We start from the raw sequence: 137,945 nt of genomic DNA, 5'->3' as shown, positions 1-137,945 counted from the left end.
GAAAAACAGTATTATTAAGTTACGTGTCTTCAGACAAAAGTGCACAACATTCCCCCTACCCAAAAAAAGCACACTTAAACTCACTATCTGCATGCTCTAAAGAGCAGCAACTGAAAGCTGCTTCTGGCTCACAGAATGGAAGCCCGACAGCCCCTTGCACAGGCGATGCTGTCTTAACAGCCACAGAAGCAGGGCTCCAGCAACACTTAGCAGTGGCTGCTCAGCGTGCACCATCACACCTTACTCCACCAACTGAAACTTCATATGAAAAGTGTACTAAATTTGGTTTGTTTCCTTTTGAACAAATGATGTATTTTCCATGGGCGCAGTGTGCAATAAAAACTGAAGACAATTCACACTACGAAGACTGGAAGAACTAGTAAATGTGCTGGTTTGAGGGCAGAAAGTTTGCTAACCAGCTGATGTGGAAATGTGTTGAACAGTGAGCATACAGCTCCCTTCTGAAACCAAAAGATGCAATAGATTTTTTTTTTGTTTGTTTTGTGGGTTTTGTTGTTACGAAACAACACTTTTGAAGTGATGCATATATATAAATCATTAATCATAATACATGTTTCTTGCTTTAATTCTTTTTCAAAATGTGTATTTTAAATTTTTTTTTTTTTACTCCTTTCACAATTTGTTTAATTAAAAAGGAGACCAAAAATTAGAAAGGAATACAACCGAAGCCAAAATTCACTCAACTATATATTAAAAAAAAAAAAAAAAGCGTCTAAAAAAGCTTCTAGCTCTATATATTTCATTCAACTCCAATTAATAGCGTTTCCAGGGCAAAGTGTGCATTCTATTAACAATGAACATTAAGAGATTAACTGTATTGGTAATTACTAGTTACCAACGTTTTTCAAGTACATTCGTGAATATAGCTCATTCAATGCCAAGAGACATAAAACAAAAAAGCAGGGGGATGGGATGGAGGGGAGCATGAAAAACAGGCTTTCAGAAGAAGTTTTATTAGAACTTGATAACAGGACGACAGCTTCTTTGCCACTTGACTGCCGTCACCATGGTGCCCAAGACTATTTCTCTGGGGAGAAAGAACCAGCTAAAAGAAAAGCCAAACTCTAGCCAGTTACTCTAAGGCAAAACTTTCAACGGCGCATGTTCCCACTGCATTCACATTACAACCAGAAGCAGTGTTAAAGAATGCAGATGCATATTGAAATCTGAAATAAAATAAGGTGTGTTTCAATAGATCTTCCCCTTGTACAGTTAATGGCACACCTGTGCCATTGTTAGGCACACCTGTACTTGCTGTTACTGAGCTTTCTTTCCTAATAAAAAGGTCTCCTATATTTTACCTGAAAAAAATCCCCTGGCACTTATGCTATTTGCATACGCATCATTGTGCTCTTGCAAAGGTGTGTAGATGCATCATAGAAATCAGTGACAGTCACAGAATCACAGAACAGTTTGGGTTGGGAGGGATCCTTAAGGATCACCCATTTCCCACTCCCTGCCATGGGTAGGGACCCCTCTCTGTGTATATTCTCAGAAGACAAAGAAAAAAATTATTTAATATACTCACTGAAATACAATTTTATGGTAATTTTTATGATAATAGATATTTTGAAAGGTTCTTAAAAAAAAAAAAAAAAAAGCCTTTTTCCAGTTTGGAAAACCAAATCCATTTTCTAAAAATAACCATTAATTACTAAGCAGTGATACATTCACAATTATGAGACACACAATGCTGTCTTGGGCTACTTAATCTGCAATCTAAGAAAAATGACTTCACAGCTTTTCTTCTGCCATTTATTCTTCTGACTCTGCCAAGGAAAATACACCACCAGGCGCAATCTATTCTTCAGAACTACACTGTGGCTCTGGTTCAGTTGTCTAATGCTCAAAAGATGAAAAAGATGTCAAATATCAGCTTTAATACTACTCAGGGATGGCTTCAAGAGTTTTACAGGATACAAAAATCAGAGAGACACGTCTCTTCAATGACTTAATCTGTCTCAATAAAGTAAGAGGGTGCTACCTTACTGATTCACATATTCCTTCCAATTGTTACACTGACATACACTGCAAGTAATTACTAACGAGCCCTGGGTCACAGCACTTTCTTCTCAAAAACTCTGTTAAGTAAATAAATCCTCAATTTGTACCATATTGGTTTAACAGGAATCTGTAACACACTACCCGAATACTACTTGGAGATGAATAATTCAGTTCTGGACTAATTTCAGTTTGCATCCTGCATCCACTGCCACTACCAGAACCCTTTTTAAAAAGAGCCAACCAGTAACTTGTGCTTCTTCAGTACAAGCAAAATATTTTAAAACTTCAAATTGCTTAACCAGACTTGAACACAAAAATGGTAGTGATATTAATTCCTCCCATTAGCTTAAAATTTCCTTAAAAAAAGATCTATTCTTCAAGAAACTAACAGACTTAGCTGAAAGTTTCCAGTCCTTTTGTCCTTCCTCCCCCTTTGATTTTTTTTTCCAACAGCCACTTTAAAGCAGAGAAGAAATACTTATGAGAGGGAGAAACGTTCCGTCTCAGAGATGACATGACACACTAGTAAAATCATCAGTTGAAGGCATTCCTGTTTATGTATTTAAGGATCACATGAGCACTGTTCACCACAGCATCACTTTTACTTTTTTTGGTCATTGCTTCTTGGAGATTTGGCATTCTGACACCACAAGAGAGATGCAACCCTATGCTGGCAATAGACCACAAAGTCCAAACAGCACTCCCAGAAGCACCAGCAGCAAAAAAAAAAAAAAAAAAAAAAAAGAGCTCTGATCATCACTTTATCAAAAAAAAGCTTTCTTTGGAAGTCTTCACCACGTTCTGAAGAATTAGAAAGGAGAAGGAAAAATTTGTCAACAAGATAAGTTCAGTGTATGCTTATATATATATATTTATATATATATATATTTATATATGTATATACACACAGAAATAACCCCAATAGTATGGATTGGAAGCTGCACTGAGAACTGACCAGAACGTCTACCAAACAAATGAATAAAACTCGATCAGATCTAGATGAGTTCCAGCCCTGCGCATGCCAGTTAACGTGAAAAATATTTGGTCAGATAAAAAAGTTGACCCAATGAATATACAAGAGCATTGGACTCGTGATAGGTAAAAAATAATAATAAGAAGAAAATAAAAAAAAAAAAAAAGAAGAAGAAGAAGAAGAAGAAGAAGAAGAAGGAAAGAAGGAAAGAAGGAAAGAAGGAAAGAAGGAAAGAAGGAAAGAAGGAAAGAAGGAAAGAAGGAAAGAAGGAAAGAAGGAAAGAAGGAAAGAAGGAAAGAAGGAAAGAAGGAAAGAAGGAAAGAAGGAAAGAAGGAAAGAAGGAAAGAAGGAAAGAAGGAAAGAAGGAAAGAAGGAAAGAAGGAAAGAAGGAAAGAAGGAAAGAAGGAAAGAAGGAAAGAAGGAAAGAAGGAAAGAAGGAAAGAAGGAAAGAAGGAAAGAAGGAAAGAAGGAAAGAAGGAAAGAAGGAAAGAAGGAAAGAAGGAAAGAAGGAAAGAAGGAAAGAAGGAAAGAAGGAAAGAAGGAAAGAAGGAAAGAAGGAAAGAAGGAAAGAAGGAAAGAAGGAAAGAAGGAAAGAAGGAAAGAAGGAAAGAAGGAAAGAAGGAAAGAAGGAAAGAAGGAAAGAAGGAAAGAAGGAAAGAAGGAAAGAAGGAAAGAAGGAAAGAAGGAAAGAAGGAAAGAAGGAAAGAAGGAAAGAAGGAAAGAAGGAAAGAAGGAAAGAAGGAAAGAAGGAAAGAAGGAAAGAAGGAAAGAAGGAAAGAAGGAAAGAAGGAAAGAAAAAACAACCAGTAAGATTCCTTCCAGAATGTGAATCAAACGGGAAACTGATCTGGGAACTTGCATCACTCAGACAAGAGGCACATCACCTGATGGGGTGATAGCATGCCTGTGCCCCCACTGCTGCCAGGACTTCCCTCATTTTCCATCTCCAGCCACGTCCTAAACAGCATGCAGAGGGTGCTGAAGGACGGGTAACTTCTGATCTGTCCTAAAGGACCGGTGCCATGGCAGGTTGAGCAGGGAGACATGGGAGAACATCTGAGGCCCTGAGAGCACAGCAGAAAGCTCCGTCACAGCGGCACAGAGAGCGTTCTTCCTTCCTGGCAGCACAAGGTGGAGCGACAGAACGACGTGCTATCTGACAAAAAAAATCAGGCTGATAACAACAAAAAAAGCTCTTGGTAGGGCCTTCCTTTATCCTATTTATGAAGCACAAACTGTTCTCAGGTTTCAGACTGTGGAGTGGACCTGGCAAATCCATATCCTTCTGCTCAGTCTCCCACTCAGGACTGACGCAGATGGTCAGGAATCACATCCTTTCTCCCCTTTCCTTACAAGTACTGTCCCTACCAGACACTGACCGAGTTGATGCCATTCCAAGTAGGATCCAAGTACGCTGCAGTTCTGTTTTCCATTTTGAAATTATCAACGTATTCACAAACACATTCTCAGTAACTGCCTGGATAATAAGTACTTATTTTTCTACTTAGCTGCTCATTTGCAGCTAAGTCTTACTCACCTCAAGCTGTTTACTGAAAAGCAGTCTCATCCATGAAATGCTAAAACCAAACCGTAATAGCAAGAATCAAGTAAAATTACATATATTGCCTTATTTTTCTCAATAGCCAAAGCACAAAAGTGAGCAGAAGCAGTTTTTCTGTTTTTGACTACTACAGCATCAAAGAAAAAGGTGCACTTTCGATTTTCATTCCATCTTTTGTTTCACGCAAATGACAACAGTGTTTCTGAAATTACATTAGCAATTTCCATGACAAGAATGATTGCTGACCATAATTACCCATTAGCAGATATTAAAAGGGAATCAGGAATCTGTGATCATCAAATTGAATAATTGCAGGAGTATTAGTAGATGAATTATGAATTTCAGGCAAAAATAATCTACAGCCTAGTGGACTCCACAACTAATTCAGTCTAGGAAATGAATGTTAGCAATCCTTTTGGATTTTGCATACTTCGTAGTAGTCACCACAGGAAATACCACTCATGTTAAAGACAACACTTCTTCCTTTTAGGAATTTGCTTCCAAATGCTAGCCTGCAGTCATCTTAGCTTTTTCTGCTCCTATAAAAATATTAAAAGGAGAACAGACGCATTTGTAATGCCTTATCTGCTATCAGCACTAAATCTAACTTGTGCAGTAAATTTCTTTACAAAGGTAAACCGTTTTTGTACCCTGAAGTTCTTTGTGTGTCATTCCACCTTCCTTATTTATGTTTAATTTGTGAAAAATTCCTTCTGGAAAACAGAAGGAATCTGATATACATTTACCTTGCTTTCCTATTAAAAGTGAGCATTCATGCAATTAAGCTTCATTGCATGATCACTCAAAGCTTGATTTACATACAAAAGCCAAAACAATACTAAAAAGTAGTCTGACAACTGGAAAAAAGTCAGGAAACAGAAGAAACCCCAACGTGTCGGAACAATTGTTATCAATGAAATAAAACAAAGGTTATCACTATGCACTCAGAGCCATAATGATGACAGTGCTAAATACTCTGCAAAGAAAAACTAAAACGTTCTCTATTCACATTCCTATCTGTATAGATTGCTTCTTCTCATGACATGTGTGGTACAATAGCCTTTAAAATCAGAACAACTTGTGTAGTAGTAATTTGAATATAGATTTCCAGTCACTGGTAGAAACAGAAGATTAGAAATAGCGGAGGCCATGGTTTCACACACATCTGAGCCGAGCAGGCAGCTCCGAGCACAAGAAGGAGAAGGTGTCTCCCACCTGGACCCCTCTCCTGGCCAGCCTGCCCAGGCACCCAACTCCAGCACTCTCTGGCCCCTCTTCTGAGCCTACTCACCAAGGAAAACAGAAAGCTAGTTTTGCCCTGTCACTTCTCTCTCTGGGTGCTGGAGCGTGTCAGCAAGCAGAAGCATCCGATGAGCTCCAGAGCTGGCCCAGCTTTTGGAAAGGAAAGGCAAACCACAAGTAGGGGAGCAAGGGCAGCAGTGAGTTGCTAATTGACTCATCAATTCTCACGGGTCCACAGCCCAAAAAGAAGTTTACTGATAACATCGCATCTGGAGCTGGCAAACACCACTATGGTTACAGGACAGGCTTCAAGGAGAGCCATTAGCCCATCACAAAGAAATCTCTGTGCTACTGATCCACCACGCAGGACACAGCAATGACTACAGAAGATGACTCAGGAAACTAAAGACTCATAATTTACAACGAGCTCGTAAACTAAGCTAAGTAAAAGAGGAAAAAGAATCCATATAACCAGAGCAGTGTGACTAAATTAGATGGGAGAGTTCACTGCTGTTCCAAGGTAGTTTATTGTGCAAACAGAAGGCAGCTCAAACAACAATCTCTCCAGCCCTATAATTAACTTCAGTTTCTATCTCAGCAGGAAAAAAAAAGTCCTTTTATAATGCTGATTTTCATAAGCAACAAACTCCAGGGTGTAAAAAAGTAGTATCACACCAGAAGAGAATTCAGCTGTGCTTTGCGTGTTTCAAAGTCCAAGGTGTGTGATTATTTCATGAGTCCCAGACACTGCGATGTACCTCACAGATAGATTTTCTGACTAACTGGTTTAAAATTGAATTTATGACTACAAAAGTCAATATCCCACTTACAGTAAGTTTTTTTTATGTGACCTGTTTTAAAAGTCACATCTTTGAACAGTGTCCTCAGAAGTCAGGATAAGTTTTCATTGTATAATTTCAATTATATCTAAAGCAGAACACTTGCTCAGTTATTTATAGTAATAAAGAGCAACGTAAAATACATTACAAAAAATAATCTCAAATACAGAATATTTAGCTTGAAGACTATAGGTAAAATAGTGTTTCCAACAGAGGGGGGAAGGAGGGAGACTCAATTTTTTCTACTGAATACCCCTGATTTTTACAGAAACTGAACTCCCTGATATTTTCAAAACATTTTCCTTATAGGGGAAAAAATACATTACACCAGGTAATACTCAGTCTATACTGAAATTAGTACTAAGAAAAAGGATCATTTGAAGAAAGGCACGTTCAAACTGACAAGTCTTTTGTCCTGATGTTATTGTTTAGGATGCTAAAGCTGACAAACTCCCTCAGCTTAAAAGAATTACGTAATTACATCCAGACTTAAATCTCTCTCGTTTGTATAGCAATATTTTAAATACATGTATGCCTCCACTTTTCTCTCTCCCTAAAGCAACCAAGAAACAGTCTGCTGATGTGCCAGCACCAGAACACTTGGACGTAACTTGCCTCTTCTTACAGCTAGGTACGCCAGGAGATGCTCAATAAATCACAGTGAGTGCAATGGGCATCACACATTACTTTTACCTTCCCCCCACCTAATTTAGTTATTTAGGGGGAGTGTTGCAGTTCCAGAGAAATGTATGTTTCCCACCTCTAGGGTAAACAGTGTATTTGCACAGAACAGGTGCAATCACAACACGGCAAGGGATAAGGGGCATGCTATGGGCAGGAGGAAGATAAAACCTGTCCTAAGTCAGATAAGGAAAGAAATCACTTGCTATTTAGATTTAGGTTCAGTCCTACTAAGGACAGTGAAACAGAGAAGCAGGCTCAGAGAGAAACAAAGCTCTCTCTTTTCTCTACAATACTTGCATGCTGCTGACCTGAGGAGAAACCCATACAGACAGCTGAGCCTCAGCTGATGCACTGAACCCAATAGCTTTGGGTTTTTAGTCTTTTTTTTTTTTTTTTTTTTTTTTTCCCAGTCTCTGAGTTTTTGGAAGAACTAACACAGACGTCCACGCTGAAAATATGTCACTGAGTAGTAGGTAACTGACCCCATAAGGTTGCTCAAAGCATAGATCACAGAATCATGGAACCACAGAACTGAAGGGGTTGGAAGGGACTTCAAGAGATCATCAGGTCCAACCCCCTTACCAAAGCAGGTTCCTTAGAGCAGGCTGCCCAGGTAGGCATCCAGATGGGCCTTGAATATCTCCAGAGAAGGAGACTCCACAACTTCCCTGGGCAGCCTGTCCCAGTGCTCCGTCACCATCACCGTGAAGAGGTTCTTCCGCGTGTTGGTGCGGAACTGCCTGTGCTCAATCTTGTGGCCATTACCTCTTGTCCCATCCCCACAAGCCACTGAAAAGAGGTTGGCCAAATCCCTCTGTCTCCCACACCTCAGGTATTTATACACATTGATGAGATCCCCTCTCAGTCTTCTTTTCTCCAGGCTGAACAGACCCAGGTCTCTCAGCCTTTCCTCATAAGGAAGATGCTCCAGGCCCCATATCATCTTTGTGGCCCTCTGCTAGACTTTTTCCAGGAGCTCCCTGTCTTTTTTGTACCAGGGAGCCCAGAACTGGACACAGTACTCCAGGTGAGGCCGGAGCAGGGCAGAGTAGAGGAAGAGGATCCCCCCCTTGATCTGCTGGCCACGCTCCTTTTAATGCACGCCAGGATCCCATTGGCCCTCTTGGCCACCAGGGCACACTGCTGGCTCATGGTCAACCTGTTGTCCACCAGGACCCCCAGGTCCTTCTCCTCAGAGCTCCTCTCCAGTAGGTCACCCCCAGCCTGTACTGATACAGGTAGTTGTTCCTTCCCAGGTGCAGGACTCTACACTTGCTCTTGTTAAACCTCATTTGGTTTCTCCCTGCCCATCTCTCCAGCCTGTCCAGGTCTCGCTGAATGGCAGCGCAGCCTTCTGGCGTGTCAGCCACTCCTCCCAGCTTTGTGTCATCGGCGTACTTGCTGAGGGCAGACACTATTCCCTCATCAAGGTTGTCAATGAAGATGTTGAACAAGACCAGACCCAGCACCGACCCCTGGGGAACACCGCTAGTCACAGGTCTCCAGCCAGACTCTGCTCCTCCGATCACCACCCTGTGAGCTCAGCCAGTCAGCCGGTTCTCAACCCACCTTACTGTCCACTCCTCTATCCCACACTTTCTCAGCTTTGCTAGCAAGATGTCATGGGAGACAGTACCAGTCAGCACTGCCTTCATACTGTACTCTGTTATCAATAGCTATTATAGAACCAATCATTTTTAAATGCTTTTACCAAGCATCATAACCAAAATACAAGGGTAAGCCATAATACGAGAACAACGTTGCTTGTGTTTAAGCCAAAGGTAAAAACCATTTTTTCTGTCTGAATTTCTACTTATTCACCTGTATCTGCTTCAGGAAGAACACTAACTTGAAGGATATCAGATCTGCAGACAATTTCATGTTGGAAACAAACCTCAGCCCAATGCTGATGACAGATGGACAACAGAACCAACATGACTGTACATCAGCACCAGCAACAATGTACTGTGGGGTGCTATTGCAGTACAAATATTTTTGAAGTATAACATGCCCTTAAAGTTTCATAAAGAAAGCCTTCCTACCGTTTCTGAAAAAGGGCCGTATTAAATCCAATTCTCCTTTATTTAGTGACCAGCACTTCACCAGTAAATTCTATACAGTACATGTCTTTAAAATCTTATTTCTGTGTACTATTTATTATATAAGGGCATTTTAACGTTCCCCAGACATCTTCAAATATCAGCCATGCAGTATTTATTACACCACCACACTCATGCTTTACAGCCAAAACCAAAACTAAAACTAACACTTGCAATAAGGAAGTTCCCTCCCTTGGAGGTTAAGCACTGAAGTACCACTAAGGAGACATACCTACACTTCTGGCAGGAAGTTTTGCTTCTGCTGTTATACCCTACCTCAGCTCACAACAGACACCAAAAAAGAACAGATTGGTTAAGAAAGGTTTCAAAAAAGCATTGTGGGGTTTAGGAAAGGTCACTTATGAGCTCACTAAAATAAAACACCACCAACGGGATAAAAGCTCTGAAGTCTTATATTTTCAGTCATACTTGATAGCAACAGAAGCTGCAAAATTGTTACGGGTTTCACACATTTATCACTGACCCACACTACAGGCTATGTGAACCAAGTGTTCACGAGTACCTGGGTGTGGTCTCTTGGATAACTGAAAGAAGAGAGGTGTACAGAAACAGTACAAAGCTCTCTGTGTTGTACTGCTCCATAGGCAACCACATAACCCATGGGAATTTTTTACACTGTAAGTTTTGATTGTCTACCAAGATAATGCAACTGCTGAACACAAATCTGTAATCACTATCATTCTCATTTTATCTTATCCTGTATCTTTCATTTTCAAAGCTTTGCTTGGCAGCCAACCCAACTGTTCTCTACACTAACAAGCTACTGGAAACCTGCATCATGTGAAGCACTGAGTCACTATGGGAAATATTGGTGTCTCAGGAGGCAACAGCTGAAGTGAAGCAGGCACTTAAATTAAATTACCCTTGAGCAGCTTTACCCTTTGGATTCAGTGATACTAAATTCAGTTAACTAGTATTATAAAACAGAAATAGTTAATATCAAAAACATGAAATAATTTGATAGCCACAGCAAAACTTGAGGATATGGTAAATGTTACTTGTCTAAAAAACTCTGAAGTTACTTCCCTGGAGTAACATAGAGTCCACGGAAGAACTTTCCAAAATAGCAAAGAATGCAGCCACTATCACATGAAAGTTTATCATGCTGATCAACATCTAACCAATCCCCAGAGCAGGGCGAAGCCACTGAGAAGGTACTTTTTACCTAGACTGTAAGGCTGAGCTGTGCATGACAGGTTACTCTGGGGTTTTATGGTCCTAAATTTTACTTAGAATCCTGATTAAAAAAAAAAAAAAAAAAAAGAAAAAAAAAAAAAAAAGAAAAAAAAACTTGTTGTTTGCTTACCATTACAGGCCACAGAATTCATCAGCAAAAGTAGCATTTCTTCACTCCATTGTGGTCTGCTTGATCATTTTGAAATTTGTGCAGCAGAGTCAGTACAGCCCAGGCAGGTATGATTCTTGACACCAAATCTTTGAGATACTCACACCAACCTGCAACAAGATGAGGACTCCTTATTCCATGGACCACCGTAGGCATTAACGATGTTTCTACTCCTTCCCCTTGTAGCTCAAGGAAGAAAAAAAGACTACTCAACCTCTGTCTTTTGCCAGGAAAATAAATAGAAGGAAAACTTAGTTTACTATACTCTGACAATGACAATGCACTGCTCTTTAAAAACAAAATATACATTTATGCATATTTGTATACCTATCTAAAATATCTTTGTCACCAAGAACACACACACAAGCGTGCACGCTGCATGTCTATACGCAATCCCACTCAGCAGCAAAGCTATGAAAACACTTCTGTCACAAGGAGTTAAATGCCCAGTTCATCCTTAAGCACTGGGACAAGCTGTGATCAAATCTTGCTACTTTTTGGATAGAAGTTGCTTGGATCCACTTAGCCAAGTTCACGGGCATCAGTATTTATAGAAGTCAGGTGGAGACTGGAGACAATTCTTAAGAAAAAGGTCAAGATCCTGACAAAGCCTTCCTGCAGCCTTAGAGATAAAAGAGGAAGGAAGAAAACAAGACCACATCTCGCAGAGCTGATCTGAAAAGGCAGATATAAATCTGCTGCGTGTATGTGTGTAAACAGAGATAAAAATGAGACTATAACCTCTGTACATCTTATTAGAGGTACGTGTTCGATCTGGAATGCCCAAACAGGTTTCCTCTTTACTTTCATCTTAATACTTCTCCAGCAAGCATGGCTCCCTGGTATTCAGCAGACAGATGCTTCGAGCTGCTTTGAAATGGGTCAGTGCAGTCCAGAGAGCAATACCAGCAGCTGCTCACTGGTACTCACGTAGGAAAGTGAGGAGAATGCCCAAACAGCCAGGGTGTCCCAGAAATTTCATAATGGTTTTTAGAAATATATGCTATGATTTATTCATTTATTTTTCAGTTATCCAGAAAGAACACCAGAAATTTTACACAAGTTGCTAAAGAGTTATGTTTTTCAGAGTTTGTGAAAGGGCTTAACTGCTGTTATTTGTACTTGTATCGTGATAGCTCTTAGAGGTTACAGTAAGGATTATGCTCGATACCCAAAACTTCACCAAATTTCTTCCTTTTTTAAAAAAAAAAAAAACTGTCTGAAAATACAAATTTCACCAGAGCCTCCGATAAGCAGTTACATGCAAGATGAACTTTATGGGCAGAGGGATCAAGCTGCCCAGCCAGAAGGTGTGTCAGGAGCAGGCCCTACGGACAGTACGCTTCACATCATGCACCAGCACTGAAAACAAAGGCAGACATGAGAGAAGTACTTTGCTTCAGCACCTACAGGGAGCAAAAAAGATGGTTCTCTCTGTATGCTTACCCAAAGCTCATCAGAGGCACAGAGAGCAGCCTCCTGATAAGCAGCATGTTTCAGGAAGCAAAGCACGGTACTTTGAGCCATTTTTTGATCTACGAGACAGAGAAAGCTGCCTGCATTCAGCGCTAACCACAGGCCCTATTACCCTAGCAACTGTTTGCAGGCCCTGCTCATTCTGCCTGCCGAACACTTACCAGCTACACTGCGAGCACTGCGCCTTGCTGCTCTGACTGCAGGTGCTTTTCACACTTACCAATTTGTTATTTATGTGGCATTGAGCTGGTGGATCAATGCACCTGCAGCACAAATCTGTTTTATCTTTTTGTGTGTGCATGCACACTTTTTGCTGTTTTTCGTTGGTGTTGTTTATTTTTAATGTGTGTTCAATCTTTATCAAGCTAAAACTATTAAAAGTTGTAAAAACCTACAGCCAAGCTGCAACATTAAAAAAAAAAAAAAAAAAAAAAGTATTCTGTTCAGTCGTTAGTAACACACTATTACTTTTTTTTTTTCCTTCAAAATTTTTCTGTTGCTTTAGGTTTGGAGCCTTACAATATGAAGAAGAAAAAGACATGAGAATAGCTCTCAGTTAATTTTACTGAGAGTTCATTAGCTTCAAGAAATAACAAATGTGACCTAACAGAAACTCCAAACAGAGGGATGGATCATTTTTGTATTACAAATTCCCAGACTTAGCATACTTCACCCAAATGTAACACCTGTTTAGAGCACAGACTTCCAAAACTGGATGATTCTTCCCTGTTTTATTCAGGACATCTGTTCACGAACATATCAACTAGTCCAAGGAAATTCAGATTTCACTATTCTCCAAAATACTTCATAAATGCTTAAAACACATTTCATACTATCATCTTTTTAAAATTTAAAAACAACAACAAAACTGTATATAAAGCACACCAAAATTATTACAAAGACTAAGATGTTTCCTTTACTGCCTGGCTAATATTTACAGATTTCCTTAAAATCACTTCCATGTTATCCTATATTTCCAAAGAAACATAAATTGAACTGATGTTTAACTTAAAGTTTACATTATTCAGGAACTTGTAAGACAGTTTACTGGAGAAACAATATAAACACTTAGATGCAAAAGTCAGATTGAAACTGTCTCAGACAAAGCTGGGACTGCTTCCTCTCCTATGCTATCTGTAGAATTACTTTGAAAACCACAAGAAATGTCAAAATTGTATCAATTTCTGCCATAAAAGGAATTTTAAGATTACTAAAAGATAACACAACAGAGCAGCCTGACTGTACTTGTTACAACCAGCTGAGCATTCTTCATTCTCTTCTTCATTTTACCTTTGTTATACCCGAACTCCTTGGCTACCAACGTCTTGCAACTGATCCCCCTGGGGAAACACCTAGAAAACAGGACTTCTACACAAAGACTGGTTTCTGGTCTTTTGGAAGTAATATTTAATTAACACAGGAACTATTTCCTGAGCGCACAAAGTTTGAAGTAAGAAGACCCACACAGAGACTATCTCAGAAGGAAGGTCTCCAAGATTTGCTGGTACAATCTTTCTTGCTGCAACAAGTCTGAAGGCTATACAGTGCTGCTGGAGTGGTTTTGCATTTCAGTGACAATTGTTTTTCCATCTGATACAAGCACGTAATTAAGAATTTAGCAAACAGTAGTTCATATTTAAACTATTTCAAATTTAAAATTGCAATTATTTTCATGAGCAAAAGCAAGAGCAGAAACACCATTGCCACAGGCTGCATCAAATATGCAGTTTCCACCCCTGCAGCTCTCCAGCACTACTGGAAGCTCTTTGCCAAAACCCAGGGGGGCCTCACTACAGCTCTCTTTCTCTCAGCAAGGTCGTACTATCGTTTGTTTTATGTTAGTGCCTTGGCAGGGCTGGTATTAGCAGGAATTCATTGGCTGAGACACGATACAGACGTGCACCAGAACTAACCAGAGTGAAGAATGCTATGGAGTTGAAACTGTACAGGACCAACTAAAGGAGGCAGAAGATACAGCACCCCAATAATGCAACAGTGGACTTCAACTACTCATCCATAATGAGATAAAATGGCATGAGATAAAAAGCAGAAAGTGACAAATTCAAAAATAGCAATCTAGAAACAATCTGAGAAAATGATATATCTTTTAATGGAAATGTAATCAAACTATATAACTAAATTCCATAGAATTACAGGGTTAACTTTTATTGTTGGGAGATGAAAAGGTGTTTTGGTGTTTTTTTTTGTTTTTTTGTTTTTTTTTTTTTCCCAGCACTATACACCAAGAAAATTCTGACTAAAAATGGAATTAAGAAGTAGCCCTAAACTCTGACCAAACACTAGTTTCCTAACAGATAATCCATGATTCAGAGACTTCACATTTGAAGTAGAAACGCAAGAGGAAAGCAAGCAGTTATGCACTGGAAAAGCGCTTAACTAAAATGCCATGAAGCACCTCAGTAGCAAATCTGGGAATACAACCCAGGCTTGATAGTTCACTGGCAAGATCTTATCTGGTAGATCAGAGAGCTCCAGTGGGAGCATAAATCACCCTTTTAATTAGTGTCACAGCCATTTCCCTGCGTTTCAAAATTCTGATTACTTTTAACTTTCACTGAATTTGTTCAGTACAGTTCAAGAGCAGGAATGAAATCCAAATATTGCCAAAAACCCAAGACATTATTTTAACAACCACATCCTGTGGTTAAAGCATAATAAATTCCAGAGGTATTTTTCCTGCCTGTAATCCCTTCTTTCCATCCTGTGCACATACAAATTCTCAAACCTTCTGAAGCTCTTAGCCTATGGATGAGAAGGATGACCACTGCGGTTAAAGCGAAGAACTCAAAATCCATTTCCTAACTTTCGGCTCTCCCACAGATTTCCTGCTGGCAGGCTTTGAGTGTGTGGTATCCCTTTTTCTCTCCCAAAGGAGCTGAACTAATACCATCATCAATCCCCAAAAGGTGCTGACAAAATATATAAACACTCACAGGACATTTTATAGTCCAAAATGATTTGCACCTTTAACAATGCATTACAGTAATCACCAGCTTTGACACGAACTTTTTGTTGGACTTTAATATCATGCTTCCAGAAATTGATATCCCTGGAGGAGTCTGTCTCTTTAGCTGTGGCAGGAAGCACAATGACAGGCTTTAAATATTGCATAAAAAAATAATTAAGTTATTGTATAATAGTATTATATTCAAAAATAAAAATAAAATTAAATAAGAATGCGTGCTAAGGAGAGCAAAGTGCCGGTCATTCAACTCCCACTGACAGTCACGGTGGTTACAAAAGCTACAGAGCAAGTCAGTGCTGCAATTTCAGTTACACAAGCAGGAAAAAAATTAATTTATGTTCCGATAACCTGAGAAAGAAAAGTTTGTTTGTTTGTTTGTTTGTTTTGCCCCCCCCCCCCCAGCATAAAATCATGTTATTTTAACAATGTCAAGACAGAGCAATGGCTGGAATCATGGAGGCCTTTGCACCCCTTTCATACATCTGTAACCCAACCACCACTTTTTTTTTTTTCCACGTATGATTCAACCTGACACATGGGCCATTGCTACCACTTCCTTATTTCTAAAGCCCAGCTTACTGCTCGAGCCATGAGCCCTAATGTAACGGGACAACAGCCTCCTAGTGAAATGACAGGCGTCACTACCAGGGATGTATTCACACACGACCAGCTACTATGGCAAGGGCACATATTAATAAATCAGCCCCCTCTCCACAGACACAGACACACAGCTTAAATTAGTTTAGTGAATAGAAAGCTGGAGAGGAGCTTTAGCTGCTCATTTTTTTTAGCAGCTAAACCCATAGTTCTTGGCTGCAGCTCTGGGACAGGGGCTTGTTCAAAGAGTTTCCCCTTCTCTTCTTCCCATCGTGTCACCACGCCACATCACTGTTTCGTTATGAGCGTGTGAGTGTTTCTAGGCCCACGCTTGGTCGGCTCAGCTCAAAAATAACCTATTGCATCCCTCAGTTTTTGCTTCCTTTTCTCTAACTGCACCCACCAGGTCAGCGATCTGGCACGGCCAACAGCGGGGAGCTGTGGAGCACAGGCAGGAGGCAGCTCCTTCACCTGGCAGTGCCACCAAAGCCCCTGTATGAAGGAGCTGTGCTCCCACACATGTCCTGAGCCCAGAGATAATGAGAGAAGAGCCAGGAATAGAAAAGATCAGCTTCTTGGGGAAAACAGACTTCTCAGCATCTTTGCTAGGCAAGCAGTCAGAGCAGTCAGTGATTCGCGCTTCAGTTCAGTTATACACAGTCCATACCATCAAGGAAATATTCAAGAATTTAAGAGGCACTGATAAATATCCACTACAAGTGAAGACTCACCCCAGTGAGACTAGCTTATCCCATCCCTGAAAACTGCAGCAGCGAGCAGGATGTGAGATGCTTTCCCAGAGCAGGGAGGAGAATGGCAATTGCATCATTTTTCAAGATCAGCAGTGGCAATGGTTTAGGCAGTGGCTCTCTTTCCTGTGAGTCAGTATTGAACCCATTGATGCCCTGCAGTGATCCCTGGGGCTCTGTGCTGTTAGAAGTGATGACTATGACACAGCCTGTAGAGCAGGACCCAAGCTGACTTGTGCTTATTAGAAAAAGATCTGTTACTTTAGTTTTCAGAAAGAGTCAGAACATACTGCTAATACTTTGGGCAACTTCCAGCAGCCAAATTACTGTTAATGCCCAGAACACTTACCACTTTTGTCAGGGGGCCTCCTATACTCTTGCTATCAGCATTCTGCAGAAAGAAAAAGCCAGAAAAAAAAAAAATCTGACTTGAGAGAACCACCCTACAAACAATATTCACATCAGTTGACTGCCAGGTTTCTGCTTCCACCACTGTATCACGCTAAACTTAAAAATAAAAAAATAGTAACTTCGTATGGAAAAAAAAAATAAAATAAAAAGCATTCAGAAAAACTGTTGCATGGCAAGACAAACACCAAAAGTATCTGTATTTAAGTGCAAGTGAGGGGGGATTTATTGAAGGAATTTCAAGATAAGCAGAACCATTTAAAAGGTTCAACTCACGCTTTTTTTTTTTTTTTTTTTTTACTAAAAAAGTTCTGCATAGAAACTGAAAAAAAATCAGTCCTTTTGTGGCTATTTTGAAGCTCATAATACATGTTTTAAATACTTTATACACCTTCCCTAGTTAAATCTCAAACCCAGGTATTTTTGCATTTAATTTCCAGTCTAGAAAGACATATGACTGCTCACTGGTAAAGTAAAGAAAAACCACAAACATTTGTGTACGTGCAGAGTGTTTCTAAAATAACACACTCCCCAAATATTTTTAAATCCAAAAGCCACTTTTACACTGAAACTTCCCTCAGATATCTCTGTTGCTTTTAAATTAAGTCACTTAACTGTTTCTGACAAACCTTCACTAGGAAATACCGTGAAGCTTGCAAAGAGAAAAAGTCGCAAAGGCAAGAATTTAACAAATGTAGCAGAAATACAATGCAACTTGCAATATGACAGAACCTGTACTCATCTCTATCACTTAGCCCGCTTTATTTAGGAGCTAATAGTGAAGGAGCTTCATTCTAGGAGCTAATAGCAGGAGCTAATAATGAAGTGTTTCTGGGTAGGGAAAAACATAAACTGTACGCAACCCTTCAGTGACCTAAGCCATGCATAAAAACGGGCACGTCTACATTTTTAGCTACCCTACGTGCTACACACAGCCATAAAAATGTTGTAACATTGAGTTAAACCATGAGACAGTGGTTTATATCCACACTTCTACGTTGTCACCATGGTAAACCTAAGTGTACAGTTAATACAAGAAGTCAGAAATGAGGAAGCGAAAGGATGAAGTGTAAATAAAAATGTCTGGCATGTATTTTTGTTAAAAAAAAAATGCAATCAACTTCTTCAAATGACTAAGTACTTTTGATGATATATGTATTCGGGCACATACATACTTGTTTGTACCAATAATTTAATCACGGTCTCTTTCTGAATGATTCATATAAATATATTCTAGCTCAAAAAAAAAAAAAAAAAACAGATGAGAAAATAGTTTGAAATTAAATGCAAACAAACTGTCAGAACTTACCTTTCTAAGTGTAATTACTTCAGTTTTTGAAAAAAAAAAAAAAGACAAAACAAAAAAACACTAACATGACAACTGCTTGAACGTGTTCAGTGACAAGCATAGAAAAAGGCAGTCTTCCAGACTGTCAGCTTAAATAGATTTTAAAAAAGAAGGCAGAGGGAACACAGCGGTTCTGACTAAGGTGCTAACAATACAAGTGATGTCCCATTGGGAAACAAATTGTATTGTGTCAGTAAGAGATATGAAGCACAGATTAAGTTGCAAGAATAAGTTTTTATATTTAGACAATGGCTACAGACAATGAACAGAGAAACTAACATTCACTGAACTCTCCACCCAAAACACTGATTTATGAAATCCCAAATCCTTAGACAGGGTGACGCAAAGAAGAAGAAGAAAAAAACCAACAACACACAACAACACTACTAATAAAAAAAGCAGCTGTAATTAACTATGCCAAGTACAAGAGATATTTTACGCATACTATGAGTCCTAGATGTCTGCATAATCGACATCATGGCTGAAAACAAATCTGTACTGTGAATATAAAGCAAGAATTTAAGTAACCCAAAACAAACAAATTTTAAGATTTGCAGAAAATGGTATTCACAAAAGTCTCATCTTAACTGAGATTATGCCTGGAAACTAGCATAAAAATGTGTGAAGAAACCTGTCATTTAAATAAAAGGCAATACAGAAAATTCGTAATCGTGAGCAAAAATGCTGAATGAAGTACCAGTCCGACTGCATGCAATACTAATCCTTCCTCCTGCAGCTTACAGCGGGAAGGCGGACGGCGGCACCGAGTGCCGGAGTCCAGTGACCACGCAGCGCCTGACCTTCCCAGAGCCAGTGCAGACTGGATTTCCCCTTTCCCTCAGGGATCAGTGCTTGGCTGGGTGATGACTGCTGCTCCAAGCAGTCAAGTGACTCTCCCAGTTTGCCCTTCTTTTACAATCCTACAGAAACTAGTAACAGAAGGTCAACCTAAGGAACAGGGAATATTTGGTGAATTTTCTGGAGCATCAAGGAACTTAGACCACAGGGTAAAATGCTGGTCAATAAATTCCAAATAAGAAAGGTGTATTCTCATTCTGGCTAAACTCAAACAGAAGAAGAAACAGGAACCATCAACAAAAACATGCGTTTATTTAGTTTCAGTACTACTATTTCTAGGGGGGTTTACCACTAGTTTTGGTTCAGAAATTAGTCACTTGCACAAAAGCATAAAAATGAGACAATAGCATCAATACAAAAACATCTCGCATATTGCACATACCCAGCACGTAACCTTACTGATATGTTCCATCATTTAGTGTGCTTGTAATCTGGAATTAAAATTGCTTTGTAGGAAAACATATATTAAAAAGTAAGTCACAGGCCCTAGGAAAGTGCAGAAAGGTTTGCTAACTTCTCCATTAAGACAGGAAGGAAGTTATAAGAATGATTTAACTGACAAGGTTAGTGCTATACAGGATATTTATGCTTGCTGACATTTTTAGTATGTCACTAAATCACAAAATTGTGTGTTTTAATCAAGCTTTTAGCACTTGACTGCAGAGAAAAACTAAATTTAGGCCAAAAATAGATCAAAATTGAGAAGGGAAGAGCAAGATGAGTCTTACAGTATTAAAACGCTTTAAAAAACAACAACAACAACAAAAACCTCAGAAGTGACATTTGGCAATACTGCAAGGAGGGGGTTTCCCTCATCCCCTAGGTTATCACCTTGTAAAATACTCTTTGTATATTTATTTTAAAAGAGAAAGGACAGGTGGGAAAATATCACTGTTGCCCACTTTTGCATCCTATACCTCAACATAGAAAAAAATTAATAATCAATAGCCCATAACAGTCCATGGTGTCTTACTTCAAATCACAAGGCATGCAATGTAGTTTCTATGTTCTGCATTCTGTCCAAAATATCAAATTGTCCAGATTTTAAATATGTATATTTTAAGATTATCACGGTAAAGTAAACTAACTGCATAGTTACATGAATAAGTTATTAGTAGATCAATTAAAATTTGGGGATTAATAGCATGTAAAATCTCTCATAGCAAATGCTACTGTACAAACTGCATCCTCCTGGATATGAAAGTAGAAAAAAACTGTCTCACTTTTACCTTATGCAGGATAATAATACACTCAAGTAATAACTGAGGCATTATAACTAGTTCCTTGGCAACTTTCTGTGCAGTCATCCTCTTAGGTTTGAATGCAGACCAGTTACCAGCCCAATTACTGGCTAAAAACTACCAGAGCCGTAATTACCTAGCTGCTCCGTGACGGCAGCGTTAGAAGCCATACAGGTAGCCTGGCTGCACGCACTTCTGGAGAGGGAGAAAGAACAAAGATGTAAAATACAGCTCTGCAACCACGGATTCCTCTTGATTACCCAGGGAATGAATATCCATATTCTGAAGGTCAGCTGGACATTTCTAACTGTTCATAGGTAACTTTTTGTTCAAGAACCCGAACCCAGTTAGAAGGATGGATTGTACTGCACTACAGAGGGAGGAGCGGCACTCAGCCTCCACTGCTGAACAAGACATCATTAAAGACCGTCCACAATTACACGGCCGTTCCCTAACAGAACAGGTGGTTAGTGCTTATAAAAACCAGTTTTTCAGGTCTAAACTCAAACCGCAAGGTAACCACGCAACAGCCCACCCAAGGGTTTGTGCCTGACCAGAGGCACAAACCAGCAGCTGAGGGCACGGTAAGAGAATCGAGGCCTGCCGGGATCCTTCTCAGAGGGCAGAGCAAAGAAAAGCCTGCACTGAGGGGTGTGGAGTACGGAGACACAGGAGCCCTACAGAGCGTCAACCGGATCCCCAGAGAATACCCCAGAGAAGGGAGAGCCAGGGAACAGCACACAGGATAGTTGGTTTTGCACTAACTAGCGATCTCCAGCATCACCTGAAAACCTTTACAAAGTCCCCCCACAACCAGCTCAGTGTCCCTGTGGCTGCCAGGTACCCTGGCCTGCAGGAGTGAAGTGGTCCTGCTGAATGGGCCTCCCGAACAGCTCCCTTTCCCCAGACGCAGCAAGTTGTGCTGACCTTCGGCCCAGGGCCGCTATTCCAAGGTTTGGGCTCTGTGAGGGAGCCTGGGGAGGCACAGCCCAGACCCTCCTTCATGCCCTGAAAGCCTTGCATCACTCACCTACAGGGTGGGCACAAACACTGCTAACCACTGTCCTGCACACAGAGCTCAAATCAGGCCGTTTAACCACCAACTAGCATGCAGGAGAACTTACTAAATTCAGACGTGACACTGAAAAGAAAGATGGGGCTGTTCACGCTGAGACCACACAGCTCCTCTGCCTACTGCTAGAGCTTTGCTCTAAGCGTGGGCTCACATCTCTGCAACTCAAGGCAACATTTGTGACCGTTTTGGTCTCCAACGCAATGGATAGGTGCAGGCAAGAGCTTTTGAACCATGCCAGGTTTCCAGAAGAGATATGTGGCCTTCCCCCTTCTGGTACCTCCAGAGTCTCCGTCTCAGTGTTAGTGCTAATCCAGCCTGACTCTGGATCTTGGAAAACCTTACTGAGATCCAAGAGAGTATTATTATACAACATAATTTGGTCTCCTCTGCCTGCAGCCAACAGTGAGCCCATTTCTGTGAGTACAGTGCCACAGTTAAAGTCATTTCACATCTCCCCCCTCAGCCACTTTTCCCCACTCTTGAAATCCCCTCTATTTCTAGTGAGAATGTTTTCCAGCATGTAAGAACAGCAACACTTCATTCTCTTTCCAGCTACTCACTATGTAATTCAGCGTAGCTTTCAGCATGCTGAATACACTGTGTGCTGGAGAAGTGCTGCCTCACTCCCTGGCTTGATTTTAATGACAAAATAACTTCCAGGACAGGTAAAAATAAGTACAGCAGAATGATAAAACGTGACAGCCTGTATGAGCACAGGACAGAAATTCAATCAACATTTAAAACAAGTGTTTAAAGTTACTCTGGTAAACCAGTTTAGCTACAGCTACATCCAAATTCCCTGTCTAAACATGTTTTATCAACAGTTACGGAACACACACATTCAGTATACGAACACGAGCAGCCTGATTCTTGCCTCAATCTATCCAGAATCTTAGGGGGGCAGGGAAGAGCCTTTATTCTTCCAATATATTATTCACGAATTCCTATTTAATCGCCATTACCCAGCAGTGTTATTAGTTTATTGGTTTGCATCTCACCAGAAGCAACGTAACACCCGCGCACAGTTCTGCTCACGCTGACAATTGATGTCCCTAAATCACGCTCTGAAACTCTGCAAGTGAGTACTGAACATGCATGCAATCATCGCGTCAGCTCATGGGGGAATAAAATTGCCTGTGTGGAATCTTGCATATTTGTGGCGCTGTAAGAACCACATCAAGTCACATTTACAAAGTAACTGTGCTGTTTTTTTCCTATTTCTTTGAAAGATATATGTGGTGTTTATACTGCTATCAAATTCGCACTTTCTCAGAGCAACTCCTAGTTTTGACTACCCTCTGACGTCTGTGAGTTCCATACTGTTGTGTTACATTAAACTCCGCACTTCCTTAACCAAATCACAATACGTGCTAACACAATTGTCAATAAAACACCATGTTGCATCTCCTGCCTTATTTTAAAAGTGCAGTGTCCTGAGAGAAGGGAGTGGGGGGCTTGTAACTGATGCTTTATTACAATAAGCAGACTAAAAATAAAGAGTATAAAATACGAAATCCAAAACAGGATGCTCCTCGGGAACTTAGAAAAAAAAAAAAAAAAAAAGATTTTTTTAAGAAGTACAAACGTGAAATATTTTCACATTCATTTCCTGCTGTACAAGTAAAGCAGAGGAGTGAAGATCTTTCTTATGCAGTCCTGTAATTAGGCTAACAATTAATTCAGCTAGCAATACCTCAAAACAAAATACAGCCCAGGTCACTTTTCCAGCATGCCTGCAGAAGTACAGCTTACTACTTGGGTAACAGGAGCACAGTTTTACAACACAGCTACTGCCTAAAAGAAGGGAACGGTCTCTGCCTGTCTCTCCAGAAGTTCAGCAATACAGTCTTGCCACTTCCTCTCTCCCGGTTGTTCTGTTCCTTCGGAAGAAAAAAAATGCTTATCCAATTAAAAAAAAAAAAAGCTTTTTTTGCCCATGCAGTTCCCCAAAACAGCTCAGCAGCTGGTCAGATGAGCAACAGGACTGATTTGAGGAGGGTTGGGAGCAGACCCGGGGAAGCAAGCAGAACTGCCCTCTCCTTGGGGCAGCAGTTCTCTGAGCCATGCCATAGGAATCCCACCAGAATCACAGACGAGTATTTTCAGAAAAAATACTTTACAAAGACGTTTATATAACTAGCAAGCAGAAAGCAATTTAAGGACATTGCCAAAAGAAGCTGTGTTCTCCTGTACATATGCAAAACCCTTACTGGAAGAACAAAAAAAAAAAAAAAAAAGACAAATTCATGAACTGCATACAAAAAGCCAAATTTCAATTTGCTCACAAGATTCTGAAGCAACTGCCAGATTCAGTTCTAGAGGGTAAAACAAGACTTTTCCCAATAAAAAGTCCCCTGCCAGATCGCTCATGGGGAAGAAGAGAGCTGGGCTCTCCTCAGGCCCAGCCAGGCCTCCAGCTCTGGTGGCACTGCTGCTCCACCTCAGACTGCGGCTGCCTATGCAGCCAGAGCAAGCAGGCTCACTCCTCTCGGCAAGAAAGTAATAAAGCCCACACACATTTCTCTTCTGTTATTCAGTTTATTCCAGTAAAAGCGTATCACACAAAGATATAAATGTTTGCTTCCCCCACCCAACTCGATAGTGAGATGGCAGTCACCTCCATGGCAGCTGCCTAAAATTGCCAGCAAAGGAGTAGCAGAAGATCAGGCAGAAAGCGTCAGGAGGTGAGAAAGTGGCAATAGCCATACCCCAGCTTCCTTTCAAATGAGGAAATGGAAACCGAAAATTTATTCTGCTACTGGAACTCATTTTTTTGATTCAGTCCCACAGAAGTTCAGTGGCAACGAGCTGTAAACACGTAGAAAAGCGCAAGTAGGAAGTACATTCTCTCTCTACTTGCCCCAGTCTGTTTTTCCCCCCTCTGCCTGACTAAGCTCAAGCTTGTTTCAGCAAGTCCTACCTGAAGTAATGTAACAGATGGATTCAGGCTGACGTGAGCCAGGCGCTAAGAATATCTGCCATTTAAAATGATCAGATTTTATTGTCCATTTCCATTAATTTCAGCTGACTTTGTGCCTCAGTGTGCTTCAAATCCAACTTGATGGCTGCTTCCCAGTTGTATTCATTATCCAGCCCTTTCCTGTGCTTCGTCATGCTATTGGCATCCTCGTCGCCTCATCATTTTGGTTACATGGATGGAAGACTATATCTGAATAAAAATTAGTCACTGCTAGGTGGTTTGATCATCAGCTAGTTCTAAAAAGAAGTGTCATAAAGAGAAATCCCTAGAACAAATAAATTATGTTTTATATAAATAAATAAAGCAGAAAATGCACAGATGGGACATTAAGTAAATAATGACTAAAATCTAGGGATATGTTACATTTTACTAAAATATTTTATCCAACTCACTGAAATGCTAACATTATTAGTCATAACAAAACTTTTCCCAGAGACAAAAGTAACGTGTTAAGTAAAATGTAGAAATAGCCTACATGTAACTTTTTTCTATCTATAAAACACTTCCAGAGGGTGCCTTCTTCCCTTATATAAAGCATGCATACTTAAGACCTTAGAACTTAATCAAAGTCCTTTAAAAACATTTTTATATTGGCTACAGTACAAGAGTACACTCATGGTTTTATAACCAGTCATTTACAAGGCAGTTTTATAAAAAGAGAATTTATTACTACACTTGCTGAGAATCTCAGAAGAAATATATGTTCCTTTGATTGTGGGATCAAAGACAACTCTCACGTCAAATAGTACTCATTTACGGATCATGCAGAATGGAGGACGATACAAAGCCCTGCAGCTACTCTGAAGCAAACTGTAAGGCAGGAGGCATCAGAGCGAAGCTGGAAATGCCCTCGGTCAGTTCCCCTGCAAGCTGCTGGAGCACAGCCGGCACTATGCAGGCAGACACATACATACAGCATGTGGGCACTTCAGAGGGAAGTTGCCAGAAACAGCCAGCCATATTTGAAGATACTCGTCACCTTTCTTTTACTTAGGACATTAATTACAGCCTTGGTAGTCCTTGTGATTTCTGTGTTTAACTGCAATGTGTTACATATTCACTTAGTTTTATGTCAAGAAACAGAAGTTAAACACACCCTGTTTGTTCCTTCTGTCTAACTACAGACCAGAAGCTACTTTTAATGCTGAAATGAGGATTGCAGAACAGCTGTTCAGACACAGTTCTACTGGGAGGAACTCGAGCTGCAAGGAAGCTCTTCGGAGAAGCAGTACATACAACCCTGGGTCTCATTTGGGCCAACTTGGGCTTCATCTTTAAACCAAGGGCAGACCTGAATCTGCTGCATTTTTCACAAAACAAAACAGCGACCTGGCTCACACAGAAGAGAACACCTGCTTGATTTATATAAAATAAAAAATACTGAAATCAGGCTACATAGAAACATTTGTTTTATTTGAAGGATACATTTCAATATAAACTCATGCCAATAACTACAAGATACTGAGTCAAAGCAATACCTCCATTAGAAAAGGAACAGCAGTCCCATATTCTGCTTAAATTTTGCCATTTTAGGTGGTTTGCATAACCTACATTTAGTAAAATGTAACATATCCCTAGGTTTTAGTCATTATTTACTTAATGTCCAGTCTGCTCATTTTCTGCTTTATTTATTTATATAAAACATAATTTATTTGTACTAGGGACTTCTCTTTACAACACTTTTTTTAGAACTAGCTGATGATCAAACCACCTAAACTTTGCATAACATAGAGGAAATGACTTCACCTTTTCTGCCTTCATTTTAGTAACTCCAAAGAGAGAATACTCAGCTACAGTAGCAACCTACAGATGACATGCAGGAAGTATTACTACAGCACAAAATATTTACACTGTCATATGCCATGCTTATTAAGCAAAGAAAAACACATGCAAAAGGAAAGACCAAATCTATTGCTTTCTCCTCTACCTTTATTGACCACCCCATGGCTTGGCAGCTCCGGCCGCAGCTGACACATTGCAGGACAGCCTGGTTCCTACCCAGCGTGACTCAGGAAAACAGGATGGTACACAAAGCAAAAGGTAAGCAACAGCAGAAGATTCCTCTGCAGATAACGACGGAAATTAATAAAAATGGTATAAAACTCTTTTATTTCCTCATGATAAAAACAAAGAGAGCATTTTTCTTTCCATGTAAAAATGGCTCTTCAAATTAGTATGAGTCAATCCCAAATAAATAGATCTTTCCTTCTTTCAAAATATGAAATATAAAAATGCTTTTCAGCAGACGGAAGACACTGACTACTTGTGAAGTGCACCATACTGACCTAAGGAAGAAGCTACACTTCCTTATTTTAATGCATGATGATCTAAATGCAGAGTGGTTACAAACTATTTCACACTGTAATATCCTGTCAGCTGAGCAAATAGTCAGCTTGAAACTTTACAGATACCAGCTTAATAGATGATCTATTTAGCAGCATTCAGCCTTTGAATGAACAGGTTGGCTCTTCAAAAGGCATTTTACAGGGACAGGGCACTTCACCGAGAGGTGTTCGTGAATGTCAGTACTGACAGGGCTCCAGTTAGAGAAGGTCCCGGTTCTCACCCGAGGAACTTCCTTGTTTTAAACAATGTCCCTAACTCCCTTTTAACAGTATGCCTAAATCTCTGGAACTGTTTATCAGCACAGATGCTTCTCACACGAGAGCTTTAAATCTAGCCCAAAATAACAGCAGGAACAAGCAACTAGCACACTTGGAAAAAGGACTCAGTACGTTTCATAACTAGAAGTTTCAACTTCCAGACACAACATCTATATTTAAACTCTCTTCCTCAGTCTCCTGCCAGAGTGGGAAGATGAACACACAGCTGGCAACACCTGCTCGATACAAAATGGAGCTGCCAGGGGCAGCAGGCAGGAGCCAGGCAGGCCCAGGGCAGGCTGCGCGTGGGGCACCAGGCCAGGCCGCAGTGGGCAGCTCCTGGGGAACACCTCTTCCATCTGCTGGCAGCTAACAGGTACAGGGTTACTTTCTTGTTAGCAATAAAACAATCTTTGATTTATAAATGCATGTACAGATTTCTGCATAGGAGCCCCAAAAGATGGTCTGAATGTAGAAGACCTGCTCAGTGCACTTTAACTCCTGTATTTGATTAATCTAAACAGCAGACTCTTCCAACCATCAGGCTTTTTCAGAAAGATAAAACGTATAAAATGTAGCTTGGACACAAATGGTGGGACTGAGGGAGGAATCCCTGTGTGAAGTACTTCACTCTGTGTTTTAAAACCTTCACAATAGATTAAAATCACAGTCATTTGTTACATTAGTTAAATCTGAGTCAAAGATATATCCCAAGAAATAGATATGCAAGAATTCAATTTAGAGTGTTTTGTTTTTTAATTCTACAAGGAATATTATCTCTCCCCCCTCCCTTCTTTTTTGATCCAAGAGCAACTGGCAATTACATAAACACCCACATTAACAGAAGACAACGATCATCTGTCTCAAGGCTAACACCTAAACTAATTAGCTCTCTACCAGCACCTGCTCTTTCACTTAGCACAAACCATGAGAACATAAATATCCACATACATTAGGGAATGAAGTGTCTTCCCTGTTTACTCCTAATGGTGTTGACGTTAGCTTCATTAAGAAAAAAATTAAGAACTTTAATGGCTTCTTTACAAGAACCCCCAATGACCCTAATTGCTGCTAGTAATGGCTTCTGGAAGCATAAATAACATGCTATAACAGCCATTAGAAGTCAGTATTGTTCTCTCGTTTCGAGGCTGCTATTCCTCACACTCCTCATTTTCTGTTCTACATCGCTGTCAGTAAGTGATGACTTTGTCAACCACTCACTACAACACAGATTTATTTTACATGTACTTGCTTCACTATACACACAAGCATACCATGAGAACACCGTATCACCAGTCTTAACATAGACCTGCAACAAATTGTTCTTCCTCCTACAGGGGACCATTTAAAAACCTCCAGATCAGGACATCAACACCCAAAAGATCTGTATCTCTTTAAAATAAACAGACAACAAACCACACACACAGCACGCTATTTGTTTATTTCTGACCTACTCAGAACCCTTAAGCCCTCCCAGAAACTCTCACTTTCTTCCCTGCAATCCTGCATGCTTAATGATAACGATAAACAATTTCATAGATTTTGTTTGTTTCTTTAAATAAATAAAAAAGACCCCAGCATAGTGAATCATAGCACAAAGCAGCAAAAACACTATCACAGGTATAGGTGCATCTGTTTCTTACTCTGTAGAAATTTTCACACTCCCATGTCCAGCAGTGGACACTTTATTTCCTATAATAAGTCACAACTGCCTCAGAATCAAACCCACAAGTTTTAGATGCGTTTTCATGGACTTCCTCACCTAGTATTTGCACAGCACTTAGCACAGCGTGGTCTTGGTCCATGCCCAAACACGTTAAGCAGCGACCAATACAAATAAAATGTTAACACGCTGACAGGAGAAAAGCAGGCTTCTGTGCTGAACTGAATTCAAACGCTACATTGAATATTTACTTTCAGCGTCCAAAAACGCTTTCAAGTGTCTTTGTGAGACTTCAGCACTTCTGCAGACCAAATCTCGAATGATTACAGAGGCAGCCTCGGGGTCAGCAGCCTTAAAATGGTCCCGGGTCCTCAGTGACATCTGCAGGATGACATGCCCCTGCTAAGCGACGTGCTTTACCTCCCTGGGGCAAACATAACGTGATCTAACAATGATGATCAAGCACCACGTTATATGCACTGAAATGTTTTAATCCCTTTATCGAGTGCTCACTTGTTACAGAAGCGCCGTAACGCTTCCTACCAAGAGCAGAGCCGAATGACTGACTGGTTCCTCGGCACTAAACGATAAGCCGAGCCAACCTTCTGCACACGTTTCAAGTCTTCTTTGGATGTTTAAGGACCATTTTAAAGCCCTATTACTATTAAAAATAACAATGAAAGTACAGCAGAAGCACGGCGGGCACCGCGCAGAGCCGGGGGTGCGCTGACCTCGCCCCGCTCACCTGGCTGCGGGCTCCCCGCGCCCGCCCCGCTCCGGGCACAGCCCCGCGGCCCCAGGGGCTCTGCTCCCGAGCAACCCGAGGGCGCACCGCGGGGCGCTGTTACCCGCAAGTTTCGCTCTTTCAGCCTTTCTCCCCCCGTCCCTCTCTGCCTCTATTCCCATTCTGTCGGCGTTACCGGGGGCCGGACCTTTCGGCTCCCCCCGCCCGGCCCAGCTCTCACCTGAGGCCGCCGGAAGAGAAGCGGGCAGCGGGGCAGGACCGGGCGCTCCTCCTGCTCTTCCTCCTCCTCCTCCTCCTCCTCCTCCTCCCCGGCCGGTGCCGCCGCCCGAGGTTTCGGCGGGGCCCGGCGAGGCTCCGCGGAGGGCGGAACGCGGCAGGGCCCCGCCCGCCTCCGGGCGGCGGCCGCTGAGGGGCGGCCGGGCGGGGGGCTCGGCGCGGGGCCCCGGGGGGCGCCGTGCTGGGACAGCCGCAGGGCTCTCAGCGGGGAGGGCGGTGACGGCTTCGTGTTCCGCAGCTTGCCGACCGCCTCGCTCCTCTCACGGGCTCGTGGGTGGGTCCCGCAGGGCTGGCCGGGACTCCTCAGCGTGTCCCCGTGGCTCAACAAGCTGCCCGGGGTCCCAGGCCCGTGGCAGGCGCTGGGAGGTCACGGATCTTCGTGGAGGGGGACAGAGCACACCGAGCCGCACAGAGGTTGGCGTGAGGCGCTGTGGGCCACGCCAGGAGCAGGTGCCCGTGCACCCCGCCTCAGCTGCTCTGCTGAAGGGCAAGGCGTGCTAACAGCACGCTGTGACCCCGGGGCTGACGGTACTGCCGTAATATGGGAGCTAAATACTGTGCGTTTGGCGTGGGCACTGCTAGCCAGCTGACGATTTCTCTGTAGGCCCGAGTCTATGTGCCTGAATTCACCCCCTCCAAGCGAGCACCGCTCAGCACATTCACTGCAGGCAGGACAGCTGCGTTCACCTCGCTCCTGTCTGATGGTGGTGGGCAAACAGCAAACAGCTCTCTGACACTGCCAGGCACTCAGGATGCTATTGGGACCGGGAATCTTGGAGAGGAATAAAAATCTAGCTTTCTCTGAATGGGACAAGCATGTAAGCAACAGAGCTGGAGAAGCAGCAGTTGTCATACCTGAGGCACAGGACGGGGCAGCGAACAGGCTGGACTCTGCTCCTCTGTTCTGTGTCCTGTGACTCTTTTACGGGCAGTCTTGCACAACATGCTTCATCTTACCTGGGTCTTCCCATTCCTGTTTTGGCCACAGCACATCTGAAAAGCACTGGGAAATTATTAGCATGTTCACATGGAAGCAGTGCATAGGCTATTTGGACCATTTCTTAGGGGAGAGGAAAAAAAAAATAATAAAAAAAAAGAAGATCTTCCAGTAAAACACTTGTTAAAAAGAATCCTTTGTCTTCACTGAATGTTGGAGTAGATAACAGGGATTAAAAAATGCAGGAAATGGAAAATACATTGTTCTTCTGAGATCATAAATGGACTGATTTCAGAACAGATGGATTCCATTTACTTCATCAGAATTTTGTGGACCTTCCGAGTACACAGATTGCTTAACATCATTTCTGTATATCCACAAATATTTGCTATTCCAGACAAAGTTCTAAATTTCCTGCATGAATCAGTGCTACTGACAGTGTAATTTTTTAATGGTAGTGGTTCCAAAACACTAAGTGCTGTATGTACACTGTTGCACAGATTATTCTTAAACGATCAGTAACTAACATAATACATTTCTAGCAAAATGGATATAAAAGGATAAAAAGCAAAACGTAGAAATTAAGATAAATTTCGTTGGCTCCTACAGATGCTGTGGATCGACTTCCCCATTTCTTTTTCTGCAGCTAGTTTTTCCCTCGAGTGCCGCACAGTACAGTCGAGTACAGCCGGCTGAATTTCACAGAGGAGATGCTACCACCCCTTACTGGAGAGCGCCTGACATTGCGGCTGCCGTAAGTGTAAGGTTCTGTCCCGGGTGAGAGTGATAGCACCTTGCCTGTACTTTTATTAGTGCAATACTAATAAATAATTAGTATTATTTATTTTTGCACCTATATATTGGTCTAAAATTTCCTGTGTGTACGTGATAACTGTAGATGTTTGAAACTGTGAAAATAAGAGCCCTTTATCGAAGGTCCACCTGAAAATGTTCAAATTAGAAAATAGCAGTCCCTATGATTTTACTTGCTTCCCTGAAAACGTTACTCTCAGATGAACAGACATTATTATTCGCAAGCACTTTTTCAGGAAAAGTCCAGCAGCTCTACAATATGTACATATTGAACATATAAAACATACATGTTTGTATTAAACACACAAATCAAATCTTTCCGGACTGAATTGGATAAGCTATCATAAATATAGATTTGTTATTAAAATAAAATGCCACACATTAGCTGATAAAATCTAATATAACAAAAGTCAAACTTTTTCAATTTTGTATATGAATTACTTGTTGATGTGTTATTTATATTGAGTCTATGTGCAGCAGCATTTACAAATTGAATTATAGAGCATTACAGAAGTCTACTTTGTACAATGAGGATGTATGCTTCAAGGTAAATTGCCATAATGCCCAGTGCTATGAACTATTATAAAAGAAGGGGAAAAAAATCACTATTTTTTTAAAAGCAACAGAAATGAAAGAAAATGTAGAACTCTTTTAGTACAATTCTGATTTGGGGGGTTAAATTGGATTCTTAAGTCATTGTGTGAGTCTGCCTTCAGAATACACTTGCTTGGACTATTCACAATAGTAAAAGGGTTGATTTTGGACCCAATAAGTTACTTTTTTATCATTTAATTGCAAAGTGTTTCAACATTTTGATTTCTAGTGGCTCCCATAAATTAGTCAGCTAATACTCAAAAGATAGCTGCTGAGCAAATAAGTAAACAAAGAAGGCAAATCAGAAATGTAGTCACAATTTCAGAAGATATTTCTAAATCTTTAAGACTAATTTAAAAATTATTATGCAGGAGAATATTTTGTGGGTACTTTTTTTAGGCGTAATCTGCAGGAGTTGGACTCAATGATCCTTATGGGTCCCTTCCAACTTGGGATATTCTATGATTCTATGATCTTAACAAGGACAGTATATTAAGATGTACTTTTAAAATTAGCACAAAGACTTTTAGATATAGCTACATATTTTTAAAAGTCTTTTGAAATCCTGCAACATCACAGAAAACAGCCTGTTTTAGGAAACTATGTATTATCATGCTGCCTTTTAGCGGTTAATAAAATATCCAGAAAAAGTGACCAAGACAGTCTTGTCTTAATTTAGTGAATGATGAGACAAATAGTTTGAGTAAATTGTGTGTTATTTCCTGCAAATTTATGAGTTCAAAGATGTCTAATAATAAAACAATCACAACGTGCTAGACACTACATGCTTAGGAAGGAATGAAAGGGAAATTATTCTGAGCTATTACATTGATATCATCTGCATTTACAGGATATCATGTATCAGCCATGATAAAAAGAAAGAGTTTCACTGCTACTATGTAATTTGCCTTTCTGATCTCTCAGATCAATTGAAGGAGCTGTTGGGAATAATTTGCTGCTTTTCTTTAAATAAAGCAATCAATTCCATATGAGTTACCTGTGTCTTTAGGGAAATTAAAAGCTACTCAGGTCTCCTGTCATAATTGTTACTTGTGTTAAAAGTCTCCCAGATTCCAACTGACTTGGAACCAAGATCTTATTTTCTAGCATTCCATATTTCATGAAAGTCAGTGGAACTTAATTCTACAAAAGTAGTTTCTCCAAATAAAACCTTAAAAACCATACAAACTCACAGCACTGTGAAACAATAGAAGAAATTATGAAAAGCATCAACAGTCCCAAAAAAGTACCTATATGACTGAGGAGCTAATATGCCATTTTCTAAAGGAACTGAAGGACTTAGGAGTTCAAGTCTCCCCATGAGATGTTCTTCAGCTTTGAAGCCTTGGCTGTGAGGTTTTGTTGACTTCTTGAATTAAGAATCAGAAAAGTACTTCAATTTCCTCTCTCACTCATATCTAACATTTTTTTCTGCAAAGCAAGAAGATGTGTTGTGCCTTAAAATCAGTGCCTGGCTGACCCCTTAAACCTTCTACCTGTGCTTGTGGCTGTGATTTGGACTGCACTAAGAGATCAGACCTGTTTTATAATGCTTCTGTATACTCAAGTTGATCTGTATTAAAATGTTAACGTTTTCTTCTGGAAATCAAATTATCCACAGCAGTGCAGAGAGACAGAAGATCCAGTCTGTTACTGACTAAAAAATGATTATGATGATCTTATTGAGTGGTCACTCTTTCTTTTCCCTAATTGGTAAGTTATACAAGGGAAGAACATAAATGAAAGGAGGCCATCTCTCTGTTAGAGACTGCAGCACTGCAAGTAGGTTTTATAATAAAATGGAAGATGTTACTGATTTAAGGAACACAAAAAGTAACACATTGTTTTATTTTCACAGTGAATGATGAAACTGTTCAGCTGTTTTCAATTTGCAATTCCCATATCTTTACATTAGTAGCTAGAAGGGCATATTGGAAACCAAAAATACTTCAGAAAAATCAGGAAGGAACAAAGAGACCATGTGTATTATTAGGGAAAAATGCTTCTACATAAATTCTACAACAAAGTTCCTGGAGAATCCACTAGAAAACACGGATGTACTGAAACAAACAAACAAAAAGTCTGTTACAAAGCAATTAAAAACAAGTGGATAAAATCATCTGGTTAAATTAACATAGCTCCATTATATTGAAGCTAATGGAGCAAAAATGATTTATATTACCTCAGGATCTAGCCTTATATTAGCACAGAGAGCTTTAAGTATTCTAATACTTTTGTTTTCCTTTATACTGAGGAAAAGGCTGTTTTCTCCTCCATGTAGTTGGCATGTTCAAACATACCGATATAGTTATTATCCTAAAGCTGAGAAGAATTAGGATGAGAAATGCTTTAGTTTGTTACTGTAGTGAAATCAGAGTTCCACTGTATCAAAAATTTTTGATTATATCAAAAATGGATAATTACTGTTCTTTAATAGTGATCTACCTGCTCATTAAATCAAGTCTTAACTGATGCCAGCAGGCAGGTAGGATAAAGGTGTGGTGGTTTTACCATGCTAGGCAGCTGAACTCCACCACAACTGCTCTCTCACTCCCCCTCCTTAGAAGGGCAGGGGAAGAAGTAGAGGAAAGAACAACTCATAGGTTAAGATAAGGATAATATAATTAAAAGAAAAAAAAAATATTAAGGAAAGATTATTATTAATTAAACAATTTAACTAAAGAGGAAAAAAAAAAAGAAAAGGGAGGGGAAAAAGGAAAAACAAAACAAGAAAAGGCTGTGTGGAAGTGCAGAGGAAAGAAATTACTCTCTACTTCCCACAAACGAACGATGCTTCACCACATCCTTAAAGCAGGGCTTCAACACACGTAGCCAGTGTTCAGGAGGACAGAGATTTGCACGAGAGCCCACCCCGCCCCTCTTCTTCCTTTTTCCACCTTTTATTGATGAGTGTGACACCACATGATATGGAATATATATCCCTTTGGTTGGTTTATACCAGCTGCCCTGGTGATGTCCCTTTCTCACTTTTTTGCCCACTCCCTAGGAGGGTTAGAGAGAGTCCCGATGCTGTGCCAGCACTGCTCAGCAGCAAACACTGGTGTGATACCACTGCAGCTCTAGCTACAAGTGCAGAGCACAGCACTGTGTGGGCTGCTGCAGGAAAAGTTAACATCCCAGCCAGAGGCAGTAGAAAAGGACACCTGTGATTTCTCATACAGGCCAGATGTGTCAAAGGCAGAAAACATGTATAAAATCAAGATATCAAGGAGGCCATGAAATAAGAAATTAAAATAACTTTCTAATAATGACATCAGAAAAGTAAACATCAGTTCTAATATATATCCTTTTAGTATTGCACCAGCTCATCAAAATTGCTAATTGTAGTTTTCCCACACTAAACCACATTAGAATATTCAGGCTCTCCCACAGGTACACATACAGAAACTCATACACGCAACTCAAGTACAGTATTTTTCATGGACAGATTTGATAGTGTTGATAACTAAAAAAAGTACATAATATAGAGAAGCTACAGAACTAGCATTATTTTTTGAATTGTTAACGTTTTTACTTCAAAAATATCCCTCTAAAATCACCATTATAACGTAAAATATTATTTTACTCAGTAGAAATAAAGTGCAGTAATACCATTTGAAGATTTAGGGTTCTGTTTGTTTGTTTTAAATCAGACTATCCATGCATAGTAAGGTTTTCAGACTGAAACTGCAGAAGTTTGAATTCCTTCCCTTTTACATCAATGTTTCAGCTTTTAGGTTTCCCAACATCTGTATTTGCCCATGCACTCTAAGTTTGTTCTGTTTTTGATAGACCAGCATGTGACTTTGCTCTCAAGAATTTAGAGATACTTAATTGTTAAGTGTATTTAAATCAAGTACTTTGCCTAGGAAGGTGGGTCCACTCTACGGCCTGTTTTGCCAGGAGGCGAAGGCTGCCTGAATGCGCCAAGGGGGTGCCAGGGCAGCCGGTCACTGCAATGGCTCCTTTCTCTACCGCAGGCACTGCTCTTAGCCACTGGCAATTGAACCCTGCTATCACTGGTTACATTTTTTTTTTTTTTTTTTAAAGTACAAATATACAGTTTTCTAAGTTATACTCTTAGAGTAGTGGGATTCTTTAGAATTTGGGATGTATGAGGAGTGCAGATGGTAGCTCAGCAGTACCAAATAAGCTATTATAACCTTAAGTAACTAGTATGATGTATAAGCAACATTGCAAAACAGAAACCTTCAAACTACCTTTTTTAATTGGGGTATGTTGCTGAGACACTGCACAGAAGTCATTCACTGGACAGCACACACTCCAGCTCTGAGGTACATGAAGTTTTCAGGAATTAGACTGCTTTTTGTCACCTTGATGGATACAAGATAACATTATAACATAGGTTCAGTAAGACATTGCTTGATGTAAGTAGAAATCTTATAGAAAAGGTTACATTACCTTTTAAGTTATTCCCTTGCATTGTCAAACATCTTGAAAAGAATAAGCAAACAAGCTAGCACTGAAGGAAGAAAATATGAAAGATTTTCTACCTGCTGTTGGTTCAGTCATTGATTTTTCTGACTGAGAATGGTCTTTTCATAGTTACTGATTACCAGGCAACCACAAATGAGTTTGATTCAATATCCACTGTAGTGAAGAGGAAAAAAAAAAACAAAAACAAACAACCAAAAAACACACATCTCATCATTAGTCAGTCCCCTACTTACTGTAAGAATGAACAAGTCTTGTTTGGAAATAGGTCACAGAACTAGGGATTTACAAACAGCAAGCATTAATGCATATTTCACCTAAACCACATAATGTTATCGGGGCAAAAATATTTCTTCATACTCTAGGTGCAACCATCAGTTGTATACATACCAGCAAGTTAGATTTGTTTTTAGATTTGTTTGTTTTTTTAAGATGGGAACATTAAGTTCAGAGAAGATACCGTAGTGCTACATGGTCAGGCTGCATAAGAGAACAGTCTAACCAGGTTTGTTTTCAGATTTTGCTATCACCATATCTGTTGCAGTAAATGAACTTTAGACCTGGAAAAATGCAGCTGAGAGTACTGATTGTTCTCCTAATAGCTAATCAGCTGATTTTAATTGCTTAATGATCTTTCAGCACAGGAGTCAAACACTGTTCCATACCTAAGCAAAAGTAGTTTTATATCACTGCATAAGGGTGGTGGTTTGTTGTTGTTGTTGTTGTTTGTTTGCTTTTTGGACACTCAACAGAACTGAACCAATGGTTTGTCAGACTTCGTTCAACACCACACAGGTTTACACGCTTTACAATTCATGAATCCATGAATATCTGACAGAACTGCTGGTAAACGGCTCATGCAAATAGAGTCAAGACTAACATTTAGATCACTGCAAATGGAAAACACTTCTGAGAAACTACACAAACACTACAAATTAGATTGAAAATAAAGCTCTTGCATTTTGCACTTTCAGGACAAAGAAACACCATTTCAAGACATGACAAACTTGATTCTAGAAAATCATTTTGCATTGTTAAGCAAAAGAATCAAGTTGTAGGAATCAGTGGAGTAAGTAATCACTAGTTTTCACACTTTAACAGTAGCTGGAATAATCAAAGGTATATTTTATTACAACCCCTGAGTGGATAAACATACTCCTTTCTTGAGTAATTGCATACTTTGCAAAGTATGTGCAATCTCCTACAGCTTTTACTATTCAGGAAATAAATTTGGCAGTCTTAACATCTATCGCGAGCTTTAGCATGTCAAATGGCTGGCTGCTTTTATTTAACATTTTCAAGATAGACTATTTTCTAATTACTCTCTCATATATTGCATTTAGAAAGCATACATGATGAGTTCAGAAATGAAAAAGATCCATTTTGAAAATAAATTTGAAAGAAAAAGTTGCCACCAGCAATTTGGCCAACTTATTTTCTAACAATTTAGTTCTAGGAAAATAACTTCGTTTAAGATTTAAAAACATGAGATGTAAATTCTGAGGATGCCACACAGAACATGGAGGTCAATAAACAGAATCATGGTGTGTCACAAAGAATTACCTGCAGTTCACCTTTTTGCCACAAGGTAGAGGATTGACAATATAAAAAATAATAAATACACAGCTTTTAAAGTATAAACACTATTTGATCTATCCTTTAAAAATGTAAAAAAAAAAAATAATAAAAAATAATAAAAAAAAAAGTAATAAATCAATCTGATGTTCAACAGGAAGTGTACCTAAGAATTTTAGGTGGTCTGTGTTAAACTACCAGCAGCAAGTCTGTAAGAGCTGTCAGTATGTATGTGTCTTACTGATCTATGCAAGGAAGATAACCAAAGCCATACATTAGTAAAATCAACCCTGCTTCAGGAACTATGCTAAACAAACTTTCTAGCCAAAGGTAACCCAAATTAACTTGTGTATTTCCACAATGTCCTGCTCAGAGTGCCACTTCTGAAAGACAGCTGCACTACAGCTGCAGCACTAGATACAACACAAGTTTGGAGCCCAAAGTAAACCAACCTCTGCACAAGTTCCTACATATACTGCAGAGGAAAGCTATAGAAAAATAATACTTAAAAAATATACATATATATTATTTGTCTCATTCTCAGAAACACAGGTTCTGCTTCAGCTCCACAGACCAGCCCTACTTGAACAGCAGTTTGAGGCTCCCAGCGAGAAGCACCCAGATACTACAAAAGTTACAAAGTGGTCTGACTATTCTGCTCCTTCCAGTACTGCAAAGGGAAAAACAGGGTAAGTGTCAAGAATGGTGATAAACTACAGTAGTTAGATTAAACATTTATTTTTCATATATTCACAAAATCTTCACAAAAGTATTGAAACTCAAAAAGGAATTAGACTTGAGTCAAATACAGAGATGAAATGTACAAGACAAATGAGCAGGCAAACTAAAAGGTCTTGAAAGTATTTTACTTCAGATTGAAAAACGAACAGTTCAACTGTTCTGTTTAAATAAAGATTTGCAAGATATACAGTATTTTATGAATACAATGCTGGTCATTTGAGGCAATGTAAAATACCTCAATTCTTCCTTCATGCTTTTTTTTTCTTCTTTTAGAAAGATACTGTTTACCAAAAAGAAACTTGAGCAGTCCAGGAAAAGCTATTTTCCATTAAATTTATGAAAACCATAAATTGAGGCAAACCTAAGATTCCCAATGGAATCAAGATTATCTTCCCGCTACCACCACCTTAAAATTATCACATGCTTATTGGAACACTAATATCTGCACCCTAAGAGTACATTTGCTTTCAACAATGAGGGTGATTCTTTTAAAAACACTTCAGTGTGGTAAATGCGATACAGATCTTTGCAAGTATTAAGTTTTGGAACAGTTTTGCTAATAGCAGCTAACAATACTGGATTAATATAATTTATAAATAATTGTTCCCTAAGCGGTGAACTTAAGTCTACACATTCACAATAATCTAAAACAAAATAAATACTGTGATTATGCATAATGTGGTATAACTTTTACTAGTTTCTATGAACAAAAGCTCAACATCGTGTTGATAAAATTATCTCAAATTAAAATATGAATCTAAAAATTTTAAAAAATATTGTCAAATTAACATCACTTAAGCTTAGTGTTTGAGTAACTGTTATGACTTTCAACATTTCTGGAATAATATATATATATTTTCCTTTTTGAAGTAAAACACTTTAACACATTGAAAATGTTTATTAATTTAAGTGATGACATCAGTTCTGGTCTTATTTTAGCATTATTTTACTTTAAAAATCATTGCACTCATTAGTGCCCAGTAAAGGTCAAGTTGGTCTGTAGAGTTCTGCAAATGTATACAAAAAAAAAAGTTTCTAAAAGCTAATAGTACTTTTTATAAAAGCATCATCTCCAGAACAGCTGCATTAAATACAGCCACGTATGCTAAGTACAGACTTTCCTCTTTAAAGAAATATGTGAAAGTAAATGCCACTTAACATTTTACCATTGAAGTGTCCCAACCCCTTTTCCAAACTATGCCTGTAGTTACACATTTGATTCGCATTCATGGCATCAAGCTTACTGCAGCCTAGGCTTAAAATGTGACTGAACCAGACAAATGTGGAGTTTAAATGAAGTGATAACTAGATCAACAAAGAAAGACTATGAGATATGAAAGGTTTGGGTCTTTAAGGCAATATAAAATATATTTCATTATTTGAAGGTTTTTTGTTTCGTTTTTAATTATTAAGTGTAAATATAAAAATGCCTTAGAGGGGAGTGAGAAAAAATACTTTAATTGTAAAATTTACTTAAAGCTTCAACAGTTATCATCTCCTACAGGAGTTAGCAGAAATATAAAAGAAAAAAACCAACCTGGAAATGGGAGGGAAGGCACAAACAAAGAGGCATGGGATTTAAGCAGCCCAGGAATGCAAACATCTGTAACAAACTGAGTTGTTTTGGTTTTGTTTTTTAAACTGGGGAGAAGGAGAGGGAGAAAAAGAATCAACACCAACCAAACAACCCCCCCCAACGTGGGGAAAAAAAAAAAAAAAAAAAAAAAAAGGAAAAAAAAATGAGGGGGGGACCACTAAGGCAAGGAAGAGAAGGAAGGTGCAACTATAAAACCCCATTGCCTGAAATGATGGCACTCTAGAAAACAAGGTGAAGGTTACTTCTCCGAGATGACAAGCTCAGTGTCTACACGAAGTACATCTACACTTTATACAAATGAAAAATTTCATTTGCCACTATAAACCTTTCTTTCAGAGGAACAGCTTTTGCAGATCAAATGTTCTATTAAATCTCTTAAATGCCAAGAAAAGAAATTCTGAGCAATATAACTAGTAATGTCTCTTTATATGGATGTTAAGATGACAATTCAGATTATTTTCCAAACTAATCCTGAGAAAAATTTATGTTTACAATTTAAACAGTAATGTTATGTAAAAAGTATTAACAAATCCACTATTACAAATGTCAGTTTTCCTATATGGTCATCTATATATACACAATAAAATGGTAAGTATATGCAAAAATAATAAAAAAAATCATGCACAAATTACTTTCACCTTTAAAGGCTGGGTTTCCCTCAAAATACAAATTTTTGCCTTTTCTCCTATTTTTTTATTTGTTTGTTACCACCCCCTAGACACACTGAGTACTACCCCTACAGGTCAGCATGAGCTGATGGGAAATACATTTATTTTACATTCAAGCTTTAATATCCTAAATGACCCTGTTGTAGCATATGACTTATCAAATGAGCAGCCTTTTTCCGTATTTTTTTTATTTTTTCTCTTTTTAATTTTTTTTCTTTTTTTCCTTTTTTTTTCTTTTTTTTTCTTTTTTTTTTTTCTTTTTTTTTTTTTTTTTTTCAGTGATCAATCTTCATGATCCGTTCCGTGGCGAGCTGGGAAAAAAAATGCAGTTGCTAATCAATGTCTGAACAGTCTGAAGCTCCGGAAGAGATCCAAGGAGTCACTATCAAACTATCCTGTAGCATGAGATCATTGCACACAGAAGAACAGTCATAAAATAGGCAACTATCTACAAAGGTCTGAAAGGGCCGCATCCCTCTTGTGTTTCCTCTTTTTGCCATGGAAGTACTGATGGTGTGATTTGCTGCCTTGATGTTGTTTGTTTGTGACTGAGGTACCGTGGCTTGAGTTTGCTGGACCTTGGAAGCCTTTGTTAGAAGAGCGAAATAACCGTGCAGATCCATGCTGCAAAAATAAAAGACAGCCTGGTAAGTCAGTGTAAGGAGAAAGTGTGGCAAATACACAACCCCATTTCCAGATAACAAGGACGTTAATAACTCACAGCAGTGTTAACATAAACAACGTGACATGGCAAAAGAAGCTAGGCCATTGCTTAGGCAGCAGCACAGAACCACGTATTTTTCATTTTGTTGGCTGCGACAAAATGCTCATCCCTAGACCCGAAGCCATGCAAATGCAGAGTGATGAGTATATAGCACTTGGAATTTTGAAAATGATAGAACTCTTCTCTCATCCGCTGCACAGCCATCAAAAGAGTGTTTTACAGAAACAGAAGTCCATAATCCAAGAAGAGATGAAGATTGCTCAAATCTATCTTCCCTGCCCAGTTAAGACAACACTCTTTTAAGACCAAGGCTAATTTTTTATCATGTCTTTTTGCAGATGGCACGTTATCTCAGATTGTGCATATTCACATTCCAGCAACAGAATTTAGTAGTATATATCCAAGGCCTGTTTTGTTTTTTAAACTTCCTTGTTACTAGCTAGAGATCACCAGCAAACAGGAACCAGCAAGTCTTCAGAATTACTTTTCAGGAATATTACTCCAGAAGATTCCAGACTAGGACTTTTCTAATGAATGAAAAATAAATTCTGAAAAAGTGTAAAAATGTAAATTGCATCTATCCAGAGGTATATTGTACATATAGGCATACAGCATTTCCAGATTACTGAGTTGTCACAGAAGTATTCTCAACATGAGAAACCCTCTAGTATAAGCTCTGGCAGGTCTCATCATAAAGACATTTGAATTTAAGCGGAAATTAAAGGAATTTCATGTCAGCAAGTATCTCCATCTCCCTTAACAGAAGATATTTCAACAAGGATCAACAGCTTGTCGTAGTTTAAACATACATTTTTGCTGTTTGTTAAAGTGCATGCAAATCTCATTAGATCTCAATTTCAGCAGTTAAGACTAGACCAACATGATTTTTGCATAAAGGAAACTTGGACAACACAAGTGCATGCTTCTGGCAAATCTAGATTTCCCCAAACAAAGTCACTCCAATTTAGTCTGTGTAAGGCTAGGAAAAGCACCATTATAAATTCACCTCTCTAACCTAAATAGAGAACCAGGTAATTTTTAGACACTCTCAGTGTTCAAAGTTTTCTAGTAGGGCAAAGGGGAAGAGAAAAACACACTGTTTTCTTTCCAGAACAAACTATCCTTCCATGGAGGGCATGTGTAATATTCCAATAATCTACACAGTTGTTGCTTTTAAACATTTCACAAACCTGAGATTTGTTCGTGTTGCTGGATGTATTGGCTGTTTGGCTATTTTGTGTTTTCCCACTTGACTGGGAGGATTCCAGTGATACTTCTTGTGACCCCACTCTGTTTGTCGTAGACTGACGACAACTCAATTGTTTAGAGGTTTTGCAAGGTGTTCCATCAGAATCCTTCAGGAAAATTTAAAGTATTAGTGAGTTTTTCTTAAGAATAAGTGAGTCTTTCTATAAAGTGAGTGAGTTTTCCCTTAAAATTAAAGCTAGCAATGGGCAAAACTTGAAAGGTGTTTATTAAGTATTAAAACTTGCAATCCAGAATTCTTACTGAGTCAACAAACTGTTTTAAAAATGTATTGGTAAATGATTGTGATTTGGTGCTTTATCTTTTATTTATTTATTTATTTTTAAAACAGAATTCCCATTCAAGCTTTTTTTTTTTTTAATAAGGCATTTTGTATTACTTTTTAAGCATATGGCTTAGGACTACCAGTCTTTTTTTGAAATACAGTTTTCTCAGAGAAAGGAGGGCTATGAAGCTTTACATCTACTGTATTCACTTTCCTACACGTTTTGTGTTAAAAAACACACTGCAATTTACATGTGTAGAAATTGCATAAGAGGTAACATCTTATGCAAGTTAGGATTCTGGATGAAATAATTAACTAGGATTCTGAGCTTTTTGCAGCAATATAAGTAAAGAAAACAAGTAAATTGGAAAAGGCAAAATGCAGACAATCTCCAGTACTTACTACATCACTAGAACTGGACAGTGTAGATGATGACGATGATAAGGGACCTGATGAAGAATTTGAAGAATGTTTACTAAGTGTTTCTGAAGTTTTATTTCTAGGTTTTCCCAGTGCTTCGTTCTCTTCAGCAAGATTATTGTTGCATTTGTCCAGCTGCTGATTATCTACTATCAAGGTTACTCCATTACCTATTAAAAATGAAACAGAAGAATCACCACCCATTAACTGACAAAATTTATGTTGCTCTATTTTTTTTTCCCTCCCAATATACACACCCATTCGGGTTCTATGTATCTATTACACCCTGCAGGACACGTACAGACACCTATGCACATACATACTTCCATTACCTACAAGCACATTTGTACATGTGTTTGTACATACTGGGTACAGCAACCAAAACTCTGCAGAGGCCTTGGTAGTTTCCTGACAAGACCCATGATTCTATGACACTATGAAAACCATCAAGCATTACACACAGTTCAAGACAGAAGTTAGAAATAAGGCACGGAAGAAAGTAGTAACGGAGCTCAGATGTACTGTTTAAATAAGATTGTTTTATGACGTGCTTAAACTGCTCTAAAAAATACAGGTTTAAATACAGTTCCTATGAGCCCAAAATTCTGCAACTCCCAGTTGTCTTCTACTGGAGTTGCTCGGGTCATAAGAACTGTAAATAATTCTCATTGTATGTTTTTACGATACCCTAAACTGAAAACATGAGATACAGAACACTTCTATCTCACTAACTTCTGTCTTAATAAATAAAAAGAATCAGAACTTAAATCTAAACTAAACCTGCAAGATGAGCACTGTAATGCTATCATTACCCTCCTATCTTAGGTTTCTTATTTTTAAACTGACTGCTTTGTCTCACATAAGGCACATTGGAGTCACTTCTGCTTCTTTCCTAGTAGCTAGTACCTGCAGAAAAAGCTTTTTTGTTTTTTTGTCACCTTGAATTGACTTTCTGATAGATTTATGTAGTATATGTTTATCTCACCGCTAGCTTTATTTATTTACAATTTAATATATATGTCACAATAGATAGCTAAGTACTGCTACAGAGCTTGCAGTAATGAATGAATGGTGGTTAACTGCCACTACCAAGTGGTACAGCTGTGCCATAGAAGCCTACAGACTGATAAAACAGAAATGGCCAGAAACACGTTGTATTTGCAGGGACAGTGGGGGGAAATCACTAACAAAAGCTTTAAAAGCAAATAAACAAAAACCCAGCCCAACCTGAAGATGGGGTCATCTGTCATCTTTGAGCAGTATCTAACAGGAGAAGACTTCTAATACCTAACATTCTGAAATGAACTGTAGAGTATTAAAATTAATTTTAATTTGAAAATTTCCAGCCAGCAGATACACGCACACCAAAACAGGGTGGCAACTTGTGGGTGGGGTCAGAAGACGGGCAATGAAAATAAAGATGATTTTAAAGGATGTTTCCAGCAAGTTCTCTGGATAGATTTAGTGTATTTCCATTTGTCAGTAGTAAAAATTGTGATTGGTATTTTAGTATTTCTCTTAAGACTTGTTCCACGTATATGGTCAGTCCTGGCTTAAATACTGCTTCTGTAGACAGACAGACTTCAAATACTTTAAAAAGAAATAAAAATACCAACACAAGGCAAGGACTTAGATTTAAACTAGCATCCCTAGTGATCCTTTTTAAAACCTTGTCCACATTTTAAGGGACAAGGAAGTGCAACAATAACAACACATGTAATTTAAATTTGAAGTTTTTCAAAAGCTTCCTTTGTAAGCCAGCATGCTTTACAGACTGTAACTTTACAGACTGTACAGACTCTATGCTGAACAAATTCATCAACAGCAGAACAAAGATGTTGTGGGATAGCCTCTTTATTCTTGTACAAAACTGAATTTTCTGGGTGAAAACAAAAGAAAGTTCATCACCTCTTCACTAGTAAAGCAAATTCATGTTAAAGGTGCATACACGTGGAGCAAAAGCAGCAAAAAATTTACATTATCAAAATACGCAGGAAGTTTCCCACCACCAGCCAAGCTTTGACAAATCTTACCGTTACATGAAGACTCGGTCCTACTTTGCATTCCCCACTGTTTTGATATCCAGTCTCTGTACGTGGCCACTTCTTGTGTTACTCTAATTATTCTACCTAATATACTGTAAACCAGGAAAAGAAAAAAAAAAAGAGAAATACCCCACACAATTAATTTTAAGTACCCAAAATACAAGCAATTAATGTCTGAGATTTAGACTCAAAAAATTTACCTTTCAGTTTCGTTGTTGGGATAATATTTAGCTATTGGGGAAACTGCATGGCTCAAAACAACATAGGCATAATCAAAGGCCTGTTTCACTTGCATGGCACCATATGAACTTCTCCCAACATCATTACCTTAAAATAAAAATATAAATAATCATGGTTTCAGTTTCATGTCTATATCTCCTTTCACACATGGGACAGTTACATTGTTTTAAAACTTGGCCTCAAGTCCCATCTCACTACAGTAACTTCTTTTAGAATACAAGAGTATTAGTGAAGCCTAAATATATACGAGAGAGTTTAGAAAACCTATAGTTGTTTACATATACGGAAGTCCAAAAAGGAAATTCTGCATGTAAAAATTTAATACGTGAAGAAAAATATTAACTGTATACTGCACATATAACAAATACTATCCCGGCTGACATTTTTTAGGTTGGAAGTATGTTAACTCTTTCCTAAGAGCAGCATTTGATTCACCATTTGAGGATCTGCCTATTCATGTCAACAATCAACCTTAACGTAAGAGTAAGGCTACAGAAGGAAATCACCGTGTGTTTACGTGACTTTATAGAATCAAAGAGGAGGGTGGACATAAGCACAGACATACAGTATAAGGTGCAACTGTGGTACTGGCAGGCACAAGGCTGGCAGGGAGCAGATGTATATACCTGTATATCTAGCCCATACTCAGGCTTGTGCTGCTGCAGCCTTGTCGTCATCACCACTCTAGGGGACAGCGAAGTTGTTTGGCACGCCTTCTTATACCCCACCTCCACCTCCTGACTGTAATATAGGCGTGCTCTTGGATAACACGGTAATTTTTGCTAGCAATATCTTAAAAGAAAATAACCATGCTATTTGGAATGTATCTTGTGTTCATACATGTTTGATTTTTCGTGGTCACTGCACTATTCTTTGGTTTAACTCCTTTGAATTAAGCATTCCCTTAACTGTTTTCTTAGTTGATAAAGCGAAACTTATTGACTTTTTGGTTTACGAGGATACCTGGCTGTAACGGATCTTCAATATACAGCATTGATGGTCTATAGCCATCCAGCATACTTTTTTGCACTTCATCCTTGGCAACATAAGAGCCACCATCCTTTATTCGGATTCCAGTCTTCAGATAATTGAAGTGACGTCCATATAATTCAAAGAACTCTATTAAAAGAACACCATAGTTGGCACTGGGCATGCAGGCATCTTCTCTGGGATGCAGCTATTAAGAAGAGAGGAAAAAAATGATTTCCTTAAGATTTCAAGTGCCTGTAAGTTCTCTTTTGTTTACCTTTATATCCTTTTCTATTTCCAAGCAAGCATGCCTAATAAATAATACATAATAAAGCAAACATATCTCAATGTAGTAACTATTCTTAACAAAGCAGTTCTGCATCTTTAGGACAAGATGCAGTTAGAACTTTTATAAACTCATTACCTCTTAACAATAAGGCCGGCAAGAATCACTGCTTCTATATTTGATTTTTAAAAACGTTTTTAATATTTATATATTTTGTATTTGAACTTTCAGTTCAGTAAGTGAACTTCCAGTGCCAATGGCATAGTTTGTGTAAAAAAGCACAGATGAGTATTCCAGAATCAGTCTGCGCTTCAAAAACCTGTGTTTGGAATACAAATGCAAGATTTTAACATACAAAGCTATATAAATGATTCCCTCTACTGTTAACTATGCAGTCTGAGAGATTATGAGCTAGGTTTCTAACCGATACAGAACTTGACTGGATATCAGTTTGTTTTTTTGTGAATGGCTATACCACTAGTCACAATTAGACAAAATTAAGACTGGGAGAGATTCTCGTTTCTTTCACAAAGATATGCCTGTTGCCTTCATTTCTTTTGCTGCTCAGCAGTCAATTGAAAACACCACTGAGCAAACACTGATCTCCAGTTCAAGGCTCAGCTTTAAAAGTAACTACAGTCTGCAAAAGTATAAACATACTTTAGTACAAGAATAAAAATGAGGTTGGTAAAGTCAGAACTTGACTACCTCTTGCTTCTGCAGTATTTTTCTCCCCCAGACATAACAATGTATTTTTAGCTTACATATTTTGTTCTCATATATTTAAAAGAAAGATGTAAAATGTTTTATTTCATACCAGCTTAAAAACCTAAGACAAGCAAACAAAATTATGTTGCACTCATTAAAGCACTTACAGCACACATGACTTGGAGAACAAGTGTTATAAAGGACAGCTGCATCTAACACTAACCTTTGTAGCTTGTTCCAGAGAAATTACTCAGTAGTCAAGTTATTTTACCATGAACGACAAACATGCCTGGTATTGATACACTAATAGATGTTCCAAACACCTCTTCTAGTACTGGTAGTACCAGTATGGAAGGAAGAGTAGAAGGCGAGTGGGATGCCTCTATTTTTAAGTGAAAAGGGTGTGCAAAACCACAAATAGGAGAGGTTAAGTTATTAAGCTTAAAAACTAAATTCCTTAACATAGAGTCCTTTTGCACCAAAAGCATTAGATTTCATTCAGCTTACCTGAAGGAAACTGACAGCCATTAAAAAAAGACTGTAAGAACCAATTCCACCCGTGAATACTTCATTAAGGTCCCTCTGCAACAGGAACTGTTTCAATACTAAAACTAGGTAGGGTAACACAGGGTATTTCTGAAAAAGAAGAACAAAGGCTTTAGGACTGCATACATACAACTGATGCTAAAAGCATATCAAAGCTAGGTGCTGTAAGTCTCAAAGCTAGATAGAATTCTGACTTCTTATTTTTAATAACAGGAGAAGCTGAGTGCTCTGCCTGCGATCAAGACTGTTATTTTACCTCTTCAACTCTGCTTAGAGTTACTAACAATGGAAGAAAAACTATTACCTCACAAAATCAGTGCAACTTCATTTGAATATGTAAACACACTTGCTTTTATAATACAAATGAGAATGAAAACAAAGGAATAACTCTGGAGATAATCAAGTCTGTAACAGAAACTGCCTGCTACATCCAAGGTGATAACCCAGAATGAACTGGGACTTCTGTCCTGTGAGTACTTGAGATGCCTGGAGATCGTAACAGCCCTTCAAAAAGTTTGTCTGCAGAGATTCCCTGAGGGGGTGAGTAAGCTGCACGTGGGAGAACCTGGACCTTTTGGACAGCAATGGAGGCTGGGGCTACACCTGCACTCTGCACACCCTCCTCACAGGGGAGGGGTAAAAGGGGCTCAACACCATCTCTCCTCTTATAATCACAGAGCTAAGAGATGTGGATCGGGGTGTCCATGCTACCTGCTGTGAGCAACCTCTCCCCCACCACAGCAAGCACAGCTGCCTGTGTCCAAGGCCAGTTGTGTGGCCTTGACTTGGGCTGCCAGCAACACAGCTGCAGGAGAAAACACCTTGCAAGAAGCCTTGCTGCGGTCCCCTGCTTTGCTCAAGAGCTGCTTTTCATCCCAGTGGTTCCCCTTGGTGCCTGCAAGAGCCACTGCTGCACCCTACCCAACCCCTTGCTGATGCTGCCCCTACCTGCTGGTTTCCTGAGCCTCCACCTCTTCGCTCTGGGCTTGGCTGGACTGTGAGCTGCCCAAGTGCTGTCACCAGACCTGCTCTGCTCTTCAGGCACCAGCGGGCTGCACCCTTGGCTGGCAGGGATCCTGCCGGGGGCTACCCCGTCCTTCCCCAGGTGTGCAGCCCACTCTCACTGTGCCCTGATGCAAAGCCAAAGCAGCCTCTCCAGAGGGTTGCAAATAACCTGGGCAACAGGAGCACACCAGCACTTCTCTCTTTTTTTTTAAGCACCAGAAAAACAAATGCCGGCTCAAGAGAAGACTATCTCCTATGTTGAAGCTAAGAAGTATGTGGGTACAGAAAATCACAGGATCGTCTAGGTTGGAAGAGACCTCCAAGATCACCTAGTCCAACCTCTGACCTAACACTAACCAGTTCTCCACTAAACCATATCACCAAGCTCTACATCTAAATGTCTTCTAAAGACCTCCAGGGATGGTGACTCCACCACTTCCCTGGGCAGCCTGTTCCAATGCCTCACAACCCTCTCAGTAAAGAAGTTCTTCCTAATATCCAACCTAAACCTCCCCTGGTGCAACTTTAGCCCATTCCCCCTTGTCCTGTCACCAGGCACGTGGGAGAACAGACCAACCCCCACCTCGCTACAGCCTCCTTTAAGGTACCTATAGAGGCAACTGGGCAAGTATGCAGGGCTTGATGGACTTAACTAAAAATAAACTTGCAGAGAATAACAGAAACGTAACCACCCTCTGTGCTGCAGAAAAAACAAATACAGATTACCTGTCCATCACAAGGCAACGTGACAACACACAAAATGTAAAAACTGAAAGTAACTACCAAATTTCAGGTAGGTGTCTTGTGATAATGACGTTACCAAGGCATATGCACGTGATTTATAATCCTGATGATTTAAAGTGCTTGCTTTACTCAGATTTAGAGTTTTCTGAAGAATTTTTATTTGCCTAACTGTTGAAATACTTTCCTGCTGTCTGTTAATTTGTTTAAAAAATAAACCAAACACAAAATAAAGCACTCAGTAGTAGAAAAGCAATACCAAATCACTAAAATGATGCACTAAATGCACTTCATATCTCTACACAAAGCATGAAGATCCACATACAATTTTCTGCTGTAAGACATTAACCATGAGTGTACAATGCACTGAGTAGAGGAAGAAAAGTAAATGAGTATAAACACATTTTAATACATCCTATATATTAAACAAAAATATTGGCAATGGTACCTACAAGATAGCTGTCAGTGAACTCCTGAACAGTAACTTGTTAAATCTAACTTATTCTACTTAATTGGCATTTGTACACTGGAACAACAGATACTCAGTCTAGAACAAGATTATTCCTCCTTGCTGCAGGAATGCAGAGTGATACTGATTTATGTTCAAGGAGCCACAGCTAGAAGAGAACATCCAAAGTCAGTATTAGTGTGTTTTCCTTAGTCACTGTATCATTATGACTTCTCCATGTGTACTTTCTTTGTACGTTTTGCTATCTACATGCCTTTTAGTGCAATGCAGCAGAAATCTAGGAACTTCATGCAACAGTAACAGCAAAAAAATAATTGAGTGAAAGTGTATCTGTAGTAAGGATGCAGTCGAAGTAAAACAGAACCAAATTAACTCATCATATGTTCAGCTCTATAGCTCTATCATAGTGTTGCCTAACCTTGATAAAATCTTTGATGAGCTGGGCTGCTTTAACCCCATTCTGTACATTAAAGCTGATATCAACTTTTACTTCAGTGAAGGAATCTGTCAGTTTAATAATAGGTACCTGCAAAAGAAAGAAAGATTAAGTCAACACAGACTCCCAAGACACATTTGGTTTCATTAATGACTTCAGTAAAACTGAAATATTTTATGAATTGCAGAGGAAGTGGATAAAGAGAACAGGAGGACTTCTATCTAATTATGAACTCACTCTCCTTGCCAATCTGTTCAAATAGATGTTGATTTTATTTTTAAATTCATATATGCTATTTCCAATTTGCTCTTCTGTTTTAACTGAACTTAACACTTCAGCTTCAAATTATTTATTTTGCATTGTTTTTAGTCAGTTTCTGGTGCAGAAGCATAGTTCTATTGGGAAAAACAAACACCAGAGGGAGACAAATGCTTAAGAAATAAAGATAAATTGTAACAGACATCCTCTTAAGAAAAAAACAGATTCCTCATCAAAATGATCTTTAAATAAGAAGCGCAAGGTACTGAGAGCACTCTAATATATCTCCATCTGTGTGGCTTCCAAATTATCTCTTTTACTAATAATAGCCATTAGTTAGACACCTGTTTAAACCCTTACCATAGTTTTATAATAAGCAAAAGATAGGATGTTATAATGGAATTGATCCTATCCTGCACAAGAAACACCCCTAAATGTTCATATATGCCTGTACTTATTACTTATATATGAAAATGTATTGTGTTTGCTTGCTTGCAATAAATATATAGCATTTACTTATGTACTAACTCAGTCCAGAAATTCCAAATCTGATCACATTAATTCTAGCACGACTAGCATAACTACATTTGAAAGCAAGCACGTGCTGTATGGAAAATCCAAAAATATTCCCCAGCAGAAGAAATGCTTCTTTTGTGACAGTATCAATTATTTTGTCAGCAAAAAAAACCTGCACTACATAAAAGTGTTCTGTTTTGAATCTATACATATATATTCTGCTCTTATGATAATTCATCCTTTTAAGAAAGATCTTTCTTTGACTGGAAATTTAGCTTAGAACAAGGAAACACCCTCCTTCCCCAAACTTACAGTTGCTTTATCTAAAACCTTTACTGAGTTTTCATCTGCTACATTGTGCTTTCTAAGAGCTTCTTCCAGCGTCCAAAGAGGTAATGTCTCCCATTTCCCAAACACAACTAAATCAATATCACTGAAACAGAAAGAAAACAAGAGTTATATTCAAATTAAAAGACCAATACACCAAAAAGACAGACTACCCACACATAACTGGAAGAAAGTTCATGGAATGATAGCTTAACCAAGAAATTTATTCTTGTTTTGTCTTAGGAAAGGGGCGGGGATAAGCCCTTAAACTTGGGGAGATATAGAACATTTCAGATTACCAAGGAGAGCTATACATATCGATCAATTGGCTTGCCTGGCAGAAAACCAATACCCACTCACCCCCCCAAAAAAAAACCTGAAAGCATTCTGGGGGCCTTTTCATAACTTGAAGGGGGTTTTCTGGGTGATCAGAGCATCAGAGTGGGCAGGTGGTAAGCAGCTGATGGGGAGCAGGGAAGAAGCGAGAAAAACACAGCAACTTTGACTTCAGGAAGCAACAAGCTGTTAAATAACATCAAATCTGCTAATTAACCTCACTCATTAACTCAACTCCTTGAAGAAGTGCCTCTGCCCCTCTATGCTTCCCCCTACGCACACTGACATTCATATAGAGGGAACTGTAAACTTAATTCCTCTTTGCTCCTCAACTTCTTTCCTCTATCTCTCCTGCTTGGTTGGGAACATAAAGGCGGCGAGTGTACAACCCTACAGTTAGAGCAGCCAGCCACTGCAGTAATAGGGACCTGTTACTGACATAACAGAAAACGCCAACAAATTTAGGAATGCTTTTTTTTTTTCCTCCTGCACCGTTTTTACAGGTCTGCCCATTCACATATAACGATGCTTAAACAATCTCGAAGTGTTCAAAGAAACTACATCTGCCTTAGACAAAACATCTCCCGCCAACAACTCATGTCAGCAACAGGCAAGTTCAGCACCAGTTCAGCTGCATACCATTTAGCTGACAAGGACAGGCAGCATTCAGTGAGTTTCAGAAAACTATGTTTAAAACCTGCTTGGAGAGCAGGAAATGGTGCTGAACACTTCTCTCCTAATTTACCTAAACTAAATGAGTGTTAAACCTACTCCTGTTGCTGACGGTTAGCAGTGGGAGACGTTTTTCTGATGCACACCGAGACAGAAAAGGCAGCTCTCTCATCACCTCAAGTACACCTCAGTGTTACCTACAAGATAACATAGAGATCCAGCAGCTGAACAAGCATGTATGCAAATCCTCAGTATCAGCTGAAGTAAAAGAATATCAGACAAACTCTAACAGAGTAACAGAATTAAAAACACACTGTAGGTCTTTCTGAATCTAAGAACCTGAAATCTAGATTATCTATTGACTCCCTGATGAGTGGGCAAAAACTGTGGCAAAGGGGAGCTCTGTTGGAAGGCAACACTGAATTAATTACCAACACGAGGATGTTGGTTAATTTGAAAGTGTGGGAAAGTACTGCCACAGGCACTTTTTTCTGTAGGCCCGTACTGTTTTCAGAATATCCACATTTGTTCTCCACCAAATACTCAGCTGAAACTGATACGGAGGAAAAGTAGTACATGAAATCAAACAGAAAAGAGTAAACTTTTTTTGTTATTGCATCAGCTTCAAAAAAGTAAATACAGTAAAGAACTATAGCTATCACTCATGAGGACAGAAATCTCTCTCTTGAACTACCAGCATATGAGTTCAACCAAGCCCTTCTATAATCTACAAAAAAAGGCCAAGAACAAAGCTAAATGTGAAAACAATGTATATTTGTAGACCTCGCTTTTAATCTCCCAAATAAAAAATGAGTAGTTCAGCTTTCCCACAACTCCTTAGACTAAAACAACCCACACAGTATCTCTCTTGATATGACAGACACTTTCTTTTCATTAGGAGACAAAACCACTCAGGTATCACTTGCAGTCAGTAGTAGGTATTAATTCCTCATGTACCTAAAGAATATTTTGGAATATTTACAGAACTTCAAGTGTTAACCTCAGACTCATGCTATGTAAATGTGTTTATCCTCTGCAGCCATTTAAGCCTTTTATACTATTTCTGTCAAAAATATTTACATTTTCTATACAGAGGACACCAATGAACAATAAGTTGTTGTTGTTTTTTTTTTAGTGAAAACTAGGACTAGATTTTGAAAAGGCAGAGATTGACTATTGTACAGATTTCACAAAATACAACAAATCAAAACAGTACTATGTGCAATCTTTTATCTTCAATGCTAACATTAACAAGGTAATGTTACATATTTTGATTTAACTGTGGAGATGCTGAAATCCAGCTTTCCCTTTTAAGACTAAAATTATTTTGGTTCAGTCACTTAATGAAGCCAAATCACAAAATAAGCCTTTTTCTTTTTTGACAATTCTTATCTTTTTCTGATCCTTGTAAAATCTATATAGACACATATTACTGTTAGTAGTTCTGATTATTGTGTTTCTATCCATTTTGCAGAGTGTTAATAGGTTAACCCTGTCTTAATTCAGCAAGCATACCCACAAGTAACAGCTATTAGGAGATCAGGTAAATCACTACAAAGGCACGGATTCCTGAGGGTATCTTTTTACTTGTGTGGAATTTACACTGTAAAGTTACTAACCTCGTAGGTAAATATAAACCAGTTTTAAAACTTCCAAATATCTGCACCTGAAACACAAGAACAGTATATATGAAAACAAATTTTCAGACTTCAGAAGACAAACAAATTCTGTTAAGTTGCATGGAGGGATGGCTATTGCAACCCTCCATTGGTAGATTTTGGTATTGCTAACAGGCACATTACGAACAGAAGTACTGTCACAGCATTTACATCTTCAGTGTCGTACAAACAATTAATCTTCATTATTATCACCCACATAAGTACAGATAATAATGTTTACAACCTTGACTTTTCTCCTACAAAATCTTCTTTGTAATGGCAGAACTTTTCACCATGAAAACTTGGCAAAAGCCATAAACCAAAAGATTTAAAAAATGAAACAAACAAAAAACGATGACTGACAGAACAACAAAACCAAAACCAGTATTAGTTCTATTTGTTTTCTTGCTTTTGTATCTTAAAGTATACCCTTTAGCTTTTAAACAAATTTTCAAATTTAGGTTTAATATATTTCCACTGCTCTGCATACTTGAAAAAAAAAAAAAAAAGTAATTTTTTTCTTTCTGAATTATAGAGCAGGTAGCACAACTCTGGTATTTACGCTTCAACAACAACAAAATAGTTTCAGGAATTTTCGTATCACACAGATTTAGTTCACCTTGCTGGATTTTTCCTAGCACCAGAGGCTTAAATGGCCAGGTATCTTTTGTAAGCTGTCCAGAACCACATTCTCATTAATGTAGCTAAGCCTCACTGGGAGGTCGGACTCACATGCTGAGTCTCCAAGGGGGACTGGTGAGACTTCAAAGGAAAGATACCTACACATTTGGACTAATTTTCAACCAGACTGTCTTCTGATGTGTTTCCTGGAGCCACCTAACAGAGTTATGTATTCCGCTCTAATGAGTCTCACAAACTAGCTTGATTTCCACTATCTGTATGTCAAGTGACCCACTTTTTGTTTTTCTCCTTTGGGATAAGAAAAAAGGGGAGATGGGAAAAAATGATGTTCTGTAAATAAGTGCCTTGATAGTTTAAGAGACTAAAAAGCAGTATGAGTGCTTCCTGTTGATTATTTTACGTTACTTCACACTTTAACCCTTCTCACCTCCACCTCCAACAAAAAGCACACACTTGCAGTAAATTTATGTTGAAAGTTCATAGCTCTTCACACTAGAAAAGACTGCAAGAGATGTTACTGTGCTAGTATCAATATTTTACTAGACCTTGACAAAAGCATAAAGGCATGACAAAGCTAGGAATGTAATAAAAACATTATTTTTTTCTTAACACAGGATAATAAAAAAAGCATCCTCTGTCAAACTGTTTGGGTCCAGTCAAACCAGGATTTATTCTGACACCAAAGAAGTCTGAAAAGTACTTTTGCACAATAAAACAAACAGTGATGGGTTCAGAAGTCTAAATATGCTTTCACATTATCAAACAAAATAGTGTCTTCAACTGAACAGCAAAGAAAGCCTTTATTGAATAAACAATCCTGAAAGTATTCATAAACTTACTGATACAACATATATGACCTTTACTGAAAGGAATGAGAGAACATCTGCTATTGTACAATAATTTGGAGTATGAGAAACACTGAAATATTATAAAAGACACCCACACCCACACTTCAATCCCTTTCTCACCAAATTGGTAGAGATTGAAAGGGAAAAGTGGGGAAGTCAGAACAGAAATTTAAAAACATGTTGATTTATTATCAAATTAGAATCATAACCCACAGTAGCTGTGTAGCCATTTTCATGTTTAAAGCATCCCAAAAGCAGGATACTGTTATGTCATGAGAGACATAAACGCTGTTTTCTGTGGAGTGCCAACACTGATGATTGTATTTTTTTCTATGTGGACAGAGATAAGTATTTGCATCCCTAATATTTCAGAGGACTGTAACGGACTCTTAGTGCTGTATATTATTGTTAGTATTTATCCTATACTTCCGCAAATTTGTTCATGTTAAATTCCAAAGTTCCTGAAGGAGCTTTACGGATGCTGTGTCCAAAAATATCCTCACTATGCAGAACAGAACTTGGAAACTCACAAAATCTTGTGAAGTCCTTGCTAACAAAATCTCCCCCCCCCCCCCCCCAATCAAAACAAACAATCTATCAATCTATCCATAGCCAATTAAAACTCCTCTTTCTGCTATGCTGTTAAGTTCAAACACTGAATTTTCTGAAGGCCATGAAAATAAATAGGGTTCATCTTCCTAGTTCTATTGCCGATCAGTGCATTTTCACAACTGAAGTGCATGAGGTATGCAGCATGACATCTGCAAGGCCACAGACTACTCAGACACAAAGTTGAAGACATTATGACAAACGTATCCTAAACTCTATTGTCTAAGTCAGTATTTATTCAATACTCAGTTTTTCACATTCAACTGGTCAAAAAAACTTTGTCTTAAAATGCCTTAATTTAATGTTTTGGGTTGCTCAGTTTCAGTGTAATTAAAGCCTTTCTTACGGTCAGAGCATTGCTGATGCCAAGAACAGTTCTCACTTACTAGGAATGTTTCCTTCTAAGCACATTCCCTTGAGTAAGAGAGCAAATGACACAATTGCTAATTTCTATAAATAAAGTAACAGCTTAGGACACCTAGTTTTACCCCCCCCCCCCCCATCTGTTTTTTCAGCCTTTCCCTAAGTGGAACAGGAAAAAAATATAAAAATGTGCATGCACACATTCTACACTCTCTTTTTACAGTTAGATTCATGAAGCCCAATTTTACTTTTCTTGGTATCTGAATTTTAGAGTGTCTTACTAAAGCGGTTTAGTGAAAAACTACAAACTAAATGTGTATGTTTAACTTAAAAGTTTATTTTAGCTGGATTTGCTGCATCTATCAGTCAAAATGAACAGCTTAAACATTAACTTATCACCTTAGACTACAGCTGAAGCTGACGACATTGGACCAGACAGCAGTCCACCTTCTCAAAGCATGTACTCAAATCTTCCAAGTAGCTAAACCAATACAGATTTTCAAAAGGTTAGTGATTAACTCAAATGGCTAAAAAAAAATCCAAAAGACCATCAAAGTTGAAGACAGTTAGCTCAGCAGTTAGTTCCCAAGTAGGTCTGTAAAGTATTAGAAAAATGACATTACAGTAACTGCCAGGCTATAAGCTGGCATGCTTCCCATTCTTAAAAAGATTATGGGCTTTGAAAAACAGTATCAGTAGGTTAGATAACTGTTTTCTCAAGGCATACTTTTTTTTGGTTTTGTTTTAAATATAGAATACCTAGCTAGCTTTTACGGGTCAAGTCTGTCCTACAAATGCTTAGAGTACCTTGGGAAGCAGTGAGTCCTTGTGTACTATTCAAAATGTCAGCAGTAACAAGGGAAGATCCCATGCTAATAAATGCACTCGCCCCATTATGCTAGGAAGCCTGCAGCATACAAACTTGTCTGGAAATAGTAGCACCTAGGCTGAAGCAAATTTTGGGGGGTGAAATCCACTACTACAAGACTTTGGCAAGGTCTATCATGGTTAGAACTGTTCAATGCCAGCACAGTTTCCTACACTACTTCTTGTCACACTGGCACCCTGCTACTCCTGCTCTTCAGCAGCGCCTACAGCACTGGGTCTCTTGGTTACAAGAGAGCTATATAATACCTGTGAGATATGCTGGTGGCTGACACAGTTCCCTTGGAAAAATCTCTGCTTTTCCTCAAAGAGAAAATTACCAAATATGTAATACTGACTATACCAATCCTCTGTAATTCTGTAACAAAAGCTGTGATGGAGCAATGCGCTCCTTCCATGTTACACATCACTAACACGTCCGTAACATGAACCACGAGAGTGTATTTTACACACACACACAAAAAAAAAACACACATACATGTACAGCTCATACAGAATTCCATCAGTCCTTCTGCCAAATTCTAAAAACATTTTCCAAAAAACAGGTTAAGAAGATCTGAAATGAACAGTGGGTTAAAGTCACTCATGTCGTAACATTACCTTTTACTGTGGCAGGATCAAAGAGCATTCCTTATAATAAAGATTTCTGCTGTCTGAATTTGGTTTGCTATTCTAGTTAACAAGTCCTTATTTTCAGCTACTGTTATCTATATTTATCTTTAGATAAATGACTGAGGCTACAGATCTGCATTCTGGAAACGAACATGTTAGTAGAGGGATGCAATTAAACTAGAGTCAGTTATGCTAAAAATCCAATGTTGTCTGCATAAAAAACATCTTAAGATGTAAAAGAAACTTCTCTAGCTTCCCTTTAATCCATTCTTTATTGAAAACAAACAGAACTAACAAACAACCTCCCCCCCCCGACATACACACAGAAGCATAGCTGTGCAGAGGAGAAAATCTTGTTTTGACTGTACAAAGTCCTGGCAAAAATCTACCTTCAATGGAAAGACGCATTAGAGATTTAAAGCTCAATATACAGCAGAGATCTATAGCTTGTTTCTTCCCATACAGAAACCTGGTTTCTTTACATTTGTAAGATATTTCAATTTAGTTTCCCTGCCTATTAAAAACAGCAGCCTAGATAGCACGGCATTGCTGGCATTCCAGCTTACAGACCTATTCAAGACTGCAGGTCTTTGGACTACAAGTCCTGCAATACAGACTTTTTCAGTCAAGCTATGAGTTTCAGAAGCTTTTTTTTTTTTTTTTAACATCACTTTTTATATGCATGCATGCCTGATATGTTTCCATTAACCTTAATGAATATTAATGAAACTGAACATTGCCATACTTTATGCCCTTTCTTTGATACAGCAGGTTTAGCTCATCTTTGTTCTTTCTGTTCTTAGGTGTGATATAAAACGTTGACCTATATTATTCTACAAATAAACATCACCTCTCTCTCATTTGACTAGAAAGCCTTTTTTTTCAGAAGAATAAACAGTGTTTTCATTATTCAGTACTTTACAAACTAAATAGACACATAACATTGCTATTATATTTTAACAAATAGAATAGTATCCTACTCACATCTGCATTAGGCCAGAGCTCCTTTATAACGTTTTCTATCCTGTTCACCACTTCCATCCGCATTCTTTCCTCTTCATGTCTGGGAGACATATACTTATAAAAGTCAATGATTTCTTCATGGAGACTGAAAGAAAAAAAAAAAAAAAGATCAGAAAGTCAGGAAAAAAAACACAGAAGAATGAAATTGCAACTACTCTAATCAAACATAACTTTTAAGCTCAGTTTATGAGTACAATGCAATTAAAAAAAATGAATTCACGCTGCTTAGTAAGGTTTAGTCTCCCCATACAAACTTGCATCATACATCAATATTGTACTGCATTCGCTGAAAGTACGGAAGCAAATCTAAACCCAAGTACCTTCGATTCACGTTAGAAGTCGCGCCATGTATTTTAAAGTCAGCGTTATACAGGAACGCTTCAGTCTTCAGCTAAGAAAGCAGCTGCGAGCTCAAAGTACACACTGCTCAACAGCTTAACCAGGAGGTTTTCAGCCAACGCTTTGCAGCCTGCCCCTTGGCACCAGTAGGGTCGTTTCAGGCATCAGCCTGTATCCAGCACCGAGCTTGCAAAAAAAAGTTTGCAGTAACTGTGCCAGTACTGGAGCTAGGAAACCTGCCTCGTCTACTGTTTAGACAAGACACCAACTAAGCATGCATTCTCTCCTTGGAACACGCAGACAAGCAGCAGTGGTGGCTCAGAGGAGTAAGTGCCGGAGAGGCAGCTAAGCACTGCCTCTGGCAGATGGGAGCTCCCAGCCTGCCTGGGAGACGCACGTGTGGTAAGTTACATTCAGATTGCCTGTGATCAGAGCTGAAATAGCAATGTCTTCATACAGTGCCACGAATTTCTAGGCTTCTGTAATATCATAAACACATCATCATCTTGACTAACAATGTATTAAAAAAACAGACACAAACAACCTCTTAATTCCAGTAAAACGCAGAGGAACTCTGGCATTGAGTAGCTAAATTAATGTAATTTGCTTCCTGCAATGATCATTATAGTTACAGGTATTTTTTTTGTTTTTTTTTTTAAATGGATTGTTTCTCAGTACCAAGTACAAACACATCTCTCCTTAAAGCTCTGAGGGATCATCAAGGGAGCAGTTCATTAAGAGCACGTCCTTAGATCAGACAGGGAATCCAGCGTTGCCCCACCGCGTACACATCCACATAAACCACATGTTAATCACTGCAAGTTGTACACAGGTGTCAGAAAAACAGATTAAATACAACTTTCAGATGTTTTAACAGAGCCCGAGTAAGGACAGAACCCAACCCATCCATCTGCCTTGCGCCCCTCAGCGCCATGTGCCACCACAACACCAGTGTCTTTCCCCAAGAGACTGAGGAATAAAATACCTGCATCACCTTTGCCGAGCATTTATGGGAATTCCCCCCCAACACCCGCAGGGCAACAGTGCTAACAGTCTATTAGCTTGAGCTGGCAAACACCACAGGCTCTCTGCAGCTAATGCAAGGAGAAAAGTGCCTCTGAACGAGTTCGTCCACGGGGAGACCCTGAGGGAGAAGCAATACAGCTGCTTGAAACCTGCACTGGGTGCAGCTTCTCCTCCGGCACCTGCCGAGGGAGCCTTCGAGCCTGGACTGGCTGGAGCAGCCTGGCTGCACCCACAGTGTGCACGATTTGGCCCAGAGCAGTGTTTTTAACAAGATGAAGCACACACACACTGCTGTCAGGGTATTTGATGGCAGGAGCCCTGCTGGGACAGCTCCCCCCGAGGGAGCCTGTATGTATCAGTCAGTGCATTCCTTGGGAGCACATAAAATACCTGTCTGCATCTCTAACTGGGATCAGTCTTACTCTTCAGGAGTCACAGACACTTTGATGGCAAAGACAAGAAATTAAGCAGTACGCAAACACACAGAAACTTGCATCACATGCACACCGACTGGTACTACACAATGCAGATACAGAAAAAAATGAAATGTGACCTTTCTCACTGATAGAAGACCAGCTTTAAGACTACCAGAGGACGAACACCACAGAACACCACAGATAACCCATATCTCGGCACCCCCGGGATCCCACGCTGCCCGGACAGGGCCACCTGTGCTGCACAGGATCGTGGCGCTCAGGTGGCCGGCAGGAGCGGTCAGGGCTTACATCTACACCTGGAACTGCACTTCCCTGCCAGCAAAAACTGCTGCCAAGAAGTAAGAGAATGATTAATTAAAGCCACGGCAAACAGAAGCAGCAACACGCAGATTTCAGAGCAGTACGACACGACTTAGTAGCGTGACTCCAATTAATGCGGAGTTAACTCAACTTGTATTGAAAATTAAAACTCAAGGTTATTCACTGTCTTAATCAACATCTATTACAGTCACTGTTTTTCAAAACAATTTGTTTGGATTAATGGAGGCTGTTTACTGGAGTCTCTAGTGGAATTTTATATCTTTAGCTGAAATGAAGATCAAAGAGACTGAGAAGTTATTTTTGGCATCCTAACAGTATTTTATTATTTAACGCTACTACATTCATTAGTTATTTAAGATAAAAGTCCTTAAAAGGAGGCTTGTTTTTAGAAGGAAATTACACTGTAATAAACCCGATTACACTATGCAGGGATATTTTATTTGGCTTTATAGTTGTATCGAAGCTACTGACACCCAAGACCTACTTGGATGCACGAAGAGTTCCTTGCAATGCATAGGAACATTAGTTTACTCTATTTATTACAGCAAATAGCAATAAACAAGGGCATCTTAGTCCTGTATTGCAGGAAATCTTAACCTTTTGGAAAAAAAATCTTATACTTTCTCTATGTTTTAAAACAAAGTACTAGCCGCATCATATCCCGTTTTAAAACCTTGAAAGCTGACTTCATTTGAGTTTTACAGACCAAACAGAACTGAAGTAACAGAAAACAGATGCCACTAAATACAGTGGATTATAGCATTTGTTATGTTTACCTGACAGAGATAACGATGCAACATTAAAAAATAAATGCTGGTCAAAAAGCTGTAATCACAAGAACTTCCCATTGTAACGTCACCAAATCACACCGTGAGGAACACAAAGGCTGTTAGACTGGCACTGTTTAGGTGGAAAGCTGCAGCTCTTGTACCAATGCAAGTGATACGGAACACAGGACGTTAGATTTCTTTCTCAGTTTGATCACACCTCACTTTCTTTCGCAGCACAACTTGTGGGCTCTACAAATGCAACTCGGGATTCTCCAACTAGTTTACGTGTCCAAGATGACAATATTCTGGAGGACAAATCCTTCTGCATGTTTGCCAATTGATTAAAAACAGTCACATACAAACAAAATGTTATTTCTGTTTCAAATGCACTGCACAGAGAAGATACGGGTCCATCAAAAAAGTTGGACTACATTCTTCAGTTGCCCGAGGCATAAAGCAGCACAACTCACTATTACAAGTCCCGAACTGGAACCAGGAGTGACACTGGCAGTCACACTGCTTCACAAACATTGCTGGAGATGCTAGAAGTATTGTTTCTGTGCACTGGGATCTTGATACAGACTAAATGATTGGCCCACTGTGCTTACAGGTTTCGACAGCTTGGAGGGAGCCAGCCAGACGTAAGCCATTTGCAAGCCTTGCCAGTGGCTGCCCCAAGTTCACACCTAGCCTGGCCCTTCCCGTCCTGCCCTGAGCAGCTGCGAAGCAGGCAGCAGTCACACTAAGCAGAGCCGCCAGCAAGATACAGATAATTCTGATTTTTTTGTTATTATTATTAATAAACAGAAGAGCAGTTAAGTGTTGCCATCGTGTGCCAACATGCAGTGTTATGCTAACCAGAGAAATAAGTTTTAATTGAAAAGTTTCCTGCTTTTGTCATTCCAGAATTGCATTATTATTCCACTCTCCTTTGGCTCTTCTTCACTTTTCATTTCACAAGAGAAATTATGCAGGCATGCACGTTCTAATTTCTCTAGTAAGGGTGTTACCCGGAGCTTCTGCTCCAACTGTTCAAAACGACTGAGTTAAAAATTCTGCTCATCTGTCCCAGAGAGCTTCTTCTGCCTTTGCCACATCTATATCTCTGCACTGGAAAGGCTATCTGCAACATCACTGAAGAGAATTTAAAACACTGGATATTAACTACACGTAAAAATAATAATAAAGAAAAAGCGTATGGTGCTCATGTACTACAATTTATTCTACAGGACTTTCTGAAAGAAGCCCTATTTTTGGAGTGATGAAAACTTATATTATTGAGAACCTCTGTGGACTGAGGGCAGAAGCAAGCAATGAACACACAGACAACTTTTGTCTCCCCAAACTCTATGTTTTAAGATGAATCACTTCTGATTTCAGAGTTTATTGATTTTATACCCACACTTGGATGGGATATTTACAAGGTACTCCTGTAGCACTGAATAAGTCTTTTGTATCTGAATTCTCTTTGGCTGAATAATTCCCATCTGACTGTTTAGTCTCCCCTACCATTTTAAGTATTCTCTGAAGGAAAAACAACAACAAAAGAATGTAATGCAACAGAGAGAAGCAACATAGCATTTCAGTCTCCGGGGAAGGAGGAACCTTAGGCATATTAACTTCTTGGAAGCATCAATACTAAGAGCCCTAACTGCATCCATCCCTCTGCTCCAGTTAGGAAAACCAGTGTTGCACAGGAGGAGAACAATTTTGGTCTGAAGCTTCCTTTTAATAAGATGGCGGCACTGTTTTTGGAACTGTCTAAAAACAAACAAACAACAAAAAAAAAAAAACACAATTACGGCAGGGATTTCTGATCCTTTAGAAGTTTGATGAACTTGAAAGCTTGTCCATCTCTTATTTGGTTCTGAAGGGTCTTTGAACAAAACTCTGAGACAAAGGAAAGACACTGGCAGCCCAATCCTTTCCCCCCGTTATTATTAGCAGTAGTAGTTCAAAAGTAACACCAGCACTCTACAAGATGGGGAATCCAACAGCTTCCCGAATTCTCTTTCAATTTTAATACTTAGCTCCCACAAGCCTAATAAATAATTTCTAGGTTACTATCACCATCTACATGCATTCAGTAACAAAGCAAGAACAAGAGTAGACACTGTAAAGAGCACAAATTATTTTGCCTACCTTCAATCTCACACAAAAACAAACATGAGAGATGTGAAGGGAACTGTAAATACGAAGCATCTGCTGAGGTCCTCTCCCTACCACCTGTGCCTCTCTAGCAGACAAATTCTTTTAATATGTGCTAGGTTTTAAGCTACTGAGGAAACACCTAACTGCATCTGCAGGTGATTTAATAGGCAATTAAGCTTCACGATGACTGCTACATCGGCCCTGGTAAGAAACTAAAATTGCACATAATGAAGCAAACAACTTTCAACAGCCTCAGAGACTTTGACCATCACTTTTCATATCCCTGGTGACCGAACCATATCAATATACCACAGGTCACACAGCAACAGTACTGTAGCCACATATGTCCTCGGGGAACTTTAAAATGAAACAGCCAAAAAGATTTCCATATTAGTAACCTAACAGAAACAGAAAAGCTTTCGGAGGTGGGGTTTTTGATCACATTTTCCTTCAGGTAAGTTTACCTGTTTGAAATACAGCTTCACCAGGCCACCTTCTCAGAGTTCACATTAAAATAGACGTGCAGGAAAAAAAAACAGGTGCTTTTCCACCATATGTTCAGTAAGCATCACTAAAAATCTGGCTATCTGCTGCACAAAGCAGTTCCCTACGATACAAACAGAGGACTTCACTTTGCAACAAGCTAGACAAATGGGATTTATTTCTGCCCTCTTCCGTTACAGCCCAGGTGTTTGTCACCGCTCCCTGGCTTTGTGCTCGCAAGGTCTGCTATAAAAGGATTATGTGAGCCTCCCTAATCCACCTCAGGCAAAGATAGTGAAGTTAAACCCAGCACCCCCCGGCCAGCCACGCTGCCAGCTCTCCGAAGGGGCTTCCTGAGCGCTGCAGCTGCCGCTGCCACCTCCACCGGGGCAGCACGGGGCAAGCAGCTGCCAGCAGGACAAACACCTTCAGCTGGCACCCCCATGCCCAGAAGGCAGGACGAGCCATCGCTGGGGGGCTTTCAGCAGTTACCCACAAGAAGCAGGACATTACTGAGCAGCATTTGTAGTGCCGTAGATAGAAGTGCCTTTTCGCGCTGAGGGAGGGCAGCATTTTCCCAAACACCTGCGTGATGCAGGAACCCAGATCCTGTTTTCAGGACCAATGCCTTTCAAGATGAAACTAACCTGACATTAAACTTGACAATGTTTTCATGAATGGGGTTTGTACACTTTAAAAATTTATGGGGGACTGATAATAATACACATTTCTTCAGTATGGTCAACTGATAGTAATACACATTTCTTCAAATGTGGTGGAGCAAAAGATGCTACAAAAATCTGCATTACAAGACGTAAAATTTCTATCCTGTGTAAATATTTGAAAACATAGGTAGTGTAGCCCCTTCCTTCTTCTTCCCAATAAACACCATTCCCCCTAGACACACCAAAACAATGTAGCTTTTTATCTATGATCTGGATTTAAATTAACTTATGGGTTTAACTGCATCATAAAAAGCACTAAAATAACACTGCCAAAAGGAAATGGCCAAAGTGAAGCAGTCGTATTAAAACACAGAAGAAAGAAGCAATGTGGGCAGGTTTTTTCTATTCCAACTATTGAATTTAAATTGTCTCCATCATTTCAGTTATTTTTTTTATCATTATTTTATAGATCCTTTGCTTCAATCTGGATGAATACTATCTTCTTTAAACTGATTAAAACTCCAAGCGTATTCTTTGGTCAGAAACTACTATTAAAGACTGCATTTCTCAGACAACATAGAAGTGAGCGTTTTTGTCTGTTTATAAATTGCAACATGTGCTTTGTCTTCTAAAATACACTCCAGATATACTATCACAGAATCACAGAATTTCTAGGTTGGAAGAGAGTTTTTTTTTCCTAGAGAAATTTGTCTTTTAAGAGGAAAAAGATCCTACAGAACTTTAATTAGAAATTAAATGCTTGAATGAATCATACCTATAAGCAGTCTCAAATATGACTCCACAACTGATCCACTGGCTTTTAAACCCAGGCCGTATGCGTACCAAGTCTTCTGCTTCTATTCTCCCAGGCAATAGGTTGCCAAAGGAAGGAAAGTTAATGTGTGTTGTTAACAGAGGAGTTGGGGGGGGGGGGGGGGGGGGGGGGGGGGGGGGGGGGAGAGAGAAACTGCTACCTCAACTTTGCTGAAAGAGAAAAGGATTAACAAGAACAAGATGAAGCAGGAGGGAAAGGTTTGTGCAGGAAAAAAAAAAGTGGGACGAGTAGATAGAGAAAGGATATATCTGTTTTATTTCATAATGACAAAAAGGCCTTCAACTCTTGGTGATATCTAATTATCTTGAAACACACCAGTAATTCCAGCATCTCCTCTAGCGAGCATATGTAAAATACTACCACGAGGTTTTTCTTCCGCTGACTTTTTGAAAAGCTTTAGTCTGTTGGAATATGGTTGGATGCATAGATCAGCTATGCATTTTGCAAACTCATAATCTAGAAGACTGATTCATATTAAAAAAAAAAAAAACAAAAACAAAAAACAACAACACAACACCTTAGGTTTAGAGGGCAACTATTAGTATGCACTTTCTACATTCTGTAATGACAAATTGAGGTAAAATTCCAAACAGCTAAAACCACGGAGAAGCTGTAGAAGTATCTACTTCCTATAGGGAGGAATTAGTAATTCCTCAGCCTGCCAGTTTCCCTTGCTTAAAAAACTCTCATTCAATGAGCCCAAACAACAGATTTTTAAACAAGAGCTTAATGAGAAGTAAAAGTAACTATCAGTAGTAGTTTATTTTAGCTGAACTTTCCCAATAACACAGTAACAGCTGAGTTAGTGCTCAGGCTGTAACAAAAGTTACTGTCAGTACATCCCCTCAGAGGCTTGCAAAAACCCTTCTGTATCAACGCAAGAAGTAAGGAAATTTGTTTGTTTTTAAGAAATTAGATCAGTTTTGCAATTGTAACTGTGGTGTTTACTGTTAAACCAGACTGTAGGAATATGGCAGGTCAGCTTCCTGTTTGGTTTCATGAATATACACCACCATGGAAGTTCTCCATACATCACTAGTACATCGCTGCTACTTTGTCAGTGCAGCAAATATTATTAAACAAACACTCAGCCTCTGATCTGCCAACAAACGACAGCGCACGCTGTCAGGGCAGAGGTGAGATGACCATACTCCCCAAAGGCTGTTGAGTACTTCCGATGGATAATGTGTGCTCAAACAAAAAATCTCCATCTGAAGACTTGGCTCTGAGCTAAAAAATCGCAGTGCAGCCCTTTCCCAGCACGGCTAAATGGCTGTGAGCATGCCGGGCTCACGCGTGCCACAGAAGCACACACAACAACCCAACGAGCCTTGCAGGGGACCCAAAGCAGGGCCTGCTCCAAAACAGAATAAATTTGAGACAAGTCGTCTGCTTTCACAGACACAGCAGGTTCTGCCTAGCAAATACTCTTCTTGCTCACAACTTGATAACTGATTTAACTTAAAAGATTAGTTAAATGAAAAGAAGGAGGGTTATGCAATTATTCACCATAGTCTCCTTCCATCAGAGTTGACTTAAACCCTTAAAGCTCCACCCCAAATGTACCCATGCCAGTCTTCAGTTGAAGAGAGACACTAATGCAATCCCAGGCTTACCATATTCACACCAAAGTCAAGTAAGAAAGATGTTTAACATCTGAGTTCCTACCTACAGCTGGTCCTGCTTACCCACTTGTCTCTGCAGCTGAGCAGCATGCACCTCTGAGTGCAGTGGTAATTCCAGAAACCCCTCACGTCCATTTGTGCAACAAGCCTGCTTCTTCGCTACTAAGTAGACAGAAGAACCAAGAACAGCATAAAACTCAAAACACCTCCATTTCATTCACACAACACTAAACATTTTTTTTCTATTATTTGTAAGTCCAATAAACAAGCTACATTTGCAGTTTAAGACCTTTTCAACTCCAGCATAGGAACATTTTCAAACGATGAAATCTGGAAAAGTATGCCACCTGGAAAGTCAGTGCACATTCCTAAAGCTTTCTTATATTTATAGTATTGGGTGGCTATTTTGAGGGGGCTAACGGGATGGAGGGTTTGGTTGCATCTTCTACATTAAAAGTATTTATTTATTTATTTATTTTTGTGAAAAGATTTGAAGTTAGCACTTACTATTTTGCACAAGGTTTTAGATTTGTATGTTAAATTTATATTCGTGTAGTAAAATAAAGTAAATATAGTAAATATAAAAATATTCGTGTAGTAAAGTAAGTCAGGACAGTGATCCTGACTTACCTGCCTAGCACATGTTCAAAACCATTCATGACTTTTACTGAACGGCAGTGACACAGTGCTATAACAGTAAGCAGCGTTGTCATATCAAGGCAAAATTTGAGTCACAGAAGTATTTTTCCCTCTCAATTTCCAAATGTTCAGAAGTCACTAGAGTGAGTGCATTTTAAGGGAGAAGGAAGAATTACACATACTATTGCAAAGTACAAGGAACATCTCAGGCAGCTTTTTACACTGATGATTTGTTATTTTTACAGTAAAGGGGTGCACAGTGAGCTATGTTTGGATTTAAAAACTCAGTATTCATTTTGGGACTCATTTATCCAATAGCATACTCTCTCAAAGGTATATACGAACTACCTGTTTGTATTCTGGTTTGTTTTCTGGAGCTCAGATACTGTCACTGGCAAGACAAGGTGCAGAGGCACTAGCATGAGCTGTGAGCAGCAGCATGCCATGCTTCCACACAACCTGCCAAATATTTTGGAGACTCATCAGCATCTTTCAGTCTGCTCGACTGCTCTGGGCTACAAGGCTCCAAACAGCAAGAGGCAGAGAAGAATAATACTTAAGCAGATCACAGAAACGTGTTCCCTGAGGTCACCTCCATTAGCTCAATGACAGATGCACACTGAGGAGCTTCGATCTCAGAACCAGGAGAAACGCTTTCTCCTCCACTGCAGCTACCAGACTCCTCCTCACAGCATCTAGAAGAGGTGGTCTCTTACTAAACCTGCAGGTCAGCTCATGGTTTGTATCTTCTTTCCCTCAGAAGGTTCAGCTTTCTGCCAGAAAGCTACCAATACAAGCCTAGAAAATACCCTTCACTGACCGAGGGTCTAAAATCTTAACATTCAGAGAGACCATTATATGCTGAAGGATGGCTTGTAAAGGATTTAAAGCAACTACACTAACTACTGAATTCTGCTTGGACGCAAGGACAAAGTGATCTGTGTAGGGTACATTAGGGACTGTAATAGCTTGAGAGTCACAGCAGGCCGAGGCATAATAACATCAGGCAGCTGAACACTGGACCCTGCCCTAGGGTGGGACATCCCCAGACCACACACGTGTGGTACCAAATTTGCGTGCAGCCTTCTGGCAAAAGCAGCAAATGGAAATGAGGCTGCCCAGAGCTCTCCCAGTATGCACTCCAGATTCATCCAACTAGTTTACTGAAACCGCTATCTCAAAATAATTTAATTAATAATCTGAACATTAAGCAGATTTGTCTAGTGTACCCAAAATTGAGTAGAAGACCTGGCAGTGGAGCCCAACTGGCCAGCTATCAGAAACCCGCAGGAGGGTCCCCGAATCTCTACAGGCAGCTGAATCGACACGCTGCAGCGTGCCTGAAGTGGTATGCTTCAGGAGCAAGTGCTGAAGTGAACTATTCCAGCATATGATGCTCAGTGACTTAATGCCTACAGGCAAATACTGCATTATACAAGAACTGAGAGGGGAAGTTTATTATTACACAGTTATTCTATTCATCTGCTCCAAGGTACTGCTACCCTGGGAATCGCCACTGCTACTTACTGCCACTGAAATAGTATCTTTTACTACCTGGATGAGCACTGCCGCATTTGGCCAAATTGTAACAAGAGCAGCTTCAAAACATCACTGGCTAATTCAAATTTATAGAGATTTTAGCTAAGAAAATGTATAATGTAATTACAAGACAGCAACAAAAGCAAGACAACGTCGCTCTTTCTGCCTCATTTCAAAAAAGTTTAAGAGCAAAACCCAACAAGCTTGATGAGACCAGCTTCTCTAGCCGAGGCTGGAAGCAGAGGTACGAGTAAGGAAGTTGTTTACCTCAGATAACTAGCTCCTCAAGGCAAAAATCAACATGAAATCGTTCTCCCAGGAGTACCTGCCAAGTATGACTCCAACAAGGAAAAATCCCCATGAATGAATGGGAATAAGGCACCGAGTCCAAAACACAACCAGAAGGCCAAGTAAACAGAAGATCCTCACAGGCTGCTTAACTCAGCCAGCTACAGTGTGACATCGCAAAGAAAATCACTAGAAACCTGTGGGGATCTCACTCCCAGCACGGCTCAGGCCTGACCTCGGGCAGCGCGGCTGCAGCCACGAGCCCACGCAGCCCCACGCGGAAGGGAATAGCTTCAAAACTGACAGAGTGAGAGAAAAAACGAAGGCAAGAGGCAAGCTGTGCTGTCACACATCCTCAGCCCGGAGCAACCACGACATCAAGAGGTCAGGCAAGGCCAGCAAGCCCTGACCGAGGCTCGCTCCCCTCAGCCCACACGCGGCCATAAGACCAAGGCCTCAGTCCCAAAGCACCGTGAGGTGCTCCCACATGCCCTGTGTGACTGACGCCCCCGCTCTGATTACAGCGAGACATTTTATGAAGGGCTTACTTCTGCGTGGTATTTGGGGCAGGTTAATGCAAGTTCTCGCAGCATTTGCCGGGTCCGTAAACAAACAGAAGGAAAGGCAGCGACACTTGACATGTGTGCACGCAGCTCAGCCTGGCAGCGAGCCTGCGCCGAGCGCAGATGATGAGCTGAGGCTCCCAGTCACCTGTAACCACAGCTCTCCCTCCTTTGGAAGTTCCGAGAGGACTTGGTTTGCATTTGCCTGCTGTTAAAACCCACCACCTGTAGAATCACAGCATCCTGTCCGACACGCTCAGGTCAGTGCTGGCTGTCTCGTTCCTCCCTTCAGGCCCACCCATCACGCCAGTACGATGGCCCAGCAGGCACACCTGGGCATGGACTTTGATCCCAAGCCCTCTACCACTGCTTTTCAGTAAAAACCCTGTAAAATCCGGTGCAGAAGAAATAAATAAAACGCAAGACCATGCAATGCAGTATGGTGATGGGGCATTCCATACTGTAAAGCCTTCTCCAAGTAATCACAGCAAGACCGTGCCTCTTCAGCTGCACATTGCTTCTGAATAATTCAGAGGTAGTTCCCATGCCAAGGAGGACATTACGAGACTGTCAGAGAGGCTGATCTGGAATGAGGGCTGCCAAATACTCTTAATTGTCACCATGGGAGGAAGGAAGTTAACAGATGTTGCCGATGCACCTCGGTCGGGCCGCAGGGCCAGCTCACGGTGGTGGCTGAGGAGCTGCTGCCGTCCTCCTCGGGGCTGCAGCACCCCTCAGGTACCCGGTCTCACCCACGTTTTGTGACGTTGCTCCACAGGTCAGAGCAACAGCCATCAGGGACAGCTGACTTCAGAAGGGTGCTGAACACAGCGGCACTAATATGTTAATTGGTATTAGGTAAACAGGCTCCAGAGATTCCGCAGAAGAGGTTTCGGGCCACCTTACAAACATGAGCCGTGTTGCCTCGATCCAGCCTGCCTTGCTTTGACATCCGAAGTTCATATTCCAGGAAAAAAAAATCCTGCTGTGTTATCTGTTGTAGGTTAAAGTTTCAAAATGATTAAAGTTCAAATTACTTCTTCTTTAAAGCTACCTGTACCCTAGGAAGAATATCTGAAGCCAGCAGCCAGCTTCCTAGCTTTTACGCTTTTAATTGCTTATAGCAATACTTTGTTTAGCCCCAATTTCTAGATGAAAGGACAGAAAGCAATACACAAGTGCGACCAATATCTTGAGCACTCTTTGGCAGTTCATCCACAAGGGTAATTCAAAGGAATGAAGTTGTAATTTCAGAAATTACGAGCTCACAGCATGTTCGACTAATGAATTAGCATGCAAACTGCTCGCTAAGAACAGCGGTAGTGTTTGTTTGCTTATAACATGTATTATGCAAGATTTTCACTTTGTTTTCTTCAGAAACACTTCTCTCTCCGAGAGGTTTGCAGGTTACGTAGCAGTATCACTACCAGCACGCAAACACCTCAATACATAACGGTGTCACCTCTGTATTCTGGCATATCTGTCATTTTGGAGAACACGCTCTATATTCAGAGATGCACTCAGAATCACCAAATTATGAGGTCATGAAGAAGAAATATGAAATATTACATTATTACCTACTGAGATTGTAATGTTATGTATACAGCCTCCCAGACTGCATTTCAAAGTTTTAAGAACTCCCAAAGTAAAAAACAGATCTTACTCTCCAACCTGAAATAAGTGAGTACAAGCTACCCTGGAACAAAGTGTAACAGCAAGATGGTTAAAAAACAACAAAGCAGAGGAAAAGACAACAACATGCTTCTGTGATACAGGGCAAGGACCAGCAACACAATCCTGTGCTTCCTAAAGCTGACTTCAAGCTAACAGCTTGCGAATTAAAAAGTAAGAGCTGTAACCCCAACACAGTTTAATGTGATACTGATAAGGATTTGGGGTGAGCAGGTCCCCTTTCTCCAACTGCACACTGCTACGGAGAGCACGTATCAGCTCTTGGGAACCAGCAAACACTCAAGAGGGCACGACATGCTCTTCCTATTACTTAATATAGACATCCCCGTCCACCAAAAAAGTCCACCAAACTTCTGTTCCTTATATAGCCGCTCCAAGGTAAATAGGTGCCCAAGTCATAAACGGAATATAAGAATCGGAGCAAACAAAACAGCCCACAAAAATACATTTAAATACTCTTTCCCTGCATGTGTGGAAACCAGCAGGCCTCTGAAGTCCTCTTTAAACTGTTTAAACAAGACTTGCTGAAATTTTGGCCCCGTCCCAAGGTTCTGCAAGCTCAAACAATACTGTTATATAATATTTACAGTATATTTCCTACAGGTTTCCTCAAACTGCCTCTAGTCTAACAGTTTCATCTCCTAGGAAGCCTGCTTCTCTCTCCCAGACCCTCCAAGAGGGTAACAACAGGCTGCCACTGCTGGAGGCCGTGGGCTAACAGCTGACTTTGCGTCCATAAAACCCCAACGCCCGCCTTCAAGTACTGCAGGAGCTGTCACAAGGGTCCTGCCAGGGCCCTGGGTCACAGCACGGGACAAGACCAGGAGTGATTGGGACTCCTACCAGAGAGGCAGAAGAAAATGATTCGCACTGGACTCACGGCCCTGCAGCGTACCTGAACACTTACAGGGGTACGGAGCCAAGGGCCAGTACCGTTCTGAGACACCTCCAGGGAGCAGGCAGACTGCCACCTGTGAACGTTTCCCAAGTAGCTGATTTCTGTGCATGATGTACGTGGTGAATTCGACTGCAGCTGATGTTTTGACATCCACTTCTTCATTAGATCCCAAACGCATGCGATCCTCTAAGTGACAAAGTGCTGGAAGAGCCGCACGCACCCCTCGCTGCTGCCTCAGCAGCAGTCGCACAGATGCTCCGCGTCTGACAAGCGTGTGCTTTATTTACCTGAAGCATTTGTAGGTATCGAGCTACTGCAAGAGCAAAGCAAGTGCCACCCATGCATTTGATCTGAACTGCTGGGAGTACATGACGAAAACCAGCACGGCTGATTAGGATTTTATCACAGTTCCCTCCCCCAGTCAGGCATTCAGCCCGGCTAGACATTTTGCTGCAGGTACTCACACACACAGCTTTCTCTTCCTGCTCCAGCCCCTGTGGAAATCATGCTGCTGTGCCTGATACCAAGCAAGGGCCCGCACGAGTAAGACCTGAAGAGACACAGGGCACGTTATCTCAGACCAACTGCTGCATCAGTGCGGCTACATGCCTTCTGGTCAGCTCAAAGCTCAATGAGCATGAGCTTGCAGCTGCCTTAGCACACTCAGCTTCTTCCAAAAAAGCGACTACAAGACATGAAAAGCTGGCATACTTCACATGAAAAAAATCCCATTACAACTTCTCCAGTAAGCACATGCGGCTTTAAGTTATTTTCTTCCCGAAGCAGTACTGGTTTTATTTCACGGTACCCTTGTAATCCAGGAGGGCAGCAGGGAACCCCCACGCCGTGCCGACCAATTCGCAAGGCTGAGCCCGCACCGGCACCCACCTCCAGCGGGGTCACGGGAGGCTCTCCCTCTGTGTCAAAGTCTCCACCAGCACTTCAAAGCGCCATGAGTTCAGCATTTCAAAACACTTTGTCTTCTGTTTAACCCAGGTTCTTCCTCAGCTGTGCACATGGCCTTTTCCCTCCTAAACTCATACATGAATCAGGGCCTTTCTACTTGAAAGAAGACTCTGGTCAAAATTATCCAGCTTCCTACAAAGTTCCCAAATCCACGTCTCCTACCTGGGAGCTGCTTATCAACTCTTCCCTTCAGTGCAAGCATCAGAGAAACACATGAGGAGATGGACCAAACTGAAGCGCTGGTCTTTATTTTTGCTGTTTTGTTGCAGTTCAGGCTTCAGCCTACGCTTGGCAAAAGTGGTCAGGCACCTGTCTCTGTACCCCAGCCACTTGTTGTGCCCTTGGAACTGTGGCACAGTGCTAACAGTTGACTATTGCCCTGGGAAGGAAGGGAATGACGAGAAAACCCTCCACAAACCCCAAAGCACAAATCCTGCATCCCTGAGTGATGCTGCCCAGAGTACCACATCCAGGTAAATTCAATTACAGTCCTCAGAGGTATGTTTGTCACCAGAAACATCATACGGATCCTGCACGACTTTAGGTTCATTCCCTGTGCTGTTTGTTCTTTTTAGCACTACTGCCTGCTGACAAAGCCCATGGAGGATGTAAGACACACGGCCTGAATGTGACCAGTGCAAAGCAATCACGGGCAGCACTGGACAATTCGTTTACAGCGGGATTTCGGACCTCACAACGGTAGGAGTGCCAGAACTAAGGAAAGATCATGTGTAATGTGAACATCTACATTATTCACAGAACTACAAGTCTGAAAACAGATTAAGGAGAAATATTACAGATATGCCCGAATACGATGTGTACAACAGCACCATTAACTCTGCCAAAACCGGCCACATGTTGAAGGCAGCCAGCATCCCGGTACTGAGGCACGTTCACAAACACTGTGCGGGCTTTGTAAGAAACCCACCCTGAAATCAGAACAACACACTTGAAGCTTATTTCTGAATGATATGGATATCACCTTACGTACAGATAGAGCAAACCAAGAAAATACTGTATCTCAAAAATCAAAAAACTGAGAAGACTCAAACATTTACCTGGACAGCCTAGCAGCAAACTAGTTACAGGCTGTTAGGTGTTTACACAAACTGCCCCACTAGCTAAGAATTATTGGACTGTTTTTCCAGACAGCTGATCAATGTAATTGTGTATTCAGAGCTGGTTTCACACAGCTGTACACGCAAGTGACATCCCTGCACTGGAAACGTGAATTCCACATGTCAGCTTTCAACTGTGCTTGCTGTCAAGTCAGGCCTAAGCTTTCTGAAAAGGGGACAGTTCAACAACACGGCAGCGTTCAGGAGACTCTGAATTTAAAGCCATCAGCTGAAAACAGTTATAGGATGGTAGGTAGGGGAAAGCGTCAAGCCTTTATTACATTTACCACTTGCATTGGAACAATTTAGGGAGGAGAAAAAGATACCTGTTAACACAGAAGTAGTGCCTGTAACAGAGCTCCAGTATCTTTTCCTCTCCTATCAGCTGCCAGGCATTGCCAACACAAACGCAGGAGCCCATCTCGGAAAAAAGGAATTTAAAACACATATTTCCGCCACGGCCTCATTTGCTAGGTTATGAACCTCTCTGTCCATCCTCACCATACGTGGTGATCTCAGCCCCAAGACTGCAGCTATTAAAAAGAACCATGTATGACAGGGATGGGAGCAGCTCAGCACAACCCAAGCAGCTCTGCAGGCTTCGCCACGCCTCGCCAGCAGCCAGCCAGTCACAGAACAATCTGCAGAAAATCTGAGGGTTTTCCGTGCTTTCCTGAGAGGCTACAGCTCCTTTTAATACTTGTTTTCACTATTTTTCATTAAGACTTGTTAGCTAATAGCCTCTTAATACCTTAGGAATAAGTAGCATTTAAAAAGCAAATGCCACTTACTTCCATCACTTTGAAAACGGAATTCAGGGGCACATCTTAGAGACACTCTACCTTACCCCGCTATGAACAAAGGAAATAGCTAAGAGAAAATCTGGGCATCATGTAAATATATGCCACAAATTTGACAGCCAAACCCTAGGACAGGCCGACGTATTTGAATGATTTTAAATACTAAGAGGGAAAAAAAAATACATACAGTACATCCATTTGGCTTTTGAAACTCGTTCAAACAAAGTTCTGCTGTTGTGACAGCCATCGTCTTGAATTCTTACGTACAATTATTAGTTTATATCTCTTGAGGAAGCTCACCCCCTTTTCCTACCCTGCATCTCCAATGCCGAGAAAAGGTTTACAGTTTACAAGAGAGAATGGCGCTTCTAAAAACGATCCTCAACCTTCAAGTAAATAAATGACAAGCTAGAAGACAGACAGAGTCCAAAAACTAACTTACAAAAAATAACACATGGTATTTAGTATGCTTTGAACACGCTGCTTTTAAGTCTTGTGAAGGAAGTCATGGAAGGCTCCAGCGTACAGTGACTACAGAAGTTAAAACAGCACACTTCTGCAATGTCATTTTATGAATTATTATAACCCCAGCAGTAAAGGTAACATAGGAGCTGGCAAGAAAGTAGGGAGCCCGAGGCTATAAGAGCTCGCCTTCCAAAACAACCAGCAACTTTGAATATTCATTCTGACAGATCTTACAGAACTGCAGTTTTCAGAAGGCACGAGGTCAATGCTTTCTGGTGGGAGGTGGCAGAAGGACCTTTAGGTGCAAGCTGGGCACACAGAAAGCGATGCACCCAAATCATTACTGATTTCTAAAATGAGCTCTTCGTGGCCTCCTGCTGTCACCATACACCTCAGCCATCCGAACCCTGGAACGAAGCCAGACGTTTTTGTAAAGGAGAAGGATTGGAAAGGATACTACACCTGCACATGCCACAGCAGAAATCCATACTTAACAAGTCAAATACACGTCAACATGCTCCTGCCGGGGAGAGGAGGGCTAAGCTATGGGTCAAAGACAAAGGTTATATTTTGAAAAGCACGAACGCAATAAAAAGATAAATAAAACATAAAAAGGCTACAGAAGTTGTCAATGGCATTTTATCCAAGGAATCACCTGTACCCAAAGCCATCCTCACATTTACAAAATGGGGGAGGAGGAGCTCAGAACGGTTTTTGGGTAGATGGGACAGAAGAGACGTGTTTGCCTGCCCTCGATCTCTGTGGGCTCGCACAACGCCAACTGATGAGACCTAAGCTAACGCAAAACCAGCACGGCCAAGACACTCAGATCAGCACACGCATTCCATAGTCAGCGCTCCATGAAAGCCATTAATAACCCCACACCGCAACCCGTAACGCCCTGTGCGCGCACACAGGCTCCCAGCTGAGCACAGGTGCCAGCACGTGCGCCTGCCTCTTCTGTCACGGCTCTAGAAAACGCGCTCCCTGCGTAACCGCCCGGTGTGTGCGCTCACTGAGCGGCTCCTCCTCAACTCACAGCCCTGCTGGGCGCTTCTTCCAGGGGAGCTCCGAGCCGCAGGGGCGTGCGGCACGGCCACACGGGCAGAACAGCGGCTGACAGCGCCGTGCCCCCGCCGCGCTGCGGGCAGCTCCCGGCCCCGGCCCTCCCCGCAGCAGGGGCACGGCGCGGAGGGGGCTGCGCACCGCGTGCGGGGACAGCCGGGGGGGCCGCACCCGGGCACCCCCCGGCACCAGGCGCTGCCCCCTGCCCTGCCCGTCCCGTCCCGTCCCGCCCCGGCACCTGCCGCACCAGGCCCCGCCGCCCGCTCCCGCACCGCCCGTGCCCGGCCCTGCCCTGCCCTGCGCCGCCCGCGGGGCCTGCGCCTGCCTGGGCCCCGCCGCCCGCCTCAGGTGCCGCGGCCCAGCGCCCCCCGCCGGCCCCGGGCCTCCTCCTCCTCCCCCTCCTCCTCCTCCTCCTCCCGCGCCCCGCTCACCCCACGACGCCCTGGCTGTAGTTGCGCTTCTTCCAGGGGGTGCCGGTGTAGGGCGGCTCGGCCAGGCCGGCCTGGGCCCTGCCCGCCGGCCCGTCGCCCAGGGCGGGGGCCCGGCCCTGCGCGGGGGCGCCCAGCAGCAGGCTGTAGTTGAGGCCGAAGGTGCTGGCCTTGTTGTCGCGCTTCCTCTTGTTGCTGGCGGCGGCGGCCGCGGCGGCGGCGGCGGCGGCGGGCGGCACCCCCCGGGCGGGCCGGGCCCAGGCGGCGGCGGCCCCCGGGGGCGGCGAGGCCTGGCGGAGGCTGCGGTTGTGCTGGTTGTTGGCGCTCTCGAGCGGCAGGAAGTCGGGCTGGGGGTCGGCGCGGGGGGCGCGGTACATGCCGGGCGGGGAGGCCGGGCCGGCCCCGGCGGGGGCGCTCTGCTGCTGCTGCTGCTGCTGCTGCTGCTCCTGCTGCTGCTGCTGCTGGAAGTAGAGGTTGCGGACCCCCTGCGTGGTCTCCCAGATCTGCATCCACAGGCGGTTCGAGGGGCCGAGCTGCTCTGGCTGGAACCAGGCGATCCGGGGATCCATCAAACGGGGACCCCACCCCGGCTGCCTCCGCTCCCCGCGCCGCGCCGCGCCGGCCGCCGCCGCCGAGACCCTGTCAGCGGGTCCCAGCGCTAATGGCGGCTCCTATGGAAGGGCAGCTCCGCGCCTGCCTGATCGCTGCCGTCGCTCCACAGCCCCCGCCCCTCCTGGCGAGCGCGGCGAGGCGGGGCCCGGCCGGGCCGGCACACGCACACACACACACACACACACACACACACACGGGCACACACGGGCACGCTCACACTCACACACCCCGCACACACTCACACGGCCGGGCCCGGCGTAACAAACGCCCCCGGCCCCCCTCAGGACACGGCCGCCCCCGGCGCTGAGCGGCGCTGAGCGCACCGAGGGCTGCCCGGGGAGGCCCCGCTGGGCGGCAGGGGGCGGCAGCGGCCGCCCGGCCCCGAGGAGCCGCCGCGGGGCCAGCCCCGCGCCCCTCAGCCGCGGGCGGCCGTTCCCCAACGGGTGCCCCCCCCAGCCCCTCTGTGACGGCGGGCGGCCGAGGGGCTCCCCGAGGAGCCAAGGGGGAGCCTCGGTGCCACACGGGTAGCGCCAGCGCTGCTGCAGCTGGGAAAACGCCTTACACAGGCAGCGAGATGTAGCTGTAGGACGTGTGGGCAGCGCCAACTTTATTTTGAGTAGTTGCATACTACAGCCCTAAACCATCTTCAATATCAGATCAGGCAGTAAGCAGGGATGTCCTGATGCTTCTCTGTGTAGTTTCAGGACTGTATGGGACCAGATTTGTCTGTAGGTAGATGGAGCATGGAGATGCTTTGCGATTAACACGATGCATTTCAATTCCCAGTATCCCACGACATGGAAAGTGTGCAAAGAAATGCTCGCAGCAAGTCCTGCTGACACACACAGACTGGAGTTACGGCTTCACGCTGCTGTCCCCCAACATCCAAGAGCAGGACGAGGAGGGGTTTTGTCTTAAGGTACCTGAGAGGTATGGCTGAAGTAAAACTCAACTACAGTGAGAATGTGTTGGGTGAAATTCTGTCTTTGATGTGGCAGATTTGGTTAATTGCTTTGAAAGTCACCTGAAAACTACCATCCAAAGCCAAGTGGAAACTGGTGGATCTGGAGCACAGGAGTAAAAGCTCCTAAGTGGGAGAACTGTCCTGAATAACTACTTTCCATAATGCACATGCTTGTAACTGCCAGAATAACTGAAGAATATCAAAAATTATTAGCCTCATGTTCCTTTTACAAAGATACATAAACTGCCAAACTTCGAGTCATCAACTTTCTTTTTTAAACACCACAGAAGAAGGGGAACAAACGACTAATAAAAATCCATATTATCCTTACAGAGATAACAGTAACAAAAAAAAATCTGGTCTTAAAAAAACCAGTGTGATACTACATTAGATTAGGGGGTGAACTGAGAGGATATTAGAAAAAAAGGCAAAAAAGAGCACCATACTTGAATGTGGTCAACATGATTTTTAAGTCATGACTTTGAACTTCAACTTACTAAAGAGAGGCAATTCCTCAGAAAAGGCTATTTAGAAACATCATGCATTTTCTAGCTGAGTCAGCCATTCTTCAGTCAAATTCTGGAAGTGCCCTTCACTCTCTAACAAACAGTGAGGGGGGAGGGAAAAGGCCAATGCAATTTTCCTTAAAAGTTCAAAAAATTCACATCAGAAGGGAAAGAAAACAAAGAATCCCAGCTGAGATTTTTGTTAAAAAAAGGAACACAAAGCCTAGAGAATGTATACTGAAATCCCAATGCATCTCTAGAAGTGGTAAAGGCATTTACATGGCCATGACTCACAGCACCTGGCAGTGCCAGGGCTGCATTAAGACCCTCCCGCGTGTCAAGACGACCACACAGCAGCCACAATAGTTCTAACAGCACACAGATTATTGCGACGATACCTTGTTCCAGCTCACAGGCATTTTGATTTAAGTCCTTAATATAGCAATAATACAAAGACACCCAGATTCGGCAGAAAAAAGACAAACATCTTACCATATCTTTTGTGTACAATTCTCAAACTATGTTTTTATGTGGTCACTGAATTATGTCTGACACACTGCCTCTCACAGAAGCGAGGAGCTTAGGAAAATAATACAGAAACAAAATGAAGTTAGAGCAAAGTGATTTAAATACATGCTGTTTTTCCTGGAAAGTACAGAAGTTAAACAGTTTGAATTTATCTGGAGGATAGACAAAAAAACTCCACATTGCTCGGTAAAAGCTTCTTCAGACAGAAAGGCCCACCATGTTTCAGCCCTTGTGGATAAACTTCAGGTTCCTTAATCTGCTGTGACTGTCAGAGTTTTTATTTTCTGCCAATTATTTTAGCGTATTATATCTTAACAGCATGTCCAGTGCAACTATATTTAGATTGTTTACTCAATTCATCTGTGCCAGAAAAGAATCATTATATTATTTTCAATTACAATTACCATTGCCTGAATTTGAATTTGCAACAGCAAATGTAAGGCTAGATGTTTCTTTCCAGTCCTCTGGGAATGCTTTTACTGAAAATTACTCATTAAGGAAACAGAACTTCAGTTTCTAAGCATTTTTGGTTGGTTGGTATATGTTAATATTCCACAAGATATGTGTTTCATTTATTGTACTTAAACTACAAAGTGATTTCAAATTAATTCGTTCTCACATTACAGTTTTCATTTTATAATTTTACTGTGCTCTGATTATTTTTTTTTCCCCTCACTCAAAATACAAATGTAAAACCAAGCCAGATAGTACTGGCTAAACTTATTCTTGTTCCCCTACAGAGAGGATCTTTAAAATAAAACATAATGCAAAAAAAATACCCCCAACGCAGAACATCTGAATGCCAAGGCATGACGTATAAAAAGTACTTCACAACAAATGCTTATTTAAATCTTATCTCGTTTCTTTGCATAGAGGGTAAAAATAAAACCACACAGCAAAGATAACTCCTGATCTACACAGATGGAGATTCAACTTTTTGCAGACTGCAAAGAGGCCAAAGCAGCAGCGAGTGCCACCTGTCCCACTGCTTCTGAACAGCAAGGGAAAGCAGACAGCCCCTCTTCCTTTCCAATCATACTTAACACCATAGACTGACCTAATTCAGCACTTACTAAGGCACGAAATCTCTCTCCAGAGGCAGATTCTGTTGTGCTAGGTGTCAGACAGGGAGACAAAGCAGCAGTCCATACTTTGAAAGAACCACAGGTTTTAAATGGAAGCACAGACAGATGATGCTTTAGGGACCAGGATAAACAAACCAATTCAGCTTAAGATACCTGTTTTGATACCAGTTTTATCTGTGTGATTACATGAACTGATGAAGATCACTTTCATCTATTTAGCATCTGTTTACTTATGCTGCTCACTGTCTGGATCAGGCCAGTATCTTCCACCTTCAAAGTGTATCAGAGAGCTGGCTTTGTCTTTATAGGTTGTCAAGGAGCTTATCTTCATCTCACACTTACCCTAAAACTACTTAAATAAATCAGTGTCAAAAGAGCCCACCAAGCAGTTAACTTATGCCACATTATCTTTTCTGATGCCTTAATATTCCTCAGCTGTGTTAGAACAATTTTTATAGCCCAAATCATACAGCTTAGTTTTTCTGTACTTGTATCTCTCTTCTCTTTTTAGGCCGTGATCTGACACTTCCTCCCATCGCACGTAACTTGCTATTTCGTTGTCTTCCACACTTTTCCTATTCTCTTCTATCTCATCCCTTACAAGTAGAACAGGCCCCCTACATTAGCATCCAAAATTACTATCTCATGTTCGCTCACAAGCCACCCATTAGAGTCTAAGAGCAACTTACACCAAGTTAGTAGCAGGTGATATAGTGAGATTTTCTTCATTTAAAAAAAAAGAAACAAAAGCGTGCATGTCAAAATATGCAGTTGGCTAATTTTTAATAACCATAATACCACAGAAACCCCAAAGGAATATGATGGCTCCATTTTGCTATGGATCACTGAGAAGGGCAATAGACTTTGATAAGACTATACAATACGGGATGTTCAGAAATTACCTATAAAAGTTTCTTTAATTAGTGATGAGCTAATAAAACAGAAAACCCTCTTAAGAGCTACAGCTTCTCCTTCTATCAACCCAAACGTATCTGAAGAGCTGTAGACAGAACAGCCAGCCTGCTAATTTTTCCATACCCTCAGCCAAATAGGCCCACTGAAGTGCTTCAACCTGCTCAGATGAAATCGAGGTGAAGGATTATTTTAGCTTTTCTATATTAGTTTTAGTATAAACTCACAAGAAACTAAAATGCTTTTTTTATGTCCTCATTACTCTTCCAGCTATTAGCTTAGAAATGGCATACGTACCAGAAGATAGAAGAAAATACTTTAAGCCCTAAATCAAAGCACTACATCATATACTTCTACAAGTGATACAGTTTATACTATGACTCTATTTTATAATGGAAAAAAAAAAAAAAAAAAAAAAAAGAACAAAAAACCCCCAAGATTTTCTAAGGTAGTTAACTGATTAGTGCATACCAGAAACAAAAACAAAACAAGAATTCCTACTACTAGGAGAGCTGAAGATCTAAATGACAGTCTTTACTTTCATTTGAAGAAGAAAAATAGGGTCTGACAGATCATATTAGAACAGTAGGCTTTCCAGTTGCTGCGTTTATCTGCAACTTTCATATTTGTACCTTAAGAGAACACCACCCCCACCCCCTTAATTGTGCTAATGGCCCCTGGAAACAGATTCTGACCTCTTACTTGATGCAAAACCTGAAGCCCTGACACCTGGGACAGAACAATCCCATGAAACAGAGCAGGCTCTTGACTGAACGACCAGAGAGCAGTGTTCCAGAGAAGGAGCTCAGGGTCCTGGTGGACAACAAGTTGAAGAGAAGTCAGCAGCGTACCCTCGGAGGGAACACACGCTATCAAATACTGGACTGCATTGGCAGGAGCATGGTCAAGAGAACCTACTACTTCCCTCTATTCAGCATTCATGAGATCACACCTGGAGTATTGTATTCAGTTTCTCCATGGAAGTCTTTTCAATGCTTTGACCCCCCCCCCTTTTTTTTTTTTTTTTTTTAAATCAGGCTAATCTTATACTAACCTCAGTGAACAGCAAGTATTATTAACATTGGGATTAAAATCCACACTGTGTAGTCTTATGCCCTAATCCACCTCACTGCTCTTTCCTCAGCTGTTACACTCCAGCCCTTGTCACTGGCTGCCCTTGCTGAATGACAGGATAACTTTTTCAACAGCTCCATCTCCTCAGGACTTCTCCCGGACTTTTGAGAGCCAGGCCCAACAGCTCTGGAGCCTTTCCAATTGTGCACACTCACTTGCACACTTGCTTAGCTGGCATCACATCACACATTTAATCAAACTTCTGAAAAGTACTAGCAGTAACAGGAATTTCACGCTGTGGAGCTGCTTAAAACTCAGTTTTCACTCCCCCTTGCTTGCATTTGACAAAACACAGTATGTCAGATTTATTTTTTTTTTAAATCAGCCATTTGCAAGTTTTCTGGCCAGTTCCAAAGCCTGCTTTCCAAACTAACAGACTGATATCTAACAAACTGAGTAAATTTGGTGTTTGCTGTTCCATGCTAACACCACAAGCAGAATCTTGCCAAAAACTAGATGTCTATTTTAACGGAGGGAGGAGGGGCGTCCTACTTCAAAAGCCAGTATAAAAAATGCATTTTCCTGAAAAGGTAAAAATAAAACCCCTTGAAGTATACATGTATGAGTATCTTGTTCACAGATACAAAACCAAAACTTTGGATATATGGGAGTGCACATACAGTCTCTTCATGAATCAGTGACATTTTTGAAAACAGTTTCTGTATTTTACAGCTTAAAAGTTTCTATCACAAATATTTAAAAAAAGATTTTCAGCAGTTATAAAATTACTTTAGATAATACCTCAGTATAACAAAATATTTTTATTATGTTTACTACTTCCCTGAATTCAAATTCATCCTGATGTAGAATTACAAGGAAGAAGGTACATCGGGAGACTTGATTTTCTGAAACACTAATCAAACTAAAAACATGGAACTGTTTAAGAATAGCATCCTCTTAGACCAATTTCAAGAGTGAAAAGCTATCATACCAAATTTGTCATAAATGAAGCAAACAGTTTCCTCTTTGATAAACTTTACGCAGCAACAGATCCAAGTGCTGATAGTAATCTATACACTGTCGCACACTTCCCTTGCGAATCTTGCCATAAGTGCCTGTGCAATTCCAGAAACAGTTAAGAGCAAATGGCAAATAGGCACATCCTGCCACTGCTCAATTCCCTCAAAATAACTTCAGTGTCCTGTTCCCCCCACCTTGATCTAGGGCATATCTGACAATATTCTTTAAATTACTTTTTCATGCAATTGTACTTGTCCACCAGGATACATGACAGTTTCTAAACAATGACAGTGGTGCTATTTACAGATCTCAGGACTGCAAAAGCACATTATTATCACTGCTAACATTTAATCTCAAAGTATGCTATGCATTTTTATGCTGTCGTGACTTACATATTGCATCAACCCAGGAGTATAAAATACTGAACGTTTAAAAATCTAATGTGAACATGAAAGCACAAACTGTTCTGCTCAATACATTTTAGAAGTTCAAAATGGTTATATTTTTGGAAAACATTTTGCAATAAGGAAACCTTAAAGTTCCTCGATGTTTCAAGTTGGGTTTTTGCCTAGCGTCTCCTGATATGCAATGAATCTTCTCAAATTCATCTTCACATTGTCAAGAACACAGAGCTGATCTGTACTACATTGTTCTTTGCCTTCTTTTCGCATCTGCAAAACCAAAAAAAATAATACATATTTTACTAATGGAGAAGCTTTTCCATTAGATCACCAGAAGTTTCTAACAATTGCATGGAGGTTCTCTAGCAAGGCGCGCTATCTGTGCCTTTTGAGAACACCCACATATTTACGTGCGCACATTCACAGCTAGCAAATACTTCTGCAAGTAATTTACAATACATCTCTGCCTAGAACTATACTACTACTGGCATCCTATTTTGCTCATAAATCTGATACATACATTTATTAACTGTAGCTTTTTAAATTAAAGACCTTACACATCTAACTAACCAAACACCTGTAGCACTGTCAAGTATTTATTTTATATGCACACAAAATGTGCTTACTTCTAAGACTACAGAAGTCATTCCTCAGGCTTCATCTGAGTGAAAAATAATGCACTGGAGATCATTTTCTATTTAAGCTGAAGTTCAAATTAAAAACACAGCTTAGAATTTTATCTGTGTAGCTCTTGAAAATACAGCATAATTGAGCAGCAACGGAACAGAAATATCCACCTGCGACTACATCAAGTCAAAAACAAAAGACGTCAGTGTAATTTCAGATAGGACTTCTCTCTCTCCCACCAAATCACCTGTTCTCCAGAGACATCTGAAGGATTAATTTTACAACAGTTTCAGGAAAGTAGTCATTTGGACATCAGTAACGCTGATAGTGTATCACAGATGTTGCAATGCTCATGCTGTGCTGATACCTGAATGGTTCCATGAACTGCAAGGTAAGTACATTTCTTCTGCTTTAAAGTAGGATAGCAGGAATTCAATTATTTGTTTTAGTTTTTCCCCCATGATCTTACAAAGTCACACAGTCCAGATAATTATCCCTCTGCCAGCCCGCAAACCCTAACCCCCATCATGTGTTGAGATACTGAGCTGGCTGCATCCAATGCCTACCCTCAATTTGAACACTGGCTGAAATTCTTTCAGTGCTGGGAGCAACTTCATCTGTACCGCTGCTTTTTCTGCTTCTTTACCATCTGCAAATACATCAAAAAGCGCATCCAAGGCTTCTCCTGCTACTACAAGAGAAGATTCCTTCATAGCAACCTCAAGAAGAAATTTTCCAATCATCTGAAATAAGAAAAAAAAAGATTTTTCAAACAGTACTTGTGAAAATTTAAAGAAGTATCAAAACAGTTTCAGACTTAAAACACAAAATTTGCTTTTTCACCTTTAGTGTTTCAGCTGTATCTTGTAATTTTGCCAGGACACTGCCAGAAATTCCAAGGATGCTCACCACATTCACTCTAACACTGGCATTGCTGCTGTGAATACCAGCTTCGCATAAAGCCAGTAACTGCTCAGGAGTCATACACTGTTTAGCAATGGAGAGGAAAGGGAAAATAAATAATAATTAAAAAAATAAAAATAAAATTTACACTTCCAGGGAAAATTTCAAATATGACATTTCGGTAATCTGCTTCTACTGACCACACAGGTAGATTTGTAACAGAGAAATAGAAATTCCTATATTATAAAAATCACACAAATTCTGAAAGTGTAATCAACAATACAATAAAGTTACACTTTCCTTTTCAGCTTGTTGTTTCTCCCAGAACATAACCAAGGCCATTAGAAAGCTGAAAAAATGGTTCTGAGCCCAGTAAGATTTTCACAAATTTACCTACTAGCTCAATAGCTATTCCTAGCTCATTATAACTTATAGAAGCTCTTTTTCAGTTTAAAGACAGAAAGGACCTGCAGACCACCTAGTATTACCTTTTAAAACAAATTATTTTGCTTCATTTCTATGCTTACCTCATGTTTGATGTTGGACATCTATGTCCAACAAAGATTCTAGAAGAACAATCAGCTTCAACTGGGTGACATCAGGAAATAAAGACTCAGTACGTGTAGGTGGTAATGTAGTAGATGAAATATTTGTCATTATATCCATCTCATCTTAAAGAGACTACCTGGGTTTTTTATTGCTATTTTGGTTTTGAAATACACTTCACTGAAATTTAAGTGTTATGAAGCATATATATAGCAAAGTATTCCTGTAAGGTCCAGGGAAAGTATAAAGTCTGAAAGTACAGATTTTAAAATCATTCGGTGTTCACAATTACAGATTAACTCATGTAAGTGAATTTGTTCCAAAAACATTTCAGCACAATCTTACATTAATTTTAATCTACCACAGCAATTGAGCTTGAAACCTCTTACCTGGGAGATGTTCTTTGATGCCATTGTTTGTAAAAGAGCCCTCAAAGCACTGGTTATGGCTTCCAGGAAGTCTGTGTCTTCAGGGAGTTCTGTCAAAGAATTGAACCCAAAGCCAAAAGTTAATCACAAAGATAAAGGATTATGAAGCAAAGAAATATGAATTCCTTAATTGTTCCTCCACATACTACCACAAACAGGAAGAGCTAGATTTTCAGAGACTGGTCTTTGTAGGTTGTAGCCATTGTGAATTTTTCAATTCAGTATTAATTGCATCTGGAAGATAGATCATAGTTCTTTATGGTCTTTATTTTTAGGCACACCCCTGGTTAAGACATTTGCATGACCTAAGATATAGTATAAACCACCACACTCAGAATAGCAGCTTGAAAACTTGGTGTTACATGCGGGCCGTATTACATGAACAGAAAACCACAAAAGCTGATTGAAGCTTTAGCTGCCTTCTTCTAAGTAAGCTTTTTTAGACACCCAGAAGATTGGACTCTTTCCAACTCATGTAAAGAGCCTGTTTTCTAGTGGTTTAATAACCTTTTAGAAATGTACAATTCAAACACTGTTTTCCTGTTTAACTAAAAAATCATCAGTAGAAGCATCTTCAGCGCATGTTCTGCATTTCTTGAAGCTTTTATTTTCCTCTGTGTTCTTATTTTCTGGACTATTCCAGAACCAGAAACTCTCGTTAATTTAGTATGCATCTCTGCCATCCCCATGTATGCAACTAGATTGTTATGCCTTTTTTCACCCTGTAAACCACAAAATTCCTTCTAATCACTTGTTGGTGTCTGATCAGCTCTAACTGGCAGTTTCCATTAGATAGCATTTAACTATTAAAAATGTTAATGAAAATGGACATGGGCCATTAAGCTAATTTATAAGTATCCTCTGTGTTCAGCTAATCATTTCTCCAGTTTCATCTAAGAACTTTCCAACTGCTGCAAAGTAAAATATCTTCATATTTATTTTCATTTCCTGCATTTTGTTTTTTTTTCCAAGTACTGTGCTCTGATCATATCCTTTTAATGTGGCATCTTGATTTAAAAAAGCATGTCTTAGAGGCAGTTGCATTCCAAGCAATAATGCAGTGTCATACTATACAAGTAAGGACTGCAAACACCATATTTGTGGCTACAAATGAAGACACTCGACGGAAGAGAAGAAAACCAAGCCTCTCAAGCTTCTAAAAGACAAGAAATAACAAAGCCATACATATGCTATGCTTCAACAGATCCATTTGAGGAAAAATATTTTCTGTCACTTTTGAGATTTGGCAGGCTTTTCCAGCCTCTAAGAATATCTCTGATTTATTGATGAGCCATACCACTGACCCTAAAAAAGAAACACATTAGTAAAATAGTTTGAATGAAGCAGCCTATCAGGGAACCAGATCACTGACTTGGAACCAGATTTTTTTTTAAAGACTCAGTTCAGCTTCTCTACTGTTAGCAACTGAGATCACAGAGTAAATGGTCCAGCATGAATTACTGGAATGACAGTGATCCAACGTAAGAGATTACAGGAGGTAGTCGGAAATGCTAACTGCTGCATATCTGCATTAGACCAACACAGCATCTCCAGAAAATAATGTGTCTTGGAGGAATCAGGGTGGATGCATTATAGTGATCACCAGGATATACTTGATATTTTAAACCAATATCACTTTTAGAAAAATGAAATTATCCAATTTATTGTCTTCTCCATTCAAACTGAATCACCGTCATAACAGGAAGATAAGCAGCTTTCATATTTAGTCATAAAAACTTTGCTCACTTTCTTTTTGTAAATATGATTTCAATGAACTGTGCAAATCATACGTGTAATGTATGTCCTGGAGACAAGAAGGCTGCTATCTTCCCTACTGTAATAAGAACATGCATTATGGAGATCCTTACAATAGCCACTTCTACCATAATTTCGTATGATTACTAGGAAAAAAAAAAAAAAAAAAGATGTAAAGAAGTTTCAGATACCCTTTTTTTTTTCATACGGCTGTTTAGGCTAGTTTCCACATTTAAAAGGAAAATGTCTCTTTTTCATGACTTGGCTGATCAATGAAAAATTGCTATTACCAACAAATACGATCACGCAAGCCGTTCTGGTCTCACAGCAAAGCAGGATTCATTTGCTTTAGTGAATTTCTTCTCACACGTACAGACATAAGCCAGCCTTGCATTAGAAGCTTACTTGCTCAAAATTCAATTTGGGTGAACACGTGTCAGGATACACTGTTCTGTTAGCACACTTCCAGCATTCAGAATCCTTATTTTGAAAGGGCAAGGGAATAAATTTAATAATAAAATGGCAATAAAACTTAATGTACATAGCTACCTTATATCTATACAATAGGTTAAGCACATCTTGGAACATCTTACCTGTTTTAGAAAAGACCAGCTGTGAAAGGTGCTGTGCAAGTGACTGAAGTGCTGAAGCTCCTCCAAGACAATCCACATCTGACACTAATAAAATGCTATGAAGACATGTTAAAGCTCTACACTGCACTGTGTTCAGTCTGAAACAAACAAAAGAAAAATGCACTTAGCAGATCTTTGTAAACAAATGTTGAAATACAAAGAAGGATCTTGAATTAAGCAAATAAAGCTGTGAACTGGTGTGCAGTTTACACGAAGATTTGTACCTCCTTATTGAAAATCACTTATCAGATGTGCCATTTTCCAGATCTTAAAAGCAACCCAAAGATGGACAATCCTTCTAAGAATTCTAAAACAACTGAATATACATTAAAAATAGCAAGAGAGACAACGAAATTCCTACTTTTTAATTAATGGTTTCCAAGACGGATTGTGCATACAGATGTCTAGAGCAACACTGTTCGGAAAAGCAGTTTTTTCAAGAATCTGGGGAGGGGAAAAAGAAAGGTTTAGCAATAAAGCTTATTTATTTATTTAAGTGTGGGGAGGGGGAAGACCAAAGTTTTAGCTTAATGTCAAACAGATACCTCAAATCCAAGTATTTCATACATGACTATCTTCCAAGCTTTGCAGGCAGCAAAGGTCTCACTTGCTAAAACTGCCAGAATCTTCCTCAAACACTCAAACAGAGCAATTACACACTGGTTCATCACAGCATATCTTAAGTATCTAACTATACTGAACAAAATGTAATTTTCTAGGTCTCTGCCATATCTATTTATTTATTTAAATCTTTCTTCTCACAGATTCTGTTTCAGAACTTTCATATAGCTACAAATCTAAAAGATCTTGACATGAATCTTAAGTCTGCTTGCTATAAAGTGCAAAAAACCCTGAATGTTTTTACCTCAAGTCTCATGTCACAATTCTATCACGATGTTGAACTACCTTATTAACTGATTCAAGTCAGGAATGTTATCTTTACAACCCCAGATAAGAATGACCAAAACAGTTCTGGAACAAGAAAACCTGCATTCTTGTTGGTGTCAAATACTGTACCCCACGTATAAAATTGAGTGAAAGAGGAACTTGTCATTTTTCAGTGCTGACTGCTGTTGTTCACACAGGTTACTTCTATTTGCCTTAGGTAACATGGAAATTTGGCACCCAAGCTCCTACTCAAAGTTCCCTTTCTTTTTTTTTGCAAGTCATCTTTCCATGTGCAATCAAGAAATAGCCACTGTATTTTGGAAAAGCCAAATTAATTAAAAGACAAAACTGCAAGACTTCAGAAACAAAAATGTTCCATTCCTACTTACGTTATTTACGTCAAGACAATTAATGTAATGATGCTACACCTCTAGGACAACAGAAAAAATAAGCTAAACTGTCTTCAAAAAAAAATGTTCCTCTTCTTCAGATGGACTGGGATAGTTTGTCTGCCTAACCTGGGATACAAAACAGGCACAAATCCAAGACTGTACCATGTGTTGGAAACAAAAGACGATACCTTCTTTGGAATAAGGTTGTTCAGAAATGCTGAGTGAACCTCATCAGAGAGGCATAGGGGTGACATCAGCAGCCCACTGCCCTCATTGTAAGAATTTTCCATAAACAGGTCACTTTCATCACTGCTGGAGAGTTCTTCCCATTCATCATCGGAGGGATCTGAAAACAGAAGAGAGACTTGCAAATGTGACAGTACTCATGCAATAGGTACCCCACTTCTGAATTATACTTGGCTCCAGCTCTTGGTTTAAGAGTCTTAAGTTCTAGTGCTCTAACAAACAGCACGTAACCCAAGAACCATTAAGCAACAGGTATAAATACAGAACCACTTTTGCTTAAATTGTTTTATTTAAAAAAATTACTCATTTTATATTCACTCAGGGAACAAGTATTCTTATCAAAGTGGTTCTCCATACACAGACACCTCATTCTCTGGTATTAACTATGCTTGACTTCGAGATATCAAATAACATAAAAAAGAAGCACTTCATAAGAAACATAAAACATTTACTAAGATTTTTTATTTGGATTGTACCAGTTTACTTTTTGGGATAGATTCAAGCATGAAAATACCCCAGTTTCACCTATTTACAACTTGTAATCAGTTTAAGGTACCTGTTTTTTCTCACAGTCCTGAAGCCACGGACAGATACCCTGTAACTGGATGCTAACCGGACTGGATGAAAATGCTGCTGTCTCTACAGCAAAGCCAGTGAAAAGGAAATCACGACAACAAAGCAAGGCAAAGCAATCCAAACTCTCTCTGTTAGCCATTTCAGGCAACATATTTTAAGTAACTTAAACTAAGTTTATAGTTATTAACCTAAACTGGGTTATAACCTAAACTTATGATTTACTATCCTAGCAGATCTGGAAGGTCAGCTATAGGAAGAGAATTATCAATGAGCACAGCTACAGCAAATCTGCCTATGGCTAAAAGCTGATTTGGCCTGATGGCCACAATCTAAGTCTATCATCTACATATAAACTGGTATTTCCATGTCCACAGGGTTTACACTGATTTATCTGAAGTTGTTTTAGATCTAGTTACATTTTAACTGGTGCAAAATTGGTGTTTACACAAGCCCTAAGTCTACAGGCTGGAACGATCCTCCTCATTGAGGGATGAAAGTTCTGCTTCTATGAAAAGGTCAGGATATTTAACTACTATGAAAAAAATATATATTCATTTCCATGTAATTTGTCTGACAATAAGTTCATGTGTGATTCAGTTACTAACATAGCCATGCACTTTTCCTGTGGCAAAAGGCCAATTATTTCACTTAAAATACAGTAAGAGGTCTAAAAGAACGCATGTCACCTGCACTGTGCAGTGTTTTAAGAACTTGTTTCAAGGTGATGACTATTGTTTGTGATACAAATTAACTTACGAAGCTGTGGCCACTTGATACTATAAGCACAAGAAGCTGCCCATGTTAACACCCAATTCGATCCACCCCCATAACACATTGGTGTTACTAGTCTTTGCAAGAGAAAACATCATCAGCCCCACTAGAACAACAAACATGAAAACAAAGCCCACATGCCCCTTTTAGTCAGCCTCCTGCTGCTTCTACAAAAAAAAAAAAAAAAAAAGTTTCCAAGTTTTCACCTGCAAAGAAAAAAAAACTAATTTGAAAATTAAATGACCACTATACTAGCTGACCATGCTTCAGCAAAGACAATGGCAGTGTTATCACAGCTCACAGTGAGCAGGGCAGAGCAGAAACTGGACTCCAGAACATCAGCCCACAACTAAGATCAGGTTTCTTGTAACATTCTTGGAAATACAGGAGCATTTCCAATGGCAATCCTATCTTAACTAGGGCTGGCAACCTACGAACCACAAATTGGACAGTGATGCCAGAGTCTCCTGATTCCTTCCTGTGTCCCTGTTAAGGGGGGGAGCACTTTGTTTCTCCTTCCAAATGCCAGCCAGCACTCAGGAGAACATCTCTTCACTAGCCTAGTTATCTCCCTTAGTTCTTCAGCAAACCAAGTGTTTCTATGAACTCAGCCTAACGGCTAAAGCTATTTTAGTCATCAAATAACTTGAAAATTAAATGAACAGCTGCCTCTGGATTCCTCTTAATTTCTACCAACTATACTTCTGTCTGCCCATGAATGGGTAAAGTAGTGTAGTGAAATACAACACGATCAACCTTACATTACACTGAGTGAATGGCAGAATATGCAGCTTATCCACAAGAGATTTTCCAATTAAAGGGGAGAGCTTATGAATTACAGCTCATTAGATGAGAAATGCAGCTATGAAAGGAGCTTCATATACTAGGTGCAAAATTTCCTTGTGCTGCAAGAGAAAAAAAATCACCATTGGGAATATCTGGGTATTACTGTGGATTTTATTATTAGAACCTGCAAGATTTACTTACAAAGTTATCTCCACAATTACTTTTGCATCAGGCTCATGAATTGTATTAGTAATTAAAATGTTTGGTTTTGAGTTTTTAAACAGAACTTGAGAATCACTTGTTTTCCTGAAGATTTGGCATCAAAACTTAAAGTTCATAGAAGAATATAGAATATCTTTTCCTTATTCCACCTACCCACAATAACAGCATTAAAAAAAACAAAAACAAAGCTCTTAAAGGCAGAACTCTTAACAGTCTACATCTGCATTGCTACTAGAGTTTCACGCAAAAGCCATCTCTTCTTCTTTTGCCACATTTGTAATATCAAAACTAAATCAAACCTAGTACATTTCTCTGCTTAAAAAAAATGATGCCCCAGTCCTGTAATAGGATTCACACCCATACTGTATCAGATTAGCACTTAGACCAGACTAACTGAACAAAGAATTTGCTGCAAGACTTTTTAGGAAATGTATCTTCGGCAAGAGAACTATGAACAAAGCCTTCCTCTTTAAATCATATGACATCTGTAGTAACAAGCAAAAAAACATGTAAGCAATAGATGTTATTTAAATGAGAAAAATACTTAAATTAGTAATAGAATTAATTCTTGTGATTCTCAATCAGATGAGGAAATCAGGGAGACAAATCTATGTGCATTCACCCTTAAAGGCTACGACCACCAAATAGCAAACTATACATGACATATCTCAGAAACAAAAGCAACACTAACACTTGCAATGAAAGAGATTCCTACAAACCTTCACTGCAGCACATATTAACAATGATTTCCAAAGCAGTCTGCTGAGCCATCAGTAAGGCTGTCACTTCTTTCAGTTCCCATTTATCAGACTAAAAAAAAAAAAAAAAGTGCAAAATTTAATTTTGGAAAACAACATTTCAGTGCAATTTCAAGTACCTAGACTGTCAGTGAAAAATACTACCCAGCCATTTCCTCTTCTCACACCCCCACCAAAGCTTTTTAAAATGAGCTAAGAGGCATTATCTATCATCTTTCTGTCAGATGTTTCAGATGACCAGCTGTACTAGTGAACAAATTTTACTTTTAAAAATGCCATCTGCACTAAAATCATAACAGAAAAGACTACTAACATGTTACCTAAAGCCCTAACAAAAATATTTATTTCTGTTTTCTTTTCACATATGGAACAGCAAATTCATTTGGTAAACTCTCAGCAATCTCCACTCGTGATTGAATAGTTACAACCATTAAACATCTCGCTCGTCTTATGCAGAGATCAGGAATTTTCTGCGCTAGCTACAGGTAAAACTATTGGGTTAGCATATACTTCCCGCTAGATGGAACAAATGGAAATGTGCTTTCGTTATACGTTGCTCAACTTGACCACATCTGAACAATTTGTGCTGAAATTCTCCGTGCTCACCTTTGAAGTCCTAACTAAAACAGACAAGCCACTTGGGAGTTCAGATTATTAACAGTAGTAGCCAGTTACTCTGGCAAACGCTAGTCAACAACAGCCAGATGCTCAAATGCATTAAGCTCTCAGAGCCAGCCAGCCACACTTACTGGAAGTAGGTCTGAAATGTCGTGTTCTCTTCTGACTTTTCCTTTTGGTATTTCTTCCATGTCATCATCTTCACTTACAGCACAGTTGTCTATAACATCACTCATGTTTTCTTCAGTTTCTGCCTCTGCAGCAAGCTTTAACCTGTTTTTTTCAGCTTCATTCATACGAATAATTGTTTCACCAGCATCTATTGCTAATGATTCTGAAAAAATCTTCAGGATTGCATTAACCATGCTTCCCAGGCTGCCTGGTGGAATTGTGTCCTTGATATTCCAGATGGTGCCTAAGCACAAAATAGTTGAAACGTAAAAATGCATTAAAGTGCTCAATTACCAGCTCTTTAAGAGCCACGTACTTAAACAAGTTACAATACTCAGTGCTTATATTTCAGTATGAAACTTCAAGTCCTTTCTCCACAGATTTGCATTTTTTCCTGTTTATATCTGTAATAATGTCCAGATCATAAGATCAAGTAAACTCTAGCACATAAGAATACACGCAGTATTTTTAAGGAGTAACCTTGATGACACTTTTGACTTGTGACAAAAAAAAAAAAAAATCCAGGAGATTACCACATTTTAAGGACTCTCAAAATTAAACTAATTTATTCCATTTCCATATTAAAAATCACCGTAGTTAAGCATTTGAGGTAGAAAGGATGATGCAAGACATAAAACATGAGGTAAACAGCTTATACCTGTTAAGATCAAAACAATTCCTGTACTATTAATTATTGACTCATTTTACCGGTGAAAACCAAACGAACTTTCAAAATGGGTTATCATGCTGAAGAGGTACCAAATTCAGAATCAAGCAGTTGAGACAGTTCTTAAACTATCTACAGATATTTGGAACTATCTTTCCCTCCAAAACACCACAGAACACAAGCCCAAGGGGCAGAAATAACCTTATGAACTGTCTATACAGGTTTTGCTTATAGCTAGGTGATAGCACAGTACCTCAACTGGGTATCAAGATGATAGCAGATTAAAAGACTAAATCTCACATCTTTCCCACCCTCTATTACTTCCTGTGCTGTCCAACACAAAAGAACGAATGCCCTCAAACATCATACCTGCTATCAGTGTTCTCAGAAGTACGTGCTTCATTGTGGTCTCTGGACACAACATCACAGTTTCCAATACTTGCTGTGCAGAGGCATTGAATGAAGAAAGAAGATCTGGATTATCTTCCGTCACTGCCTGTAAGCAGTTAGCTGTAGCGAACAAAAAAAAAAAAAAAAAAGGTAATTCACAAACCCAATAGTAGCTTTCAGTCTCTTAAAAGAATGCACTGTACTCCTAAAAGCTGGAGTAATTAAATACAAACAGGAAAAAACCTGTGCTGCAGCATCCTATTGTAATGGTATAACACTGTCCTTCACAAATTGTTTTAGATTAACAGCCATCCTCCAGCAAACCTGTACGTAATACAGGAGAGAACAGTACCACCACAGACACAGGACTAGCTGGATCAGTTCCAGCTACATACAATTCAATTTCTCTGCCATATACTGATTAGGAAAAACACCAAAAAACATTCCAAGCACATACACAACCAAGACCTTTATGTAAGACCATAACAGCAATACTACTAATAAAGATATGATCACAATGGTAGGAGTCATTTGGTTTTGTTTTTCAGATGGCCTATGTACTTTGCTCTAACAAAAAAAAAAAAAAAAAAAAAAAAAAGACATCCTCATCCTCCCTCAACTATTTTCTTTCCACATTTTTTTTTTCTCCCATGTAACAATCAATGCTCCATTCCCCTTCAGATTGAAAACAAAGAGAAAACATGTCAAATTCTAAGTGATGTACTGTTCAGGAAGGAATTCAGTCCTATATTCAGTGTACAGTTTAAGTAACAGGTGCATTATGCAATCAATTTGACATCAGTACTACATTCAGATCGTAAAGAAAAAATATCTTTAGACCTTTATCTTCTGTTTACCACTTACCAACTGAAATAGCCAGGTCCACATTTGTGGAAAATTTCTTCATGTAATGTAACACAGCCTCCAAACACCCTTCTTTAGTGAATATGGACACTGCTGTACTGTTGCATTCACTAATGCATAAAAAAAGGTCAATAAAATACTTTTCCCAGGAAAAAAAAAAAAAAGTTATTGTAACAACATCTTAAGTAACATGTACTCAGTATTTCTCACATTTATATTTTTAAAACCTACCTAAGAATTACACTTTAGCCAAAGAGCTGCCCCTCATTACTGAGGTTATGGTCAACTGTACATAAAATGGAAAGCGGCTGGAATACCTCTGAGGAAAGCTGCCTTCTGTCAGCTGCTTCCTCATACACCTTATTCAGGAGTTTATTAGCCTAAGTGCATTCTCTTGTGAACAGAGCCAGCCTGCGTGTAAAAGGCAGCTTACAGCTGCAGGCTATGAGCCAGCCCAGGGCTTTCTGCACCCGTGGATGACTTCATCCGCAAACACACCAGTAACAGAAGGGGCTGCTGCCTCTCATATCAAAAGAGTCGTTTAATCTAGAAAATGACCACTGCTTGACATTCAGAAATGCATCTTAAATGAGTATTAAATGCAACATTCACTTCAGTTAACAACTGTGGGATTTGTTTTTCTTCTAGCTTCCACAGCCATTTCTGTTTTTAACCAAAACATGAATGCAAGACAAATTCTAGCTAGAACAGCATTGGACCTGACTAGCTACAGCGTTCTTACAATATTTTCAAAAGTAAATTTTTGATCTCATTAGCAACACCAGCTCCAATTTTATAAGTACCAAACTTAGCACTGATGCCAACAGTTCACGGTCATAGCCACAGAGTTCAAAACACAGAAGTGATTTACAGCACGCTTAATGATTACAGTTCCTGTTCCAAAGCACTTATGTCTACAAAGGCAATTAAAGAAAATGAACACACACAAAAATTTAGTTGACTCAGAGTTACAAGGGGTCACATTATCTGTAAGGTGCTGCGCAAGCAGTTTCTGTACTGTTCTACATGTCAACCTCCCCCCCCCCCCCAAAAAAAAAAAATAAATAAAAATAAAAATAAGGCCTCAAGCCAGCAGCCATACAGAGGCAACTCTATTGAAATACTGTGCAGTACAAACCACAATTCTATATGGAGCAAACAGCAAAATGATGCGCAATTGTTACAAAGTGAGGAGAAACAATACAAAATTCAAGAACTTGTGTAAGGGGTTTTTATCACTTCAATATTTATAGCCATTTCTGTATGAATAGCGTTGCTGTATCTCTTTTACCCAGCGTTTCCAATGTAAATTACTAATTGAGCTATTCATATTCTCTTCTCACAAAATCATGCAGACTTTTTTTTTTTTTAAAATCAGTGCTTCAGTCACTGTCGGGTAGTTGTTCAAGTACTTACTATAACTTTTGATGAGGTCTGCAGAGGAAATAAAATAAATTAAAAAAATCCTCTAAAAGCCATCTCCTGTATCGTAGTATGGATCTACAGGAGCTGCATGCAAGACAAGAAAACTCAAACTGTCCAAGTGTCTTCAAATGTGCTATGACAGAGCACATTCAGAAAACAGTATCTGAACTTAGAAGGATCAATAGAAAGAAAACTTTGTCACTCTCCTGAAGCTAATTAGCAGCTTTGTATATTTCTAAAATCTTTCACTTACAAATTTATTTTCTATCATAGGGTATTTTTGCATTTCAGTTGTGGACTCGCCACTTATTAGCAAGACATGTAGGAGCTACACAGGCAGAAATCAGAATTTGCAACTGAACACATCTTCTCATGCAAGGACAGACGTTTCTTTTCTGCCTCGATTACCACGCTCTTTCAGGAGCAATTTCATTTAGCTCTTCTGAGAGGCAAGTGTTAACATCGAACTTACCATACATTCCACAGCAAGTTAATAGCCTCGTTGGCTATGTCTTCAATGTAATTTTTGTTCATCTCTCTGCATTTCTTTGGAGAGATCTGGTTAGCATCTAGTCCAGTGCTACACTACAACCAAATAAGAGAACCGGGGTTGGGAAGCAAGCCAAGAAGAAAAGCAAAAACTTAAAATGTTTGAAGCAGAGGGAATTGAGAGATCTCTCATGAAGTGTTTAATATCAGAAAACCTGACTAGTTTTCTATTCTCTATGAAAACCGAGTCACAATGGAATTGAATCATTGATTTTTTTTTCTCCTGTAGAAACAGACTCCTACAGTACTTGCTTCGCATTCAGACTTCAGAAACTTTTCACAAACAAATGCTTAGCAATTTTAGAAGCTGAAATGTCATTTCTTGCTAATACAGTGGGTATGCAATTTTCAGCAGTTTTAATCACAAAGGCTAATTCGCTATCTATATTGCTGTGCTTTACAACAATACTATTACCCTTATTTTAAAATGGGGAAGAAACATACAGAAAATGATGGTATTTCTCAAGACTGCTCAAAGACAGCAGGTGACAGAACTCAATGCAATTTCCAAACTGCACTGCAAAACCTGGACCAAACAGAGAACAGGTATTCAGTACAGATTATTCTACAAAAGCAGCAACTATTCAACTGTAAATTTAAGCTTTCATTGAGACAAAATGATTTACCAAAAACCCTCACTAGAATAATGATGCAACATAAATTTTGTATCTAAATCTTGACCAACAGAACCGATTTGCCCTGAATGACACTCCGGACCCAAAATCTCCAGCCTACTTATGCAAAAATCATCCTATGCAGCACACCTCTCCATGGACCCAAGTTAGCAGGTCAAGAGGCAGAAGTAAGCGGTTTGAAATCTCTGAATTGATTTTTATCATGCTTTTGAAAGAGTCATACATATCAAGAGTTGTAGTAGTGTATGTTTACTAGCAAATCCTAATGATGAAAAGGCAATGTATTCTATAAATTCACTTGGATGATATCCAAACATATAGCAATTAACAATCCTAAAGAGGAGATACATCTCCTGAAATATTCTTGTAAAGATCTTGCAGGTATCTTATCTTGAAAACAGATATAAAAAAATCGAACTATATTGGAAAAGAAGATAATAAAATGGCTAGATCAGTTTTAAAATCAGAATAAATATAAACATACCTCTTTTAGAAGTGCAACAAGAGGAGTCATGACGTCTTTTGTCACCATGTCATCACAGACTTCAAACCCTCCACAAGCACTCAGATTTCTGGGAAAAAAAATACATACTTTGGATCATAGTCAGTAGTTTCCAGGAGTATTTCAAAAACCTGCATTCAATGCTTTTTCTATAAAGGCAATGGTATATTTTGCATTAAAAAGGATCTGCTTAATCAGTATCTTTAGTCTTCTACCCCTTCCTAACGTAAAGAACTGAAGTTTGGTGTTAGAAAAAAAAAGATTTATCTACTTGTCTAGCATAGCTAGGAGGCTTACCTAGTCTAAAACACACCTTCTGACAGCTAATTACATGGTATAAGATAAAATTTGAACATTATCAATTATTACCATTATGTTTCTGTACAAGTAGAGCAAGTTGCAGGTCTGAATAGAGAATGACAACTCAAAATGCTGCTAGTATTTAAAAGGCTACCAAAAAGTGACATACGTGCACTCTCCAGCTAATCCACTACTCCTGGGGTTATCAGGACACAAAATGCCATACCAGCAGCATTCAAGTTTTCTAGATTTCTTCACGTAACAGGTTTTCTTTCCTGAAGTAAAGTTGGAAAGCAATGCATCCCGCTGGCAGCAGCTAACTTTAACCCTATTCCTGACACTGAAGCCTGAGGGCGCCCCATCAGGGCAAGAGAGTCCTCTCTCTCTCTAAGACTTCAACGGACTCAGGAATACTTACACAAAACGGAGTTGAAGCAAGAGAGGGAGGGAATTTAAGGTCATAGCTTTTAACAGGGGAAACTCATTCTCTTATTTATCACACCAAGAACACCTTGTTTTAACTCTGAATGTTAGCAACTGCTTACCGGAGAGCGCCCGCAGCTGTCTCACGAACAGCTAAACTGTGATCCAGCAGCATCGGTCCTAAACACCGGACAACATCTCTCTGCAAAAAGGCTGGGATTACGTGTTTCTGCTGCAGCAGCTTGGAAATACTGGCACAGGCATACTCTCTCACTTCAGCACTCGGATGTTGTAGCTAGGGGAACACAAACAGATCAAGGACAAGGGGAGAAGTAGCTGGAAGTTTTTTATCAAGTGAAACAGCTCATCTGCCTCTCAGTTTGTATACCACAGCACGGTAGCTCCTGCTTTATTGGTCCTGAAGAGAATCAAGAGCTTTCAGCTTCCACAGAAGTTTATAAATCTTCATGTGGGTTATGAGGTTATCTATAATGACTAGATAAATTGTGTTATGGGTGTTTAACAAGAGAGTAGTAGTTCAGACACAGATTTGACGCTAGCTGGCACTGGTGAGACCTTGCATCTACTTTTGTTTACCATGCTTAAAAAAACATGCACAGAACTAGGGGACAAATAGCATCAAGTATAACGGACGTAAGAAATAACACCAAAAGAACTGAAGAATCAAAAAATATGCAAACGCATAATAGCCCTTAGGTTAAAGGCATCTGGATAAAGAATACATGGAGCAACTGTTCTCCATGTCCACAAGACAACAGCAGCTCGTAGCACAGCAGAGGTTTAGACGAGCTGTCAGAATTGAACACCATGAAAACAATAAACAAGCAGAACTGACTACCTGGAAGGCCATGGGGATTACTGACAACAAAACAGAGAAAATAAGCACCTGCTGAAGAGCAGAGTGGAAAAGAGTGGTGTGTCGTACCCCACAGACCTCCCAGCTCATCCTCACCCATGCATTTGTGTATTTCTGTACTTTTTTTGTTTTAAACCAGCAACAAGATTATTCCAGAAAAACGAGCAGTGATTTGTTCGGTCTTTTCATTCAGGCAAAGTGACCAAAAGGGATTTATTTACGTAAGGGAAAGCAGCTTTTTAATATCAACCTAACGCATGCACAAGGAGGTTTAAGCTCCAGTTTTCACGTGTAACGCCCAAACCAAAGGAACGAGGCGAACGAGTGCCTGCAGCCAGCCATTTTCAGCACCTTGCCAGAGACTTCCCAGGGCCGGCAGATGCCCGCCGCTCTTCCCACCCGCACAAAACCCTCGGACGAGGCAGGCGGCGGCAGGACCGGCTTCAGAGCCCCCCCTCCCGGCCCGGCCCGCGCCTCCAGCAGCGGAGCGAGGCCCGGGGGGAGGCAGCGCCTGCAGTGGCGGGGCCAGGCGGCCGGGCACTGCCCCGCGGGAGCAGGGCAGGCACGGGGGGGGCCGCACGGAGGGACCCCGCTCCCCTCCGCGCTGCCCCCGCCTCGCCCCGCACCCCCGGGCGCAGCCCCGGGGGCCTCCCCCCGCCGCCACCGCCGCCGGGTCCGGGCCCGCGCTCACCTTCTCCAGCAGCTCGGCCGCCGGCTCCTCCTCGGGGTCTCCCTGCTCGGGGCCGCTGGGGGCCGGGGGGGCCCTGCGGAACCGCCGCGCCCGGCTCTTCCCCATGGCTCCGCGCCCGCCCGGCGCCGGCGCAGCCCCACGTGTGCGGCACGGCGCAGCCGCGGCTCGGCACAGCCCGGCACGGCCCCGCCCGGCCCCGCCGCCCAGCGCCACCCCCAGGGCCCCGGAGCAGGAAGGAGGGCGCAGCTGTTTGTACAAAGGGTTTATTTCATCCACCTTTACCCACAAAACATACAGCAGGTACAAAGCACGGACGGGCAGAGGGACGAGAGGAAGGGGCAGGGATGATTTTTCATGTCACCGTTGACTCGGACAGGCTGCCTGTAAAAGTCCGGCCAGCTTGTAGTTACTGAAGGTGCGGCAGCTGTGCACTTGCAGTCAATTGAAAGAGTTCAAAACAATGAAAAAGGCACCTGAAACAGCTTCTACAACTCTTCACGGCCTAAGCTATTCAAAAAGTTACACTTCTCGCAGGTAACATCCACGCCTTGCTTTTAACACTCGGAATAACACCTCGTTATTTTATTGTGGCACGGTTTACGTTTTCTTCACCCAACCTGAAGCGACACATTTGGAATACTAGTTTCGTTTTCGGACTATCACAGCATAAAACCCACCCAGAATGGTCTTGTGAATTAAGACACGGTACAGTTTTACAATCACTTGGATGGTGCAAGCATATTTAAGACAATTCTTAAAATGTTAAAATCTTAAAATAGCAGTGTTGTGACCAGGTCAATCAACGAGCTGCATGTGACCACAACGAAAGTGGCTGGTGCACTCTATATACACACACAACTTGACAAATGTGATCCTCAACATATTTGTAAAGTTCTTAAATAGTAAGAGCAGTTCTCTCCAGCACAGACGGACAGACTTTCTGCAAGCCTTTTAACCAGTCCCAAAAAGTGACCAGGAGATAAGGACAGCTGTAATGAGTAAGTGTGCTAATAAAACGTCAGGAATGGTAAGTGTTCCTTTCAATACTGTTCATGAGAACAACAAAAAATCCATGTAGCATGTATTTTTTTTCCCTGAACATTGGCATTAGTCTGCTATTTACAACAGCTTACGAAGACGTAACACAAATGAGGTTTGATTTTCAAGTTCAACTTTATAACCAATTTACATACTTCTCCTGCATGTTCTGTTTTAGCTGAAGTAAAAAAGTGACATTAATACTGAAAAAGAGGTAATCAGAAGTAGCAAAAGCACTGATATGATAACAAAGAATTTGGATAAATATTCAAGAAAGTAATATTGCACACCTTCATTGTCAACTGTGTAAGACTCTCACTCCTAGGCAGTGACATCCAGTCCTGTTTGGGTGGTTTTGTTTTTTTACTGTCGTACTACCTTAGAAAAAAGGTCATTTTTGGTTTCCATGGCAGTGGAAAAAACTGAAGGAAGACAGCCCTTATTGAACGTGAGGCCTAGGTTTCAAAATTAATTTTCCAGTCTGCAAGACAGAAAAAAAATAAAGTTTAGATCCTGAAAGCTGAGCCTAATAATTGCACTTCAATTTTACAGGCTACGTTTAAAAAGACACATGAAATACTAAGTGTTCTGTATTCTTTACACACACCCACACGATTGGATATGGCATACATAAGTGCTGTGCAGAAAAAAACACCTTGCATGCCTTTTTGAATTACTGGCATCTTAAAAAAAAAGGGTTTAGGCAGTGAACCACCAACACTTACATCATCACAGGACATGTTATATTCTGCCAGAACGGTTCGACATCGGGCTGCTATACTGTGTGCAGTGTGTCAAGGAAAGCAGCTAACGCTTGCACACGGTAAATATTAGCATATGCTAATGCCCCCACTAATAACTAAAGCACTTAACTTGACAAACATGATCAAAGGATACATTGACGGTGCCACAACTCTTTTATGTATTCCAGCAAAGAACAAGCCTATTAGGGTAATACAGCTAATTGTGAAAAATGGGTGATTCCAAAGCGATGTGAAAAAGGACACCTAGGAAAGAAATCAGATTAGTCCTAGCATTTACTTTCTTAAACCATACAGAAAGCTATCTTGTTCAATCAATTCAAAAAACACTGCTCTTAGGCATTTCTACACATTTGTGAGCAATTCTTTAGATACAGACTCACGTAGTAGCATTTTGGCAGGCTCTATCCTAGGACATATTCCACAACTAGCCCAGCCAGCTCAAAAGCTGAAAATGATCTCCCGGTGTCATGGGAGAAGCACCTTTAGCCTTTTGCCTTTCAAGGCACTACAGCACTTAGCTGCAGCACCAAGCTACGAAGCAGATTAGCTTCAGGACTAACACAATCTTTACCTTTTGTGTCTCTGGGTCTATTAACCAGTTCCAAGCACCAGTTGCTGTGCAGACCGATACCACTATCAGAATCGCTGATAAAAGAAAGAATGAGAGCCATGAGCAGTCTACGTCACCTCATCAAAAAGCATTTATTTTTCAACAGTGGCTCTTAAGCATATTTTTTTGTGTGTAAAAGTACTTTCATTCAGTCTTCCTACATTTTAAATTAATTATATGTACTAAAAAGTTTCTGTATTCTATACAGAATATATTTCTGTATTTTGTATTATGGAATAATATTTCTGTATTTCTGCATGGAAACTTCAGCAGAACCTTAGAACCAAAAAGCAGTTATGTTTCTACCACGGACTACTGACCCCAAAATTGGAAGTATATCAAGGGAACGTTGCTTCCCTCATCCCCCTACTTCAAACTTTTCTGTTAGAACAGATGTGGACATATTCTGCCCTTAGTTCTTTCTGCTTCAAGCCTCACTGTTTTAATTTCTTCACCTTCTTTTTAATAGGGACTATCTAATGCAATCATGTTTGGTTCCGGTAACCAAAGTGACTAAGTAGGCAGTACAAGCCTGCAAAAAAAACAAACAAACAAACAACAAATAAAGCAACAAAACGCAACCCAACAACAATCCAAAATAAAACAGGAAAAAAAAAACACACAACATATTCATGTCCCAACTCCTTCCAGAATAATTCAGCCTTGAGCACATTCTGTCTTGCCCTCTGGCTAGAATATTAGTTTTAAAAACATATCTGCCAGGACAACTGGCACTGTGAATATTGGATATAAACTCACCCCTTTAATTCATACAACATTCTTTTGATTTGTCAAATTTGCGTTCAGGCAACAGTGGAAATTGTCATTGGAGCCCACTACATGGTTTCTAAAGAACAATAACCAGGCAAACATTGAATTTTAACTGTAGGTTTACACATTACTGCCTTGTTGCAGAGTGTATGCATGCCACAGAACCCATAAAGGGACTTTAAGCACAGATTTTTGTTTGGGCAAGAACAAATCAGAGACACACTGGCAAATCTAAAATGCTTGTAAAATAGAATCTTATTCATCCCTTGAATATCAAACTTACTTCTCCAACGTCCTGTAGCTGGTTGCAAACATGCAATATATTCAGTAAGTCTTCTTTCAAAAGCTTTGAGATCTGAGGAGGATACACAGCAAGCATAATTAGATCTTCATCTATTCAGTCAAATTGTGATGTAAAAGATCAAAGGAATTGACTTTTTCCCTGTGCACATCGCTTTCTTAGATAGAGAAAACAACGCATTGATCATTCAGATGAAATGAAAATGAAAAATGAAAAGTAAAGTCAGAGTAGCTTCACGCAACTCTAGCAAAAATGCATAATGATGAAGGCATACTAAATGCAAGAAACATTCCCACTTATTGGAAGTAAAATCAATGTAGTTAAGAAACCGGAGTATTTTAGACAGCTTTTAAGAATACCTGGAGTTGGATTTAGAGTACTTTAAACAGCCCCTCCACGCAAATAAGTAACATATTTTAGAGTATTAAGTATATCAGGAAGCCAGTAAGTTCTATTATCTATATATCAGTGAAAAAAGAAAAAGAGGTTGGCAATTTGCTACTTGTTCAAAGGGTTATTTGTAGCAGTGTGGCTTTGAGGACTTTATTTTGTAGGCACCTTTAATGCCATATGACAGAGAGAGATACAAATATACATATAATCCCCACAGCAAACACTAGCTCACTGATCTTACTTCAGTTCTTTTTTTTCTTTAAATAGATGTTTCTCCTTATCACCATCATTTTTCCCCGAGGTCGTTGTTAAAAGATGAGCAGCACGTCAAGTTTATACTTCTGATTTGTTTAAAAATCCTAGCCTGCCACCCAACACTTGCCTACAAAGAGTGGTTTCACCTGCACTCTGTTTTAGATTCAAGCTTCTGTAAACCAAGGTCAATATTTGACAACATTCCGGTCAAAAACAGAATTCTCCCTGGCGTTAAATCTTTCATAGCATGAACACACAGGCTTTCAGCTGAAACGTTTCAGTTAACGCCACTCTGAAAATCCTCTCCTCCAACTTAAAACTACCGCTAAGTTATTTAAAGTGCCACCACAAAGCGATTAGAGATCGCGATGAGAAGAAGCACACCGGCCGTGGCCATTACTAAGGCATTTTTTCAGGTTTTACGCTTCCTCCCGGGAGGTTTGGAGGTGCACTCACGGAGGCAGGGCTGCAGCACCCTACCCCAACTGCTGCCAACAGCCCGGCACTCACGGCCCGGCCTCCGCCTCCCTCCTGGGGAAGCCCAGCCCAGGCCGGCAATTACAGCCCAGTAACAGCTCCCCGCAACGGGGCACCGACACGCTCCGGGTCCGCAGCACCCGGGGGCACGGGGCCGGCTCCGGGCACCTCGGCCGTGGTAACGCGGCCCTGGCGCCGCCCTCACCGCCCTTCTGACAGGGAGCCCCCGGCCGGGCGCCGAGGCAGCACGGGCAGGGGCTGCCCGGCCCGAACGCCCCCTGCCCGCGGCCCCGCGCCCCGCCGGGCCCCGAGAGCCCGACCCCAGCCGGGGGGGAGCCGGGAGGGAGTCGGGGCCCCCCGTGTTGCTGTGGCGGCGCCCCCCGGGCACTCACCCTCGGCCTGCTCCAGGGAGTTCATGGCGGCGGCCGGGCAGCGGGCGGGCCCCTCACGGCCCCTCACGGCGCCGCGCCCCGCCGCCACCTCCACCGGCCGCCCGGTCCGGCCTCACCCCCCAACAATGCCGCGCCCTACTGGGCAGCCCCCCTCCCGCTCGCCACGCCCCCTTCAGTAAGCGCGGCTCCCATTCGCCCGAGCGGGCGCTAAGGGGCGGGGCTGAGGGCGGGGCTTGATCAGTCGGAGGAGGCTGCGGCGGGGTGAGGAGCTCCGCGCGGCGGCGGCGCCTCAGAGCGCACGGCCCCGGGATGCGGCCCCTCAGCGGTGCCGGCGGCCCAGCCCCGGGCCCTGTGGCGCTGCGTGGGGCCGCTGCCACAGCGGGCGGGTGCCCCAGAGCAGCGCCTGGCGGCGCCCTGTGCACGGTTCCCAGCCCTGAGCCCCAGGTCCCTGCCGCCTCCCGCTGCCCTGGCTGGGCGCTGGGGTAGCCGGGCCGCCAGCTCCCCCCGGTGACAGCGCCCCGCGTTACAGAGCGCTGTGCCCGCGGCCCCGGCTTTTAGGTGTCAGGCGCTGGAGGCCCGGCTCGGCTCGCTGCCCATGGTTTTTAACCAGCTGGCGCTGGGGGCTGGTCGTGGTGCCCTGCGGTGGCCCAGGCACGGCGCCACGCACCTCAGGCTCCCCTCCACGAGCACACGGAGCAGGCAGAGTTGGACCTGGCCCCAGGGAGCTCCCCCTGTGCTCTGCACCGTTTGTGTTCATTGAGCAGAGCCCGCTTGTCATCACCCGACAGCTCCCACCTCAGCACAGGCAGATATTTCACTGGCATCTCAGCGCAGTGCTTGTTTTGCTTAGGGAGGTAATCATCAAATGCCATCAGATTTGACCAAAGTAAGCTATAGTAAGCTCATAGTTTTCTTTATTTATTAACAAAACAGTTCTGTGTGTGTTAAGCTTTGCTCAGAAGCCTCACACTACTGAAATCCGCCCTAGGAGCAGTTCACTGGCAGCGCAGTTCCCACTTGCAGGCCGTGCAGCTGGGGTTTGGCAGGAAGGGGGACGTGTGGGGAGCCAGGCACGTGCCCACCCCATCAGGGAGGCTGCTGGGCTCACCTGGGGGCACGGGGCTCTGGAGCAGTGGGACTGGGCTGGCCGGGGAGCTGGCATCAGCAGCCACTGAGGTGCCACAGTGTAGGGGCTCTGGTGGTGCTTTGGGGGCAGGAGGCGTTGGTGCAAGTCCTGCCGAGGCCAGGATTTAGTGTCCAGGCTGTTTTTTTTCAGCTGATTTGCACAGCTACAGGATTATGCTCCCTGTAGAAGATACCAAATCATTGGTCTTGCTTCTCTTCTTCCTGAATGCTGATGGCAATGGGTATTGAATGCAAGAGGGAAAAAAAAAGTGTGATGCTTGTGCATGCAAATGCTTCTCCACGGTGCATTCTGTAGTGATAACTGATACTGTGCTACTCCCATCTGTTCTGCTCATAACAGCATTTGTAGGAATAGTCAGGGAGGTTGGACCGGCTGTAGGGCTGTTCTGAACTTACTGGGGGAATCTGAAATAAAGGACAAAAAAAAAGGACTGTGTTGGTTTTACTGTGCTAGGCAGCGAAACACCACACAATACAGTAATAATTGCACTGCAGAATTATTACTATTTATTACTAAAGAATGACTGCTGTTGAATTAATAGTCTTGGATCTTTTCACAGATTCCAAAGAAAAGTCAAAGCAGCAGTTTGTTCTGAGTGTAATGGCTCAAGGCTGCAGTCAGTTGGGGTGTAATTACTGACTGCTTGCTGTGGGCAGCTGCAGCACTGCATTTTACAGGGGGCAGAAGAGATCTTGCGTTTGTTTGTTGAAGAATACTTACGCATTTTGTGAGGTGGTTGTTTCAAGTAAGGTGTGTAACAAGTCCTTGAAGCACTGAAAGCAGTGCCCAAATCCTGGCACTACACAAGTTGTGATTTGACTTTGTCCATGCAGATCTTTGTCTTCTAAGATCTTCACTGAAATATGGAACGGTTTCAGGAAGGAAGGCTGAGAGCTCTCCTTCTCCAGCGTGCTTTCTGGCTAGAGGACATGAGGCACTATAATCTTGCAGACACTTACATTCATCAGACGCCAAAAAGTTTGATGCTACTCTGGATAATGGCGTGCTTGGAGAAATCCTTCACGATTTCTAGCATCCTGAAAGTATCAGAAAGTTCTAATTTGCACCAGGCTATTTATACTTCCGAAAGCTTGTTCATGTACAGATCTGCTGTTCTCTTTCATTTTGCTCCAGCTATTTACTTCGGAAGAGATACAGATATTTTACATCTGATTTTGTTCAAGCTTTCATGATTTGTGACACAAATGCTAAACCTATACTGGGGGAAACAGTTCCAAGAGCAATGAGATCCATGCCCCCTTGAGATAACTGAAGTCAATTGCAATTCCTTTATTTTTAATATTAAAACTTCTTGGGTGGTTCAAAATGCTTATATCACTCTGATTTTTCCAAGTAGCTTACTCTTCTGTACAATTCCACTGACTGGAGTCTAGCTAAGGTAAATGAGACCAAACAGTAATTGTTATACTACGAATACGGCTCGAATAAACTGTTTCTTAGGGTTGTGCATCTGTTAATAAGTCTTGATGTTTTTCTTGCTGACACCTGCAAAGCCTTAATATTAACTCCTTGAGCAAAGGGTTTAGTATACATTTGGATTGCTTCATAATGCAGAGGCACTTGGAAGAAATGTGCTTTGTCAGTCTAGAATAATATTTTAAGTATCTCTTTTTGAGGTGCAAGGGATGCATCTTTTTGAGTTTAGCATCTTTGGTATCTATTTCTGGTTCTCACAGCTGTACTTCGAGCATAACGTGAGAGCATCTGTTAGCAGCATCTGCTATCAGAGATAATTAGGATGGGTCACTTGTTTCTTACTTTGCGTGCATTTCCAGCCTTCTCCTGCACATTTTCCTCTACACAGTCCCTTTTCCTGCTCATTTTTCTCTTAACAGTTCCTCCCTTTTGAGGCAACATGTGATTTCAGAAATACTATGTTAACACTTGGGGATGTTAAAATTCAGTCTTTTTGAATTTATTCATCCTGTATTTTTATAAGTCAGTTTATCGTAGTAACTACCTCCCAAGCTTGGTGATTATTACCCTAATTTACATTTAATGATAGGAGGATAGTGCTTTATATTCCTTCTGTAATTAGATTTTTGGAAGCTTAAACTCTTATCATGAATCTGTCTTTTTTTTTTTTCTTTTTTTTTTCCCTTCCTTCCATGTCATTTTGCATGAGAAGTGTTATTGTTTCCACAGAACTACTTTTTTTATAAGGAAATCCATATTCATTATTTCTTGTTTTGGCCAAAAAAAATCTGATCGGAATATTTTTTTTTCCCCAGTGGGCTTCTAGAAAACATTTTGAAGTTTTTCCTGGAAGAACAGCTTTATCAAGTAGCAGCACATCCAGTAGAAAAGAGAAGGCCCTTTGGACACGTAAGCAAAATCTACATGAATCACTCAATACATGTGTGTTATAAAAATGCGTGCGTCTTGATATAATAGAAGATTGATTTTTGTTATTATTATTCTTAGAATTGTTGTTTGAGACTTGTTCTGCCACATTGTGCACAAGATAAGTTTTGGTTTGAGATACTAAACAATGCTTGAATTTCAGTTGTCTATAAAGCTAATTGATCTTCCACTCTTTTTTCTGGAACAGAGGTGTGTAAGGTTTTTATGTACTTTTAGGTAATTAGGACAGTAGAGATAAAACTCCCTTTCTTATCCTCTATAGTGCTTCAGAAATCAGGCTTCTTACATCCAAGATAACTTTTAAGTTTATCATTCCTCTTAACACATATTATAGCTGTCTAAAAGCATGTTCTTGCTTTTGCGCAAGTTCTGTGCTCTCATTAGCACAGTGTTTAATTAAACTATGGTGGCTCTTTGTTGCTGTTTGTCTTCAATATTTAATCCCCAAAGTTTCTTGATTTTCAGCCCAGTCACAGACCCATGTGGATTCCATATCTCCTGGAGTAAATAATACGTAACAGAATTGCTGATATGAAAGAGTTTATGAAAAACATGGATCTTTAGTTATTAGGCATATAACATGAAGTTGGAAAAAACTCCCTCAGAAACTTCTTGTTTGCTTTTTTGTCATGTTTTTGTACCATAATAGAATGTCTGTTCAGTCCTGAATAGCATGTATTCAACTTTTCCAGTTCCTAGTCCTCCCTATTTAATTCACAAGTAGTATTTTTTCAGTCTCTTATTGCTCATGATCTCCCATGGTTTTGTATTTGGTTTTCAAAAAACAAACCAAAAAAATCCTACCTGACAGGGAAGTCTTGCATTTATCTGCTTTTTCCTTGTTTTAAGGAGTACTTTAGTTCTTCAAACGTTGTTCCACATATAATACCAAGTGGCAAAGTTGGGTTTTTATTGACTTTCAGCTTTGAAGGGTGTGTTTAGAATAAGGATAATGCATTTAACAACCTTAGATGCCAAGATACTGCACCATAACAACAATGGCTCATAGGAAAACCAAACCATTGTTAATGAAGTGGGGAATCTGGGATTGAAAGCAGAAGTAGATGCTTGCCTTTTGGGTGCAGAAGTTTCATGTTCTTGCTCTTGGAAGACCAGCCTGCTGTGAGGTGGTGAGGCTGTTGTTCCCATCTGCCTGATGGTTCCCTGTGGGTAGCTATGTCCTCATCTCCCTCCCCAGCTGGCAGCTGCCACTGGGCAGTGTAGCCCAAAGGTATTAAGAGCAGCTGTGGTGGGTGCAGAGCACCACAGGACAGGCAGCGGTGCAGTTTCAGCTATGTTCGTATTGCTGACAGCACCCTGAGCGCTGGCACCTGATCACTTGCTTGAGCTCGTCTGTGTGTAGTCTGCCTTGTGCTAGGCGCATGAGTAGGAAGTTTGTTAGCTTTTGAAATGCTGAGCCCTACACCCTGGGGGTTTGCTGGGGTATGCTGTATTGCTTACCGTTTCCCAACTACATTTTGGGGAACTTTTTTATTCAGCTTGAGATCCTATTTGTAGCAGCTGCTTTGAGGGTTGTTTGCATTCAGCCATCTGCTTGTCCTGTACTCCTAATGTCTGAACTACTTTTGCAAAATGGATTCATTCTAAGCATAGGTTCTGTCTATTAAAAGCAAAAACAAACAAAATAACCAAATCCATACAAGTCTGTTTATTGTTCATGGTCTCTTGCGTTGCTCTTTCTCTTACCTGCTTCCAAAAGAGCATGTTCTGGAAGAATGTGATGGTTGCTCTGTAAAGTGAACTTCAATTGCTCTTCTCTATCAATTTGCAGTTATAAAAGAAGCGGGAGATAATCTCTTTTGAGGCTTTTGGTTGAACATCTTGTTTCATTAGGATATAATGTTCCTAGATGGAAATGGAAACTGGATAGATTCTTTGCCTTTAATTATTTGTGCTCAGTTAAGTTATCAAACCTTTTTTTAAAAACAAACAAACAAACAAACAACACCAACAAAACCCACCACCACCACCACATTTGCTTGTGTTAAGATATGCATTAGATCATCTCCACCATCTTCTGTATGTCACATGTCCTAGGACATGGGCTCTTTGGGAAGTCCAACAGTTAGTACAAACAGAGCACAGCATGTCCCAGCTCTGTTTTGGAGAATCCTCATAGCTACTGCAATGTAAACATGAAAAGACGAAAAAAGATACTTTTTTTTTTTTTTTTTTCTACACAAGGCTGTGCTTGCGGACAACATCTCGTGGTACAGGCTGAAGTAAGCCCGTATGTACAATTTGGGGTCTTATGCAAGTTAAGAAAGCAGTTTTTCAGTTAGGTCAAGCATAGACACTAATTCGAAAAACATCCTTAATTTAGAGCACACAAATGATGTGCAAGTGCCACATCTTCTTTTGGGAAGCAAATAGAGGGAAACAGCAACAGTCACTTGAGATCCTTCAGGTTGCTGATGCTTAATGAAGGTGCTTTCTCTCATAAACTGCTCAGCACCTCTTTACTCAAGGGAAAATAAATGAAGCAAAAACTTTGGAAAGATACTGTGTAAGCAGAATTCTTGGCTTAAACGTCCCCTTGGGGTTGCGTTCTTTTGCAATGATTGATGTCAGTGTACTGTTCTTTAGACTTTTGTTAAACAACTTCAGGAGGAACAGACTGAACTACCTTACAGTGTATCATAAGACATTCAATAGTTTGGGGAAACACGACCTTTTCACTTCTCCTTAGAGTTTATTAATTAATAAACCTATATTAATTGTAGTACTCATCTGGGAGTATAAAATAAGGTGAAATAAGCAGGGAAGGAAAACGTTTTGTCCCTTGAAGCCTATCAAGTTCCAGGCTCTGCTCTTCAGAGGCTGAATTCCAGGGCACCGACTGTCTCTTACGGGTGCCTGGCTGCTGAGTTCTCATTAAGTTTGAGGGCAAAGCGTGACTGTTCTTCAGCTGGTCTTGATGGTGCTTTTGAGCTTTTGTAGTGATTTGAATTGCCAGCTTCTGTGGTGTACAAGCTTGATTCTAGATACCTAATCTTTTAAAATGCTTACATTATTCCATGTTATGATTTGTTTCCGGAGCAAACATGGCTTTTTTTTTTTTTTTTCCCTGTTCCTTTTTTAAAACGTGCATTCTCTATCTATTCTGGAATCATCCTGCAGTTGTTGAGGATTTTGTAATTGTAGTTGCCCGTTTCCTTAAATGTTTTTTTTTTAATTTCCGTAAGTGGTCAGGGAAACTGAATCTCAACTTAAAATTCAAAATCTAGCTGTATGGATAACAGCATAATCAAACTACCTGGAAATTAATATTTTCTAACTTTTTGGGTTTCATAGCTTATGCTTAAATAAGTTTGAAGAAAAGTGCTCAAGATTCTCACCCCTTCTAACTCAGATAAGGCTGTGATTATGAGTAAATTTCATGTGATTAGTTTGATATTCACACGGTTTAGAAAAATGTTGGAATGGGATTAAATGGTGTGGTCCTTTAAGAGCATTTGTGGCTATAGGAAGGTAACAATGAGGCTTTTTTAATGAACTGCTAGGGAGTTACTTAAAAGAATATATGAGAGATGCACAGCTTGACAGGAATATTATTGTACCGAGTACAAAACTAACTTGCATTTGACCTGATTTTTAACAGGTTGGCCTTCCATTTGCAACTTGAACTCTAACCTGTGATGAAAAGTATTTTTCTTGTGACTTTACATCTTTACATGGGTTTTCTCGAATCAAGCTGTCATTCAAAATTTAACTTTAAAGGAAAGAATAGCCATAGGAAATTAAATACCTGTTCAATTTTTGACTATTATATTCTGTAACACTAAGGACAAATAACTATCAATTACTGCTCTTCATTGTCCAATCTACAGGATAGAAATATATAATGTAAAAAATTGGAATATAACGTAAAGCTGTATTTTGTCCATTCTTCATCTTGTCTGTTTACCAAAGCATTTTAGTTATGGTCTGAAGTACAATAATGGTTTTCAAAATAGGGTACTTTATTTTCATGATCAAAAGGACCGTACTAAGATACGTACTCCCTCTAGCAGCTTAACAGGGTAGTCCACTGATGCCTGATGTGTGAAATGTATTGGAGCAGTCTCCCTCGCCAAAATATTTTCTCTTGAAGTGCAGCTAATGACTATTCCGCTTGTTTTAAATCTTCTAATTTTAACAGAGTCTTTGGATTCTGTAAGCCAGGAGAAGTGTTCCAGTGTTGAAAGTTATCCTCTAAAGAAAGGGTAAAGCATTTAAAATCCTGAGTTAAAACACTGTGCCAGACTTATGTGCCTTTTACCCTTTGAGGAAGGCACAAAATAGATTTCTAAAACATCATTTTATTAGCCTGGTCCTGTAACGAAAGCATCCTGTAACGAAAGGATGCTTTGTTTCCTCATACTCCTCCCAGAGTACTTATGTTAAAGGTATCCAGAGGAGATAACTGGAGATGCTAGGAGTAGAAGAACACACAGAATAGTGGAGAAAGAAGCGACTAGGTGGTTATGCAAAATCAAAATTGGAGTTACTGTGAGTTTGTGTGAGTTGCAGGGACCAGGTTCTGTAATTGGTGCCGTTATCACGTCTTATCTTCAGCAGGACGAACTGGGCAAATGGTTTCTTTTCTTAGTCTCTTTCTGCCTCCCCCTGGAGTAAGATTTGAGTCCCAGCATCATACTGGAACCAAGTTGGGGAAAGAATGGGACAAAAATAATCCTCTGTGGGTTGGAATGGATGAATAGATGAATGGTTGGTTCCCAAGAGTTTAATTCTCAGAACTCTGCAACCAACTTTAACCGTGTTTCTTGTGCCTTCTTGCATGTCTGTAACAAATTCCCTCAGGGAAAAAAGGGAAAGGGGAGGGGAACAAAACCCACACTTCAAAGAACTATTTTTTATCATATTTTTGTCAGTATTGAATGGCAAAATAGTGATGTTCTAATATGGTTTTGCAGTCTGCTGTTGCTTAATTGATTTTTCACTTGGTTGCAGATGATGACTGCAGCAGGGATGATTGTAAAGAGAAGCTATACCTGCAGTTTTACCAACAGATGCAGCAAGAATATGATGGAGAGAGACCTGACTGTGTCATTGTTGCCATCAGCAAGGAGCAAAAGTAGTTTCTATTACAATCTTTCAGCTAATTCTGTTACAGAAACGATAGCTACATAGGTAAGTGTTACCCAATTTAGAAAGGTGTAATCTTGCAAATATGTAGATAATACTTGAAGAGCATGCTTATTTGATGTTTCTGAATGTCCTAAATATTTCAAGTTGGTAATAAAATTTCTTATGCCTCTCATGGGCTTTTGAGTATTACAACAATGAGGAACATGTATAGGTTCTTAGAACAAACAAACAAAAACCAAACACATTCAGTGATTTATTGGATTAAAATCAGACTTAGAACAACAACAACAAAATATTAAGAATTAAAGGCCACCTTGAAGCATTTTTTTATTATTTAAGATTTTCTTCAGGCGAATATGCTAGAGGCATAGATGATCAGGTACAATAATGTGGTCTCGTGGTGGAAGTAATACACAAGTAAGGTTTCACACAAGCATTCCAAGAAGTTAAAAATGATGCATTTATATTTTTGAAAAGTCAAAAATATCCCTTTCATTTGTAATCATTCTTCAAGGTTCTATCAAAACTAAGTTTAGCTTGGTTTAGAGATGTCGCTTAAGGTAGTCCCCATTCGGAACTGCACTTTATATTTCTTTCAACCCATTAAAATTTTAAACACTGATTCACTACACTTACTAACAAAATTTGACCTAGTTAAAATGAGACAGCTTTGAAATAGTTCACTGAATTAATTTCTAATAATTCATAATACATGGAGTGATTAAACATCTGTCCTCGTTTCCTTCTTCCTAAATGGCATGACATGCGTGCAACATGATATAGTCAGTATGTCAGATACAGTAAGTAATGGTAGGAAGTTGCATAGAAATTAATTGAAATTTCTTTCTTGCATTGATTCTATGTAAATTAATCAAAATAATTTTTTTTGTCTGTTTTAGAACTCTATTGTAGACTTAAATTTTACATCATTTTTAGAATCAAGATCACAGTAGTAAAAACGCATTTTCTCTTGAATGGAAAGTAACTGCCCTGTTGTACAGTTAGGGAAAAATATTCTGAGTTTAAGAAAAATCTGTGATAATACTATTTCTATTTCAAGTTTAGGCATTTGTGAAAGTCTGTATGGAATTGGAAATCTATCTTAAATTTAACTTTAGATCATGAGTGGCCAGTAATGTTTTGACAGTGAGAAGGAGAAAATACAACTTTTCATATGTATTTCCAATGAAGTTCATATACTTGTGCAGCTACGGGCGGGTTATGTCAGTGCTGAACTGGAGGTTTAAAAAAATCTCACTCAGTTTTATTACACACAGACTTAACAGCTATATTTTTCTATCTTTTTGCAAATGTGTGAAGTAGATGAAAACATAAGCTTGATAAAGCCAGCATGCTCTCTTCTCTGCAGTAAATCATAATATGCCTGTGGAAAATGCACTGGCTATCGTAGTTAAAGCACTTGGGAATATATTCGCTGAGCGTGAGCAACAGGAGTATACCAAGATCTCACATAAGGCAGCTGATCTGGTGGATGACTATCTAGCACAGGAGCTGTGTGAGAGTTAGCGTGCCTCTGGGCATTAGATGTTTTTCTGTTAAATGAGGAAAGATACCTGAATCTTTCTTGGAGAGTTGAGCTCAGTAAGTGACTATGCGAAGACCAGGAAAGGTATGATTGAAAGTACTCACTTTTTTTTTCCCTGAAATACCACTTCAAGCTTCTTTTAAATCTGATATAAAGAAAGCCTGAGTACATTCCATGTCAGTAATCTGTAAATAAAGGAGAGCAGTAAAGTTCAAAAGCGTATGTATAAAATGCCAGTGTGTATATTCGTGGGCATGTACATCCTGAAGTAGGATGTATATGTTTCTTCACGTATCTGGAAACACTATAAGGACATACACAGACACTCTAGCTGGCAATTACTCTTTCACAGGGCATGGTTACAAGTATTTGATCATCTGCTACTGCTGTTGTGTTTAACACTGCGTGCACATAAATGCCTTTAAGCTGGTGATGTCCAGCAGTCTGTTAAGCAACTCTTGATTTAAGAGTTCGATAATTTAATGGTGCATATATTTTATTGACAGAAGTTTAAAATCCAGCAGAACATCTCTAAAAGATAAAAATGAACCCAGCTACATCACCCATAAATTAGAGACTTAAAATATCTGTGCTAATTTTATTTTAGGAGCTATTCTATGGAAACATCTTCGATCCCCTTGTGACAAGGGAATAGTGAGATTCTTACAAGTTTCTACTTGAGCTGTTAATGTATTATGAAGAATTTCTTTCCTCTTCATTTAAACTAGACCGTGTTGAACAAACTGATCCTTCAGCTGAAGTTGATGACACAATCATCAACTTAAACAAACTCCCATCTTTTCCACTGCCAAGCAGGAAAGCTCTCTTAGGCCAGTCACCCTTTCCTCAGGTTAAACCTGCACTACTGGGCAATAGGCCGTTAGGGGGTGGTCTTCCAACACCATTTCAAAGTATTTTGTTCTGTTTTCACATCTGACTTTGTTGCTTGCCACAGTATGTTTGCTCGTAAAAGTAGAACAATACATGGTAGATACTATGTGAATTACATCAAGTAGGTAGGTGGGACTTGAAAAAATCTGAACTTGCAAATATTTAGCAGTGATCAAATAACAGTTGAAAGACTGGAACTCAGCAATGGTATTTTCAGAGCAAACTTTATGTGAAAGGATAGGAGAGTAGGGGAGTATACTATTCTTTATCTAAAAATGAATTCGTTCCAACATTATAAAAGCATAGGAATATAAAGCTTATCTTTTATGTCCTTAGTCTGAAATCGGATTCAACTACTGTCCTTGCATCTGTTTGAAGTTGGTACGGGTTGAGGTGAACACCTGGCTATTTTAGAAAGGCTTTTTTTCTTCCCCCGTTGTGAACTTTCCTGTTCCACAAAGCTTTCTTTTTTAGTTACCAAGTTGGTTGCAATTCTTTTGAGTTATTGAAGCTCATTGAAAACCAAAAGGGTGGCAGAAACAGTGAGGGCGGTTCAGGTTTTAAGCATGAATATTCCTAGATGCGTAGGATTAGGGTATGGTGCTTCGTCAATTAAATACCGCTTTCATGATTGAAACAAATAGGCAAATTGATTTTAAAAAAGTGTGAAATCTGCTTAATTGGACTATTTTCTTTTATCAAATGGTAGTGTAGAAGGAAGCTGCACGTACACTCTTGACAGCTGTTGTTGTTAGTGCTGAGTCTGGTTCCTTGGCATGAACACCAGGCACAAACTGAACTGAGATTCGTGACCTACATTATGGTCATGGATTAAAAGCTTGCTTAGAACAAGCCTTAGATGTCATCTAAAATGTTTGTCATGAACCATCAGTCAGAAATAGAATCTGGCTTTAACTTTCTGTGACAATTGTATTTAATTTGTCAGTTTGTGTTTTAACTCGTGTGTGCAAGGTTAACATTAGTATTGGGGAAAGATTTGCTTTGTAGTAGCTCATGCTAAGTTTAGTAACACGGGAGGCCAGTGAGCTCTGCGTTGTTAAATACATCCAGGAAGGCTTTGTTGCAGCTCAGTGGTTGTACATCTTTTAAAGTAGGACACTATGAATGAAAACAGCTATGGCATTCGTCACTTGGTGTGTGGTGAAGCTGCTTCATCTGCCGCGCTGGTTTCTGTGTGCTTCAGGCAGGTAGTGGGCCTTGCTTAAGCCCAGTGTTTTCATGTACTCATAGGTAAGAGCACTTTTAAAAAAAAACAAAACCATTTTCCAAATGGGACCCTCAGATGTGGAGGGTAAACCTCCACCTCTTTTAGCACCTGCTAGGGGGTTTGAGCCTCTGGGATATTCTCCACATCCACCTGCAGAATGGGCTCTGCTTGGAGAAACCTGGCCTTGTGCTGACACCGCCTCTGTGGCTATTTGTGCTGATAGCCATGCATCACGTCTAGCTCAGACCTTCCTGATGCTGACAGCTGTACATCCATTCTGGTTAAAGAACTTAATTTCAATAAAATTGAAAGCAGTGGCCTGCCTTCTTTAAGCCACTCTCAGCTCAAAGGATACTGTTTCTGTATTGAATGTTTTAGAAAGCAGTTTGTCATTATTTCAAGTTCAGTGGATTTCTTTGGCTTTTTTCTTAATAACCAGGATGTTTACCTAAGATATCTGCGTAGCTGTTACTATTAGAATATAGAAAAATACACTGGTACTATTTTCTGGTCATGAAATAGAAGTGGATGTTTTTACAGCTTATTAGGCATGTGGTGCAATGGAGCTACCTGAGTGTGCGGTAGCTGTGAGCTGACAGAAACTGAAAGGGGTTCTCAGAAGAGCAGAAGATCATTAGAGGAATTGTTTTTTCTCTTTTTCTTCAAAGCTCTTCCTCTTGGTATGGGTTGAGTCTTTCAAGAGTATGGCTTGACTGCTGATCAACTGGCGTTGTGTCAGCAGAGTCTCAAGAAAAGGTTAATAATCATGAGAATGTGCAGTAGGAACTTATCCCTGCAGTGCCTCACGGGAAGGATGTCATGTTGGGTTGTCAGAGACCTACAGGAGCAAGTAGGGGGTAGAGTAGATAAGTCTGTTCTGATAGCTAAGGTCTAATAGCTTGGAGTCCTTCTAAGACTGTAGCTGTCACTTGTTTGCAATCAAACTCTTAGGGCATTGCTGAAAGGACCCTTAGAGGCCTAGCTGAAAATAAGGTACTGCTTGGTGTTTTCAGTACGTGTGATGGGACAGAATAGAGAGCGTACTTAGTCCTGATACTGTCAGTTTCTGAGAACAGAATTAAAACAAACAAACAAACAAAACACCTTGCTGAACATCTGAGCTAAGGAATTGTAAAATATCATTAGCAATTTCGTATACCCAGAAAGGTGAACATGGGCAATATATTTACATAGAAGATGAGATGTGAATGAACTGATGTAATGCTGCTGTTGCTGCAAAAAAAAAGAGCATCTCGTTCTGTCGTGTTTAGATAGGAGTGTCAATACAGGAGCTCAGTTTCCAGCTTGGTACATAACAGTTTGAGATGAGTGTAGCTGGCTGGGTGCCCTTCTCCACAACATTTTTTTTTTTTAACTGCCCTATGAGGAATAGTTAAGAAGCTAGTTTTACTCAAACCTAGAAAAGAGAAAACGGAAAAGAAAAATGATAGTAAAAGTTAATTATATGTAAAAGTTTCTAAAGAAAACAACTTTTTTCCATGTTCATTGTAGGTAAAATAATAAATACTTGGTTTAATTTGTAATGAAGACTTAGGTTAGGATTAGACAATATTAGCTAGAGGAGAATATTATCTTTGCAGTGGGCCCTCACCTTACTCATGTATGCAGAATACTTAAAGAAACATTGGACTGCGCTTTGTATCAAAATGAGCAGTTCGATGTTAGATTACGTATTTGGGGACTTGAAACAATCAAAAGTTTATAGCAAGTCATTAGTTTTGATACTACAGTAAAACAGAAATGTCAATTAGCCTTTCGCTGATTGAAGAGGGAGTTGATTTTCAGATAAAAATAGATGTGGGGAAGGTGACCAGATAAATAAACCACAAACTGTCTCACAGTATTTGTTTTTACTTTTTCACAGGTATTAACATTAAAGCAGTGCAGCACCAACAGGAAGCTAAACTCAAGTCTTTACTTAACTAAGAAGATACCACTGACACAACTGGCCATAGTGGAAGTCCTGTTACTGTGAGTACGTTCGCCTTCTGTTGCACTCGATCCCATGACCATTTCTGAAAATTGAAGAAGGCTTTTTCATTAAAACCATTTTTCATGAGTGTCAGTGTCATAGCTACATAATTTTAAAATAGAAGCTCTTAAATAGTCACAAGATAGGGTTGCCTGCCTTAGGTAGTTGTCATCAGTTTCATTTAGTGGTTGAACTTCATCTGACTCTATTCAAGTTCAGATGTGCAGGCCCAGTCAGATGTTGTTTGCAGGATATAGTAGAGCATGGATGGAATTTCTTTGAATGTGTGAGGTTGATCTTTTTTTGTTGTTGTTGTATTTTCTTAGAGGGAGATGAAGATGAAAGGACCGACTTTAGCCTCAACTGAAATTGCTGGTGTTGCTCTCTCACATAACTAACAGCTTTGAAAAAGTTTTAAATTCATGTCTTTAATTTGCTTGAAAATGATTTGTTGTATTTTAATTTCTTTTTACTTCCATTGTAACTTGAAATTGTAACAGTGGAAAAAAATAAGGAAAATATTGAAATAACTGTAGTTAATAAAGCCATTTAGTTATGTGAGGAATCACCTTAATATGTAGTTACCTACAAGCCAGTCAAATACCAGGTTTAAAAAATATTTAATAGCCATTCTACTGAAACGTCAAGTATACTTGGATTTAATACATGAAAAATAAACAGCAGCTACTCTCCAAAAGTTTTTAATACCAAGATTAAATTATTGACTACAGCTTGTACGTAAGTAAACAACACCAGTAACCGTCACCATGAAGCACTATATGGATGTTTCTAACTTCTGAAAGAGAAAATTTACTTGCATAGAGAAAATTGTACATTCAGTAACCAAAAATAACTTCTGTAATTGCACTAAATACATCACAGATATTACTTGCAACCATAATAACTTTTCTTGGTAGTTCTCAAAATAACAAATTTCTGCTTATAGTGAATAGTGAAGAACTGACTAATGTGTGTGCTTATCTGTATATCAGAGTAATGTTTCTTTTTTGTTTTTGCAAAACAGGATAATGCTTTTTCCACTGTGTTTTCTGTAGCACTTCACCATCTAGAAGGTTACACGGTGACTTCAGTGTTACGTTTTTTCTGATGGTGCTTGCTTGATTTGCTCTATCATAATGTATGCTGACAGATGAGTTTTCATTATTGAATTTGCTCATTATATGAATTAAATCAATTCATAAATTTAATTTTGCTGAGAAACAATACCAATACAGATTTTAATTGAGCAAAATTTCCCTGCAGTGCAAGCTGTGGAAAATAGCCCTCTGCTTGAGAATGAAGTGGTGTCTTTCTGCAAGGCCTGCCAGTTTATTTTTGTCTTGCAGCTTTTTTCGCTCATTGAATGGGTTAGCTAAAACCATCAGGAACTAGCTGTCATACCAAGAGTGTGTAAGCATATAACTTATTCTTTGTCAAGGCTCCCTCTAATATTGGTTTTTAAATATGTAAATATGACTTCTGTGGCAGTGTGAAAGTCCAATGGCAGTGTCCTCTTTGGGTAGCTAGCTAACCTCAGAATTATTATAGCCCACCTACCCAGGAGTTTATTTAGCTGTTGGTACTACATCGTCTGAGGACTGTGAGCACTTACAAATTACCCTGCCGGTGTCCATACGAGCAGGAGAGTGCAGGAGGCTTTCCCATGGGGATCTGGGAGCTTGTTTCAGAGCCTGGAATTGAACTAATTCTCCTGAGCCCCATAGTAGGTCCTTAATCACAAAATCATTCCCCACTTCCCCCAAAGGGATTAAATGTAATAACTTGTATCATTTAAGTTTTTTCTTTTTTTCTTTTTTCTTTTTTTTAACACTTGAGGTTGAGGTTTTGAGGTTAGCTTTGCTAAAATGTTCTCTGTCCTAGTGTAAAATCTCTTCTGGCAGGCAGGGACTGAGATGCTGAGTGCTGCTTTGTTGTGCCTGGAGTTGATCAGGACTGGCCTTCCCTGCCTTGGGTGGAGGGCTGGGACATGGGCACAAAAACCCCGATCCCTCTGTGCAAGGAGGAGAGGCTAACCTAAACATCCTCAGAGAACAGAGGGTGAAAGTGGTGCATACTTGTGTTCTGTAAGGAATGGAGATGAGAATAAAATAAAGTGAAAAATGGTGTAACATGGCTGGTTTAGGAGTCATTCTGAGCCTCTGAGCTGAAGCATGATAACGACATTTAAGGAAGCTAATCAAAGCAAAACCAGTTTTCATCTGCATTTGGAGATAAGAGGGACACGTCTTTGGAAGCTGGCTTTTCAAGAGAATTAGGTTTAAGTTATCAGCTTTCCTGATGTGAAATTAGAGGGAGGGGAACAAGTTCTAAACTCTGCATGCCTGAGCACAGAAGAAATTGTATTTGAAACTTGAAAATAGGAGAACACACACACAAAACCCAAACATTACCTGACTCTCTCCCCACCCCCAAAAAAACATGACAAAAAAAGTGCCCCTGCCTTTTGTAGGAATTGTCAGCTAAAGGGTGTGAACTTGGAGCTTCTTTTCCTAAGGAGATTTCTGAGCAGCTTAGAGGAGCTCAGATTCTTTCATTGGTCTCCTATTTGCAAACTCTCAAAAGGGCTCTCAAACTTTCTTATAGACAAAAATGTTTGTTTGACTTTTAAATGGGATGCTTGGCTAAGTAATGTATGTTCATTTCTAAATCAGGTAATCAGCTCAAACAGGCTAAAAGACAAATTGTCCTTAACATTCACAGCACTGTGTGTGTGAGAGCAGAAATGGGAGGTATTTAATCAAAGGTGTGTGTACAGATCCTCAGTGCAAATGATGTTAGGCCGTTCATTTGTGGAAAGTGAAGAAAAGAGCTCAACTTCCCATTCACCTTCCTTCACAACCTTTTATAATCACCTGTGGGTTCCTGAAGATTCCCATATTCTCAAAAAAAAAAAACCACAAATAACAAAGAAACCCTACAAGTTGTGCAACTCTGATGCAGCTACTGAAGCCACCTGGGGGGAGAAGTTTGAAAGTTTACCAGGTGTCTCCTATTCTTTAAAACACGAAGATGAGAGTAAGCACAAGCTGTGGCCTGTGTCAGAGGCCCGCAGAAGATATGTTGTGGACACCTAATCATTCTTAGCACACCATTTGTTTGAGCTTTCATTCAATCTTTTCATACTTCCAGAATACGCTGTTTATTTTCTGAGCTGCTTAGTTTCGTAATAGTCACTGGAGACCTGTGTCATGTTTTACAAAGAAGAAAACATATCAGATGAGATTTTAACCAGAAACCCGCTCTAGTGATCAAGTGGAAAAAAGGAAAGATAACTTTCATGTGTAGTTAAGGCTGACACATGGCCCAGGGTGCTTGAATTATTGAATGCTGTTCGTATTGCCAGTACTGCGGTTGATTTAGCTGTCCTTGGGGCACCTGTGGTGATAGATTTTAAATGCATTGTATTTTTCATCCTATACTTCTGCATCTTTAGAAGGATTTACTTTTCTGACAGAAAGCTTGGGTTTGAAGTACTTCTCAGACAAACACCAGTGCTGCCCTAACCTGCCTTAAAACTTGAGGTTTTGGGGTGAAAAAGAAAAAAAATTGATGGTGTTGATCTTCAGGTGATTCTGTATAGGGGTTCTTGTGGTCTGGTGAAGTTTGGGTAATCAAGGCAAGAGAAAGTGACTTCCTAATTTAAAATATGTACTTTGGGCTTGTAACTTTTTTGCAGTGTACCACCATCGTGCCCTGTAGGCCGTGTATCAGCCCGTTCCATCCGTCGTGCCACCTGCTGAGCTTTGCAGGGGAGGGAAGAGGAGTGCTGGGGAGAGGGAAGCTGCTGTGCCCTGTGGTGGCAGCTGTGCTGCATCTCACTGGTTGGAGAGCTGCTGTGGGAGAGGAAAAAACAGTTCTCACTTGCAGCCTTTCAGTAAGAATTTGGGGATTAAACACAACTAACGGAGGGCAATGAAGAGCTAAAGCTGCTCGCCCACCTGAGCATGCCAAGGTGCTGCGGAAGGGGAGAGCTCGGTGGCTGCTGCAGCCCAACAGAGTGGGGAGAAGAAATGGTGCCCTCGCTTTGCCTTTTATTGCCATGGGCAGAACAGCAAACAGAAGCATCATTGTATTGCTTTACATCTGCTTTCCTTCGTTTGGTAGCAACTTCTAAGGCAGCTCAGTGCAAAGCAGCTATGGAATAGTTTAGTCACGTCTGCTCAGGCCTTCTGTCTGACTTGTGGAGGGAAGAGTGCTAGACTGTGTAATTTGTGTAATGTAATTAGATGTGCTGAAGCAAGACAAATATGATACAAATGGCATGAATGAAAGTAGAAATTCTTGGACATGTATCTGCTGCCTCTGGTGAGCTACGCTGAAATTGCAACAGCAGACACGTTTCTCGTGGAAGCAGGGAGGTTTCAATCCTCTTCATCTTTTGCTGTGGGCATTTAAGCTCTTGGGTTAAATCTTACCTAAATTCTGCCACTGGGTGGAAAGGTCTGATCCAGGGACAGGCTGTGGACAGGACGAGTTGGTTTGTCAAGCCCAGAGCAGCCGGTGTGCCACAGATGGGGCACTTCTGAGTGACAGAAGCCCTATTTCTGGCAAAACTTTCAAACAGTGAAGCAGCGAGGTAGTAAATAGCAAAGGCTTTTTCTGTCCAACTCAGCTGGCTGAGAGGACTCAACGTGAAAACGTGGTTCAAGGCAGGAGCCGGCTCTTGCTGCATGCCCGGGCACAAAGGCCAAAGAGTTGTGTTTCAGGTGGGAGATGCAGCAGCTTGAGGACTAAGCGCTGTGCTGCAGTGAGAGAAAAATACAGGCCTTGCGTGACTTTTTTTGATTCCATTAGCAGGAAGGAGAACGTTCTTAGTGGTGCTGTTTCCAAAGAAAAGAACAGAATCACCTGTTTTGAGCTCATATTTCAGGGAGGATTTGGGGATATGTTGCAGCCTATCAGAGGCTGCAGAAGTGAGCCGTGCCTGGGAAAACAAGCCTTGTGCTGCTAAGTTTTATGAGTTTTATTTTGTCCCACATAAAGGATTGGAGGTGATGGGAGTGCCCAGGTACCTCAGCAGAGGACAGACATCTGATAACCGGGAAGCTTTTGCCCTTGCTGACAAGGATGTGACGTGCCCCAGGTTCCAGGTTTTTACCCAGTGAATCAACGACTCTTTTCTCATGCCTTTGCTGAAGCCACCACGGAGTCGTTGGTTTCTCCGACGCTTTTTCTATAGGTCAGGGCTCCGAGGAGTTAGCTGCTGCACAAAAGTCATCTGGATGAGGGGGCAGAGCAGAAAACGCAGCGATTCTGGGCTTACGTGCGCGGCAGTAGCCGGGGTGGTGTTATTAATTACTGCTGCCACTAGTTAGCAGGCACAGCTAGTGCCTGTGCCTGCAGCTCCCTGCCTCTCCTATCAGGTGTTTCTCCACCTCTCCGGTGCTCGCTGAACACTTTGTTCAGTGTCTTTGTCTCCTGCAGAGCTCAGCCTTTCCTTCAAAACGTGCTTTGTGTCTTGAGTCCCAATGCAGTGACATAAGGGAAAAACAACCCTTTGGCAACCTCTCCCTCCCTGGTGGCTTTTCGAGTCGCTCACCCGTCCGTGCACCTTCCTGCGTGCTGCTTCCCCCTGGCCTGTCAGTGGAGGTGCAGGTACAGGCTCGACAGCTCCACGGGAAGGGGCAGCGAGGGCTCGGGAAGCCAGGGGCAGGTGGCTTTAAAGTAAAACTTGGAGATGCTGCGAGGTGCCTGGGCTGCTGCAGGCAGCAAAGCTTCCTACATGCAGACCACCAGTGCCCTTGGGGCATTGTGTGGGGACAGCCACTGTCCCGAGGCTGCGACCGCAGCCGGGGAAGGGCCCAGGAGTGGCAGGAGCCCCGTGGCCGGAGGGGTCCCCCTGGGCCTCCAGCTCCCTGCGCACAGCCAGGTGAGGGGAGGCCAGGAGAGGGAATGCAGGGAAAGGGTGCGCTGCCTGCGACAGGCTGCAGGGACCCTGGTGTCCCGGGTGAGAGCCTGCTGCTGGGGGCTTGTGGAAGGAGAAGAGGGAAATGCGAGGAGAGAGGATGAAATAATGCATCCAAGCCTTGCTCAGATTGGGGTGGTTACGGTAGGTGATGCTAGGAGCTCTCTCCCTGACAGCGCGCTGTAGCGGATGCTGCACTCTGCAGGGCCTCCACCTGTGCAGTACGAAGCGGCTTCTGGGAAGAGACTGAGGAAAGAACAGGGAGGGAAAGCAGAGCTGCATGGCACGATTCATTCTTCCCCAAACCGGCGGTACTCTCTCCATCCCCTTCGTGAGCAGCACTCTGGTGGTCGTGGCTTTGGGACAGTTTGGGGGCAGCAGGAGGCTGCAGTATGTGATGCCTCCTGGGGCTGTGGCAGCCGGTGGCACCAAAGGCTCCTTAATGCCATGAGGCCAGGAAAATTGGCCCTCCTTTTCTTGGCTTAAGTTCGTTTTGATCTAAAGTTTTATCTGGGGAAAGTCTGAAAGTCTGAGAAAAATGCTGAGAGAAAAAAAAAAGCTGATGAAGATGTTGGATGCAGGAGTGGCAGGAGTGCGGTGGCCAGGCCTGATGTGAATGAAATGTGGCAGGGATGTTTCATGAAGAAACGGTGTGGGAGCAAATTGTCATGGATCAATGTAATCTAATTTCTTTGCTTCTGTGATCTAAATAAATGCTTTAATAATTTAGTAAGGGGGAGCCTCTAATGGGTGGGAAGGAAATAATACAGGATGATTTAACAGAAAGCAGTACGGGGCAATGAAATATTAAAGCCACTCATTAAAAGGTGGGCAATGTCCGAGCTGTTAAAGATGGGAGAGAGAAGGAATGACACAGGTTTTGAGCACGAGGCGAAAAGCATCGTGGACTGCTGGCAAGTCCAGTGGATGTGAGCAGCCGGAGAGCAGCACCGTGGGCAGCGTGGCACTGGAATTGTTGGGCACACGTGGCTGCCCAGGCATCGCTGCACGCCCGAGCTCTGGCAGGCTCCCTGGGGGATGAAAGCCCTGTCAGAAAAGCCCTTGCCGCTCTGGGCCAGCGTGGCGGTGAGGGGTGATGGTGGGAAGCATCCCCCTGCCGGCACAGGCCCTCCTCGGGCAGGGGGCGGGCTGGCACCGCGCGGCAGGGTTGGTGCTGGGGGCGAGGAGCTGCAGCTGGCAGCAGGAGCTTGTCTCCGCACTTGAGCTTTAGCAGATCTCGTTCAGATGTCTGACAATACATACTCGGCTGAGTCTCATCGGGATCATGGAGGGGTACATTTGGATTCTCCCTCAGCCGTACTTGCTGTATTCTTGGGGATATGCATGCAGACAGGGAGTGTGGGTGCTGTGCTCCCTGTGCATCTGCTTGTGCAAAGGCTTTTAAAATGGGTGTCATCTGGTAAGCACCAAGAGGAGAGGGCTGGGGTGGGAGTTGTTCTTCTTTTTGTCCTACAATATCTTTCAGCACTTCGTGCTGTGTAGGTTCCTGAACATGATTTCATTGGGTAGGACGTGGCAGGAAGGACGGCCTTGTCCGAGGCACCGCTTTGATTCAACTGTGCTGCAAATTTCTTCCTGATGGACTTGAGCGTGCTTCTGATCTGCGGGGAGGTGTTTGGGCTTGTGCGGTGTCGGGCAGGCTGGTGGTGGAGGTGTACAGAAGAACCACCAAATTATTTGCTCCCCAGATCTTTGATTTTGCACCCAACAACAGTAATCGTAGGGAATTGTACTTTGCATTGATTTTCCATATATGTGGCGTGTTTTAAAGTTTGCTCTGCAGAAACACAACATTGATCTTTTTATGCAGTTAAGGATCTGGCTGCTTCCGTGCAGGCACCCAGTCATCTCTTGGTGTATTTCTTTCACCATTAATAGGACTTAGTAATTAGTGTGTAGTAAGTGGTTTAGTAAAAGCTATTTGGAGGCCATATTTTCTAGGGAGTTCTTGTGGTTTCTTGGTATCGTTACTAATGGACTGAATTTCAAATAAATTCCAGTTTGAGTAATATTCAGCGATCTGAAGTTTGTGAGCATTACTTCTGGTGTGCCGGCTCTAAGCGGCGCGTGTGTCTGCAAAGGTTTGTGCCCCGACGTCGCTTTATCAGAAAAGCGCTGAAATAAATAAATGCAGCAGTAACACTTTGCCAAACTGTGTTCCAGACAAAATCCTTTTCCCCCTTTCATTCACCTCTAATTACCGCTGAAAACCCCTCCAATAACAGCTTTTGCAAGGCTTTCGTCTCGGCGTTTGTGCAGTGCTCCGGAGCTGTTGATTGGAGGAGCACCACAATGGGGAAAAGAAAGTCAGGGCCCAACGTGTGACAGGAGTAATGGTTTGGCTTTGTACATCTGTCAGCTAATGCTTAACTAATGCAGAATTACTGTCAGGCTCCCGCCGAGCTCACTTTCCTCTCCACCTGAATGCGTAATGACTCCGTGGCCAGGAATTCAAAACAAATGCATAATGGCCGGACATTTAGGGCAAAATCAGGAGAGCAGCAGCGCCTTGCCCCGCCTGCTGGCTGGCTGCAGAGCCCCCACGCTGCCAGGCAGTCCCGGGCACCCTGTGCCCGCTGGGCACCCGTCAGTGCAGTGTGGCAGCCCCGTGTGCCACCCCCGTGCCCGTCCCCAGCTGGCAGCGCCGTGTCCCAGGGCAGTGCCGGTGCCTGGGGACCCTGCGGCTGCGGCGCTTCGCCCCGGGGAGAGCAGCAGTCCCCGGCGGGCGCCCATGGCTCAGCTCGCAAAGCCCTGTGGAAGCGTGTGGGAGGAAGCCTGCGCTCTAAACGTTTGTCATTACCAGCTAATGGGGATGCGAGTGGCTGGGGAGCGGGGTGACGGGGGGCTGCACTGCCACGGGGCTTCGCTGCAGGCAGCCCCAGGAGAGCTGATGCCGCTGGAAATGGTGAGCTGCCAGTCGGTGGGATGGGTGCGAGTCCCAGCTGATACCTCCTTGGGTGGGGGCATGTTCCTGCTCATCCATGGCCCCTCAGAGGGGCCCTGCTGGCAGGTGAAGTGCTCTCTGCTCCTCTCTGGGGCACAGAGCTGGGTAAGCTCTCGTTAGCCAGAGCCCGTCAGCCCAGGCGGTGAGGAACCGTGGTGGCTGGGAGCCGGCCGCGGTGATGGCTGGGGCTGGTGGGGTTCTGTGCAGGCTCTGTTGGGCTCGGCATGGTTGTTTGTCCGAGGCCCTTGTCACCTGCACCAAAACCATCTCAGGTGGTGTGCCCACCTGCCTCACCTCGCACCAGCGGTGTTTGGACGGCATCAACCTCCCTGCCGCAGGGAGGGAGGAGCACGAGGAGCACACACGTGCATGGAAAACGTTGGAGCGCTGCTGGCGCAGAAGGGCATCGCCTTCCTGGGGCTGTCTCGGGGCATCCGCCTGATGCAGGGGTGCTGTTTGAGGGCTGGGCCAGGATGGCTGCCGTGGGAGGGCGGCTGTGAGCTCCTGGACGCTGACCTGCTGCTGTTAGCAGTTTGTGGTTTTCTTCTTGGCCCCCCTCCCCCCCCATTTTTCAGCTAGTAGAAAGCATTCAAGAAAATATTTCTGTTGGAAGAGTTTAAATGTAACACAGTTTTTTGGTACAGCCACCAGGGAAAATACCGCCTCACGTACAAATGTGGAGTGAGGTTTTAAAAACAAATAGTGACAGAGGTGACCAGTGTTCAGTCTTTGAAATACTGCCTGAAGTGAGCATTTGGAAACAAGAACGAGCTGGGAGCACGGGGTGAAGCTGGGGCTGTGAGGGTGGGAGTTGGGGAGGGCTCAGCTTGGTGTCTGTGCACTCCTTTGCTAAGGTAATACAAACGATGAGTAATTCAAACGATTAGTTTAGTGCAGGCTCACATTTCTTGAGAGCAGACTGCAAAGCCATTTTTGAAAGTCTGTCATCCAAGAGCGTGCTGCATGCGGTGCCTGCACAGCGTGCCTTGAGGCAGCCTGCTCCGCACACCCGGCAGCGCTGCATTGCTGCAGTGGCAAGTTGCAAGGCCATGGATTTACTATGCACGCCTGGTTTGCTTCTCCCCACCGTGTCTGCTCACAGCTTGGGAAGCTCTGCTGGTGAGTGTGTCCGTAAATACCCCATGGACTGACTCAGCCCCTGGAAATAAGCGTTTTGTCACCCTGCTCCCTGCGCCTTGCCCAATGCTCCATGGCCTTGCAGCCCTTTTGCCATGTGGGGAATTTTGGGCTTCATGCATGTCCAAGGGGGGTGACCAGCCAGCTCTGGGGAGAGGTTCCCAGTACGGTTATGGTGCCACAGAGCTCCTGGCACCCGGCTACCCTAAAGCTTCAGGTCCAGAGCACCGGATCACCTGCAATGGATCGTCACCAGGGACGGGGTGTCTTAGCCCAGCTGCAGCCTTTTGGAACAGCCTGCCAGCCAGGCTGGAGCAAGTCCTTTTCAGGCATTGCCACTGGGGTAAAGCCTTTTCTGCCCAAATTCGGCCCCAGGGACAGCTGTGCCAATGCCACTGGGCTGTGTATGTGTGTCCAGCTGTGATCGGTGTGTCTGTGATGCCCGGAGCTGCTGCGGTGCTGCACCATCAGAGGGGTGAGCGGCTAGCTGGGCTGAGCTGTCTGTGCTCCAGGGGCAGGGGGGGCAGGTGCTCGGCCTCATCCAGCTGCCATGGCTGGTGGTGGATATTGGCTTCTTACTTGCAAAGCAAAGGGGAATCGATCCTCTTGGACCATGTCCTCAGAAAATCTGCTACGGCGACTTCCCAGGTTTGCACTGCTGGGTCCCCCGAAGCTGTGCTGAGCCAGGCACTGCGTGCTCAGCTCCAACGGGGCTCCTGCACCGCGTCCCTGGGCAAGGAGGCAAGGAGCGCAGGCGGTGTGCTTGCCCAGTCTGCCCGGCCACGTACTGCCTGCAGCTGTGTCTGGCTGTTCAGTGCCCTGAAGTGACTGAGGGTTGCCAGGGCTCCTCGCAGCCCCTCCACCCGTACCCCGGCAGCCACGGCTCTGCATTGTTATGTTTCTCTTGCATTTTGTCCCATCCCTTATCTTTTTTTTTTTTTTTTTTTTTTTTTTTGCATCCTCCCTTTTGAAGGGAGGCTCTCCGCAGCCCCGTTGGGGTGGTTCCAGCAGATCTAAAAAGTCAGCTGTCCCCCTCCTTGGTACAGTACCATTCGCAGAAATCAGAGCGGGAGTGCAGAGCGAGAAAGGGCAGAGACAACAAGAGCAGAAGAAAGCAGTGTGCCTGCGAGAGGGATATGAGGAGAAAAAGAGAGACTTTTCTTTGATGTATTCGTTTCCTCTTATTAGTATCCATCTAGTGGTGCTCAGGCCGAGACGGCTGACCTGTCCAAAAGTTAGTGATCCACACACAATCCACTCCCAATAGTGCCAAAGTACAGACATCACAGGACGAAAATAGCAGCAGTTGAGATGAAGGAGGAAGCCACGGGCTGCCAGATGTGAGTGGGAATAACCTAAGTTCACCCAAGTGGCAGAGGTACTGTCTTAGTTTGCAGAGAGTGAGGGAAAAACATCTTAACAACCTCATCCTCCCGCCTATCTCATGGCTCTGCTGTGTTTTCTGTGCCGTGCTGATAAAGACTGCCCGCGCTTGAAAGGGCCTGGCGGGCCCGGGGTCAGCCGCAGACAATCTCTCTAATTGCGTGGGTCTGGCTGACCTCCGCGTTGCGGGGCGAGCAGGGACCGCGGCAGACAGAGAGGACAAGGGAAAAGGCGGGGGAAACATTCCTGCCACGGTGGCAGCCGGCTTAAAACTTGCTTCGGATTGCTCCCCAGAGACGGTGCCCGCGCCGCGCTCAGCTCTGATGGAAGGAGGCGAGGAGACATTTTGCCCAGGCAGCAAGTCGATAGCTGCGCTCATAGGTATCGCCTCCTGATAATGCCTTCTGACAAACGGCTGTCAGCGCTCCACAAACTTGGCTCAAGAAGGCAGAAAATGAAAAGTTGCTGCGAGTTGTTGCTGCTGCTTCACGTAGTTGCTCGGCCTGCACCATCTCCTCTCTGGACACCCGTGTTCCTGAGGAGAAGGAGATCTAACGGGTGGGCAGCGGTAACGTGAGCCACGGGCTCTGAAAGCCATGGGAAAGAGAAGCACGGGGAGTAAGTACTCAAAACCACTGAACAGCTCTGTAGTGTATTTTTAGAGTAATTGTGGTGAGAAGTGGCAGGATGTGCCTGGTGGGTTTGTGCCTGTGCTGGCCCATGGAGCAGGCAGCTGAGAAGCAGCGTGCTGTGCCAGGAGCTGCAGCGGCAGCGTGCCCTCTCTGGCAGCGGGACCATCGTGGTGGCACGGCTGTGGCACCTCCTTGGTGGGACAGGGAGCTCCTGGAGTCAGGGAGCCCCCTGTGCTCACTACATTTCAGGAGGCTGCGATGTGCTGTAGTGTGTAAGGATGTTCCCTGTTAACTTCCCGCCCCGGCACAAGGAAAGGTAGAGCCTCCTCCATGTGCAGAGGAGCCCAGTGCCTGCAGTTGCCACTGACCCTTTCTGGTTCCTCCGGATGTCCCGCTCACTCATGGGGATCCTCACGGAAATACGGACTAGTTCCTGCAGCACAGGAGAAGCACTGCACTGCACCTTCCAGCCACAACACAGAAAACCTGCGGGCTCTGGGCTCCTCCCTGGTGATGCCGCCCTGCTGGGCCAGGCAGCGCGAGAGCCCGCACCAAGCGCAGGACGAGGAGCCTTAACGTGCTCAACTGGGCTGCTTGGCCTGGCAGCTCCAAGCGGATTATCCACTTGAAGCTCACGCAGTTGTTGGTGAACTTTGACACCAAAGGATTTGGAAAGCTTTAGGGCCAGATAAGCACAGCAGTGCGGGTGGGGAAGGGATTTCGGGAACGGCTCAGTCCATCTCCTGCTGTGAAATGGGATCAGTGCATCCAGACTGCTGGTGGTTCTCTGCTCACCTGATAGGGAAAAAAAAAAAAAAAAAAGTGTTGAGTGGCACTGGAGACAGCTTGTTCCAGGGCTTATAATTACAAAGTTCTTCCTCAAGGCCAGACTCCTATCTCCCAGTCATCAGAGCTGGGCATCCTCACCCTGGCACCATGGACCTGGAAGAGGATTAGTTTGCTCCTCTACATGAAACCCTTCACCATGATGGAAATTCTCCGTATTCACAAGGCAGCTGGCTCCAAGAAGTCTTGGAACAAGAGCCACCATCCCACCTGCCTCTGGCCAGCACAAATCAGGCCTCAGTGACCAGTGGTCCAAGGAAACCTGACTCAAAGGCTGTGTAAAGCAGCAGCTGCAGTAAGCCACCATGTTTAACCTGTACCGGCCCCGGCTGCGCTACTTTTTATGGGAGCCCATTATTTTTTGAACTTTGAAGGTTTACATAAACTTTGTCCATCTATTATCATGCGGTGCAATACCAGTTCACTGTAGCTTCTGTATTTGTGTTGTCTGACACAGCACACTTGTGACTTCCCTAATCCATATAATCACAATTTGCTGCCTGACTTGAAAGTTCTGGTGACACGGAAAGCGATTTTATTTAATACTGAGAGTCACTCACTCAGAGAGGCTTACTGGGAGAGGAGTAACCACAAACTTCTCTTTATTTGGAGTGACTGAGGGGTCGGTTTCATTGAAATATAAGCTTATCCTGAAGTTCATTTCATTTCCCTACTTGAAGAAGCATGGTGATGGCAAACTGAGGGTCGTATGCTCAGCAGGCAGCTCGCTGCAGGCTGGTGGTTGTGTGCTGAAACCAGCGGTGCTGGAGGACACCTGCAGTGGGCAGCAGCATCCTCCTGCAGCAGCACAGCTCGCCGAGGGACCCGCAGCCCCACTGGAGAGGGCATTCCCTACTTCTTTTCAGCCCAAGGTGGTGGTGTCAGGGTGCTGTGAGTCGCTGGGGCTGTGCACAAAGCAGTCTGCTCATGGACTGGTGCCCTTTTGGTGTCTGTGGGGTCTGTGCTGGTGCTGCCCTCGCTCCCGGGGCTGGTTTGTGGTGGGGGTGGAGGGTGCCAGCAGTCCATGAGAGCGACGGGCAAGCTGTTGTACTGCTACGTTTCGCTACCTATCGTTGTCATGTCACTTGTAATGCATGAATTATACCCCCATAGTGTGTAATTATATTTCTCCTCCCAGCCCTGCTCAAGGAACAGTGGAAGGATGGAGCTGTTAATATTAAAACCAGCACATCTCCCTCAAAAAAAGTTAGAGGTCACACCTTAATTCCTAGTGCGTGAGTGTGGTTAATCAGGAGATGATGGGACTAGAATGAGTATGGGGACAGAAATATCCTGCACAATTTCTTGTGGAATTTAATTAGAAAGGAAGTATTAATAGCATCTGCATGTGCAACTCTGTTTTGCCTTGCAATATGAATAGCCTTACCCAGAGACAGGCTGATGGAAAACCCACTGAACTTCTCTGTATTTCCTCTTTTTTTTTTTTTTTTTTTTTTAATAAAGGAAAATAATGAGCTGAAATCAATAATGATAGTACTTAATAGCCATAAACCCCGGCAGGAATCAGCTTCCTATCAGGCCGCCTTAGAGTTTCTCTTTTAGGTCAAGACGCGGTGCCAATCGATGAGGCCTTTTGCAAAAGTTTGTGCTCTCCTTGTCCCAGTAACGACCCTTCAGCCCTTAATTCTCCAGGGCGCACAGAGCTCCGCGGTGGGCAAGCAGCCACAGGGCCCTAGCGGAGTTACACTAAGCAGGGCTGGTGCTGGTGCTGCCTGCCAGCAGCCATGGGTTGCTCAGGCAGGGAAGGCCCCGCACAGTCCCGTCCCGTCCCGTCCCCACACGCTGCCTGCCGAGCTTCGTTTGGGTTTCCCTCTGTTCTCACTCAATACGGA

The 137,945-nt window shown here is 41.4% G+C and overlaps 3 protein-coding genes across 3 annotated transcripts; all 3 read right to left on the bottom strand.

The window, feature by feature from the left end:
• Positions 1-41,426: 41,426 nt before the first annotated feature.
• Positions 41,427-79,730, bottom strand: TENT4B (terminal nucleotidyltransferase 4B). The gene is made up of 12 exons (XM_032195826.1): positions 79,160-79,730; positions 60,005-60,128; positions 55,023-55,069; positions 52,381-52,501; positions 51,277-51,384; positions 48,605-48,733; positions 47,098-47,311; positions 46,095-46,221; positions 45,883-45,986; positions 43,832-44,019; positions 43,089-43,253; positions 41,427-41,798 (listed from the first exon to the last, which is right to left on the bottom strand). The coding sequence occupies exons 1-12, from the start codon at positions 79,723-79,725 to the stop codon at positions 41,619-41,621; spliced, it is 2,073 nt and encodes a 690-aa protein (XP_032051717.1). The 5' UTR covers positions 79,726-79,730; the 3' UTR covers positions 41,427-41,618.
• A 5,044-nt stretch (positions 79,731-84,774) lies between these two features.
• Positions 84,775-104,025, bottom strand: HEATR3 (HEAT repeat containing 3). Its single transcript, XM_032195567.1, has 15 exons — positions 103,901-104,025; positions 102,455-102,627; positions 101,592-101,679; positions 100,396-100,508; positions 98,499-98,608; positions 97,614-97,754; positions 96,538-96,821; positions 95,750-95,840; positions 92,618-92,775; positions 91,511-91,593; positions 91,111-91,247; positions 88,724-88,812; positions 87,729-87,872; positions 87,452-87,628; positions 84,775-86,528 (listed from the first exon to the last, which is right to left on the bottom strand). Exons 1-15 carry the CDS (start codon positions 104,003-104,005, stop codon positions 86,409-86,411), a joined length of 2,013 nt encoding a protein of 670 aa, XP_032051458.1. The 5' UTR covers positions 104,006-104,025; the 3' UTR covers positions 84,775-86,408.
• A 124-nt stretch (positions 104,026-104,149) lies between these two features.
• On the bottom strand, positions 104,150-109,006 carry CNEP1R1 (CTD nuclear envelope phosphatase 1 regulatory subunit 1). The gene is made up of 6 exons (XM_032195898.1): positions 108,902-109,006; positions 107,367-107,438; positions 106,274-106,347; positions 105,836-105,945; positions 105,664-105,718; positions 104,150-105,419 (listed from the first exon to the last, which is right to left on the bottom strand). Exons 1-6 carry the CDS (start codon positions 108,924-108,926, stop codon positions 105,378-105,380), a joined length of 378 nt encoding a protein of 125 aa, XP_032051789.1. The 5' UTR covers positions 108,927-109,006; the 3' UTR covers positions 104,150-105,377.
• Between the last annotated feature and the right edge of the window lie 28,939 nt (positions 109,007-137,945).

Source organism: Aythya fuligula, chromosome 12 (assembly GCF_009819795.1).
Source record: "Aythya fuligula isolate bAytFul2 chromosome 12, bAytFul2.pri, whole genome shotgun sequence".
NCBI classification, from domain to species: domain Eukaryota; kingdom Metazoa; phylum Chordata; class Aves; order Anseriformes; family Anatidae; genus Aythya; species Aythya fuligula.
The sequence above is the reverse complement of the archived record's forward strand: the minus strand, read 5'-3'. Positions and strand labels throughout refer to the sequence as shown.

What these genes read in the sequence shown, in the direction of transcription:
- TENT4B (XM_032195826.1), bottom strand. Translation starts at nt 79,725, where the DNA reads ATGGATCCCCGGATCGCCTGGTTCCAGCCAGAGCAGCTCGGCCCCTCG. An exon ending in TACAGCCAGGGCGTCGTGGG is followed by an intron (nt 60,129 to 79,159) that starts GTGAGCGGGGCG and finishes TTTTTCTTTCAG; the next exon opens with TCTCCATGAAGAAATCATTG. An exon ending in TGGCTGTCAGTTTCCTTCAG is followed by an intron (nt 47,312 to 48,604) that starts GTAAGCTGAATG and finishes TCTTCTTAATAG; the next exon opens with CTGCATCCCAGAGAAGATGC.
- HEATR3 (XM_032195567.1), bottom strand. Translation starts at nt 104,005, where the DNA reads ATGGGGAAGAGCCGGGCGCGGCGGTTCCGCAGGGCCCCCCCGGCCCCC. An exon ending in ACAGCTGCGGGCGCTCTCCG is followed by an intron (nt 101,680 to 102,454) that starts GTAAGCAGTTGC and finishes TTTTTTTCCCAG; the next exon opens with AAATCTGAGTGCTTGTGGAG. An exon ending in ACAACCTTATTCCAAAGAAG is followed by an intron (nt 91,594 to 92,617) that starts GTATCGTCTTTT and finishes TCCCCTCCCCAG; the next exon opens with ATTCTTGAAAAAACTGCTTT.
- CNEP1R1 (XM_032195898.1), bottom strand. Translation starts at nt 108,926, where the DNA reads ATGAACTCCCTGGAGCAGGCCGAGG. An exon ending in TAGACCCAGAGACACAAAAG is followed by an intron (nt 105,946 to 106,273) that starts GTAAAGATTGTG and finishes TTTCTTTCCTAG; the next exon opens with GTGTCCTTTTTCACATCGCT. An exon ending in ATAACATGTCCTGTGATGAT is followed by an intron (nt 105,420 to 105,663) that starts GTAAGTGTTGGT and finishes TCTGTCTTGCAG; the next exon opens with ACTGGAAAATTAATTTTGAA.